Below are 144,179 nucleotides of genomic sequence, written 5' to 3'. Positions count from 1 at the left end.
CAAGAATTAGTTCATTTATAAGATCGAATTTAAATTTCAGAGTTTGGTTAACAAGATATCCGTCAAAAAATTAAAATGTGCCATCCGTCGTTCGGAGGACGTGTTTTTCAACAGACTGTCGGCATCCCAATGGGAACAAACTGTGCCCCTCTACTTGCTGACTTGTTTCTTTATTATTATGAGGCTGACTTCATGCAGGAACTTCTTAGGAAGAAAGATAAGAAGTTAGCAATATCCTTTAACTCTACTTTCCGCTATATAGATGACGTTCTTTCACTAAACAATTCAAAATTTGGTGACTATGTGGAACGCATCTATCCCATCGAATTGGAGATAAAGGATACTACAGATACAGTTAAGTCAGCTTCATATCTTGACTTACATCTAGAAATTGACAATGAGGGTCGGTTGAAGACAAAACTTTACGACAAAAGAGATGATTTCAGCTTTCCAATTGTGAACTTTCCTTTTCTAAGTAGCAACATTCCAGCAGAACCTGCATACGGGGTATATATCTCTCAATTGATACGATATTCCCGTGCTTGCATTTCCTATCATGATTTTCTTGATAGAGGGTTACTGCTCACAAGGAAGCTATTAAATCAAGAGTTCCAAATGGTGAAGTTGAAATCATCCCTTCGTAAATTTTACGGACGCCATCACGAGTTGGTTGACCTTTATGGAATAACCATTTCACAAATGATATCGGATATGTTCCTCACGTCGTAACTACAATCCCCTTCCCTTTCATGAATTTGACCTACCGAATTAGACTATTTACCGGATTTGTAATCACATAAGCAACACGACGGGTGCCGCATGTGGAGCAGGATCTGCTTACCCTTCCGGAGCACCTGAGATCACCCCTATTTTTTGGTGGGGTTCGTGTTGTTTATTCTTTAGTTTTCTATGTTGTGTCATGTGTACTATTGTTTTTCTGTTTGTCTTTTTTCATTTTTAGCCATGGCGTTGTCAGTTTGTTTTAGATTTATGAGTTTGACTGTCCCTTTGGTATCTTTCGTCCCTCTTTTAAAATAAGTTTTGTACAGGTAGAACCAAATTTCAAAACCAAATCTCTATATCTATGTGTACTAGTTTACTGAACTACACGTTCTATTTGTTTTGTTTGTTATACAATAACCCAAAAACTCGTTTATTAGATGACAGAGTGCATGCATGAATAAAGCTTTTGAACCGTTATAAGTGAAGTACTGGTACAAGCACAGTTTGGTTAATTCCAGATAACAAATCGTGTAAAAGTTTATAGAAAATTAATAATGAAAACAAATAGTACAAAGCGCAATTTTATAAGAATTTTACTAACTTTAATTACAGAGTGAATGTGATGTTTCCTGTCAGAAAAACTAAGTCCATTTATAAGTAAAATACGGAAAAAAATGAATTTTGTGTACCACAATTTACTTCTTGATACTGTCTTATGATCATAAACAAGCTTGTGTTCGATTATTGTAGAAATCGAAAGTTATTACAACTTCATATTTGAATACAACAGAAATAAGTTTCGTAACAAAACAGTTAAACTCTCATGGCATATCAGTTTTGTTGAGACAGAATATAATACGCCTCGCATGTCATTAAAATGAAACACAAAGCACATAATATAAAGCCAGTATAAAACACGAAGTTTTACACATCAAATCGCCGTACAGTTCGATACATGGATTTTACCATATTCAGTTTAACAGACGTTTTACTTGTCAGATTTGTCTGTATGCTTGTGAAAATTATGTTCCAAAACATGATAGGAAGTAGTTGTAAAATCAAAGAGAAATAGTTAAAAGTTTCCGAGTTACTGACTTTTAATTTGATTTTGTAAATTAATGAATAAACCCATGTCTTTTTTTAGATTAAAAAAAATCTATCAATAAAATAGATTTTTGGCGTTTTAATATTTAAATTCGAAATATCATATCTATATCAAAACAGTAAATACATTCGGCTCAAACTTTTAGTGCAAAACTAAGAATAATAGTCGTATTTTTCTAGCAGTCAATTTGTTTTGCTTTTTTTTCTTCTAAAAAAATGTACTTTGCATAATGAACTATATCACATATCATTGCAAAACCCTAGATAACAAGGTTGAGGTTGGAGTTCATGCTACTTTATGTGTTATATACAGATTAGAAGATGGTGTATAATTAACAACTCTCAGCTCTTTACATGTGACCAAAATTCACAGAAATTAAAAAGTATAAGTCAACATCCGTCATTCTTCAATGCCGAGCAAAACCCAAACCGCATAGTTATACTATTAAAAGCCCCGAATTGACAAATGAAAAACCACAATCATGTTATTTCAAAATACTGAGCAACACGATTTTAGGTTGGATTTAATGCTCTTTTGAGGAGTTAAACTTATATATTCAAATTCTAAAAAGTTATACCTTTCTTATTGCTCGATATCAGAACATTCATTTGAAGACAATCGTGGGTAACAATAAATCTCGCTGATTATGTCCAATACACTAGTTTCTGATTGAAAACTAGATTGCACATATGGCTTTTTATAAATAATTTGAATATTTTAAGTATATTAGGATCAGTTTATGTTGGCTTGGGGAATCAAGCATTATTCCTATTTACATAGACGTCAAATGACCACTCGATCAAAAAAAAAAACATCCTGAAAGGAGTCCTTTGTGCCTTTAACACATATGTTTTATCATAAAAAGCTTTCTCAGTATTAAAACATAATGAGTACTGTAGAACAGATAAATATCATTGAAACTAACATAATCATAATTCATCACGTTGACCGTTGTCTGGAGTCGTTGATTCCAAATCAGTAGCTGGTAGTTGGTTTTACCATGGGTCCAATATTTCAGGTTTGTAGTTACTTTTTAGTGCCATCTCATCGTCTAAATTCAGATAATGTTTGTCTTCAATATTGTATGGTTTCCATGGTACCGACCTATCACCACCGTATGGCACTCTACAATAACATAAAATAATGTGTCACTAGTATTAAAGAATGTGGATGGAAAACATAGTTGTTAATATAATCTTTAGCCAGACATTATAGGTTGCAGTCTTGTAATTGACTGCTCCATAGGATTACATGCTAAACAGCTGATCTTTGAAAATAAAGAAAAAAATAAAAATGCTACATAGAAAAAAAAAATCATGTTCATATCATGTATGTACATTTTTACTAATGTGAAATTGTGATTTAATCGAAAAAAAAGAGGGTGTTGCAAAACTGAGAAAAAAGCCTCATTGTTTTTAAGAATAAGACTGCATAACATAAAAAATGTCATATCTAAAATTCATATAAATCATAAGGGACCTTACATCAATAGATATAAACAATTCAGCAAAGTTTTATAAAATTGGAAAGTGTTTTTGAATTATTGTCCAAATACTGGAAAATCCCCCCTTTTCAAGTATAAAATTCATAACTGAAAAATCATAAAATCTTAAATTCATGAAAATTTGAAAGGTAACTTAAATCAACAGATATAAACAATTCACCTAAGTTTCATAAAAATTTGTGAAAGGGTTTATGAGTGATTGTCCGACAACTGGATCCCCTTTTTAAGCATAAAAATTCATAACACGGAAACGTAAAATCTGAAACTTATAAAAATCGAAAAGGAGCATACGTCAATAGATATAAACAATTCACCAAAGTTTCATTAAAGTTGATGGAAACATTTTCGAGTTATTGTCCAAAAACTTAAAAATCCCCCCATTTTAGGGATAAAACTTCATAACACGGAAACGAAAAATCTGAAATTGATCAAAATCGAAAGAGGAGCTTACGTCAATAGATATAAATAATTCAACAAAGTGTCATCAAAGTTTGTGGAAGCTTTTTTTTAGTAATTGACCGAAGTGTGGACGGACGGACGGACAACAGTTCACAATAATACGTCCCACCTTAGACGGGCGTATGAAAAATTAATAAAAAGGACCATAAGAGTTACGGTTCCGCAGCTACTGTGAAACAGATATTCCAACAGTTATCAAATTGCACGGTGCATGCCGTCTGTAAATTTTGTAAGCGGAATTACTTTAATTCCATCATATTATGAAACCTTAGGTTTGCAACCTTTCTTTCAAATAACAAGTCCATGATAGGAAATGCAAGCTTCGATTTATCGTATCAACTGGGAGATTTATATTCCATGTACAGGTGCTGATTCATTGTCTGGGAGATTTATATTCCATGTACAGGTGCTGAATCATTGTTCTATATTTACAACATAAGTAACCTAAAAGCTGATGCATGCGAAAAACAATACTTCAGGAGTACCTGAGGAGATATGATTGTTAGTGGACTTCAAGTCTTGCTGAACTTTTTTGCCAAAAAAACTTAATCGTCATTTTCGACTTACCCAGTCTTAGCAAAATATGTCCAATAGCTTATAATTTTCTTTTCAAAATCATTATCTTCATCATTCAGTACCACGTCTTCGTCCAGTGACAGAAACTGTATAATGTTGAAAAAATAAAGTAATTCATCACCATGCCCGACACCTTTGAACCATGACGGAGGAGGCCCGCCGAAAGGTTTTGGACTTAATTTTGATACCACATATTGATATGTGTTACCTCCAGAGTGATATTCTAACATTTTATTGAAAGTTAAATAAAATGTCAGCCCATGCAATATTCCAATAAAAGTAACCTTCACTCACAAACCACTGATCTCAATATTATCAATTAAAATACGACAAGCCTTTTAGAAAAGCTATTACTTGTTGTTTTATGATATTTCTATATTTTGTTATAGATAGTTCTAAGTCATCGTGTATCATCATTACAGCGGATATAGGTACAAAGATTTTCGTTACTGTGTAAGAAAATAAATCGCTCACGCCCGCTTGGTGAGTATTATCCGCTGTACGATGATACACGGTATAAGTCATATAAGGAAGATTGCTTCTTATAAGAACCATTAAAACATCCAACTAAAACCATTTGTATTTTTCTGAGAAATAACGCATCACAACGACCTTTTCTTATCGACAAACTATCGCCAGATTGTTTCTTTTAGGAACCATTAAAACTCCAGCTAAAAATATTTATAATGTTTAAGAAATAACGCACCACTATGACCATTTAAATCGACAAAACCATAGCCAGATTGTTTCATTCAAGAACCATCATTAATACAACTAATACCAATTATAATGTTTTAGAAATAACGCATCACAACGACCTTTTTAAAGCGACAAAACCATAACCAGATTATTTCTTTCAAGAAACATTATAAATTCAACTAATATTTATTATAATGTTTTAGAAATAACGCACCACGACGACCTTTTTAAATCGACAAAACCATAGCCAGATTGTTTCTTTCAAGAACCATTATATTTTCAACTAATACCTATTATAATGTTTTAGAAATAACGCATAACAACGACCTTTTTAAATCGACAAAACCATGGCCAGATTGTTTCTTATAAGAACCATTTTGAATTCCAACTAATACCACAACAACCTTTTTTTTTTTAAATCAAATGGACTGCACAGCAGAATCATAAACGCTAATGATATTAAGGAACAAAACACAGGGTGAATATAATAATGACGCATCATACAATATTAAGTGAATTTCTCCTTGGTATATTAAAGCAAGCATGGTACAGTAAAGAAGTATATATATGGTGCATACAGCTGCCATCGAAATGACATGCAGTTGCCTCTACAATAACTTTTTTTTTATCAACTTGTTCATTAGGACAAGTACATGTACATACCAAAACTTACTTGTCCGAATGAAATTGTTACTTGTCAATGTTTGTTTTTTTTTATTAAAAATAACATTTGTACATCTTAAGTTGATTAAAGGAACAAAACAAATTAAAACAATAGAATCGAATTTGATAAATTTCTTTTGAAAAACTTTTGAAAATATGAGTCAAGTACACCTAATCTCATATCACCGCACTACGGTTCAAGTTTTCATCAATGCCAGTCTCATCAGACTGCACATGAGGCACCATCTGATAGGCCTGTACATTCGTTGAATTTGTATGGTATCCGGTTTATTTTTAAGTTGAAAAAAAAAATGTTTTGTAATTCATATATCTGCATTCACGGATGAAACGATGGAAATTGGGGAACCCAGTTAATTCCCTTATTTCAACAGACATATGAAAGTAAAACTCGGGCTGTTTTAGCCCCTCCCCAATCCACCTTGATACCTTCTTTTAGTTGTTTTTTCTACTCCTTGTTACTTTGTCTAGTCCTATGCAGCCTATTTTTACAATGTAATCAGTTGTTCTACTGTTACAGCATTGTCCCATATTTTGGCGGTTGAGCATAACCCGCCATATTATCTCATGTCCTAAATCAGAAACCTGTAATCCAGTAGTTATTTTTGATTACTTGCTCTTATATTTGTTTATTTGTTCATTGTTTTATATACATACATCAGGCCGTTGGGTTTCTTGTCTCAACTGTTTAACATTTAGTTATGTCGGAACATTCCAAAACTTATACAGTATAAGGTTTATCTCAATGTCGATGGCGGTATTTTTTCTTTTATTTCATTACATATTGAGAAGAACGATTGAATGGAAAGTAAGCAGGCGAGAAAAGCAAGAAAGTGCGTGTTTGAAAAATGGAAAATGTCTGTACCAAGCTAGAAATATGGCAGTTGTAATCCATTCGTTTAATGTGTTTGAGCCTTTGATACTGGCATTTGCTTATTGACATTCCGATTATAATTTTCCTCCAAGAATAAGTTCATTTATAAGATCGAATTTAAATTTCCGAGTTTGGTTAACAAAATATCCGTAAAAATTTAAATGTGCCATCCGTCGTTTGCAATAAGTTTTATACAGGTACAACCAAATTTCAAAACCAAATCTCTATATCTATGTGTACTAGTTTACTGAACTACATGTTCTATTTGTTTTGTTTGTTAAACAGAAAGCTCAAAAACTCGTTTATTAGATGACAGAGTGCATGCATGAATAAAGCTTTTGAACCGTTATAAGTGAAATACTGATACAAGCACAGTTTGGTTAATTCCAGATAATAAATCGTGTTAAAGTTTATAGAAAATTAATAATGGAAACAAATAGTACAAAGCACAATGTTATAAGAAACAAATCATATTTGTAACTCACTAATAATTACACAACATTAAGAATAGCCTACCTACGGTTCAATATACCTGTACATTATAGATATAAAAAAAGGTAAGGATCCACGGGACTCAGTGTCTCGACTTCCTTTGCTGTAAATCGAGGGCTCAACAAAAATGAGAGAAAAATGAACAGTAATATTTCTCTCGATACTATCTTTTGATTGTAGCAAGCTTCTGTCCTAGTTTGGTTAAAATCCAGGATAGTTTATGAATCTAATAAATGTTTTTAAAACTTTTAACTGCAAAATGTATGTTATGTTAACTTGAAGAAAAACTAAGACCATTTATAAGTCAAGTTAAGTACGGAAAAAATGTATTTTCTTTTTACAATTTTTTTTTTGATACTATCTTATGATCATAACAAGCTTCTGTCCAAGTTTGGTTGACACATCCAGGATAGTTTAATAAAGTCATTAAAATTTTACAAACTTTGATTACAATGTGAATGTGATGTTTCCTGACAGAAAAAACTAAGTCCATTTATAAGTTAAATACGGAAAAAATAGATTTTGTGTACCAAAATTTACTTCTTTATACTGTCTTATGATCATAAACAAGCTTGTGTTCGATTATTGTAGAAATCGAAAGTTATTAAAACTTCAAAAGATTTTACCACATAGTGAATATTTGTGAAAGACGACGACAATAGGAATATAGAATCGCTACAAAAGTCGCAGGCTCGTCAAAAACATGTACAATATAACATGAAAGTACATCACACAAAAACATAATTAATACACCACAGTACAACAAACATTGAATAGTGTTGACTATTACCGTACAGTTAATTACAACTTCATATTTGAATACAACAGAAATAAGTTTCGCAACAAAACAGTTAAACTCTCAGGGCATATCAGTTTTGTTGAGACAGAATATAATACGCCTCGCATGTCATTAAAATGAAACACAAAGCACATAATATAAAGCCAGTATAAAACACGAAGTTTTGCACATCAAATCGCCGTACAGTTCGATACATGGATTTTACCATATTCAGTTTAACAGACGTTTTACTTGTCAGATTTGTCTGTATGCTTGTGAAAATTCTGTTCCAAAACATGATAGGAAGTAGTTGTAAAATCAAAGAGAAATAGTTAAAAGTTTCAGAGTTACTGACTTTTAATTTGATTTTGTAAATTAATAAATAAACCCATGTCTTTTTTTAGATTAAAAAAAATCTATCAATAAAATAGATATAACATTTTTGGCGTTTTAATATTTAAATTCGAAATATCATATCTATATCAAAACAGTAAATACATTCGGCACACACTTTTAGTGCAAAACTAAGAATAATAGTCGTATTTTTCTAGCAGTCAATTTGTTTTGCTTTTTTTTCTTCTAAAAAAATGTACTTTGCATAGTGAACTATATCACATATCATTGCAAAACCCTAGATAACAAGGTTTAGGTTGGAGTTCATGCTACTTTATGTGTTTATATACAGATTAGAAGATGGTGTATAATTAACAACTCTCAGCTCTTTACATGTGACCAAAATTCACAGAAATTAAAAATTATAAGTCAACATCCGTCATTTTTCAATGCCGAGCAAAACCCAAACCGCATAGTTATACTATTAAAAGCCCCGAATTGACAAATGAAAAACCACAATCATGTTATTTCAAAATACTGAACAATACGATTTTAGGTTGGATTTAATGCTCTTTTGAGGAGTTAAACTTATATATTCAAATTCTTCAAAGTTATACCTTTCTTATTTCTCGATATCAGAACATTCGTTTGACAATCGTGGGTAACAATAAATCTCGCTGATTATGTCCAATACACTAGTTTCTGATTGAAAACTAGATTGCACATATGGCTTTTTATAAAGAATTTGAATACTTTAAGTATATTAGGATCAGTTTGTGTTGGCTTGGGGAATCAAGCATTATTCCTATTTACATAGACGTCAAATAACCACTCGATCAAAAAAAAACATCCTGATAGCAGTCCTTTGTGCCTTTAACACATATGTTTTATCATAAAAAGCTTTCTCAGTATTAAAACATAATGAGTACTGTAGAACAGATAAATATCATTGAAACTAAAATAATCATAATTCATCACGTTGACCGTTGTCTGGAGTCGCTGATTCCAAATCAGTAGATGGTAGTTGGTTTTACCAAGGGTCCAATATTTCAGGTTTGTAGTTACTTTTTAGTGCCATGTCATCGTCTAAATTCAGATAATATTTTTCTTCAATATTGTATGGTTTCCATGGTACCGACCTATCACCACCGTATGGCACTCTACAATAACATAAAATAATGTGTCACTAGTATTAAAGAATGTGGATGGAAAACATAGTTGTTTATATAATCTTTAGCCAGACATTATAGGTTGCAGTCTTGTAATTGACTGCTCCATAGGATAACATGATAAACAGCTGATCTTTGAAAATAAAAAAAAATAAAAAATGCTACATCGAAAAAAAAATCATGTTCATATCCTGTATGTACTAATGTGAAATTGTGATTTAATCGAAAAAAAAAGAGTGTGTTGAAAAACTGAGAAAAAAAGCCTCATTGTTTTTAAGAATAAACTGAATAACATCAAAAATGTCATATCTAAAATTCATATAAATCATAAGGGACCTTACATCAATAGATATAAACAATTCAGCAATGTTTTATAAAATTGGAAAGTGTTTTTGAGTTATTGTCCAAATACTGGAAAATCCCCCCTTTTCAAGTATAAAATTCGTTGACAATGTAATGGAATTTGATACGACTGTCATACAAGTGAGAGGTTTAGCTAGCTATAAAACCAGGTTCAATCCACCATTTTCTACATTAAAAAATGCCTGTACCAAGTCAGGAATATGACAGTTGTTATCCATTCGTTTGATGTGTGTGGACTTTTGATTTTGCCTTTTGATTTTTGATTTTCCTTTTTGAATTTTCCTCGGAGTTCGGTATTTTTGTGTTTTTACTTATTCATAACTGAAAAAACATAAAATCTTAAATTTATGAAAATTTGAAAGGTAGCTTAAGTCAACAGATATAAACAATTCACCTAAGTTTCATAAAAATTTGTGAAAGGGTTTATGAGTGATTGTCCGACAACTGGATCCCCCTTTTAAGCATAAAAATTCATAACACGGAAACGTAAAATCTGAAACTTATAAAAATCGAAAAGGAGCATACGTCAATAGATATACACAATTCACCAAAGTTTCATTAAAGTTGATGGAAACATTTTCGAGTTATTGTCCAAAAACTTAAAAATCCCCCCATTTTAGGGATAAACTTCATAACACGGAAACGAAAAATCTGAAATTGATCAAAATCGAAAGAGGAGCTTACGTCAATAGATATAAATAATTCAACAAAGTGTCATCAAAGTTTGTGGAAGCTTTTTTTTAGTAATTGACCGAAGTGTGGACGGACGGACGGACAACAGTTCACAATAATACGTCCCACCTTAGACGGTCGTATGAAAAATTAATAAAAAGGACCATAAGAGTTACGGTTCCGCAGCTACTGTGAAACAGATATTCCAACAGTTATCAAATTGCACGGTGCATGCCGTCTGTAAATTTTGTAAGAAACCTTAGGTTTGAAACCTTTCTTTCAAATAACAAGTCCATAATAGGAAATGCAAGCTTCGATTTATCGTATCAACTGGGAGATTTATATTCCATGTACAGGTGCTGATTCATTGTCCGGGAGATTTATATTCCATGTACAGGTGCTGAATCATTGTTATTTATTTACAACATAAGTAACCTAAAAGCTGATGCATGCGAAAAAACAATACTTCAGGAGTACCTGAGGAGATATGATTGTAAGTGGACTTCAAGTCTTGCTGAACTTTTTTGCAAAAAAAACTTAATCGTCATTTTCGACTTACCCAGTCTTAGCAAAAGATGTCCAATTGCTTATCATTTTCTTTTCAAAATCCTTATCTTCATCATTCAGTACCACGTCTTCGTCCAGTGACAGAAACTGTGTAATGTTGAAAAAATAAAGTAATTCATCACCATGCCCGACACCTTTGAACCATGACGGAGGAGGCCCGCCGAAAGGTTTTGGACTTAATTTTGATACCACATATTGATATGTGTTACCTCCAGAGTGATATTCTAACATTTTATTGATAGCAAAGTTAAATAAAATGTCAGCCCATGCAATATTCCAATAAAAGTAACCTTCACTCACAAACCACTGATCTCAATATTATCAATTAAAATACGACAAGCCTTTTAGAAAAGCTATTACTTGTTGTTTTATGATATTTCTATATTTTGTTATAGATAGTTCTAAGTCATCGTGTATCATCATTACAGCGGATATAGGTACAAAGATTTTCGTTACTGTGTAAGAAAAAAAATCGCTCACGCCCGCTTGGTGAGTATTATCCGCTGTACGATGATACACGGTATAAGTCATATAAGGAAGATTGCTTCTTATAAGAACCATTAAAACATCCAACTAAAACCATCTGTTTTTTTCTGTGAAATAACGCATCACAACGACCTTTTCTTATCGACAAACTATCGCCAGATTGTTTCTTTTAGGAACCATTAAAACTCCAGCTAAAAAATTTTATAATGTTTAAGAAATAACGCACCACTATGACCATTTAAATCGACAAAACCATAGCCAGATTGTTTCTTTCAAGAACCATTATTAATACAACTAATACCAATTATAATGTTTTAGAAATAACGCACCACAACGACCTTTTTAAATCGACAAAACCATAGCCAGATTGTTTCTTTCAAGAACCGTTATATTTTCAACTAATACCTATTATAATGTTTTAGAAATAGCGCACCACAACGACCTTTTTAAATCGACAAAACTATGGCCAGATTGTTTCTCATAAGAACCATTTTGAATTCCAACTAATACCACAAAAACCTTTTTTTTTTTAAATCAAATGGACTGCACAACAGAATCATAAACGCTAATGATGTTAAGGAACAAAACACAGGGTGAATATAATAATGACGAATCATACAATATTAAGTGAATTTCTCCTTGGTATATTAAAGCAAGCATGGTACAGTAAAGAAGTATATATATGGTGGAATACAGCTGCCATCGAAATGACCAGTTGCCTCTACAATTATTTTGTTTATCAACTTGTCCATAAGGACAAGTACATACCAAAACTTACTTGTCCGAATGAAATTGTTACTTGTCAATGTTTTTTTTTATTAAAAATAACATTTGTACATCTTAAGTTGATTAAAGGAACAAAACAAATTAAAACAATAGAACCGAATTTGATAATTTTCTTTTGAAATACTTTTGAAAATATGAGTCAAGTACACTTAATCTCATATCACCGCACTACGGTTCAAGTTTTCATCAATGCCAGTCTCATCAGACTGCACACGATGCACCATCTGATAGGCCTGTACATTCGTTGAATTTGTATGGTATCCGGTTTATTTTTAAGTTGAAAAAAATGTTTTGTAATTCATATATCTGCATTCACGGATGAAACGATGGAAATTGGGGAACCCAGTTAATTCCCTTATTTCAACAGACATATGAAAGTAAAACTCGGGCTGTTTTAGCCCCTCCTCAATCCACCTTGATACCTTCTTTTAGTTGTTTTTCTACTCCTTGTTACTTTGTCTAGTCCTATGCAGCCTATTTTTACAATGTAATCAGTTGTTCTACTGTTACACCATTGTCCCAAATTTTGGCGGTTGAGCATAACCCGCCATATTATCTCATGTCCTAAATCAGAAATCTGTAATCCAGTAGTTATTTTTGATTACTTGCTCTTATATTTGTTTATTTGTTCATTGTTTTATATACATAAATCAGGCCGTTGTGTTTCTTGTCTCAACTGTTTAACATTTAGTTATGTCGGAACATTCCAAAACTTATACAGTATAAGGTTTATCTCAATGTCGATGGCGGTATTTTTTCTTTTATTTCATTACATTTTGAGAAGAACGATTGAAAGGAAAGTAATCAGGCGAGAACAGCAAGAAAGTGCGTGTTTGAAAAATGGAAAATGCCTGTACCAAGCTAGAAATATGGCAGTTGTAATCAATTCGTTTAATGTGTTTGAGCCTTTGATACTGGCATTTGCTTATTGACTTTCCGATTATAATTTTCCTCCAAGAATAAGTTCATTTATAAGATCGAGTTTAAATTTCCGAGTTTGGTTAACAAAATATCCGTAAAAATTAAAATGTGCCATCCGTCGTTTGAAATAAGTTTTATACAGGTACAACCAAATTTCAAAACCAAATCTCTATATCTATGTGTACTAGTTTACTGAACTACATGTTCTATTTGTTTTGTTTGTTATACAAAAAGCTCAAAAACTCGTTTATTAGATGACAGAGTTCATGCATGAATAAAGCTTTTAAACCGTTATAAGTGAAATACTGGTACAAGCACAGTTTGGTTAATTCCAGATAATAAATCGTGTTAAAGTTCATAGAAAACTAATAATGAAAACAAATAGTACAAAGCGCAATGTTATAAGAAACAAATCATATTTGTAACTCACTAATAATTACACAACATTAAGAATAGCCTACCTACGGTTCAATATACCTTTACATTATAGATATAAAAAAATGTAAGGATCCACGGGACTCAGTGTCTCGACTTCTTTTGCTGTAAATCGAGGGCTCAACAAAAATGAGAGAAAAATGAACAGTAATATTTCTCTCGATACTATCTTTTGATTGTAGCAAGCTTCTGTCCTAGTTTGGTTAAAATCCAGGATAGTTTATGAATCTAATAAATGTTTTTAAAACTTTTAATTGCAAAATGTATGTTATGTTAACTTGAAGAAAAACTAAGACCATTTATAAGTCAAGTTAAGAACGGAAAAAATGTGTATTTTCTTTTTACAATTTTTTTGTTGATACTATCTTATGATCATAACAAGCTTCTGTCCAAGTTTGTTAGACATCCTGGATAGTTTAATAAAGTCATTAAAATTTTACAAACTTTGATTACAATGTGATTGTGATGTTTCCTACCAGAAAAAAAACTAAGTCCATTTATAAGTAAAATACGGAAAAAAAGATTTTGTGTACCAAAATTTACTTCTTTATACTGTCTTATGATCATAAACAAGCTTGTGTTCGATTATTGTAGAAATCGAAAGTTATTAAAACTTCAAAAGATTTAACCACATAGTGAATATTTCTGAAAGACGACGACAACAGGAATGTAGAATCGCTACAAAAGTCGAAGGCTCGTCAAAAACAAGTACAATATAACATGAAAGTACATCACACAAAAACATAATTAATACACGCCAGTACAACAAACATTGAATAGTGTTGACTATTACCATACAGTTAATTACAAATTCATATTTGAATACAACAGAAATAAGTTTCGCAACAAAACAGTTAAACTCTCAGGGCATATCAGTTTTGTTGAGACAGAATATAATACGCCTCGCATGTCATTAAAATGAAACACAAAGCACCTAATATAAAGCCAGTATAAAACACGAAGTTTTGCACATCAAATCGCCGTACAGTTCGATAAATGGATTTTACCATATTCAGTTTAACAGACGTTTTACTTGTCAGATTTGTGTGTACGCTTGTGAAAATTCTGTTCCAAAACATGATAGGAAGTAGTTGTGAATTCAAAGAGAAATAGTTAAAAGTTTCAGAGTTACTGACTTTTGATTTGATTTTGTAAATTAATGAATAAATCCATGTCTTTTTTAGATTAAAAAAAAATCTATCAATAAAATAGATATAACATTTTTGGCGTTTTAATATTTAAAATCGAAATATCATATCTATATCAAAACAGTAAATACATTCGGCTCTAACTTTTAGTGCAAAACTAAGAATAATAGTCGTATTTTTCTAGCAGTCAATTTGTTTTGCTTTTTTTTCTTCTAAAAAAATGTACTTTGCATAATGAACTATATCACATATCATTGCAAAACCCTAGATAACAAGGTTTAGGTTGGAGTTCATGCTACTTTATGTGTTTATATACAGATTAGAAGATGTTGTATAATTAACAACTCTCAGCTCTTTACATGTGAAAAAAATTCACAGAAATTAAAAATTAAAAGTCAACATCCGTCATTCTTCAATGCCGAGCAAAACCCAAACCGCATAGTTATACTATTAAAAGCCCCGAATTGACAAATGAAAAACCACAATCATGTTATTTCAAAATACTGAACAACACGATTTTCTTGTCCATTCGTTTTTGATGCGTTTTGTTTTTTGATTTTGCCATGTGATTATGGACTTTCCAAATTGATTTTCCTCTGAGTTCAGTATTTTTGTGATTTTACTTTTTAGGTTGGATTTAATGCTCTTTTGAGGAGTTAAACTTACATATTCAAATTCTTCAAAGTTATACCTTTCTTATTTCTCGATATCAGAACATTCGTTTGACAATCGTGGGTAACAATAAATCTCGCTGATTATGTCCAATACACTAGTTTCTGATTGAAAACTAGATTGCACATATGGCTTTTTATAAAGAATTTGAATACTTTAAGTATATTAGGATCAGTTTATGTTGGCTTGGGGAATCAAGCATTATTCCTATTTACATCGACGTCAAATGACCACTCGATCAAAAAAAAACATCCTGATAACAGTCCTTTGTGCCTTTAACACATATGTTTTATCATAAAAAGCTTTCTCAGTATTAAAACATAATGAGTACTGTAGAACAGATGAATATCATTGAAACTAAAATAATCATAATTCATCACGTTGACCGTTGTCTGGAGTCGCTGATTCCAAATCAGTACAATGTAGCTGGTAGTTGGTTTTACCAAGGGTCAAATATTTCAGGTTTGTATTTACTTTTTAGTGCCATCTCATCGTCTAAATTCAGATAATGTTTGTCTTCAATATTGTATGGTTTCCATGGTACCGACCTATCACCACCGTATGACACTCTACAATAACATAAAATAATGTGTCACTAGTATTAAAGAATGTGGATGGAAAACATACATTGTAGTTGTTAATATAATCTTTAGCCAGACATTAAGGGTTGTAATTGACTGCTTCATAGGCTTACATGCTAAACAGCTGATCTTTGAAAATAAAAAAAAATAAAAAAAGCTACATAGAAAAAAAAAATTATGTTCATAGCATGTATGTACTAATGTGAAATTGTGATTTAATCGAAAATAAAAGAGGGTGTTGCAACGAAGAATAAAAAGTTACGCAATCCTGAAGTCAAAACATTTTTTTTTCTACTTTCTGTTTGCTATTTTTACTAGGTCGCACCACTTCCAGTAAACATGATATCCTTCCACTTTCCTGGATTGATATCCCCAAAAGATGCAAGATTATTTTTAAAGTCTATATATATATGTTTCAATTCAGCATAAACCTATAATCAAACAGAAAAAATTGAGTTTAGAAAAAAATTCAGAATAAAAATGCACTATTTTGTTTCCCTCCATGTTTTGACACGCACCGGAAATTCGAGATGTAATACAAGACTGGTACCTATAGCGGCTATTTTTTAAAAGAAAACTATCGTATTTCATTTTCATTTATAACATTTCATTTAGCTCCTCGTGTTATTTATTTTACATAAATTTGATTAAAAATTTCACAATTCAATATTTCTGGTTTAAATGTTTGCAGAGCCATTTCTTTTAAAATACTATAGCATAGCTGATATCATTTTATAATTTATGTATTGCATTAATTCTTAGTAAAGTTCTAATGATCATCCACTGTCTCCAAAGACTTTTATATATTACTCCACAACAAAGGATACGAACATTTATTTAGAAATTTTAAACCTCCATCGTGAAAGTGTTTTTTTGAGTTATTGTCCGAAAACTGGAAAAAATTCCCCCTTTTGAAATTAATAAAAACCCAAAACTCGGAAACGTCAAATCTGAAATTTATAAAAATTAAAAGGGAACTCACAACAATAGATATAAACAATCGACCACAAAAGTTTCATTTAAATTGGTTAAAACGTTTTGAGTTAAAGTACAAACATGTTGATGACGGACGGACAGACGGACAACGGTATACCATAACACGTCCTGTAAACAGGCGTATAAATACTGAGCATTAAGAACGTCATCAAAACTGGTTGGTTATCAAAGGAGCTCTAGAGGTATAAATATATCTCTTTTCACATCAGGCATCAGTAATCCTACAAGTTTGATGTATGTCAAATTCGGTGATGCAAAATTCTAGTAAGAGAGGACGTTAACTTTTTTGATGACCATATGGTCCGCAAAAAAAATAAAGAGCTGCGCTAAAAGCGCATGATACGTCTGTTTCCGTTTACACAACACAACAGAATCACAACACTAAAATGTAGCACACCAAGAAACGAACTACTACAATATAACAATGGCGAACACAATTAATAAGAGTTCCAAATAGTGAAGTTAAAATCATTCCGTCGTAAAGTTCACGGACGCCAGAACGACTTGGTTGACTGTTATTGAATATCCGTTTCACAGAGGATAATGTATATGTTCCTTCAATCCAATTAGACCATTTACCGGGTGTGTTAAGACATGAGTATCATGATGGGTTCCAAAAGTGAAGCAGGGCTTGCTAACCCTCCAGAAGAACTTTAAATCACATCCAGGTTTCGGCTGGGTTCATGATGCTTAGTCTTTAGTTTTCTGTGTTGTGTCTTGCGTACTATTATTTGTCTGTTATTTTAGCCATGACGTTGTCAGTTGCTTTTCATAATATGAGTTTGGTTTTAAACCTTAAAGTGACCTTTGCATTTATGTTACAAATAACTGTACAAAAATCGAATACTGAAAGTACATCGTGTGGTCGTAAGGTTCCAAAGCATTACCAACACCGTTTAAAGCTTTGTCGGATTATTTAATAGATATTTCAGACTCTATTGTGTATGTCCCAATTCATATATATTAGGACTGCATACAAGTAGGACGTTTGGAGTGGCCACGTCAACCTTTTGGTCTTTATTTTATAATGGTTTTCTCAATATCAGTTGACAGTGTGTATCCGTATTTGAAATAGTTTATTTTTTTGAATGGTTTCATACATGTACCTTACATTCAAGAGTTAAGAGTAACAAATAAAATCTGTTTTTTGGTTCTATTTTATGAAAACTACACCGTAGAAAATGACTTCGATCGTCCAATTATGTAAGAAAAAGGTGTAGGATTTACAAAAAAATATTTTTAACCTGCAATTATGGATTTCCATATCTAAAAAAAATGTGATTTTGCTTGGACGTAGATAACTATTGGCAGCACAACTGAACGATTGGTGTTGACACTAAAACAATAAGCTGTCAAAATATAATGTAAACTAAACGTTTATATCATCATGCTTTATCATTTTTTTGTTCGTAAAGAGAGAAGTAGAAGATATAAAATGGTCAACGTTTTCTTAAACTATTGAGGATTATCTTTTATATATGTTAGGGTAAGAACAAACTCCCTATATTCTTGTTGTACAAATGTGAAGTTCATTAAATACAAAATGTATATATAACTTGCATATAACTTATTATCAAGCATTTACTAGAGGAATATATTACAAGGTTATTAATAAGGAATTTGTTTGTAAGAGCAATTCCTTATAGTTTTTTTTAGTGCAAGTCCAAACACTTCAATTTGACAACAACATGAGAAAGGTAATACATGTACCCGTACTTTTTGTTTTTTTATTCACCAAACATACAACAACTAGCCATGCATGTAGTATCTCGTGTAACATGATTTATTTCACAACAACAAAAGACCTTTGAAAATCGTTTTCGAATGACGTTTTAAAACATATCTTCCCGGTAGATCGTATTGCTTTAAATGTAACAGAGCGATAATTACAAGGATAATTGTTGTTAGATTGTTTGTATAAAGTCTTTCGTGTTAACTGTGCACATAGGATTAGGCACAACAACAGGTGTTGGCTGTAATGATATCTTCTGACTGGACTTGTAGAAGGAGTGTTTCGATGAGATAGACCAACATAATTTGCTAATGATACTTAATACAAGATAAACAGGTGAGAGCTTTAAATTAATTTCTGTAGATGAAGTAGTTCCTTTGTCACCAAATTGTTTGATGATTTATTCAACTGAGGTACTGTTTAGAACAATGTTTAACCCCGCCGAAATTTTGCGCCTGTCGCAAATCAGGAGCCTCTGGCCTTTGTTAGTCTTGTATGATTTTTAATTTAAGTTTCTTGTGTATAAATCGGATTTTAGTATGACGTCCATTATTACTGCACTAGTATATATATATATTTGTTTAGGGGCCAGCTGTAGGATGACTCCGGGTGCTGGAGTTTCATACTACATTGCGGACCCATTGGTCGCCATTGGCTATAACTGTCTGCCTCATGGTCAAATTTTTGTTGCTTTGTATAAATCTTTCCAATATCGATTTTTTCGACTGACCGTTGTTATTCACTTCTCCGCCTCTTATTCAGTACTAACATAAAACGTGTAAATAAGAATGATACCAATTGTACGTATACATACATGTTAAAATCAGAAAGACTACACGTATGATGACATATGATTACATATGATGACATATAGTTACATTTTTTGTAACTAGCAATGTATACTTGAAAACAAATACTGGTCTTTAATTGTTTTAAGGGCATACGATACAGTTACAGGAGAGGTAATGACGTTGCTAACGTAAAATATTATTTTCGCGACGTCAAACTGTGACATATCGGGATACTATGCATTTTTCGACTGATTTTTATCATTTAAACTGAATTTATTTGAAAACGAGTTCATGGACCCCTATTTTTCAAAACAGCAATTTGTTTCATTTTGCAGGGAGATAATGTGACTCAAATTTTATAAAACTGCATATAGAGGATTTTTTTAAAATTTTGATAAACATGCAGCAAAAATGATGCACTTTCCTCAATCCATGATCATTATAGTTATTTCTGAATAAAAAAATGCTTATTTTTTAGGATACTTATAAAATACAGAAATTACAAATTATTTAACAAAAAACAATGTGTGTTTATCTTTTATAACAAAAAAAGTTATGTCTTTTTTGCGAAAAAGAAATTACGGCCACATATCTGAATTTTGAGCAAATATACAAAATTTCACCCCCATTTTACTCAAAAAGTAGCACATGAAGGTATATTTTTTATTACATATATGATTTAATCAGCTTAAAAATAGCCGAAATGCAAATTTTCACAAACTTGTAAATACAGGATCAAAACTGTATCATATGCCCTTAATGTTGATATGAAACTTACTTCTTGCAGAATATACTGATCAGCAAAAACTAGCTTCATATTGCCATATTATTTATGTATGTTCTTCTTCTCTTATATTTAATGCGTTTCTCTCGGTTTTAGTTTGTTACCCCGATTTTTTTTTGTCCATAGATGTATGAGTCTTGAACAGCGGTATGCTACTGTTGCCTTTATTTACTTCATGCAGAATATGCTGATTAGCAAAAACTAGCTTCATATTCTTCAATAAGGGACTCTCTGTTTTAAATTTTCCTCTGGATTCATTATTTTTGTGATTTTTCTTTTTTTCATATATTGGTATTGTTCTCAGATTTCTAACAGATTGATGACTTTAGAACAAGACCAATGATACTCATGATTTAATGATTTTTTTTTGTATTTATCAGGTCATTGCATCTCTTGAGACACCAACCCTGTACCCATTACATATCCCGAATTATACATAACGCTGGTATGTGTCCATGAACTAGCGAAGGAATTTAACTTTATACAAATAATAAAAACCAAATAATTGCTATCTTTCGATAGGAAAATGATTCTAAAATCTGGAACATCTTTCTTCTTTACGAATTCCTTCACGAAACCCACACACAGGACGGAAACAAAGTATTTTCCCATGTTCCAGATTTTTTTTAAAAGCAGAGAAAGATCGTCAGATATGTATTGTTAAAACTATTGTTCAATTAAACAAAGACAGAGTTGTCTCCATTATAAAAATGTGACTGAATACGTGAATAAAGAACAGTATCGTTTAGGTCCTTTTAAACTGATTAAATCTCAGCTTTACAGTATTGTTACATTGTCATGCCGGAGGTATTTAATATCAATGTGTATAAGTTTGTGATTAAAAAAACGAGTTTCTACGGATATCTTTTGTAAATATTTGAATATGCTTTGTATGACAACTTATTCATATTTAAAAGATATGTAGTTACAATGTAAAATCCCAAAAACTACTGTTTCTGGCTTATAATTAGCAAGTCAGGAATATGACAGCTGATTTCCATTTGTTTGATATGTTTTATCTTCTGATCCTGCCATTTGATTAGGGACTATCCATTTTTAATTTTCTTCGGAGTTCAGTATTTTTGTATTTTTTTTTAAACATTAGTAGTGTTCTGAGTTTTAAAACAGATTGAGGACTTAAGAACAAGACCAATGATATTAATGATGATATGAGTTATCGATTTATTAGTTTATTGCATTTCGTGAGACACTAACATCTTAAATAATACATAACGCTGGTATGTGTCCATCAAGGAAAATAAGCAAAGGATATTTTACTTAACACGAATAATAAAATAAAATAAAATCGTTGCTATCTTTCGACAAGAAAATGATACTAGAATCTGTAACATCTTCCTTCTTTAAAATTATTCTTTCTCAAATCCTATGCAAGGACGAAACAAAGTATTTCCCCAAGTTGAAGATTTTTTTAAAAACAAGGAAACATTGTCAAAGATGTATTGTTGACACTTCTGTTCAATTAAACAAAGAAAGAGTTGTCTCCATTACAAAAATGTAAAAGAATACGTGAATAAAGAACAATACCATTTAGGTCCTTTTAAACTGATCAAAACGTAGCTTTCCAATTTCATTGTTATGTCCAAGGTATTTTGTATAAAAGTGTATAGTTTTGTTTTTAAAAACACAGTTTTTATGGATATTTTTGTATTTTTTTAATATACTTTATGTGACAAGTTATTCAAATCAAAAATGGAATAAACGTTAATCTGGCAACTCCCCATCAGAACCCAAAATGATGTAGAAGATACAAACTATAGATACAGAAACCGTGCTGTTTCGTAATAAATCACAACTCAACCCGCATTGCAAGCTATAATGTAAATGAATGGGGCTAAAATTACCATTGCGGAAAAGAAGAATGCACAAGGAAGGTATCGACTTACAGTGGTTATGTAAACAATAAACAATTATACCTTAAGCTAAAAAGATAACTTGATACATCTTTGTTCTATTGCCGAATTAGTTTATAACAAATCAAGTTGGAATAAAAAGGTTAAAACATAATTAAACATAAATTACAAAACGTAAGGAAAAAGCAAGAATTTATTTTGTTTTTACAATGCGTTGTTCAATTTCCTTCTTACATATCAAAAATAATGATACATTCCATGATAATTCGCATTAGTAATACAAAGTCATCTACATATTACTTTTTAACTTGGCAGACAATCCGTCAAGATAAGAAATGTCTATAGTATTGATGTCATTCGTCTTTTGGAAACTATTGACCGTATTGATGCATTGTTAAGATTACCCTTTGAAAGGCTATTTATAAATGGAGTTTCGCAAATAGATTTGTTTCATTGAGTAAACAACAAAAGAATCACCCAATGTAATGTTTTAAAACTGATTAAATCTAAACTTAACAATAGTCTTGTCATTTTTAAATTTACTGCTTTTGTGTTACAACGTCAGGGCAATATAACCGGTTTGTTTCAATGCATTTGAATATACATTGCATTTGTACTATGTACTTTTTGTTTTATTTTAAAAAAGGTTAAGTTATTGAAAATCAATGCGCTGCAAATGGCTGTGAATGAGTCATCGTGGTTTATGCCCAGCATTCTTTCGAACTTAATAAGACTATGGCAATAATGGTAGTGCGGATCAACTGTTACAATATTTTCATATCTTAAACAGCAGCATATAATCTATGACCGACTGCATGAGTTAAACCTCCCTATCATAATTTCGCAGCCATCATCTCACATACGCTCACCTACTTTTCTGTCCTCTCATTTGGTACTTACGAAATAGGAAAACGATGACACTTGTCATCAGCGGTGATAACTTATTGATATCTCATTGGTTTACACTCAATACTTTCCTTAATTCGTATGAAGATAAATACAATGACAGAGTACTATATATAGTGAGAGACCAAGCCAACACATTAACAATTTTTTATATCACCTTACCTGCAGGATTGATTATGATTTTTTCTGTAGTGTTTGTTTAAACTTTAGTTTATGCCTGTTCAAATAATTAAAAAAAACACATTCATTTTTAAAACGTAAATTCATTGCGAAAAATGAGCATCATAACGTAACCATGTTAACTTTATGTTACTATTTCATCCAACCCATTCGGACAATATTGATGAAGTATTAATTTAAAAATGTTGTTACCACTCAGTGGAAATAAAATATAGTGCATGTTTGTAAAACTTGATGGAAACGAAGACTTGAGGCTAAGTATTCGATTCAGTACAAACTATACGGCAGGTTGTTTCCGGTCTGTTTCTTCATTGTTACTTTTGTTTTGTATCTGACTTTTTCGACGTTGCAAGAAAGAAGTAGTACATTTTGCATTAAAAAGAAGTATATACACTTAACATTTTATAAACTTTAATGGTCTTATACCAGTTAATGTCATTTAAAAATATTTTAACTTTCATTCAGCAGAGAAAATTTTGAAAAAAATCAAGATTCTAATAATTTTATGCAAAAGAACAATTTCAAGTGGAGAATGAATGTTGTTCACAGTTGATATTTTTTGAAATGCAACTCCGCAGGTAAATAATGTATGAAAACGGAGTGAATGAAATGTTATGAAAAAAATCATTGTTTTGTTGTGTTGTTAGACATGTTAGATATATAGAGGCATATATGTTTTAGTTAAAAAAATCCATGATGATAAGACTTTATATGTCTTTGATAGCGTTAATCAGGATTCATACGTGTTACTCTATCGATCAAATCGCAGCTTACTGCCACACTTGATGACATAAGTTGGGTGATTTGATGCATATTTGAACACGTACTGCACGGACACGTTTTAGTTGTAACATCAATCGTACAATAGAGATTTTTTATCTCTTGATAAGATTTCATTTTATATAAATATATTGTCTTTTTTATTGAAATATAACAGTTTTCCTGACATATTCTGACATATTTTATCACAGGTCAGCAGTGATTTCCACAGTACATTTATCTTTTTAGTGTAATTTAAGCATTTCAAATAGTAAAATAATTTGTGCAATATAAAGAAATTCATCTTTTGTTTTTCATTTACCAAAGAAAAATCATAAACCAGCAATTTATCATATATATCAACAGTTGTCACATAATCCATTTTACAACATAAGAAGACCTCCCAAAAGCGTTGTAAAAGGAAGTATTTCAAAATGTCTTCCCAGGAGATCGTATTGCTTTAAATGCAACAGAGCGATACAATTAGTATTGTTTAAGTGTATTCGTGAACAGTCTTTTATATTACTTGTGTATGTAGGATTAAGCACAACTATTTTTCAAAATAGATCAGCTGTAATGCTTACTTCTGAAATACAATTCGAATATGTAGAATGATTGTTTAGATGCAATTTACCAATTAGTGTTGTTAATTGTACTCTTAACAAGGTAATCAGGTGAGAGATTTAAATTTGGCGATATTTCTTAAGATGCCTTAGTTGGCTTATTCATCAAATTATTAAAAGTCTAGAACACTATGTGTCGATGAACTCAGAGTAAACGTTGATCTAAAAACGAAATATGGCATTCCATATTAAACTTTTACTGTGTAAAGTAATATTTTTGTCAATGGAATTAGAGTTCTGAAATATACAAGTTAGTTTTTTGTGGCAGACCATCTTGTTTTGAAATAACGGTGCTATTCTTAAAACAAAATGACGAGATATAGTACGATCGTAGATTAAAGATGAAGTAAGAATATTTATTTTGGTAAATTATCCCGGTCTTCTTTAAGTATTGAACAATACTGGTATATATCAAACACATTTTTGTTATAAGATGAATGTCATGTGATGCCAGCTGCATTAAAAAAAAAGTGTTCACTCTTTTTGAGGGGACCTGAGTCTAATCCCGAAAATTATTTTTTAACTATTTTATTATTGAAATTCATTAATTGACCGTTTCCATTCAATATTATCATATTATACATCGTAACAATCCTCTCATTCGGTTCTAACATTAAAGATGTAAATGAGAACAATAACAGTAGTCTTTTTACTGGAAAGAATATTCGTTAAGACATTCATTATAAAAAACGAGTTATAGCCGTACAATCAAAATGTGTGAATAAATGTTTTTTCCCAAACTTAATTCGAATGTAAAATATTGAATTCAGAATGACTATAATGACATATATATAACTTATAATTTGAAGTATATTTTAAGTTCATTCTTGAGAAAAACATGACCTTTAATCGTCTTAATGTCTCAATTCATGCTGAATATTCTGAATAGCAAAAACTAGTTTCATATTCTTTCATCAGGGACTCCCCGTTTGAACTTTTCCTCTGAGTAGTATTTTTGTGATTTCCTTTTATCATATATTGGTGTTGTTCATAGTTTTGACAAAATTGAGAATTTACAAATAAAACCAATGATATTCATGATTATACGAGTCTCTAATTTATCAGCTTATTGCATCTCTTGATATACCAACCCTGTACCCATTAAATATCTCAAAGTATACGTAACACTGGTGTTTGTCCATCAAGGATAGTTAGCAAAGGAATTTTACTAAACATAAATAGTAAAAACCAAAATACTTGTAATCTGTCGACCAGACAATGATACTGAAATCTGTAACAACTTCTTTCTTTAAGAATTCCCTCACAAAACCAACACAAAGAACGAAAACAAAGTATTTTCTCAAGTTGAAGATTTTGTTTACAAACAAAGAAACATTGTTTGAGATGTATTTTTAAAACTAATTTTTTTTCAATGAAATAAAGAAAGAAATGTCTCCATTACAAAAACATTACTGAATACGTGAACAAAGAACAGTGCCGTTTAGGTAATGTTGACCTAATTACATTGTCATGTCCAAGGTGTTTGGTATCAATGTATACATTTATAGTTTTGTTTTTAAAGACACGGTTAATTACGAGTATACCTGCAATTAATTTAATATACTTTATCTGACAAGTAATTTAAATTAAAAAGATAAGTTACTAAAAAGAAAAAATCACTTTCTTGTCATCACTATAATAAACATATTTCATACCAAGCGTCATTACCGATTTGTTATAACCCGTGGTTGGCAATATGTCGACTTAAAAAAAAATCCCAAAATTAATAAACTGGAAAGTAACCGTTATAGTTTATTTAAGTTGTCCTGTGCATATGGTGCATTGCAGTCATGTTACGATTTTTGAGATCCGGAGCTTCTTAAAAACACCGTAGACTATATCGGAATGGTCCAATACCTCGATTTCACCGTACAATGCTATATAAAAGATAGTTTTTCACTCTCAAACAAAAGGTGTAAATAAAAAGGGTCATGCACAACCATGACTTGCAAATGCAAAAACAGCTATGATACCGTGTGGAAGTAAATGTTACCCCAAGCCTACATGCAAGAATGTAATTAACGATGAAAACTAACTTTGGCATGAATATTTAATTTTTACGTTGTATTTGAATTTTAAAATACATTTTCAGGTAACCATCATTGTTTTTTATCGGTTGGTTTTTTTTTAAGATAAAGTTTTTGTATTATTGATACTTTCATAATGTAATTTAAAAAAAAATACATATATGGTCAACTACTCATATGGTCCGGTTCGTTAATAACCAAACGAGTAGTATACTTATATGGTTCGACCATACGCGTATGGTCGGACCATAGGAGTATACACATATGGTCATGACCATACGCGTATGGTCCAAATACTCATATGGTCCGGAACATAAACAATGCACAATTATTTTCTAAGAAGATAACTTGATAAATGTTCGGTTTTTTTTGGCAATTTTTTTTTAAGGGGCCCTGTGTTTACAATGATCCAACTTCCCGGAATAAACGTGGACTCTATTATAAAAAAAATCTTTTTTATATTTTTTTCCATACATAAGTTATACATTCATATTAATTACACAGATTGAGTTTGCGTATAAAATGTTCACAATATTCTACAGTAAATAAAATACATCAAAAGTCCCCCAAAACACGCTACAATCTACACAATAATTTACCTTTACTTATATAATTGGCATTTAATTTTTTGTACTTTTAACACCTGGATTACATTGTTATGTGTCGGTCAGTGATTTTAAAGGTCACATGCTCGACCTTGTGAATGCGTGAATTGTATATTGCTATCGTTGAATGTATTATGTTCTAAAAAGGAAAAGAAAGTAAGTACAAAATATTTCGTCACTTACTAATGTATAAGATTTATTATAAGTTTTATTTCAGCTGCAAAGTTTTCTTTTTTGGACGATAATGATTTGTCCATAGATTCAATTAAACTTCCCAGTTCCCGTTTTGCATATGCTATCAATTGACTGGAAGTAAAACTTTTAGACTGATATTTGATTATATTCCTACATTTCCAAATAATCCATTTAACTGTATTCATAATCGTATTAGTTATGACATTATACTTTTTGTTGATATCGTACATTCCTAGTATGATAAGTTCTTAGCTCAATGGATAATATATACTGTGTTATTTAGTACATAATATGTTTTAAGCGCATCAAAAATGTGTTCCCAAACAACCATTATAATGTTACAGCTGTGAAAAAGGTGTGTGATATTTTCGTTTTCTGTTTTACAAAAATGGCATTTGCCATTATTTGATTTGCCCATTCTAAATCGTTTTTGCTCCGTATAGATAATGTTATGAACAATATTCCAGCTAATTTGATTTGCTTTCCTAGAGGACATAATTTTATTTAAATTTATCCAGATCTTTTTCCACGGTAATTCCGAATTATACTGAATATTCCATTTTATTTGACAGTTTAGAACTATATCTAAATTTAACGAGTATTGGATTAATTTCAAAGATATCTCACGTGGGATTACTACTTTATTCTGTTTATCGTAATATTCAAATGTATTTTTAATATAATAACCATTTTTGGGGGGGGGGGGGTTCTGGATCAACGTGGACGTTGTTTAGTCTGTCCTTGAACAATTTAGGAATAGGTAATTTCAGCCTTGCCCATTCCGAGATCAAGTTTCTCTTATCTTTAAGAGTATTGTATATAAAGTTGTCGCTTTTGATGTTTTTCGTTTCTTCATCCCAAATATCTTTTATTGTATGAATTCCACTTTTTTCCGAAATTAGCGAAAAAAATAGGTTTTTTATTGTATTGAATTTTTATGTTTTCAAAAAGTTGTTGGTTTCGGATATCGTTTTTATTTATTGAACTTTGTATACTTAAAAATGTTGACCACGTTTTAATTAACTCAAGATAGTATTTTGGAAAATTTTCCATTTGCAATCCTCGTAAGTCCGAACACTTCGCTAAAACATTATTACAATTATATTTGATATCAAACTTCTGTAGCCACCATTTGGCTATTGTGTTCCAGTTATCGGTTTTAGATCTTAAAATCTTTTGCATACTTTTGATTTGTTTGGATTTAATGACCGAGTCTTTATTGATCATACCAATCCCCCTTCCTCTAACGGTAAGCAACACACGTCCCTTTTAATTAAATTTACTTTCCCCTCCCATATAAAATTCCACTTGACATTATTTATTTCTTTTTTATATTTTTCAGGTATGCCTCGCATTTCGATTTCGAACCCTATTTTAGAAATGATCAATGATTTTAATATTAAGACCCTGCCCTTCAGTGTTAGGTCTCGAGATTTCCAAACCTCAAGACACGCCTTAATCTTCTTTATTGTTTCTAACCATATAGCTTCTATATCAACACTACATCCATGCTTGACTCCCAATGCTTTAATTGGTTCGCTTGACCACCTATTTTTTTTATATTTTGGTGTTTTATTTTTCAAACAACCCAAATATACCCCTACAGTCTGATCATAATTTATCTTAGCACCCGATGCTTTCTCATATATTTCAAAAACCTTGAATGTTTCCTCGATTGATTCCTCTGTTCTATTAAAAAAATTGTGTATCGTCTGCAAACATGTTAATCTTAACCTCTTTCATTTCATTTTTTATGTCACGGTGGGGTAAATTCATTCCTTGAATTTTCGGATTAGCCCTAATTGTGGCTGCCATCGGCTCTGCTTGTAAAATGTATAGCATCGGCGATATTGGACAGCCCTGACGGATTGATCTAGAAATTCGGACGTATCTTGATTGAAAACCGTTAGTCATTAAACAAGTTTTAGCATTTTTTAGTAACATTTTAACCCATTCCCGAAAATTTTCCCCAAATTGATTTTTTTCTAAACATGCATCTAACCATTCCCATTCTGCATAGTCAAAAGCTTTTGTTTGATCAAGAAAAAGGATTGATCCTTCCTCGTCTTCCATATATAGGCAATTTTTTTATTTATTTAAGAATACATGTATATCAAATCAAAAAAAGAGAATTTGTATAATATCTAATAAAGTCTAGCGAGTAAATAATAAATGATATCTGTTGAAAAACGAATATTGTTTACGTATTTTAATTAAAATTCAAGTCTAATATGAAAACTTTTATAACGATATACTGTCATAAGCAGACCTGTCTTCAGGTCTGGTCAGGAGCAGACCTGTCCAAAGGTCTGGTCTGAGGCAGACCTGTCCTCAGGATTGGTCAAAAGCAGACTTGTCCACAGGTCTGGTCTGGAGCAGACCTGTCGATAGGTCTGCAGCAGTCCTAAAAAAGCAGACCATAGGTATGGTCCACCAACGACGAAATTAACTTGCTTGACTGCTTACAAATTCTCAAGTTAACTTAGAAAGCAGTCAACAAATTAACTCTAAGTTAACTTTTGTCAAGGGTAGGACCGCACCCATCTGTATCTATAAGATCAAAAATATCTTGCAGCATTCTATTAGAATCAAACATATTGCTGCCCTTAACAAACCCTTTTTGATCTGTTTCTATAATTGATGGTATAACTATTTTCAAACGTTCATCGAGAATTTTTGAGCAAATTTTATAGTCTACATTTAATAATGTTATAGGTCGCCAGTATTTAATATCCTACCTCTCCCCACTTTTATATAATAGGCCTATCATGCCAAGTCTCTGCGATTCGGAAATTGTTTTATCAAAAAAGGTTTCTTTTAATATTTGCGTAAGCTCATCCTGTATCAAAAACCAATATTCCTGATAAATTCTGCAGTTATGTCATCTTCCCCTGGTGATTTATCCCTTTTCATTAATTTAATTGCTTTGAAAATTTCATCTTTTGTAATTCAACTACTAGTATCACATAACCGTTTTTCTGCTTCAGATAGAGTTTTATTTACATTATATAGTATTTTTTCCACAGCCTCTCTATTACAACCCCCCGAGGTAAAAAGTTTCTCATAATATTTTAATTGCTCGCCTAAGATTTCATTAATATTATTTTTGTATGTGCCATTTTCGGCTTTTATTTTTGACCATAGTCTTTTCCTCGTTTTTGTTCTAATCTGAAAAAAATAATTTGTGGATTTTTCACCTTTTTAATCAATTTATTTTTGATCTTATGCGTGCTGCTTCTGCTTTTTGTTCGTAATATTTATATAAATCTTCTATTGTTTTTTGTTTGGATATCTGAGACGCCAAATGTCCGTAAGTTAATTTTTTTCAATGATTTTTTTTATAATGGAATGTTATGCAACTGTCATACAAGTGAGAAATTAAGCTAGCTATAAAACCAGGTTTAACCCGCCAGTTTCTACTGTCTGTACGAAGTCAGGGATATGCAAGCTGTTGTTCATTCGTTTAGGGTGTTTGAAAATTTGATTGTACCATTTGATTACGGACTTTCCGCCTGAATTTTCCTCAGAGTGCAGCATTTTTGTGATTTCACTTTTCACCTTTCTACATACTACGTCGCATTCCTTTTGGATTTCATGCAAATTCTTCAGTTTAAATGGAATTTTCATTTGCCTGAGCTTTATTTTTGTATTTGTAAGTACATATTTTCCATATTATGATTTCCGTATGTTTCATTTTAAACAAGATAGACCGTTCTTAAAAGGAAATTGTCAAAAAAGGGGGAGTGTTATATTTGTAGATTATATTCATGCAATTGCTGGGAGTTTGTGGGAAACAACAACACAGTTTGTTTTTGCCAACAAAGAGATTTAGAATGACCTAAATTAGTAAACATTATAGATGTGTTTTTGCTAAATACAACAGGATAGATAACTTATAAACATATTTGGTGTTATAACAATAGAAGAACTTTAAAACTCGTTTATAACATATCTAAACAAGATTGTATTACTTTAAATGCAACAGAGCGATAATTACAATACATGACTTTGGTTTGTTTAATGTTAAGGCTTTTATATTACGTGTCCACATAAGATATAGCGCAAATAAACTTTTCGGCTGTACTTTATACAGGCGAGTGCTGTTAATTGAGGTCATATTTTATATATTAAGTACTTATATTAACCTTTTCCCTTCATAGCTGACGTGTAAATTGAAATTTGACTTAAACAGTATTTTTATTTCAACAGTAAGAGAGTGAATGTGTATTTTAAAACACACAATATGTTCCAAACATTTTTGAGACGATTAAGATGAATTGAACTTATAAATAATTAAAGAAGAGGCGAAAGATACCAAAGGGACAGTCAAACTCATAAATCGAAAATAAACTGACAACGCCATGGCTAACCCTCTTTCAAGAAAATCATGATATGAAATGCAAGCACAGGAATATCGTATCAAGTGGGAGATATATACCCCGTATGCAGGTGCTTCTGGAATGGTGCTACTTAGAAATAGAAAGTTCGCAATTGGAAAGCTGAAATCATCTCTTTTGTCGTAAAGTTTTGTGTCGAATCGACCCTCATTGTTATTTTAAACATGTTAAAGATGTAAATCAAGATATGAAGCCGACTTAGCTGTTTTGTATTGCTATGAGTTACAATTTATGACAAAAATCAGCAAAGACCCATCGAAACAACATCTCATAAACAAAGTTAATAATACTTTTAGATATTTGGATGATATTGTGGCTCTCAATTATGACGACTTCAGTATGTATACTAAAGAAATTTATCCTTTTGAATTTACTTTGAATAAAGCTAATACAAACAATGACCACTGCCCTTTCCTCGATCTTGATATCTATATCACTAACGGAAAGCTTGATACTAAAATTAATGATAAAAGAGATGATTTTTCATTTCCTATCGTTAATTATCAATTTTTAGATGGTAACGTTACCTTGTCACCATCTTACAGTGTTTATATATCTCAACTTGTACGATTCGCTCGTGTATGTTACAATAATTTAGATTTTGACGAGAGAAATTTATGTATTACTGAAAAAAAATTACACCAGGGTTTTCGATATCACAAACTAGTCAAAACATTTACTAAATTATATCATCGGTATAAGGACATCTTTCGTTAATATAGCTCAACATGCAGACTTCTTATCCGTTCAGGTATTACACATCCAATTTTTTATGGAAATATTCTTAACACAGCACAACAATGTCAGTATTCACCTCAGAAACTAACAAAATCTTTAAATAGACTTATCAAGAAGGGATTTAGTTACGATACTGTTGTCAGGTAATTAAAGATTGCTTATTTTGGCGTTAATATTGATTCACTTATAGGATCTTTGCATCGGAACTAAACACATTAATTCAAAAACCAGTTGTCGGCATGACACGGGCTATGTTCTGATATATGTTATGATGGTATGATACTAAACCCCTAACCATGCTAACGGGAAGGATTGTGCCTGATATTCATATGATGAAATCATAATCTTTCAATCCGTTTAATTAAAGTCTTGAGCTGGCATGTCAGTTAACTGCTAGTAGCCTGTGCTAGTACGGGTGCAAGAATTTCTCGCTACATTGAAGACCTGCTGGTGACCATCTGCTATTGTTTTTTCTATGGTCGGGTTGTTGTCTCTTTGGCACATTCCCCTTTTCCATTCTCAATTTTATGTCAATCAAGAAATCAAGCATCTTGATAATATCAGTTTCAGAAAATATTTTGTTTGAATCAGAGTGATCCTTTACAAAGTATGATATTCCCCTCTCTAAGAAAAGATACTTGTTTCTACGTTGGCAATTTTTTTTAAGAAGCAAAGCAATACCAACTCCTTGTCTTTTAGTTTGGAATGTAAAATACTTGTGTAAAGAGTAGAAAAGTCAAATGTATTAATACTATTGCAAGATGAAAAAGAGTAAAATTGTATGTACTCTTAAAGATCTTTGGAATTTTTAAGTATCCACATCTGATTCACGGCACCTCTAGAATAGGCAGATTAACAATAGCTTTGAAGCCCGTTTATGATTGCTGATAAAATAGATGTAAATAATTTAGAAAGAGGTTTCGTGGGACACTTGGAAAACAAAGCCATATACCGTTGTTTGTAAGATAACTATGGCCACCATGTTTGAGTTGAAGTTACTATGATATTGTTCTATTCAAAATGGCGACAGATTGCATGATCGATCTTTAATTTAATATATGTTTTATCCGTTTCAAGGGTTCAAAACATCTATCAGAAATTTAGTATGTGAAAATGTACATGTATATAACAAAAATACAAAGCCCCAAAGCTAATAAAAAAGGGGAAGCCCATAAAAGCTTTATCAATCAATGGAACAAATGAAAAACAACTGCCATATTCCTGACATGGTACAGATATTTTTCGAAAAAAATGGTCGTTTAATCTTGGTTTTATAGCAAGCAAAACCTCTCACATATATGACAGTTGTAACTGTTATAACGTCATGAAATAGTTAAAAAGATGTAAGTATTACTCAATTTATTTCACTTGACTGGGCGGAGTTTAACCGGTTCGCTCATAATAAACCAGTCCATCTATAGATAGGTATTTTAGAATTAACTCATCAATGAAGTGTCCAGTCATTCTTTTGTAAATTCCTTTCATAACACTGATAGGTGATTAGAAATCAGTTATAATTATAACGGCAATCATCCTTATCACACACATCTTCAAATAGACTGTCCTTATGCAAATTAAAACATAAGCTCCGCCCGATCAGTTGAAAGAACATTGGTAATACCTAACAAAACAAATAAATATAAAATACGCTATTCTAAAGATATCAATGTCAGTCAATGACATATACATTTAAAAAAAGGAAATCGCACCCAATGTTCGTGGAAATCGGAAAATCTTAACCAATAAACATTACTTGTATATATATTATTGAACCGAAAAAATAGGTATCCAATATATAACTTGCCATTATTCATTTAACATGTTGAAGAGGTTAACATTTCAAATTCTTTTATCCGTCTATCATTTGGTAGTTACAACTTACAAATCTACAGAAAATTCTTATAAAAACGATATATAACACGAGGGTCAAAATGCTTGACTGCATGTCGTTCTTACTTTCTGCCCACAATTCTTTCTATAGTTAGATATGGCGTACATAAATACTGAGATGAGGTATATTCTACCAACGATGCAAACAAAAATATTTTGAAAAATATTTTAAAATTCCAATATATTCTGTTTGGAAATCTTTTAAATGTATATCCCTAGCTGAACTAAAAGATCGACTACCTTGTTTTATCGGACAGATAATTTATTCAGTCTTTATACAAAAATAAGAATCGTTGATACTAATAACCGACCATGCAAGGGCTCTATGGCCAGTCGAGGTCGTTAAAAACTACCACCCTCATCCTCATCATCATCCTCACCAAATTACTTCTTTTAAGGTCATGAAAAATCCAAGCTTGCGAAGAAACACCGCTGATTCTAACAACAAATAAACCGTAGATGATATTAATAAAATTCTGTCTCTTTAATCAACAATATTTGTTGAGTTTGGTGGATTGATTTAATAATATGTAGTTGGTATTCCGATGAGTATTTTTTTGTGAACATCCTCTCTCTTTATCTTGCCCTCAATATGAGCACATATAAGCAACGTCAAAGCATAACCAATGACATACATGCTCATTCAAATTTTCCAGTTATCAGCCTAACATTTCTTAGCAGGTAAATATCCTGTGCCACGTCGTATGGCGTTAAAATATCTCAATTCATTGATAATGCTGGTGCAGTTTCACGCTTTACGGACCTTAATGTCTTTATTATTTTGACAATTTATGTACTTCAAGTGATGTTTACCTAATAAACACGACCATTATTATATAAACGTTTTATCAACAAGGTATCAGAGCTTTGCATGAGGAAAAAAAATCGATAATTTGAAACTATCTACTAAAGTGTTTAAATTATCAGAAATAAAAATCAAACAATTTTCGTATTCTTATGAAAGTACTACCATCGGTGAATAATAATTCACCAGCAGAAGTATCGTCGAACTGGTATTATTATCATAAATCACATTGACGTACCTATTTAGCTTCATTTTGATGGGCTTTTTGACAAGTAATTTATCCTCAACAATTTGCTAGATAAACATATTTCAAAATCCAAGTTATATTAAAAATGTTGAAGAGCTGATCAAATCAATGAAAAATTGACGAAAAAAATAATCACTACCAAAAACTTTTATAACTCAAACATGTAGAAATTTATAATACTGTCAGTAGTTAACACTATACAATGACAACATACACCTCTGGAAAGTATTCGAGGATCGTTCATTCAAGTGAAAATGTTGATATTTTATACATCAAACTATTAATAAATTTGAGCATGGAAATAAAGAATGCTGTTTTTGTAAATGGGGAATGCTGTTTTTGTAAATGGTTATAGGCTTATGTAATCTACATGTGTATATAAGATTGAGCACAAATAAACCTCCGTTTAAAGTGTGAATTTCATGGAAGTACTTCGACAGTTTTATAGAATGATAGGTTAGGTGGGATGAATAAATACATTTAGTTAATGCGACTTTATACATTTAATTAAATAGAAAATGCTGGATTAAACCAGATTTTATATAAAGCTTTACCTAGCACTTATATGACAGTCGCTGACATTTACATTTTTAGAATGAATTTCGGACATTACTTTAACGCTCAAAGGAATTTATAAAAAGAAGCATGCTACTCCTAATTGAAGACAAGATATTAGAAAATCACTTATCTGTACTTCCATTGGTATTAGTAAGTGGAAACATAATCTTCACTAAAATTCTAATAAAGACTACACGTCTTTCTTACTTTCTGTTCACAATGCTTTCTACAGTAAACTATTGCGTACAGATATACGGAACTACCAGTGATTTGATTTATAGCTAGTTTACAATTACATGATCCGTATCAAAATCTTTAATTGAAATCATTTAGATTACAGTAAGACATTTTTATGTGTGTATACTATAGTCGCTTTTCGTTTTTTGATGAGCACTTGAGATTCAAATCTCGAGGAGAATTCTTTGAAGTGACAATGCTGATACATTTCTCATTGAGCTACTTAAACTACTTATACACTCTGATGAGCTTTGCTGCGGAAGGTTTTCAAGTTAAGACATTACAACTGTATTACATAGGAATTGATGACAGGAGACCTTTACTATTCACATTGTTCAGATTTTTTAAGGACACATTTTCGATATTATTATGTCCGTGTGTTATACATGCTTATAGCTATGGACTTGCTGGAAGTTATAGGGGAACAACAAAACAATTTGTTTTTGTAAAGCATGGATATTTTGAAAATACCGAATGATGTTAAATAATATAGTAAATGGCTTTATTTTACAATTATTATAGACATAAAGCTCATAAACATATGGATGTTATGACAATAGACAACCTTTCTTATGTATATCTTCCAGAGAGATTGTATTACGTTAAATGCACGGAGGCGATTATTACAATACATGTTTTTTTGCTTATTCAATGTTTCATGTGCTCATACGATTGGGCACATATAAACTTTTCGGCTGTAGTATTAAATTCATGAATGTCCTTCTATAGACTCAAGGCGTAGCATGATTGCTTAAGTGAGATGAATAAATACATTTGGTTAATGATACTTTATACAAGAACAGGTGAGTTCTGTAAAAAGTAAAATCACAAAATACTGAATTCCGATGAAAATTGAAAACCTAAAGTCCCTAGTCAAATGACAAAATCAAATGATAAAACACGTTAAACAAACGGACATCAACTGTCATATTGCTGACTTTTTGTAAATTATGTTGATATTTCTGTAGATGAATTATCATTTTATTTTTTATAACATTGCCTTAAAAAGTATTGGTATTTCAACACTAACAAAGTAAATGTGTGTTTGAAACAAAATATGTGGCATTCAATATTTCACTATTGCTGTGTAAGATATTTTTGTTAGATTCCTGGAACATATGAATAAGTGAACTATTGCAGACCATTCTTGTTTTGAACAGAATGTGCAATTCCTATTAGACAAAATGACGACATATTGCATGCTTGATCTTTATTTTTTTCTTCAATCTAATGTTCAAAAATTCTAAATGAAAGCTATTATTTTTTAATAATAGTAAATATGTATAAAACAAATGTAGAATTTATTAAGTTGAAAAAAGGTAATGCAAGTAACTTACAATACAGGTAAATATAAGACACTATGAAATGACTTAATTATCATTCATTACCGTTTACATTTTTTTTTAATCGTATCTTTTTTTCTTGAAAATCGGAAAATCTTTGTCAATAAAGATTACCGGTATATAAACCCTTGTACCGAAATATTATCAATCATGAAATTGCATTACATCATTCGTTAAAGAGCAAATTTTAGAAAATAATTATCTGTCTCTCTGGTATATGGATAAACAAGTCTTCGGCTCAAGCTTGTTCTAGGGTCGTCTTCAACTTTGTTTGTTTTGCTTCGTGTTGAAGGCCTGTTTGTGATCGTGAGATGAAGAACAGCAATAAAATCACCGTTATTTGCCGTTTGTGTGTGTTTTTTGCTGTGCATGTATTGATTTTGTGTCATGGATGGATACTCCCTATCCTTTGTTTTTCTGTTTAATACTGATCTTTACGGAAGTTCTTTTACAAATATATACATAGCGGAGTCGTCAAAATGTTTATGTAAGCATTTTGTTTAAGTTTTGTACTCAGTTATTTTTCCAGTAAACTATTGTCTACAGAAATATTGGGCTAAAGTATAACTAAGCAGCGATGTTCATTAGATGTCGAGTCTTCTATTGATTTAAAATAAAATCTTCAGTGATGTGTTTTTCAATTTTAAAGTTATGTCAGACCTTTTTTATGTATACATTATTCATTTACTGTTTCCCTAACCTTGCAAACTGAACTGAACTATTGATTTACTCGTCTTATAAGACGTTTCCCAACACCGTCGTTTCTTAACGCTACTTGCCGTAACGAGAAAAGAGGGACCAATCATTTATTTAATAATTTTGGACTCTCGGCAGTGCGTTTCCGTTAAAAAATGTCTTTACATGAAATATACATTCAGGAATCTTTTAAACCATTTTTAAGTTGTAGGCATATTATATTGACTGCGAGACCTATCATATCAGATTTGTTGGAATGGGAGTGGCAATGTATCTTTTTGTTGGTGCTTCAGCACTTATGCTTTCAATTTAAATACACAAAACTCTATAACTTTACGACATATCGAGTGCACCTTTTATGTCTGGAACTGATTCCGAAAAAAAACTTTTTAAAAGAAATACATAAATAGGGGTGATACCAACATATAATGTTGCTGGATGCTTTATTTAAGGAGACAGCAGTTACCCATACACTACTCCTCTAATCGTGCCATATAAGGCCGCCGAGATATTTCGGACAATGCAAGAGAAAAAAAATAGTATTTATCTTCTGGATAGCAATCATGAACATGCAATTCAAATGAAGTTAACTGCAATTCTAATATTTTCTTGTATAAAAACACAATACTTGAATATTATTCGTTTGCATATGTTAGTTACTGCGTTTTTCAGGTAATGGCTTCAAACGAACCACAGAACTTGTTAGAATGGCAGCTGCATTGTGTTCTAAAAAGAGCAAGTCTTCTTCAATATTACGAGAGCTTCATCAAAAATGGTGAGTTAATTGAATACACAAAATTTTGTTGTTAAGAACATAATACTAATTCTGAAAAGCTTTGATATGCACTCAGGTTGCAATCATGGTCATCGAGATGCGAGGGCCTCTTGTGTACACTAGCAGTCAATAACTTTATTTACCTTATTTTGAATGTTAAACCCCTGTATGGCATTCAATTGTACACACTGCTGAATATCGTGACCTGAATTGAAAAAAAGTCCCTTAAACATGGTTATGTAAAGCTTCATTTCAAGGGGTGAATATTGAAAAACCTAATGTTCTAGTCAATGTAATATTTTTACAAAACAAAATGGAAATAATTCTGTGTTTGGACTACCAAACGAGACATAACAAAAGGTAATCAAAAATAAATCAACATAAACACACAACATAAGATGGAGGAAAAAACGTGACCTAAACGTGTGGGGAATTGCTGGTCCATTTGAAGCCAGGACATTATACCATTAATGACATCCGATGAGATATTATTGTGGCATTCATTTGTAATGTAAGCGGATTAGTAAACGTAACTTACATTACCTACATATTATCAAACTCATAAACATTCGTATTTCTATGTTTAGTTAACGTTTCGGTAAAAGCAGTCCATGTTTACTACCAATAAACAACAATCATACATTCGTATTTGTATATCACATAAGAAACACAACACATATTCACAAATAAAAAGAAACATAACCTTCACTGAATACTATTACTAATACGTGTTTTTATTCTTCCCTTATTTTACTAATTGCGACAAAAGGAGTTATGAACACGCACACACTTTTTTTGTTTTACAATTGGTTGTGGTATTGTGCATTCCGTTTATCAGTTATCTCGCCAAATCCGATGAGTATGCTATCTTAATACTGTTTATGCAATTTAGGGATTTGAAGTCGAATTTAAGGGAGTTCATCCCTAATTTATGATACCATTGCTTTCTATGTTAAGTTTCTCAATTTCAAGCAAATACACCACTTTTGTTTAAGTTCAAATAGTAGGTAAGTAAGTAAGTAAGTAAGTAATTATTTATTATAGTGACATGTGTATCACAACATACATTTATACAATTATATACATAGCAATTTGATATTTACGACCGACCCATTTGACTTATATGTCACTTTAGCAATATAATGTCATATCCAAAAACGCAAAAGTTTACAAAATAAAAATACAGAATTAGACGTAAAGTTTTTTTTTCTATGAATGAAAGCTGAATTTACAAATTTTGCAGTTTGAATTTGATAGTATTGCAATACATGCTTAAGTTTTGCATATAAAGTGACAATCATTTCATGTCAAAGCGACACTTCATGGTGTCTTGTACTGCAAAAAATCAACATACCTTTAAAGGCATATAATAAAGAAATGGTTCCCGGAACTTTGGATGTACCAAAACAGGTACTTCAGATCTGACAAACGGAGCAATACCTAAATAGTCTGCATAATTTTAAAATTACACTCATGCGTAGAAACTATTTTGTGTTAAATATGTATTACTTTCTGGTATGTGACCGCAATTAGTGGTGTTACACTTTAATTTGAAGAAAGTATTCAAAACACTATATGTATATCCTGAATTTGACCCATTACCGGGATTAGTAATAACATGCGCGAAACGACGGTGCTACTTCTGGAGCAGGATTTGCTTACTCCCTACAGCACATGTGATTACCACTATTGTTATGTGGGATTCCTGTTGCTCAGTCGATAAATTAGCATGTTATGTTTTGTGTACTGTCATTTGTCTTTTGGTGTTTTTTTTTCTAGCCGTGTCGTTGTAAGTTTATTTTCTACATATTATTCTGAATGGCCCTCTAGTATCTTTTGCCTCTCTCTCTCAATGAGATATATATGTTCTTCTTGGAAGTCACTACAGTAAGAAGAAATTAATAATTGCTTTTGTTCTGTGTATTTTTTTTAAAGCAACACAATGTTTAAAAAAGAGGAAAGCAAAAAGGTAAACAACGCTCTGTGAACATTTGATAGGAAGATAAATGCAATTAAAATAATCAAAAGCATTTACTGTTATTTTATTTCTTTTTTAGTTTCATCATCTTTTGAAAGTTTGCATTTCGTTTTAGTTTTTCAAAAAGTGTGTTCAATGTCGGAATGATAAATATAACGTTAAGCATCTGGTACAGTACAAGTTTTATCGTTAATTTTGTTAGAAAAAAATGTCATCATTCAAAAACTGAAAAGAAATACATGTATTTATCTGGCAAAATTAGAGCATGCTAAATCTACAAACGTTTATCAAACTTTTTTTGTAGGTGAGTGCGATGTACTACAGTTATCGAAAGTAGACGATGAGAAATTCAAAGACGTCATGGAGAAGGTCGGAATGGCAAGAACATCGATACACGTTCGACAGTTCAGAAGCACGCTTCTTCAATGGGCGAACGATACAGGTAAACCATCAGTTAAGGTAGCTGCATTTCTATGCATAAGTTATTTTTCTTAAATAAAAACTGAGATGCTTAATTGGTGAACGAAAATTGTAGAGCTGAAAAAAATAATATATTCTGTTTGTTTTCCCTTTTTATACCGATGTGTTAATACATTTTCGTAATTATTCTTCTGTGTATTTCCAATGTTTTATATAAGTTATGATTAAGAACACATACTTGGACTGGAATTGAGAGCAATCACAGTTCTAACATTTGTGAAAAACAAACGTACACAAATAAAACAATCTCTCTACTGCCAATACATTGGTTTGTCAAATATATATTAGTATGTCCTACGAATGGCTTCAGAAAGAGATGCTGTCGATTAGCAGCACACTTACACTCTCAGTTTACATCTCAGTGTTCGAATTACAAACAACAGTTTCAACCTTGGACAGAATGTTTCTAAAAGTATATTCCTAAAACCTAAAACTGATTGTAATTTAAAACTTTGAAAAGTAACGTAAAGATGACACTCTGAATAATAAAATTGATTCGTTTCATACCCCTGTAAATTGTTTTCGATTGTGTTTGTTTATAATTGTTCCGAACTTTCATTGATTTAACCTTGTCTGAATTTGGCTATAGAATATATTTATCCGGGATAACGAACAGTACAAAGCAAATACGCTTTTGTGTATGCAGATCAAATTTATTCGTTCTTTGTGTAATCATACGTTTTTAATTGAGTTAAGTCTGCTAATTGATATTTTATCGTATGTTTTTATATGTTGTGATGTTATGCTATTGTTTCAGAAAAAGGGAGAAGGTTTGGGCCCATTAAAACGTTTAATCCCGCTGCAAATGTTTGCACCTGTCCTAAGTCAGGAATCTGATGTACAGTAGTTGTCGTTTGTTTATGTAATATATACGTGTTTCTCGTTTCTCGTTTTGTTTATATAGATTAGACCGTTGGTTTTCCCGTTTGAATGGTTTTACACTAGTAATTTTGGGGCCCTTTATAGCTTGTTGTTTGGTGTGAGCCAAGGCTCCGTGTTGAAGGCCGTACTTTAACCTATAGTGGTTTAATTTTTAAATTGTTATTTGGATGGAGAGTTGTCTCATTGGCACTCACACCACATCTTCCTATATCTATAAAATCAATTTTGAAGGTTATCTTTAAAGTTCAATAAATATCATAATATCAGACTGTATTATTAATTAACTAATTTGATTCGTTCAGGGATAGTCACATGTTAAACTATATTTTCGAATGTAGAGAGAGAAGCACAGCAAGAAGCATATTGCACGGTTATTCTTAGAATATCTTAAAACCGATATACTTTGTGTGACGTCATTTAATGAATTTCATGATACTGTTAAAAGTTTTATGAACAAATATATATTATCGATTATTTGATGTAAACAAATCTTCAAATACTAAAGATGTAAAAATAAAAACAAAAATGTAAGTGAAATAACAACAAATATGTTGTTATTCATTTTGTGATTGTATAGGAATCAATATGACATCTAGGAAATTCCAACAAAATCAAATGACGAGTTTGATACAAATATGGTCGAAAATTAATAATATAACATTCACAGCTTTTTATGAGGTCAATACAGGATATATCGACAAAAGAAGTATATCGACCTCGGACTTTGTCCTCAGTCAATATACTTCTTTCAGGTTGAAAATATCCTTGTATCGACTTCAGACAAAGGCTTCAATTGTATAATATCAATATTGTCAACACTTAAACTTAAGATTAGTTTGCTAATCAAAGGGAGAAAAATAATTATAATTATAATTATGTATTTTGGGAAGTTAAAGAACATAATTCCATGTATATTAAATGACGATATCATTATATCTTTTGATAATTACTGCTGCTTCTGTTCAGCTTATAATTTCGCATAGAATTAACTCAAAATAAATACCAAGATTTAAGTTTTGTACGCCAGACATTCGTCTACAAAAGTCTTGTTATTAAATATTTATTTTTCATGCCCCCGCCGTACCGAAAGGGGGCATTAAGTTTTTCCCTTGTACGTCTTTACGTTCATACGTACATACGTCCGTACGTCCTAAATTTGTTTCCGTTCTCTAACTTGAATTTGCCTCAACCAAATGTATTGAAACTTATACACAATTTTATTACCTCAAAACACAGATCAGGTTTGCATTTTGCTGACGTCACTTTAACCTAGAGTTACATGTATGCCCCTTTATAAATAGAAGAAATGCAATGTTTAAAGTTTTCATTTCTTTATTTTATTTTGCCTCAACCAAATGTTATGAAACTTATACACAATGCTTATTAACACAAAATACAGATCAAGTACAAATTTACACGTTTACTCAATTTAGACGTAAGGTTTGGGATTTTGAAAAAGGGGACTACGATCGCTACTGTATGGGGTTAAGACAAGTTGACAAGGATAGATTACTTAAAACAAATTTAGATAATGCAGTCTCCATTGTTACACAAAGATGTTGCTAACAGGCCCAAGACCACAATTAATGATCCCGCTTTTCGTTTTCCACGAATATAGTTCCTTTTATTTATAGTGTATTTTTTTTTGTCTTTCCCTTCCTCCCTCAATTCTTATATTTTTTTGGGTGGAAATGAAGGAAGAGGGTTCAAATGATGTTTTTGATTTTGATTTTGTATTTGTATTTAAACTGATTTTTCATATTGAATGAGTAATTAGGCTAAGTGCAAATAGGAAATATTAACGGTTTTCGGATCATTTCTTGACTTGTCAATAGGGTATGGATGTGTATTGGCTAAATTTGTAAAAGCGATTGCTTCAACCTTTCTGAATTTTTTAATGATACAAAACGTTATAAAGAACTGATAGAGGAATTAATTGTGGTCTGTGCCCAACAAGCATATACTAAGCAAATAAGTTGTTGTTTTTACGAAAGATGCTCCTTGGATGACGTCACCCATAAGGAGACAAATTCGTGAACGGAAACGTTCGCACAAAGAAGCAAACAAATACAATACTCCTGAGTCTTGTGCAAACTTTAAGAAAATTAAGAATGAATGCGTAAACATGATTAACCCTCTCCCTTTTACACCGGTACAGCTTACCGGTGAAACCAATTTCAAGATTTTGTTGGGACATTTAGACTTGTTTAATCGCCATTTGCTGACGTGCAGATGTGGTTAAGGGTTCAAATTAATCCTCAGATAACCAACAATGCGATTAAATGTGCATCAAACCTCTATAATTATTAGTTAATAAACAAGTCGCTCCTTACTGATGTGTAATTTTTCTGTAAAAAACATTTTTTTCTTCGAATTTTGAGGAATATTCTCAAAAAGAAGTGCAAAGAAAATGCTCTTTTAAGAGGATTTATGACTTTTTTCAATAACTATGCAGTGAGTTGTTGAAGAATAGTATTAAACTAATAGTTCTAACTTGTATACTAGTTGCAAATGTTATTTTTAGTGTAGCAGCGCAATCACAAACTTAAAATACGCTAAAAATCTGAAGTAATTTCTTAAAGATATTTACGAGAAAAGAGACAAAAAACTTTCTTTTTTTTTTGCAAACTTTAAGTTGACATAGATGTAACAAAACATGGTTTCGTAAGTGTTGCGGTATACTAAAGTTGAAAACACTTTTGTTTGAATAAAGAAACATGTATATTTCAATGATAAAATGACAGTTTAAAGAGTGGATTCCTCCTAGATTTGCGTAAAAATCATGCATTTGGCAACAAAACATTATCATCTTAACACATAATTCCAAAAAGAAAACAAACTGGGTGAGAATCTTTATATTATTTTTTTTTAATTTCTTCCGTAGTAGTAGACTTCAGTACTTAAATTTAAAAAAGATCACTACAATTCAAGTGGCACAGGGGTACGCTGATCTATCCCAAGGCGCTAAGATTGAGAGTTCGAATCCCACTGCCGGAGTTAAAAAAAAATAATGTAACTTAACTTAACTTCACTTTCAATTTCAAAAAGGAAACCTACGAAATTTTTTTGGAAGAATGTGTGTGCAAAATTGCCCCCCCCCCCCCACCACCTTTTTTACCCCTTTGCGCCATCGGGCTCGGTCAAGGGGGTCCCAGATCAAGCTAGTATTGGTAATTCAATGAATTTTTCCTTGTAAAAACAAAGTTTAGGTTGCTGATTGATTGGAAACGAATTAGATAAATAACTAAGGTCCAAGTTTGAAATCGGACAAAAGGGCGTCTAAAATCAATTATTTTGAATGTTACGGACATCGATATTGGCCTATACCACTATGATAACTTATATGGCTTCAACATACTCGAGGCATTGTGTTTCCACCATAACCTGACCCTATTAGCCCACCAATATGTCTATGCACGCCTTTTGCCCAAGAATATCGTATTTTTCTCCAACAGTCACGTGACTTTTAGAAATATACCACGTGACCAAAAAATGACGAATTCTCTTCAAACTTTTTTTTCTAAATATTTTACCAATTATCTGTCATTTGAGCCCAACATGACATGTGTATGACCATTGATGCGAATGATACAGTGATGTATCTATTTAAACTTCGATAATGTATTTTCGATAAGTAAAGGTCTAAAATGCATGAAAGGGAAAGGGTTAAACTAGCAAAAACCCATTATTTTATAATAACAAGAAATCAATGACATCTAATGTCTGTGTCATGTTCCTTGCAAAGTCCTTACCACAGAAATTTCAATACTAACAACTATAAACAGAAGTAATACAAATTTTAAAATTATTAAGGGGGCTTTGGTGGCTGTGCAGTCTAAATAGTTCAACTACTTTACCACTAGCCTGTCAACACTGAGGACGTGAGTTTTAACCGTGCATATACCAGCTGCCAATCTTAATAGCGTATGATTGCCAGTTTTATTGCAGAATGTCAGTAGTTCTTTCCAGGGCACTCCGGATTCCTCCACTAAGAAACTGGTACTAAACACCAAAAAGTCTATCAAAACTAAATATCAAATCTTAATCAAAAATGAAACAAATAATGTTCAAACCATATTTTTCATTCTTAGCATATAAATGCATTTGGTTGCTTTGTTGTCTTGTGTTTCCTTTTTATCCAAATCAGTTTGTTGGTGATTATTATGTATAATGTACAATGTTTACCTTTATGTAATGTGCTTTAATATTTATATTTTACAGAAGAACAAAAACATGATGAAGTTGAAACAGCCTCTTTAGGTCAAAATACACCACAACCAGAAAAAAGAAGTAAATTTTCTAGCTTTGGAAAAATATTTAAACCATGGAAATGGAAGCGAAAGAAGAGAAGTGAAAAAACTGCTGTTGGTAAGATATAATATGTACAGATGTTACGGAAACATTATCAATTCATTCAACTGCTATTGTAAGATATACAACCCAGTATGAGCATCCTCACACATGATGTTAATACAGACAGCAATGCCCTCTAGAATGGTGCATCTATAGGTCATAACATATTCTGGCTCACAATGATTATCACCACAAGCACAGGTCAACTTAGACAAGTTTGAATTTTGGTAGCGTCACTTTTACAGATCAAGATTAAAGTATTCCAACGTTAAAGGTGAAATACTAAGTTTTTTAAAGTGGTGATTAATGTAATATTCTGAATTTAATCAAATTCATAGTAAAAGACATATAAAAAAAACAACCAATTGGGACACCTGAAATGTTAAGCCGGGAAGAACTATATATATCTTACCTTTTTCGTCTGGTGTCCTTTACACTGTTTATTTTTCATCTATAATTTAGTTAGGGATATCCGTGAAGAAAAAGGTGGATTAAACCTAGTATTAAGCTAGATAAACCTCTCACTTGTACATGTTGTATGACAATCGCATAAAATTCTATAACGTCAGCACCTGCAAGACCATCAAAGTATTATTTGTTAAGTTCAAATTGAAAATTTAAATACATTTTTTGTACTTTCCGATAACGTTATTGAGAAACAAAATGAGAAGTAAATTGACAAAGCCCTAGCTCATTATTTTTTTTTTTTTGCTCAGATACAGGTGACGTTTTACAAATATGAGTAGCAGCTACAACTTTTGAATATCTAATGAGTAGATTTTTTTTTCTTAAAACGCGGGAGAAAATTTGAAATTGCTGCTTAGTAGAGGAAAGTCTTTAATTTCAAAATTAAAATCGTCTCGATTTTCATAAATTCTGGTGCTGAGATGATCGTTGCAGTAAAACTCGAAATATCTATGTATTTTTGAGACATACGTAGCTGTATCTGGGTTTTTTTCATCTCTATTTTTATTTGGATATATTTATAGGGCCCAATACGTGAATTGATTTTATGCTGTAAAGTTTGATGGGTTATTTTCATATAGTATAAGGCGCTGTTAAAAAAAAATGTGTGGTAATCAGAAAATTTAGATTTGTTAATGGAACGAAAATCATGAATATAACTGTATCGTGTGTATGTAAATTCAATGATCGAGCTTCTCTGAAAAAGTGTCTGTAGCAACTCTGACTCATATGAAAATAAGGATAGGTGCACAGTTGTTCCCAGAGGAATGCTGACAATCGTTTGGCAATTCTACCTTCAAATATGTTGTAAATGAGAACTCCTCCATACTGATTACTTGTTCTTCGGTGTAATATGTTTCACTCTTGGGTTGAATTTTTACAAAATATGCCGAAGTGTATGCCAAAACAATGCATCTATAGCGTATGGTACTTTTCTGTATGGACTGCTTTGAGAAAAGCATTGTACATTATTACTTTGAGACATATATTTATATTTTTCATGTGGCATCCGTTGTAAAGGATATAGGCAGTTTTGATAAATAATGACATATATTTAAAGTTCTTTTGAATTAGTATGGTTGATGCAACTACGCGAGTAAATAATATCACAGTATCTCTTTTAATCCTCTTAAACTGTAGATCAAGCTGATATAACATTCCGTCAATATACCGTCGAATACATAGACTTTTGGTGAAGTTAAGGGTTTTAATACAAACAAGGTCAGTCATCAGAATAGTTGCTCAACAGAATTTTAATTAGACGATGAAGGACTAATAATTTGTCAAGATCACATCCTTATAAAATATTGTTTTTGAATTATCCGAGCGTTCATTTGTTTTAATTGGAACAATATCGTTTGAAGTTATTTCGTTTTGGATTGAGTTATACAATGTGAAAAAAAAATGTGAATGGAAGGTATTTAAATTGAAGTCATAAAGTTATTGCACTTGGACCTAAAGAATTAAAGATCGACAATTGTGTTTGTCATGTACTCAATAATATAGAAAAAAAACCAAAGGCAGCCTGCAATCAATTTGGTTTCTGAAGGTGCAACGATACAGAAATAAAAAAAAGATTACATTTTTTTTAGTGAAACCATTGATGGTTGTTTGCAGCATCATAAAAAATCCATGAATGACGATTTTTTGGTTCAGAATGCAATTCATTGAGCTTATTGCTTTGTCAATGCTTTTGTATAATTGCCATTATTGAAAACAAATGCAATATGACATGTTATAACACGTCTAGTGGTTGAATAACGCTTGCCGTAATTGCACGGTGGACAGTTTCAGACATTTGCAACATATTTGCAAGATACAATAAATATATCCCTAATATTTCAGATGTTTTATATTGAACAGTTCACAACATATACTAGCTAGGCTTTAGAAAAGGAATAACGGTACTGTATTTACAGATTTGTAGCTGTACAACGTTTATTCTATTGTTGCAATACTTCAAATACAGTACTGATATTCCGTAACTAAATATAAATTAAAAAAACATATAATACTTGCCTATGTCGGTGTTTTCCTTTGTTAGGGTCATAACTTCTTACGCCCCTCTTCCTTCCTTGTGGAAAATTGTCAAAGCAAGGTTACTATTACACTGAATGAATCAATATTTTTAGTTACATCCTCCTAAATGACATTTGCGTCCATAAATGGTAAAGCATGTCTTATTGTAAACTAATTTTGATATGAGGCAATTGTTTATATCGCTTTAAAAGGACAATAGCTGTAAAATTCATTACCACCGATTTTAGTCAAATTCTCATATTTGAATTACAATATGATATAACGTATATCGAAATTATTATATGTCTAAAAATGAAGAAGTTACGATGCATAGACTCGATGATATGTATCAGTTTTCGTGTGTATTCTTGTCAAGATGACCCCTGCAAACTGTTGACGGTCATATAACCCGATTTTGGCATAACATAGATATAAATAGATAACAAACACGTGCAATTGGATTTTTCAAAGTCTGTTTGGTTTCATATTATAAGTTAAAAAAAGATGTTAATCACTGTTGTTACTTGTATTAGAATATTTGTTTTTGCGAATTGAATCAGTCAACCAAATGGCTTACCCTTGTTTCACTTTCAATGTTGACTTTAATAGCTGAATTCTCCTAGTTTATGCAATATCCCTCTCTAGCTCAGTGGGGAAGATTGAAGAACACATGAATATGGATTCAATAAGGTCGAATTATTCACATGCAAGTGAATAATTCATCATTGATGTTTCTTAGCTTATTTTGACAGACAAAATTGAACCAAACTGGCTTCTAAAAGTGAAGTATTATTTCACTATTTCATTTTCATTAATGATTGAACCAAAAAAAATATAATTTTGTTTATTTTATATCTCGTAGCTAATGACCCTTAAAGGCAGATAGAATTGAATAAACTCCCTGCACAAATATAAGGTTGCTAAGTAAACCATGAATTATTATCTAACAGCTATTTCATATCAAGAAAAAAACTGATTTTGCGGTCAAATCTATATTTATTTTAATACCCAATTCTTATCCTATTGACAAGTATAGTATTTTAGCTTTTTAAGTGCTTGCAAAAAGGCATATTTATAGTTTTAACATAGCGTCGCTTATGTTTCAATTGGACATTTTAATTTGTGTTGTCAGGAAAGGATAAACATGTGCCTAGCTACATCAAGACATCTGATGATTCTACAACGTCTCCACCGCAAAGAAGCTTAAAGCCTGATACAGTGTCCTTTTCAATGACTGGGAAGTATTCCGAGGTACCACAGTTGAAAAAATCCATACAAGAGCTGGAGATCAAGACAAAAGAAAAAGAAGAACTTACAAGTTATGTAAGGCTTATTTTTTTTTTAATTGATAAAATAACAAATGCTTTTCGGCAATACAAGCGTTTTTTATAAATCTTTTATTTGTTTTCAGGAGTCAGGATTTACAGTACCCTGAAACTCAACACCTTACTATAGTTTTTGGGGTAAACATTGAATAATATGTACAAGACTGTCCATTTTGTTTTTCTAATTCGTATTTATCATATAAGAATAAAGTTACTGAAAAAGGCTACTCGCTCTCACAATTGTACTTACTTTAAACACACAGTCACTTAAATCTTACCTATAGTATGCATGCATGTATATGCATAAGGTCAAATATATCAACTGTTTACCGCAGTATAATTTAGAATATAAATGATAAAAAGTCACGAAAATATTTCATGTAGTGGGGTCCAGAATCGTCCATAAGTATTTGCTCTTTTATTTTTGTAAGCAATTTGTTTGTATATATTAAGTCTTATTTATTCTGAATTTTTAGTCCTAGGATTTTTTAGGTGAAATACCATCAAATCATAGTACATCACATCCGGTTGCATCCGAAAAAGGGTCGAACAAAAATATTCCCTTGCATTTGACAGTTGCAGGATATTTATCCTACATTTCATTGCAGTAAAAAAAAATATGTGTCAAAGACATATATCTTGGGTGTTTCAAAGCACCATTATTTTTGTATTTGGTGTTTCTATAGAATATTTTGGAAACTTTTCTTTGGCTTTTGAACTGTTTTGATCTGGGCGTCACTGATTAGTCTTGTGTAGACGAAACGCGCGTCTGGTGTATTAAATTATAAATGTGGTACCTTTTGATAGCTAGTATTTGTGTGTTTCTCTGTTCTATATGTTCTACCATTTATTTGTATTGTAGTCCTGTCATGCAATGTTGTCATTTTAATGTTATATTTAACATTTCCATAAAAGCGGGAGGTTTCGCTAGCCACAAAACCAGGTTGACCCTACCATTTAATTATTAAAATGTCCTGTACCAAATCAGGAAAATGGCCATTGATATATTATAGTTTGTCTCTGTGTGTGTTACATTTTAGTGTTGTGTTTCTGTTGTGTGGTAGATCTCCTCTTATATTTGATGTGTTTCCCTCAGTTTTAGTTTGTAACACAGATTTGTTTTTTTCTCAATCGATTTTTGAATTTTGAACAGCGGTATACTACTGTTGCCTTTATTTACATGGTTACAAAAGCTGGAACACAGGAAGAAAAAGGGTAAAAAAATTTATTTGAAACACAGATAAATTCTGCACATTTTTTTTTTAAAGTGCAAATTTAACAAAGACTACTAGAGGAAATCAATGGTGGTATTACACCTAATATGGGAAACTGCACATTCACCTTTGACCTTTGACCTTGTGTTTTACCTCGTTTGTTAAAATTTCATGCTATTTTAGTGAAATATTACAAAAAAGAAATATTCTGAATGGATTGAATCTCAAAAACACATGTAATGAGAAAATTGCCTTGAAATAGTCTGTACCATGAATATTAATATACAGAGCAAGCCACACTCAGGATTTTGGGGAGCCTTTTCTGACTTTTTCTCCTTATTTCTTATAATATTTTGCTATAATAAATAATATAATGAAGACAAACAGGTCCATAAGTGGTAATTATCATCCTAGAGTAATTTTTTGTATCATATTCAACTTTTTTTTAGGTAGATACGATAAATATTTGATATTTTATTGGTCCACTCTATATTCTACCATGATGCGGCTGAATTTGAATTTTTCGAAGATATTCTGTTCGAATCGCTGTAGATGTCTTACATTATTCTTGATTTTTCTCAAACTGTTGAACTGATTATGACAACACTTGACAGTAATGCTAGAAATAACCAGTATTACAAGGAAAAAAAACAAGTTCAGTTTGTTCAACAAAATAAGTCTTTTTTAGGTTTAATACCAGCAAATCATAGTACGTCACATCCGGTTGCATACGAAAAAGAGTCGAACACAAATATTCCCTTGAATTTAACAGTGGTAGGAAATGTATCCTGCATTTCATTGCAGTAAACAAAATCTGTGCCATAGACATATATCTTGGGTGTTTCAAAGCATCATTTGTTTTTATTTGGTGTTTCTATAGAATATTTTGGAACCTTGAATTTACATGGTTACTAAAACTTAAACACAGGAAGAAAATGGATTAAAATTTGATTGGTTAACTTCCAGTGAGGGCTATTTTCTTATATGCAATGAAACATTATGTGAAATTTTTCTATAGAACTGGACGGGATAAAACTTTACTCATGCAATGTAATTCTTTTTTTGGAACAAAGATAAATACTGCACAATTTGTTTAAAAGTGCAAATTTAACAGAGACTAATAATAGGGGGAAATCAATGGTGGTATTACACCTTTACATACCTTTTTAATATTTTCAATAAAACTCTGGAGGAGTAGTATTGCTTAGAAAAGTCAAGTTGGTTGTTTATTTTAAGATGCATAAAACACGGTATGTAGTTTTGTCATTAATTGATACTAAGAATTCGAATCATGTTGATTGAACATATAATGTCGATGTGCAAAAACTAATTATATCCTGAGATCAGAGGATATATAGATATGAGGCAGTATAGATTAAACATATAATTTGTGTTACAAAAACTAATTCTATCCTGATGTCAGATGATATATAGATATAGATATCAGGCGGTATATAGATTAAAGATATAATGTCGATTACAAAAACTAATTATATCCTGCGGTCAGATGATATATAGATATGAGGCGGTATAAATTAAACATATAATGTCGATTACAAAAACTAATTATATCCTGAGGTCAGATGATATATAGATATGAGACGGTATAGATTGAACATATAATGTCGATGTGCAAAAACTAATTATATCCTGAGGTCAGATGATATATAGATATGAGGCGGTATAGGTTGAACATATTATGTCGATTACAAAAACCAATTATATCCTGAGGTCAGATGATATATAGATATGAGGTGGTATAGATTAAACATATAATGTCGATTACAAAAAACTAGTTATATCCTCAGGTGAGATGATATATATATATAAATATGAGGCGGTATAGATTGAACATATAATGTTGATTACAAAAACTAATTATATCCTGATGACCTCAGGATATAATTAGTTTTTGTAATGATATTTTGATATATATGATATATTTTGATATATATGATATATAGATATGAGGCGGTATAGATTGAACATGAAATGTTGATTACAAAAACTAATTATATCGTTAGGTCAGATGATAAATAGATATAATGCAGTATAGATTGAACATATAATGTGTGTTACAAAAACTAATTATATCCTGAGGTCAGATGATATATAGATATGAGGAGGTATAGACTAAAGATATGTTTAGGATAGCTTGAGCTCACATTAGTTGAAACTGTGTACACATATTCGAACTATATTACGTCAGATGATGTATAGATATGAGGTGGTATAGATTGAAGGTCTGTTTAGAAAATCTTGTGCTAACAATAATTTGAAACTGTGTACACATGGTCAGTGGTAAACTCTTTTATATGTATGCCCTATTACGATATTGACCAATATTTCACAGTAAACTTAACATGGAACTAATATAGTATGCGCAGGGTATGGTTATTGTGGGCGCATATTCTTGTTATGTTTACATTCGGTTAGTTCCTTTCAAATGACACTGTTTATTCATCCGATGCGGCAAGATAAAATAATAGTAATAAGTAAAAATAAGTGATTCAACTACTTTTTGTTTTAGCAATCCGAGAAGAAAAAAACCCATCTGAAAGATGACACCACAAAAAAATACACAAAAAGTGTAATGAAAGGTAATATTCATTTCATATGTTTATCCATGCATTACACGTGGGAATGTGCTTGGATTTCGATTTACAGTGCATTGTGGTTCAATGTAACGGTAATTTGTTTCTTCAAAACTCTGGTTGTCTTGGATATAGATATATGGTAACCCTTGGACGTATATTTTTCGGAGATAAAATCCTTTATCAAGTAGGGCGATCCCACACAAAAAAAAACGTGATCTAGGCTTGTTCAAAAGGCAAATTATACTTACTTTCAGACTAGTTTAATTTATGATACAAAACATCCCTGAATGGCATACAAATGGGATGTGACATTCTTATTGCTTATGCAATTGTAGAGAAACTGTGGGATCCATATTTATTTCATCATTCATTTCTTTTTTTTCCAAAATAGTAAAACTTTTCGAAGATATCAGGCTTATAGTTAGGTATGACAATGGCGCTCGAATCAAAACAGGTCAAGGGCCAACTAAAAAATTTAAGTTGGAGAGAATTAAGACCGAACATTCCCAACCGTTTTGAATAATTCAACATCTTATAAACACTTAATTTATGTAGAAAAAAAAGTAATGTGCATATCAATCATATTTCCTTTCAATACATACGTGATCGGAATGAAACGGTCACTAGCAGTTTTTTCGACACATTGGTTATAAAACAAATCAAAGATATCTGGTTTATAATGTGAAACTTCAGGCCTACTACGGTCATAAAACTTTACTCAGTGCTTGGAGCGCAAAAACTCCAAATCAAGTATTTTGATTGGTTAAAATCTGAGTTTCTGAGTTCTTATGTTGATGACCGCGAGCTTCGTCTACATAAAACTCATCAGTGGCCCTTGAATCAAAACAGTTGGAAGACAAAATCAAATTTGAGGAGCTTTTTAAACCCGAAAATTACAAAATGATGTGTGCCAAATTCGGCTTAGGCATTTAATTACTTGGTAAAAAAAAGTTTATTGCTTTAGATAGTTCTCCATTTTGTAAACAGTACATTTACAAAGAAGGTATGTATCAATTATATTGCATGTCATCACAAAAGTGCTGACTACTGCTGATAAAAATGTTATCAATATAGATAGAAAAACGAAACGTTTTTAACCAAAATGCAAACAAAACATATATGAAATAAAATCTAATTAACGTACAAATACTGTTATGTACAAATAACAAGCAGTTTATGTAAGAACTGGTGAATTAACAATCTTTCATTTTTTTTCTCACTCTCATGTTAGGTCAGGTAGGCAGTTAAAACTGATTTAGTTTGTAATAAATAGCACACATAACTGTTAATTACATTCCCTTAAATAAGTTAGTTTCGGTTGTGAAATGGAGTATTGCAAATTAAAGACAGACATAGTAATCCAAACAACTTGGAGGATATGTCATTCTGTAATAATTGATAAAATCAAGCTTAAAAATTTCAGATCAGGAACATCATGAACATCACGACCTTACTGGTTACTATGATAAGTTATTAGATAACACAATACTTGACAAGATGGTTCTCGACAACCTGATTTCCAGATGTATTTTAATGATAGAGGACAGAGAAGAAATTATCAAACCAACCACACAACGTGAACGTAACAAGGTTTTACTGGATATTTTAACTGAACGACCATACCCTACATTCCATTTGTTCAAGGATATCTTGCTGGAATCTGAACCATCCAATAGTTGTGTTCAAGAGCTTGTCAAGAGAATGATAAGTACTGAAAGTAGGGACGAACACATTAGTTGGCAAGGACATGAGATTGGTAAGTAGTTTCAGCTAAAGATTTGCTGAAAAAAGATGTAGAGTGTGCCATCAACACTAACTAGCACACACAATGCAGCAGTATCTTTTAATGTAAACTTTTCAATGACACAAACTAAACAGGGATCATATGATGAACAGTAATAAGTGTTGCTCACTTCAAAAATTTAAAAGGTTGTCACCGAGATCAAAGTTTACATCGAATCGTCATGGAAAATACTGTTATATTTTCTATTTAAAAATAGATAAAAAAAGGAAGTTAACCCAATTTATATAAGGAATGACTGTAATATTTTTTTCTGTCTATAAAGAAATAAACGGCATAAAAATGTGGTACACACTGAATAACCAGCGTAGTAACGTTAACATGGTATTCGTTTTTGTTCCAAGTGTAGCAATTGGAAACTGTTTATACTAAATTCCATAATTTCATACTTCCCAATGACACATCGTCGATAGATCTGATTTCTGGCAAATAAATCATACAGATTGTCATTCATCTATCGACTACTGGAAGTATCTTGTAGTTGCTTTCTTATTTCGAGTGATAACACATTTCACATGCTCTTCAACTTTGTACTTGTTTGGCTTTATAAATACTTTGATATGAGCGTCACTGATGAGTCTTATGTAGACGAAACGCGCGTCTGGCGTACTAAATTATAATCCTGGTACCTTTGATAACTATTTACACCACTGGGTCGATGCCACTGCTGGTGGACGTTTCGTCCCCGAGGGTATCACCAGCACAGTAGTTAACATTTCGGTGTTGACATGAATATCAATAATGTGGTCATTTTCATAAATTTCCTGTTTACAAAACTTAAAATTTTTCGAAAAACTAAGGATTTTCTTATCCCAGGCAAAGATTACCTTAGACGTTTACGGCACAACTTTTTGGATTTTGGATCCTCAATGCTCTACAACTTTGTACTTGTTTGGCTTTATAAATATTTTGATATGATCGTCACTGATGAGTCTTACGTAGACGAAACGCGCGTCTGGCGTACTAAATTATAATCCTGGTACCTTTGATAACTATTCACACCACCGGGTCGATGCCACTGCTGGTGGAAGTTTCGTCCCCGAGCGTATCACCAGCCCAGTAGTCAACATTTCGGTTTTGACATGAATATCGATAGTGTGGTCATTTTTATAAATTTCCTGTTTACAAAACTTTAATTTTTTGGAAAAACTAAGGATTTTCTTATCCCAGGCATAGATAACTTAGCCGTGTTTGGCACAACTTTTTGGAATTTTGGATCACCAATGCTCTTCAACTTTTTACTTGTTTGGCTTTATAAATATTTTGATATGAGCGTCACTGATGAATCTTATGTAGACGAAACGCGCGTCTGGCGTACTAAATTATAATCCTGGTACCTTTGATAACTATTCAGCCACATTTAAGAGGATACCATACTTAGCAAATACTCAATTGAGTAGGTTATGTTAGCACAGAGGATCGAAAAGGACAACTGGATAGGAGATAAAAGTAAAATCACAAAAATACCGAACTCCGAGGAAAGTTCAATACGGAAAGTTCCTAATCAAATGGCAAAATCAAAAGCTCAAACACATCAAACGATTGGATAACAACTGTTGTATTTCTGATTTGAACAGGCTTTTTCTAATGTAGAAAATGGTGAATTAAACCTGGTTTTATAGCTAGCTATAAATGTGTTTTTACATGGTCTTAAGGCTGGTTACTGCATTCAATGAATCTTCTCATTCAGATCAGATGTGATTGTGTACAAAGCAGCCAAACAGACGCCTTCCCCAATACCAAACTGTTAGAGAAGTTTAGGAGACTATGATTCTGTACGCGTATGCGTTGGTTGTCCCTTTGCAATAAAATTCACATCGTACACTTTTCTTATTTTCAACATTCTAAATATATATATAAAAATAAGGAGATGTGATATGATTGCAATTGAGACAACTATTCCCAAAAGTTCAAATTTAAGTGGATGTAAGCAATTATTGTTGTCTTTGTTCTTTGATTAACAGTTCAAATTTAAAAAGCAAGACCTCATCTATTTTCATATGCCTAATCATTCCATGATCAAACTAATGCATGCATTATAATCCTTACGTATTTTATGCAACGTTTAAGACAGCAATAGTTTAAGTTAAGTAGATAAATTGTTCTAACGGAAAATATAACTCGCAGAAGCCTATTTTGGTTCGCTAAGCTTAATCAGCAATGGATCCGCGAACTTTAAAATTAACAACATCAACGGTACCAATTGTATTGCACCATGTGTTACAAAGGATGAGTGGTAACATGTGAATAAGGAGAGGAGGAAGGAGCCAAACCTTATATTATAGTTTAATGCTCAAGACATTCTTGATCTTGACGTATATAGCATAGACACCTCTCTATTTTTGAAGGCCGTGTGTCTATTGGGTGACTCGTGCGTTTGTACATATGAGTATACAAAGATATACTCTTTGTATACTCATAGAGTATATTCATATTAAGGATTTATTTGACTTTAAGATCACAGAGGTAGTGCCAATATCACCTGAATTGATAAGGATAATTTCAAAACGTATGTCAATCTTTACGTAATTTGTAACAGTTGTCAACGTTATAAAAGCCTGACGATAATCAAAAACCGATAGTTTAACAGAATTTGGCATCTTATGAGTATGTATCTAAAGATATATAGGAAAAACATCAATAAGAAAGACCAAACTCATGATTGAGCTAAAGTTGTATATGTTATCTGTCTTGTACATAATAGTTTATTTTGATTTGTGATGTCGTTCGATGATTTTTCAAACACATGTACAATTGATAGTGTATCAAAATGACTTCAACATTTAGCGCCAAATTATATTTTGATTGTATTAAAACATGTTGAAATTTTTGGCCAAAGTATACGATAATCAAAAAGGCTCTTCATTTATCTAAAATTGCACCTCAGTGGTAAAACGAATCGGTATATTGAAACCATCGCTGATGTCATGCATCAATAAATATGTATTATTTCGAGAAACAAACCAGTTCAATCATTTATTTGACAAAAAATGATTAAGGAAAGGGACACAACTTCATTTCTGTTCACAGCGTTTACTTGAAATTATTTTATTCATATATAACATTTCCTTCTGAAATTATATAATGTGCAAGTTGTGTATTGAACTCCATGCACTGCATATATCATACGAAAATAGATAGCATTCAATAGAGTGCAATTATGACAAGATAGGAAATTGTCTCCATGGTCAACATTATAAGTGGTAACCATGACAATATCTGTCGTGATAAAATATCACTCTTGAAAAGTAGATAAGATATTAAAAACATATAGGCTTATGATGTTAAAAAAAACATGGACGATCGTGTCATGAAATATTGTAGAAACAACTATCGTTTATAGTTTTCACAAAACAAGTGCATTCAATTTTATGTACTATCACATATTTGTAACGCAAACATTATGTTTTGCATATGGAATACACTTAGATTTGTTCTAGTCATAATTTTGTCCGGAGAAAATCACCGATTTGTTCTGCCCAGGCAAACAACCGATAAGTGTGCTCTGTTACGAATGACGTCAGTGGCGTTTCTATCAATGACGGACGAGGGAGCTGGAGTCGGTTTCACAAAAAAAAACATACGGTTAAGATTGATCGTAAGTCATGAACAATTCAGTATACTTACGATAAATCTTAGTCGTAAGTTCTTTTGTGAAACCGACTACTGATCTTAGTCGTAAGTTTTTATTTTGAGACCGACTCCTGCAGATTTTGTAAACGTCGATTAAAATGTCTGCGGAGGAAAAAATGTGTGTCCCTGACCAAATAGTATGTTTTTCTTCACTTTTTTAAGCATTTGTATAATAGGTGATCAATAGATTAGACCATTCCCTTTTCCTTATGGCCCATAACGTCATCCCTTGACCCATCTGAGCCATCGGTTAGCAACCAGGGCTGATATGGGATTCTCTGAATTATACCCGGGTCGGTATGGAAAAGGACATTGTTATAATCTGTTAAACGTATCAGTTAAACGTTTCCAGTTATGTGATTATTACAACCCCTGGCAATGAGTGATACCTGATCGATCGATGATGTGACATAACTGCAATTCTTCTTTACCATTTAAAACCTTTGAACGCATGGAATGCGTCATTAAATCTGGATTTTTTTTTAACGATTTTACCACTTATTTGATATGTTTTTAGACAAGTGGCATCAACACATCTAAATTACTTACTGGTCTTGTTCTCTGGAAACCAAAAGCAACCCTGTTGCAATAGTTTCATAAAGAATCTAAGGAGTATGTGTAGGAATTCATGACCCACACCTAACAAACTTTACAAAGAAAAAAAATATACTTTGGTGTAAAAAATCGTCAGTAGGTTCAAACACTATAAGGATTAATTTAACAACTTTCAAATTGTGTGTGTCCTGGCAGATTTTCTGTATCTTCTATGATTTTCATAGGGATACATGGGATCCGGGTTTGTTTATCAGGGGCAAAAAGCCATAGAAAACGGTATATAAATGAATAGGAATGACAGACGTTACCTGTTTTCACATGTGGAGCAGGATCTGCTTACCCTTCTGGAGCACCTGAGATCGCCCTCACTTTGTAGCGGGGTTGTGTGTTGCTCAGTCTTTACTTTTCGTTTTGTGTTTTGAAGACTGATGATTTTGTTTTTTTGCCATGACTTTGACTATACATTTTTTATCCTCTTAAAAGTGGCTAGTATAATTCAGTCCAGTTCAGTATAACATCGCTTTTTTTAATTATATCAGTTCTTTTTGAAAATCGTTTTAGATTAAAAAGATTCATACATGTACAGTTTTATTCAGTTTGATATTAAGGAAGTTCGATATTCCTGTTTTTGATAGTGTCAGATACTCGGAGTCCTCTGGTTTTATCCATGTAGTGCTTTGCTGTGTGCTTTGTCTATAACGGTTAGCCATGTGCTTTGTCTATAACGGTTAGCCATGTGCGTTATATATAACGGTTAGCCATGTGCTTTGTCTATAACGGTTAGCCTTGTGCTTTGTCTAAAACGGTTAGCCATGTGCTTTGTCTATAACGATTAGCCATGTGCTTTGTCTATAACGGTTAGCCATGTGCTTTTCTATAACGGTTAGCCATGTGCTTTGTCTATAACGGTTAGCCATGTGCTTTGTCTATAACGATTAGCCATGTGCTTTGTCTAAAACGATTAGCCATGTGCTTTGTCTAAAACGGTTAGCCATGTGCTTTGTCTATAACGGTTAGCCATGTGCTTTGTCTATAACGGTTAGCCATGTGCTTGTCTATAACGGTTATCCATGTGCTTTGTCTATAGCGGTTAGCCATGTGCTTTGTCTATAACGGTTAGCCATGTGCTTTGTCTATATTGGTTAGCCATGTGCTTTGTCTATAACGGTTAGCCATGTGCTTGTCTATAACGGTAAGCCATGTGCTTTGTCTATAACGATTAGCCATGTGCTTTGTCTATAACGGTTGGCCATGTGCTTTGTCTATAACGGTTAGCCATGTGCTTTGTCTATAACGGTTAGCCATGTGCTTGTCTATAACGGTTAGCCATGTGCTTTGTCTATAACGGTTAGCCATGTGCTTTGTCTATAACGGTTAGCCATGTGCTTTGTCTATAGCGTGTTGACATGCCATTTTGGTTGTTTTTTTAGTTGACATAGTTGTTTGTTTTTATAGTGATTAAGATAATAACACAATATTTACTGCTATACCGAATTTTGGACATTTTTACCTATTATTGTCGGTTTGTCTTGGTAACACATTATTGTCAATACAAGGAATTTTACGGAACTGTCATACACGTGAGATGTCTTTTCAGCTGTAATACGATGTTCAATCCACCAGTTTCTACCTAAGAAAATGTCTGTATCAAGTCAGGAATACAACAGTTGTTTTCCATTCGTTTGATTTTTAATTTTGCCATTTGTTAAGGGACTTTCCGTATTGAGTTTTCTTGGAGTTCGATATTTTGTTATTCTACTTTCTACGTACCTTATATCTTTTCATTTCTAAATATGCAAGTTTAAAACATGTCTATAACGGTTAGCCATGTGTTTTGTCTATAACGGTTAGCCATGTGCTTTGTCTATAACGGTTAGCCTTGTGCTTTGTCTATAACGGTTGGCCATGTGCTTTGTCTATAACGGTTAATCATGTGCTTTGTCTATAACGGTTAGCCATGTGCTTTGTCTATAACGGTTAGCCATGTGCTTTGTCTATAGTGTGTTGACATGCCATTTTGGTTGTTTTTTTAGTTGACATAGTTGTTTGTTTTTATAGTGATTAAGATAATAACACAATATTTACTGCTATACCGAATTTTAGACATTTTTACCTATTATTGTCTGTTTGTCTTGGTAACACATTATTGTCAATACAAGGAATTTTACGGAACTGTCATACACGTGAGATGTCTTTTCAGCTGTAATACGATGTTCAATCCACCAGTTTCTACCTAAGAAAATGTCTGTATCAAGTCAGGAATACAACAGTTGTTTTCCATTCGTTTGATTTTTAATTTTGCCATTTGTTAAGGGACTTTCCGTATTGAGTTTTCTTGGAGTTCGATATTTTGTTATTCTACTTTCTACGTACCTTATATCTTTTCTTTTCTAAATATGCAAGTTTAAAACATGTCAAGATTTTCTATATTATCATGAGATTACCATAGACTTAAACAAAGTATATCAAATGGTCTTAAATACATAAAAGAATAAGTAATACGTCCATCTCTAGGATTGAAAACAAGTAATCAGGAGGGTTTTGTGTTCGTACCGGCCGACAAAGCAGCCAACAATGTGACGATACAATGCATGACGTAAATCCCCCACGGAAATTAAGAATTAAATTATACATTCAAGGTCGTACGCTCCACAGTGAGTCATATAGTAAATAATCGTGTCACAACCATAGCTCAGCTTAAGGCCTCTTCTGAACATTTGAAGGTCCCCACTATATATTGGCTACCTAAACTACACAAAAAAAAGTATAATATCGTTTTATCTCGGCCTCTAGTAAGTGTTCTACTACTAGAATGTCAGTGCCTTTAACGAATTCCCTATAAACTACTATCAAAGAACTGATAATTATTTGTGTAATAAAACATATTAAAAACGTGGAATTAACCATTTTGGAGTGTAAAAAAGTATTTGGATGGTTTAGATAAACAATGTACTTTTTGAAAAATGTAAATGTCCTAGCTATACTTACTGGAGGTGTGATAAGATGATTCAGCCACGAATTTTCTCCGGGAAAACATTTATGTACGTTTCGGTAGTAAGGTTTATCGACAGAGTGTTGGTATTCCTATTTGCACCAAATGGGCCCCTTTGACTTGTTCTTGTACTTTTATAGATAACAGTTTATGGCCAAACTTAGTTAAGATCCATCTAAATTCCATTTAATTGATAAATCCAACAACACTTACTGTTATCTTAATTGATACTTTTCGTTATACAATCAAGAATTCTCTAATAAAACCAACGGTACCAATTTTGTTGCACCATATGCGCATTTCGACAATATATGTCTCTTCAGTGATGCTCGTGGCCAAAATATTTGAAATACAAAGCTTATATAAAATATGAAGAGCTATAATCCAAAATGTCCAAAAAGTATAGCCAAATTCGTGAAAGGAATCAGAGCTTTGCATGAGGGAGATACATTCCTTAATTTATAATAATTTCTAATATTTTGTAACAGCAAATTTTAATAACACAAAAAATCCGTATTTTCATGCCAGTACCGAAGTACTGGCTACTGGGCTGGTGATACCCTCGGGGACTAATAGTCCACCGGCAGAGTCATCGACCCAGTGGTAGTAATAAAATCAACGGTACCAATTTTGTTGCACCAGATGCGCATTTCGACAATATATGTCTCTTCAGTGATGCTCGTGGCCAAAATATTTGAAATCCAAAGCTTATATAAAAGATGAAGAGCTATAATCCAAAAGGTCCAAAAAGTATAGCCAAATTCGTGAAAGGAATCAGAGCTTTGCATGAGGGAGATACATTCCTTAATTTATAATAATTTATTATATTTTGTAACAGTAAATTTTAATAACACAAAAAATCCGTATTTTCATGCCAGTACCGAAGTACTGGCTACTGGGCTGGTGATACCCTCGGGGACTAATAGTCCACCAGCAGAGGCATCGACCCAGTGGTAGTAATAAAATCAACGGTACCAATTTTGTTGCACCAGATGCGCATTACGACAATATATGTCTCTTCAGTGATGCTCGTGGCCAAAATATTTGAAATCCAAAGCTTATATAAAAGATGAAGAGCTATAATCCAAAAGGTCCAAAAAGTATAGCCAAATTCGTGAAAGGAATCAGAGCTTTGCATGAGGGAGATACATTCCTTAATTTATAATAATTTCTAATATTTTGTAACAGCAAATTTTAATAACACAAAAAATCCGTATTTTCATGCCAGTACCGAAGTACTGGCTACTGGGCTGGTGATACCCTCGGGGACTAATAGTCCACCAGCAGAGGCATCGACCCAGTGGTAATAATAAAATCAACGGTACCAATTTTGTTGCACCATTATACTGCCGAAATTCACCCACAGCAATTTACTTTAATTAAATCAAATTTTAACAGCAATAAGTGTCCTTTCCTAGATTCAGATATTTCTATTTTACACAAGAAAATTTACACAAAAATTCCAACAAAAGGAATGATTTTTCTTTCCTTATTGTTATTTTTTTCTTTTTGGGACGGTGATGGTCCTCTGTCATTGCACAAGGTCATGTTTTTTTTCTGACTGTTAATGACGTCTTTTATTCTAAATCCATTGGATGTTCGATGTGAACTGATTGATATTTTAATCTCAGAAACATAATTTGTTTGATAGTTGTTATAGCATTTAACTACATATAGCTGTCAGTTACCGTGAGTACTTTCAGATCTATACTTAGTGTGCTATTTGTTCTTACGGATGAGGGATGCCGAAATATCCTACCACGTCCGGTCTGTGTTTATGTCTGAGGGTTTTCTTCTTTGTATTGATCTGATGGGTTGAGCCTTTTTCAACTGATTTTTATAGTTTGTTCTTATGTTGTGCTGTTACACCACTGTCCTGTGTTAGGGGAGGGTTGAGTACTCACAAGCATGCAAAACCCCGCCAACATGCAACATCAGGAGCCTATTCTTCAGTAATTATCGTTGGGTCATGTATGTCATCAAATTGAGAATGGAAATGGGGAATGTGTCAAAGAGACAACAACCCGACCAAATAAAAAAAAACAACAGCAGAAGGTCACCAACAGGTCTTCAATGTAGCGAGAAATTCCCGCACCCGGAGGCGTCCTTCAGCTGGCCCCTAAACAAATATATACTAGTTCAGTGATAATGAACGCCATACTTATTTCCAAATTGTACACAAGAAACTCATAAAAATTAAAATAATACAAGACTAACAAAGGCCAGAGGCTTCTGACTTGGGACAGGCGCAAAAATGCGGCGGGGTTAAACATGTTTGTGAGATCTCAACCCTCCCCCTATACCTCTAACCAATGTAGAAAAGTAAACGCATAACAATACGCACATTAACATTCAGTTCAAGAGAAGTCCGAGTCTGATGTCAGAAGATGTAACCAAAGAAAATAAACAAAATGACAATAGTACATAAATAACAACAGACTACTAGCAGTTAACTGACATGCCAGCTCCAAACTTCAATTAAACTGACTGAAAAATCATGATTTCATCATATGAACATCAGGCACAATCCTTCCAGTTAGGGGTTTAGTATCATACCATCATAACATATATGAGAAGAACATAACCCGTGTCATGCCAACAACTGTTTTTAGAATATATGTGTTTAGTTCCGACGCAAAGACCTTATCAGTGACTCGATATTAACGCCAAAATATGCAAACTTTAATGACTTGACAGCAGTATCGTAATTATATCCCTTCTAAGTAAGTCAATTCAAAGGTTTTGTAAGTTTCTGAGGTGAATACTGACACCTTTGTACTTTATAAAGAATATTTCCATAAAAAAAATGGATGTGAAATACCTGAACGTATAAGAAGTCTGCATGTTGAGCTATATTTACGAATGATGTCTTTATACCGATGATAAAATTTAGTAAATGTTTTGACTAGTTTGTGATATCGAAAACCCTAGTGTAATAATTTTTTCAGTAATACATAAATTTCTCTCGTTAAAATCTAAAACATTGTTACATACACGAGCGAATCGTAACACCGTAAGATGGTGACAAGGGAACGTCACCATCTAAAAACGGATAATTAACGATAGGAAATGAAAAATCATCCCTTTTATCATTAATTTTAGTATTCAGCTTTCCGTTCGTGATATAGATATCAAGATCGAGGAAAGGGCAGTGGTCATTGTTAATATTAGCTTTATTTAAAGTAAGTTCAGCAGGATAAATTTCATTAATATACATACTGAAGTCGTCATTATTGAGAGCCAAAATATCATCCAAATATCTAAAAGTATTATTAAATTTGTTTATCAGATATTGTTTTGATGGGTCTTTGCTTATTTTTGTCATAAATTGTAACTCATAACAATACAAAAAGAGGTCCACAATAAGTGGTGCACAGTTAGTCTCCATTGGAATTCCGATAATCTGAAGATAGACGGAATCCCCAAAGCGAACAAAAATGTTATCTAGTAAAAATTCAAGGGCATATATAGTATCAAAGCATGTCAAATTAACATATTTTTTTTTGTTTATTGCTACTAAAAAATGACCTAAAAGAGTTTGAACATATATATTCACATTCTGTTTTTTTAAATGCCCACTTAATTAGGTGTGTGAATTTTTTCTTAATGAGAATGTGAGGCAATGTGGTATACAGGGTAGAAAAATCAAAACTTTGAACAGATTCAAAATCACCAATATAAGCATGCAATTTATCAAGTACATCCAACGAGTTCTTGACACTCCATAAGTAATTTATTCCACTATTTTCGAAGGCCTTATTCGAACAATTTATTATAAGGTTTTTAATTGTACCAAGTGTGCTGGTAAGAAGAATAGACAATTTAGTAGTTGAACAATGGCTTGAAGACGAAATAAATATATATTTGTAAGGGGTTTTGTGTAGCTTCGGAAGCCAATACATAGTTTCATTGTATTTGACTCTGTTTGTAAAGCGGTGGCTAAAAGTTTAGGTTTGTTACAGATTTCGTTTTCTGAAAATGGAGTCAGTCGGAATGTTGGTGAATTGGTGGTTTCCTTTTTCAGAACCTCAATGTAAAATTTACGTCAAACAATAACAAATTCCTTGGCTAGTTCTTTTAGTTTATGTTTGATACGAGAAATAGGTTTATTGTGGTTATTGTTAATAGTAAAATGTACTTTAAAATGTTGAATACGTATATCAACTATCTTCATTACTGAATTAAAAAAAGAGTCCAAAGATTTGTTGTCAGCTTTTTCCACTTTTATCCATTTCATACAGTAAGTATGGATTGAGTCGTGGATGATATTACGACACTACTTCCAATTAATAATTGACGGGGGACGATATTTAGGTCCTTTACTGAGTCTCGGTCTTGAACGATGTTAAGATCTCCTGTTATAACATGGGAAATGGGTCCATAATTATATTCGGAATTACTGCAATTACATGAAGTATGTGTATTTTCACTGATAGTAACATCTTTACACAATTGACTATAATTAAACACAAATTTCCGGGTAGATTTCTTGTAAATATAACAAATAAGAGGTAGCTCAGTATTGTCAAAATATCCAGGAATTTATTCTTTAACAGAATGGTCGTAAAATATACCGGCAATATTTACAAAATCAAAGCCTTTATTGACATACTTAATTTTAATAAAATGTTTTTTATTATCTTCAGGGCGATCAATTTGGGAAATAATTTAGAATAACAATATGCCATAATAATTTGAACAATTTCATACTTAGGACTGCTATATAAAAATTGTGTTGCAATCCTCCAAAATTTTATTTAACTTATTAACCGGTAACGAACAGAGTTTTGTTAACAGATAATGTCTGCCGTTGTTTTTTTAAAAAGAAATTAGGTCGGAAATATTGGTATGATTGGCCCGAAATTTTCTTTGATTGCGATTTGTTCTACGACCGTGAGAACGGTTTTTACGAACAGTTTTAGAAACTATATCCAAAATGTTAACGGAATTGGTTCTAGATATATTACCAATTCCCATGATATTATCATTTAGACCGAGAGGGTAATTTTTTAATCCAATTTAATTCAATTATTTTCCGTGATCGTACAAACTTTGAATGCGATTCACCAGGCTGCTTATTTACTACTTCTAAAGGTTGAACTGCTAAATATTTAAAAGGATGGTTGTGCTTCTTAAGGTGTTGGTAAATGATACTTTTGAATGTATTTGGTCTTTTAAAACGATACAGATGTTCTTGAGTGCGTTTAGATAAATATCGTCCAGTTTCTCCTACGTACTGAATACCACACCCCGGTTTGTTTCATGTGAGTAAATAAATAATACTGTTTGTTTTTCAAGTTATATCAGTTTCAAAATTTAAAGAAAATGTGCGACCATTAAAAGTGGACCTTTTTTGTTTTTCGTAGATTGTTTTGTCATAAATTAGGCCGTTAGTTTCTTCAAATTGAATTGTTTCATATTTTCATGTCGGGGACATTTATAGCCGATTATACGATATGGAATTTATCACTGTTGAAGGCCACACGGTTGCACATAATTGGTTACATCCAGTTAATGTGAACTTTGGTGAATAGTTGGTCTCATTGGCAATCATACCTCATCTTTTTTTTTTTTATACAAGACTAAACAATAATTGAAAAACGAGATTAAATGTCTCTCAATCTGTGAGAGGGGAACAGTGTTTTTTTTCTTTAAACATATTCATATAGATCAAGAGGTGTCTGTTGTAAATTTTTTAAACTACCCCGATGTCATGGAGGATATGTCCTCACGTTAAATGTGGGAGGTAGTGGTTTCGATCCCTGACAGGAGCAAACCAAACTTAGTAATCGCCTTCGAGGATATGTGCTCGCGTTAAGTGAGGGAGGTAGTGGGTTCGATCCCTGACACGAGCAAACCAGGCTTGGTAATCGCCTTGGAGAATATGTGCTCGCGTTAAGTAAGGGAGGTAGTGGGTTCGATCCCCGACAGGAGCAAACCATACTTGGTCATCACATAACATTTGCTGCTTATTAGCAACGCACGTTGTACGTATTTACTAGGCAAGGGCTGAAAATTGTGCACGCATTAGGTGACATGTCTTTGATGCCCCTCATGGGGGTGTTCAATTTATCACACAATCACAAATTATTTGCCAATATAATCACATAATCAGTATTCATTTGTTTTAAACAAGATAATCAAATAATCAAAAATGCAGTCCTAGATTATCAAATAATCATGGGTCTACAATATGTCGATTCCTGTAACTTGACATTGCACAAGGTCATGTTTTTCTCTGGCTGTTTATGACGTCTTTACACTAAATCCATTGGATGTTGGATGTGTACGGATTGATAGTTTAGTCTAAGATACATGATGTTTTTTATTAGTTGTTAGTGGCTTTTAACTAGCTGTCAGATAACTGCGAGTACTCTCAGATCTGTTCATTGTGTCTTTTTGTGTCGGGATTTATAAGTACCCGGCCACGTCAACTTGTATTTTTGTCCATCTGATGAGGTAAGCCTTTTCAACTGATTTTATAGTTAGTTCTTATGTTGTATTGTTATACCATAGTCCCAGGTTAGGGGGAGGGTTGGGATCCCGCTAACATGTTTAACCCCGCCACATTATTTATGTATGTGCCTGTCCATAGTCAGGAACCTGTAATTCAGTGGTTGTCGTTTGATTATGTGTTACATATTTGTTTTTCGTTCATTTTTTTAAATAAATAAGGCCGTAAGTATTCTCGTTTAAATTGTTTTACATTGTCTTATTGGGGCCTTTTTGAAGGCCGTACGATGACCTATAATTGTTAATGTCTGTGTCATTTTGGTCTCTTGTGGACAGTTGTCTCAATGGCAATCATACCACATCTACTTTTTCATATATATTTGGTCTGGTAATCAAATAATCATTTTAAAAACGGCCAAGTAATCACATAATCAAAAACCCCACGAGGAGGCTCGTCTTTATGAAGGCTCTTACCATGCTTACTATAGTTGACCACGGTTGCCTTATGAATTTTCACGTTTCAAATCCTGCCCAGGGTGTCGATCATGCAAAATCAATATTCATATTGATATCAAATTAACTCACGTTCTCTTCTTGATTTACATGAAATATTTGCCACTGGACATAAAACAGTTATACATCTATCCATGTTATTTTCACGCTTATATACTGATATTCTTTTATTAACTGTTATTCGTTTTGATAATTTGAATATAATTCAACTGAACAATTTTGGCACACTGGTACTTTGAATCGAGTTACATCGGAATATGAAATCAAAAACGGGGGTCACGATTTGGGTTTTTGTTTGTAATTTTTAGAAGAAAACGTCAATTTTAGCGATATATTTACATAGATATATAGGGAAAATGCGTTTGTGTTAACCTCGATTTTTAGATTTTTCAATGGATCGCAGTGTTCTTATATACGAAGAAAGACTAAAAACTAACATAAATATACAGGATTGTATACTGAATCCATGCATGTATAGAAACACATATGTCACCATCCTTGTTTTTAGATACATTGCTTCAAAGTTGACCGATACGCTTAGAATTTGACAAAAAAACGTGTGACGTTACAGAATACAGATTAACGTTATTTTTCTTCAGAGGTATTGAAAAAAAAATATGTAACGGGATCTGAACGGTGTTTGCTATTTTATTTTTATTCCCCGTCGTAAATTTCCTAATAATTCAATTAAACATTCGACCGAGTTAATTTTATTTCGTCCTATCTGGGTGCACTTTTAGCTTTTCCAAACTGAATCTTCAACATTTCCCTACCAAACTACATAATGGCGATGTCACCGATGTATCCATGCATGAATACAAAAAGTGATTCAAAAATTTATTTCGAAAACAGTGATAATGAAGTAAAATTTGAATTGATTGATTGGCGGTTGCTTAACGTCCATTGGCAAATATTTCATGCATTTACAGGACGATGCAATACAATTTGAAATAGTTGTGCCTAAACGAAGCATTTGATGCAGCTATCAAAAAAGGTTAAACATTCTGTTAGTTGTTAAAATTATAAAGAAAATCAACATCTTGATAAAATACACATTATAAATAAAATATACTATGTATGATGTAAACGCGTAGGTTGTGTGCGTAGTTAGTTTGATAAACCTTACAAACTGTATGCCAAATTTCACTGAAACAGACAAAGTTCAACATTCTGTAATTCGTGGAAAATTATTGAAAAAATGCACCCTCAATATAGGTAAACAAAAATTTGGCGCAACATATTATCAAAATGCCAAATTCAGCAACCTGTCATAAAAAATCTGAAAAGATGCTCATCTTTAATATATGTATATACTAGCACCAGGTACATAATTTAAAAGTCTAAATTTAAAAACTGTAGTCATAAGAATCTGACATATAAACCCTATACATACAAAGTGTGGAACGGACTGGCGAACGGACACGGGTAAAACAATATACTCCCAGCATTTTGTCAAGAGAGTAAACTATATATTAACATGTATGAAGATTTTCTATTTCATAAATCATTTGATGACAAAATATCTTTTTTGAATACGTTGTTGATAGTGGAATGGTTATTGGGAGATCTCAAATGTAGCAGCGTAAGCCAGCTAATATCTACGTTATTTGGTCTTTGATGGAAACTAGGATGGAAAGTTGTCTCATTGGCAACCATACCACATATCCTTATTTCATAATGGATTTCGTTTTCTTCTCAAATACAAGAACTTTAGAGACTAACAAATACGTGCAAGGAGACTAAAGTATGTTGCTGTTTGGTTTTTTTTATAATCTGACATTTGTTGTGAACATGTGATGTTATAATTTGATTGATTTAAAAGAGGGACGAAAGACACCAAAGGGACAGTCAAACTCTTAAATCTAAAACAAACTGACAACGCCATGGCTAAAAATGAAAAAGACAAACAGAAAAACAATAGTACACATGACACAACATTGAACAAAAAGAATAAACAACACGAACCCCACCAAAAACTAGGGGTGATCTCAGGTGCTCCGGAAGGGTAAGCAGATCCTGCTCCACATGCGGCACCCGTCGTGTTGCTTGTGTGCCATACTATATATACTTATTAAATTTTCAATTTAAAGGACCAATGAATCTTTACTAAAACTACAAATTAGCAGTAAAACAATACTCGTCTATCCTACATAAGTCACGTGTTATCTAGATGTTTTTGGTTTTGTGTGTCGTTAATTCGCCAGTTGTTGCTTTATTGTATATCCAACATTTCAATTTATGCACACACAGAAATAACAACCCTTTTAATTTACATCAACACTTAAAATTGAGAAAGGAAATGGGGAATGTGTCAAAGCGACAACAACCCGACCAAAGAGCAGACAACAGCCGAGGGCCACCAATGGATCTTCAATGTAGCGAGAAACTCCCGCACCCGGAGGCGTCCTTTAGCTGGCCCCTAAACAAATATGTATACTAGTTCAGTGATAATAGACGTCATACTAAACTCCGAATTCTACGCAAGAAACTAAAATCAAAAATCATTCAAGACTAAAAAGGCCAGAGGCTCCTGACTTGGATCAGGCGCAAAATTGCGGCGGGGTTAAACATGTTTTTGAGATCTCAACCCTCCCCTATACCTCTAGCCAATGTAGAAAAAACCCGCACTTATACGCACAGTAAAACTCAGTTTAAGAGAGTCCGAGTTTGATGTCAGAATATGAAACAAAAGAAAATAAACAAAACGACAATATTACACAAATAACAACAGACTACTGGCAGTTACTGACATGCCAGCTCCAGACCTCAATTAAACTGATTGAAAGATTATGTCTTCATCATACGAATATCATGCAAAATCCCTCCTGTTAGGGGTTTAGTATTATACCATCATGAAATATATGAGAAGAACATAACCCGTGTCATGCCAACAACTGGTTTTAGAATACATGTGTTTAATTCCGATGGAAAGACCCTATACATGAATCCGATGATAAAATTTAGTAAATGTTTTGACTAGTTTTTGATATCGAAAACCCTGGTGTAATAATCTTTCAGTAATACATAAATTTCTCTCGCTAAAATCTAATACGTTGTTACATACACGAGCGAATCGTACAAGTTGAAATACCATAAGATGGTGACAAGGGAATTTGTCCTTATAACACTGCGAATACTCTCTGGATTTTCCCGAAGCCTTTGTGAGCAAAATGCCACTCCCCCTAAATGCACTTTTGCTAATGGTCTGTGAGTCGTTTTGTCTCCCTACGTTGTGCAAAGGAGCGATTTTTTATCAGCTGTACCTGTACATCACGTCGAACTCAAAACACCAAAAACACCCACATCCCAGAAAACCAAAGTGCAAATTATTATGAATCAAAATGAGGGGGTGGACAGCTTTTGAGGGAGGTGGGAGGGGGAGGTGTGAGAAGGCGGGGCGGGAGATGGGAGACAAAAAATAGGTGGGAGAGAAAAAAAGATTCTAAAAGTGGGAGACGGGAGATAGGGGCGGGAGGTGGGAGAAAGGTATACCCCCTGTCCAACCCTCTAAAATCAACATGATTTAAAGATATCGTTGGATTTTTGCCCCCCGCGCGATGCGTTGTGGGGGACATAGAAATACCGGGCGTCCGTCCGTTTGTCCGTCCGCGGTCTTATTAGCTCTCTCACGTGTACAGTTCTTGCCATACTTTTATAAAACTTATATATTAGGTTTATATCAGCATTGTCGCTGTTTTTAAAGAGTTATGTCCCTTGGAAATATTAATTATACGGAAAATTGCATTTGTAAGCGCTCTCGTGTGTACAATTTTTGCCAGATCTTTAAATAATGTATATCATTTATATTAAAGGTTTATATCAGCATTGTCCTGGATAATTTCGATAGTCGGTGCGCGTTCAAATGTTTTTAAAAGATTTATGCCCCTATGTAATTATATCGGAAATTGCATTGCATTTGCTCTCAAGCCTACATTGCTCTATTGACGATGTTTTTAAAAAAATAATCAAAGAACAAGCAAATATGTTTCAGTTATAATGGCCATTGATAGATAAAATATGTACAACGCGGGAAAAAAGGGGGCGATTCGAACTCTATTCCTTAAATCTTTTTGCCGTTTGAATAAATAGGTTAATGAAAATATCTTTTTTGTAACTTATTTGCGTTCCAAGCGCTTTTCTGGATTTACCTCCATCGAAGCACCGGTCATTCGTTTATTGTGGGGCCACAGGTTTTTAAATGAATCGTTTGATTGTAAATTTCGAGAAAATCATTTTTTTTCAGAATGGAAATGAAAGAAAAAAATGTAACCTGGTAACGGGATCTGAATGATTAAATTTTATTTCGTACCAACCGAGTACACATTTAGTGTTGATATCCCATATGTTTAAGCCTTTGCTAACTTTCTCCTTATTCCGATGTTGCTGTCCTGTATAGACTGTGCTTATACGATTACAATGCTAGTAGTTTATTTTAAACAATTAAGCTTCCGGAAAGTTGTTCGGCCAAATAGCCAAGTCAACTACCCTTCCTTTTTCATTCCATGCAAACAAACCATTTTCGTCTGAGTTTATACGTCTGCCTGTGCGGTGGTTCCCCTCCCTCCCACTCCCGCAAAATTCTGTCGGTATTCTTTTACAAATAAATTTCCTTTTTCTTTTTTGCTAGCGACGTTTTTCGGTAACGAATGGGCTTCTTAGCGGAATTGCATTAATTGTGGTCATTCCCCGTATTTTCACTCATTGCATTTCTATAATTTCGATTTCTACTTTCCAAACAAAATTTCACCGGGGAACGGCCTGCATCATTAATAAGAATGTATTGCAAAAAACAAAACAAAAACAAGAATACCCCCCTCCTTTTTTTGGCCGATCAATGCATTTGAATGGGGACATATAGTTGGACCCCCCCCTTTTTGTCCTGGGTTGGGACCCCCCTTTTTTTAATGGCTGGATCCGCCCCTAGTGAGCATCCTTAACTAATAACGAATATCTGGCAAACATTCAAAAACAAGAGGTGCGAGCAACCTTAACCCTTACTTTTCTTTCCAGAATTTTATTACCTATAGTTTTAAATGTTATCTTTGAAAATCTTATAAAATCCTTGTTACTTTTTCATCGTTTTTGAAAGACAAAAAGGTGATAATGTTAAATGTCTGCAAAATCTAAAGATAATTATTTCCCGCTAAATTTTCAATGGCAAGTATCTCGAATAAAATCACACGGACCCTTCATTTTTTCTGCTTTTTTAGTTATTCTATTTACATACTATCAATTAAGAATAGTCTTTAAAAAAGTTGGTTATTTTGAAACATAGTAGCGAACATCCTTAACAATGCTTTTCTGCAAAACATTTATTATGGTTTTTACCTGGAGAAAATTTTTAAGCATAGGCTACGTTTCACTCCCCTGCGTCTATTGATCCCTTGGTAGAAAAGGCGGGATACATCACACATGGAGTGGAACTTCCTTTGTACTGGGTTTGTTATACATATAAAACATATTGCTAAAATGGTAAAATTTTCATTTCATAGTATGGGATGTATATTAGGTATGAATTATTTGATTACCAAGCTAAATGATATCACATCATGCTCTGATGAGTTTATATTGGAACCTTGTACACCCTGTCCACCAGTACACAGGAGGTTGAATGGTTACTTCACACCACAGGAGTTTTAATTTTTTGAAAACGATTGAATTCCCAATGTGAAATAAAATATAAATAACTCTTTAAATTTGTATCGTATAAATGATAAGGGTTTATTAAAAAGGGGGTGGGGGTGGAGGGTTGCTGTTTCAGAATGGTTTGAGGTGATGAACTCAAAGCAGTTCCATTCTATATTTAATTGGCCACATCATACATGTAACAAGAGAATGCCCATGCTACGTCAGCAATCTATTTATTAGTACATTTTGGTTGTGAACAAAATAATTTTGAAAGTTGCTCTTTCAAAATTTCAATTTAAGGCGAAGTGTACGTAATTAAACTACACAATGGATTTTTTTTTAATTTCACATACGAATTCTGCTTGTAAAATTACATCAGAAAATGAAATAAAAAAGGGGGTAACCGTTTTCGTTTTTGAGATACGAGCCGTTGAAATTAACTACATGATACACCAAAATTACAAAGGATATATATATATAGGGAAAATCATCAAAATTAGCAGATATTTTTACATTATCAAGATTTTCTATTTTGTTGGACAATGGATTTTTTTCTAAAATTGATATACGATTTAAAAATGAAAGACGAATCCATTGGTGCAAAGAAAGTCCTTAGCAACTGTATTAGTTTTTACGCTACTGTCTGTTGAAGTTTAGTTTTTTGGCCGGAACATTAAAATTATCTGGCGACGTCATTGTCTGCAGTAACGTCGCCACAACTTCTACGTCGAAACTCTATTATACCGTACAATCTCGTAGCAATGGCGTGCGTGTGTATTACCCATCTTCCTATTATTACAAATGATCTAAGGCTATAAATTGATAAGGAAATAAACTAACTAATTTTAAAGAATATTTCTGTCGGAAAAGAAAATGCAAGTTTGTAAATTAATTTACCGCAAATGAAAGAAATTTACCGTAGACTCTAATTTCATCTTTTCTATATAAGAGTGATTTCCGAACATTTTTCAATGCTGGCATGGATTGTTTAATTCTTTAATGAATCAAATATCGAGTTTGAATTTTTCCCGGTTAACACAGAGTTGTCAGAATGAATTGATCGGCTTTAATACTAAGATCGGGTATGCACCTCGTTTTCAATCTTACTTCTGCATGTTTGTATTTAAAAAAGTAGACCTATTTTCTGCATATTTTCATGTTTGGCATTTCTGCATGTTGTTAATCTGAGGATATGCACACAATATAGTCGACATTATAAACCTATTTCATTAGTCATGTTTACACACATGCTCAAGACGCATCTCTGCCAAAACATATTTTATTTTACAAAATTTCCAATCTCGATCACTTTCCCTTTTCTTTAACTAAATGACAAAGAATGATGTAATGTTTGCTGAATGAAGTTTCAGTAACATAAGAAAATATTTGTTTGCTCCATGCATTATTTGTTAAAAATCCACATTTAAGGATTTAAATTGATTGATTGATTGTTGATTGCTTAACGTCCAGTGGCAAATATGTCATACATGGTCAGGACGAGAACAAGTTAATAATAAATACAATAGAAAGTTTTTTTCATAACAGAGACCACCCCCATCCAGGATGATGGTCTGGGAAATTTGGAGTGCCACTAGAAAATGAGGGTATATTGGATAGGGACAGAAATTTTGCCGCGTGCAACAGTCCACATACTCAACCCTTAAATTACAGTTGTTGCAATGGTTTTTAACGGGCATAGAGTGTGGCACTCTCTTTTTACACGAGGCATCGGGTTTAACGTTCCCATTCTGACCGGACGTGACTGCGAGCTTAATAATTCCTTCACAGCCAAACGGGCGCTCCTCTTCGGCAAATGTTTTACTGACGGTCGGAAGAAGACCAAGCGACCATAAGTCGTTTTCCCAGTCACCCTTGGGTAACACGGATTTAAACAATAAGCATAATGCATACTATGGCTTTTCAACTATTTTAGTTCTTATACATCCGTCGCTTTAAAATATTCTGCCTTTAGTGTCCCTTATCTAGGTTAATCCAAAAAAAGCGCTTCATTTCATTTAATCTTCAGAATTGTTTAGACAGCAATGAGGGTAAAAAGAAGGTCTCGCTTATGTATACATTTTTAAAAAAATAGAAAAGATCGGAGTATTTGGTATAACTACCTGTCGCAGATATTTAATACATCTATATTCAAAATGAAAACATTAGACCTTATATGATCCTTTTGAGATCGACGTACCTAGTCAGTGCAATAACGACCGTAACATACCCATACAGTGTTATGCAATAAAATTTGTGTAGGGGAATGCTTTAAATAGCGACGAAAATAGAGTAATGCTTTAAATTAACTGGTGTAAAATTAATTATGTAAGAATGCGACCTCATGAGAATTATCATTTTCGATGCTTAAAAAATTTACCTAATAAAATGTGACAAGAATGTACTCAGTGTAATGCACGGAGATTATTAAGGTCTTTCCTTTTACAAAAGGGAAAGACCTTACTGTATTTCTTCTGTTTATTAAGGTCTTTCCTTTTTCAAAAGGGAAAGACCTTACTGTATTTCTTCTGTTTATTATTAAGGTCTTTCCTTTTACTAAAGGGAAAGACCTTACTGTATTTCTTCTGATTATTATTATTCTTCTTGTTCCGCCAAACTTTGACAAAATTTCCCTCCGTAACCGTAAGACGTGTCGCTTTCATGTTCACACTTTGTATCGGTGTCATGAATACTTATCCAAAACTCACCCTGTGAGTCGAAATATTTTGTCGGTTCGGAGTAATCCCTCCGAAACCCAAAAACCTTGTTATCGTTCCAACACCGTAACCGTAATAGGTAGAAAAAAAACAAAGGGTGAAATTTGTTCAGGACCTGACCCCGGTTCTTCGTTACATTTGGATCGAAAAGATTCAACGACTCATTGGTAAGGTTATGCCCCTATGAAAATTAACCGGTGTCGGTTGGCCACCAAAACTCAGAAACCGTAAGTCGTAGACACCTAGAATCTTCACCAATCATCATCAATTTATGTATCTTTGAAAAATACCTCAAGGTCAAATTTGTATGTTGACCTTGACCTTTGACCTAACACCTTGTTATGGGATAATCTCCGGAACCATTATACTTACAGAAGTTTTATATAGTGGAAAATGTTTGGATCATTATGGCTCAACTTTGTTACATTTTGACCAAAGAGATTTGACCTTTCTATCAGGGGCATAACCCCTGTTTTAGGTTTCTGAAAACACAAAATCAGCTTTTACTATATAACCAAAGGTCCTAGACCCTTGGGGTCTTCAGCAATGGCATTGGGGAGTAATGACCTTGACAAAGGTCAAAAGGTCAAAGGTCAAGGTCATGTCCCAGATAGCGAATTTAGTGTTTTTAACCTTAAAAATGATTTTTAGTGTGTTTTCGAGCTTTTTAAGGTTGACCTTGACCTTTTCAATACATTCTACGTCTGTTGGAACATGTATTTTACATTACAAAAGGAAAGACCTCTCAATTGTTCAAGAACAATTGACAGTTTAATTATTATTATTATTATTAAGGTCTTTCCTTTTACAAAAGGGAAAGACCTTACTGTATTTCTTCTGTTTATTATTATTATTATTATTAGGTCTTTCCACTTTTCGTGGAAAGACCTTTTGTTTTTCTTCTGATTATTTTTTTTTTTTTTTTTCTTCTGCCGTCTGAGATGCTTTTTTGTTTTACAACATATCGAATTGATGTTTGGCCAACGATGTTGTTCAGTAATGGAGGTTTCAAAACTCACCCTGTGTGACCGACCACTTATTCTTATAGGAGTTATCTCCCCACGTCCCCTTTTTCTTGTTATCGCTATATCTCTAAAACCGTAAAAGATTTTTACAAACTGTTTTCACCAAATTGTTCGTCTACTCTTAAGAATGATTTGTTTTGATTTGACTGAGGTGATCAGAAGACATCTTATGGGAGTTGTTTCCCTTTGAAAATTTAAAATAAACGATATGTTGGGTTAATTTATACAGTATAAGTTGTAGAGGCCTACAGTCTTTTGATATGAAATCCTTGGTCCATATAAAGGAAATTGAGGTCAAGGTCAAAGGTCAAGGTCATGTTATAAATTTTGAATTTTGCTTGTTATCGTTATTCAAAAGAAACTGTAACATTTAATGATATGATATGTTTGCAAAATAACTGTTTACAATAAGGCGCAACTTCATATTATTCAGTCGAAGTGTTTTGGTTAACCCTTATAGGAGTTTTCTCCCCTTATGTATTTGAAATCATTATTTCTCCGTAACCATACAAGTGATTGACCTCGGACCTTCTAATTTGAGTTCACTGACCCATGACCTTGAAATTGAGGTCAAGGTCAAAGGTCAAGGTCATGATATAAATTTTGAATTTTGCTTGTTATCGTTATTCAAAAGAAACTGTAACATTTAATGATATGATATGTTTGCAAAATCACTGTTTACAATAAGGCGCAACTTCATATTATTCAGTCGAAGTGTTTTGGTTAACCCTTATAGGAGTTTTCTCCCCTTATGTATTTGAAATCATTATTTCTCCGTAACCATACAAGTGATTGACCTCGGACCTTCTAATTTGAGTTCACTGACCCATGACCTTGAAATTGAGGTCAAGGTCAAAGGTCAAGGTCATGTTTTAAATTTTGAATTTTGCTTGTTATCGTTATTCAAAAGAAACTGTTACAGTTCATGATACGATTTGTTGCCAAATTACTGTTTATAACAAGGGGCAACTTCAACCCATTTGTGTCGAAGTGTTTTTGTCAACCCTTTAAGAAGTTTTCTCCCTTTTGGTATTTGAAATCGATATTTCTCTACAACCATACAAGTAATTGACCTGGGGTCTTTTGATTTGAGATCACTGGCCTATGACCTTAAAATTGAGGTCAAAGGTCAACTTGACGTTCTAGATTTTTACCTTTGCTTTAAATTTGTTTTTGTTCATTATAAAACAATTAAGTCTTCTGCATATACCTATTAATCTTATTTTTCTATATCAGTTGAGGTACCAAATTACATCAACAAGGAGTGACCCTTTCTAACATTTTTTTCTAAATTTCATTCTAATTATCGAGGTGGAAAGACCTTCAATTGTTCTCTGAAGAATTGGTTTTTAATTAAGGTCTTTCCTTTTACAAAAGGGAAAGACCTTACTGTATTTCTTCTGTTTATTATTATTATTATTAAGGTCTTTCCTTTTACAAAAGGGAAAGACCTTACTGTATTTCTTCTGTTTATTATTATTATTATTCTTCCGCCAAACTTTGACGAAGTTAGCAGCCTAAACCGTAAGACGTGTCGCTTTCATGTTCACACTTTGTATCGGTGTCATGAATACCTATCTGGAACTCACCCTGTTAGTCGAAATATTTTGTCGGTTCGGAGTAATCCCTCCGTAACCAAAAAACCTTGTTATCGTTCCAACACCGTAACCATAATAGGTAGAAAAATAACTAAGGGTGAAATTTGTTCAGGACCAGACCCCGGTTCTTCGTTACATTTGGATCGAAAAGATTCAACGACTCATTGGTAGGGTTATGCCCCTATGAAAATTAACCGGTGTCGGTTGACCACCAAAACTCAGAAACCGTAAGTCGTAGACACCTAGGATCTTCACCAATCATCATCAATTTATGTATCTTTGAAAAATACCTCAAGGTCAAATTTGTATGTTGACCTTGACCTTTGACCTAACACCTTGTTATGGGATAATCTCAGAAACCATTATACTTACAGAAGTTTTAAATAGTGGAAAATGTTTGGGTCATTACGGCACAACTTTGTTACATTTTGACCGAAGAGATTTGACCTTTTTTTAAGGGGCATAACACCTGTTTTAGGTTTCTGGAAAGACAAAATCATCTTTTACTATATAACCAAAGGTCCTAGACCCATGGGGTCTTCGGCAATGACATTGGGGACTAATGACCTTGACAAAGGTCAAAAGGTCAAAGGTCAAGGTCATGTCCCATATAGCGAATTTGGTGTTTTTAACCTTATTTAAAGGTTTTTCAGTGTGTTTTAAAGCTTTTCAATACATTCTACGTCTATTTGAACATGTATTTTACATTACAAAAGGAAAGACCTCTCAATTGTTCAAGAACAATTGACAGTTTAATTAAGGTCTTTCCTTTTACAAAAGGGAAAGACCTTACTGTATTTCTTCTGTTTATTATTATTATTATTCTTTTTCCGCCAAACTTTGACGAAGTTAGCCTCCGTAACCGTAAGACGTGTCGCTTTCATGTTCACACTTTGTATTCGTGTCATGAATACCTATCCGGAACTCACCCTGTTAGTCGAAAAATTTTGTCGGTTCGGAGTTGTCCCTCCGAAACCAAAAAACCTTGTTATCGTTCCAACACCGTAACCGTAAAAATTAGAGAAAAAACAAAGGGTGAAATTTGTTCAGGACCAGACCCCGGTTCTTCGTTACATTTGGATCGAAAAGATTCAACGACTCATTGGTAGGGTTATGCCCCTATGAAAATTAACCGGTGTCGGTTGACCACCAAAACTCAGAAACCGTAAGTCATAGACACCTAGGATCTTCACCATTCATCATCAATTCATGTATCTTTGAAAAATACCTCAAGGTCAAATTTGTATGTTGACCTTGACCTTTGACCTATCACCTTGTTATGGGATAATCTCAGAAACCATAATACTTACAGAAGTTTTGAATAGTGGAAAATGTTTGGGTCATTACGGCGCAACTTTGTTACATTTTGACCGAAGAGATTTGACCTTTTTTTAAGGGGCATTATACCTGTTTTAGGTTTTTGGAAAGACAAAATCAGCTTTTACTATATAACCAAAGGTCCTAGACCCATGGGCTCTTCGGCAATGACCTTGGGGATTAATGACCTTGACAAAGGTCAAAAGGTCAAAGGTCAAGGTCATATCCCATATAGCGAATTTAGTGTTTTTAACCTTATTTAAAGGATTTTCAGTGTATTTTAAAGCTTTTCAATACATTCTATGTCTATTTTAACATTTATTTTACATTACAAAAGGAAAGACCTCTCAATTGTTCAAGAACAATTGACAGTTTAATTATTATTATTATTCTTTTTCCGCCAAACTTTGACAAATTTAGCCGCGTTAACCGTAAGACGTGTCGCTTTCATGTTCACACTTTGTATCGGTGTCATGAATACCTATCTGGAACTCACCCTGTTAGTCGAAATATTTTGTCGGTTCGGAGTAATCCCTCCGAAACCCAAAAACCTTGTTATCGTTCCAACACCGTAACCGTAATAGGTAGAAAAAAAACAAAGGATGAAATTTGTTCAGGACCAGACCCCGGTTCTTCGTTACATTTGAATCGAAAAGATTCAACGACTCTTTGGTAGGGTTATGCCCCTTTGAAAATTAACCGGTGTCGGTTGGCCACCAAAACTCAGAAACCGTAAGTCGTAAACACCTAGGATCTTCACCAATCATCATCAATTAATGTATCATTGAAAAATACCTCAAGGTCAAATTTGTATGTTGACCTTGACCTTTGACCTAACACCTTGTTATGGGATAATCTCAAAAACCATTTTACTTAGAGAAGTTTTAAATAGTGGAAAATGTTTGGGTCATTACAGCGCAACTTTGTTACATTTTGACCAAAGAGATTTGACCTTTCTATAAGGGGCATAACCCCTGTTTAAGGTTTCTGAAAAGACAAAATCAGCTTTTACTATATAACCAAAGGTCATAGACTCTTGGGGTCTTCAGTAATGGCATTGGGGACTAATGACCTTGACAAAGGTCAAAAGGTCAAAGGTCAAGGTCATGTCCCAAATAGCGAATTTATTGTTTTTAACCTTATATAAAGGATTTTAAGTGTGTTTTCGAGCTTTTTAAGGTTGACCTTGACCTTTTCATTACATTCTACGTCTGTTGGAACATATATTTTACATTACAAAAGGAAAGACCTCTCAATTGTTCAAGAACAATTGACAGTTTAATTAAGGTCTTTCCTTTTACTAAAGGGAAAGACCTTACTGTATTTCTTCTGATTATTATTATTATTATTATTATTATTCTTCTTGTTCCGCCAAACTTTGACAAAATTTCCCTCCGTAACCGTAAGACGTGTCGCTTTCATGTTCACACTTTGTATCGGTGTCATGAATACCTATCCGGAACTCACCCTGTGAGTCGAAATATTTCGTCGGTTCGGAGTAATCCCTCCGAAACCAAAAAACCTTGTTATCGTTCCAACACCGTAACCGTAATAGGTAGAAAAAAAATGAAGGGTGAAATTTGTTCAGGACCAGACCCCGGTTCTTCGTTACATTTGGATCGAAAAGATTCAACGACTCATTGGTAGGGTTATGCCCCTTTGAAAATTAACCGGTGTCGGTTGGCCACCAAAACTCAGAAACCGTAAGTCGTAGACACATAGGATCTTCACCAATCATCATCATTTCATGTCTCTTTAAAAAATACCTCAAGGTCAAATTTGTATGTTGACCTTGACCTTTGACCTAACACCTTGTTATGAGATAATCTCAGAAACCATTATACTTACAGAAGTTTTAAATAGTGGAAAATGTTTGGGTCATTATGGCGCAACTTTGTTACATTTTGACCAAAGAGATTTGACCTTTCTATAAGGGGCATAACCCCTGTTTTAGGTTTTTGAAAAGACAAAATCAGCTTTTACTATATAACCAAAGGTCCTAGACCCTTAAGGTCTTCAGTAATGGCATTGGGGACCAATGACCTTGACAAAGGTCAAAAGGTCAAAGGTCAAGGTCAAGTCCCAGATAGCGAATTTAGTGTTTTTAACCTTATTTAAAGGATTTTTAGTGTGTTTTCGAGCTTTTTAAGGTTGACCTTGACCTTTTCAATACATTCTACGTCTGTTGGAACATGTACTTTACATTAAAAAAGGAAAGACCTCTCAATTGTTCAAGAACAATTGACAGTTTAATTATTATTATTATTCTTCCGCCAAACTTTGACGAAGTTAGCCTCCGTAACCGTAAGACGTGTCGCTCTCATGTTCACACTTTGTATCGGTGTCATGAATACCTATCTGGAACTCACCCTGTTAGTCGAAATATTTTGTCGGTTCGGAGTTATCCCTCCGAAACCCAAAAACCTTGTTATCGTTCCAACACCGTAACCGTAATAGGAAGAAAAAAAACAAAGGGTGAAATTTGTTCAGGACCAGACCCCGGTTCTTCGTTACATTTGGATCGAAAAGATTCAACGACTCATTAGTAGGGTTATGCCCCTATGAAAATTAACCGGTGTCGGTTGACCACCAAAACTCAGAAACCGTAAGTCGTAGACACCTAGGATCTTCACCATTCATCATCATTTCATGTATCTTTGAAAAATACCTAAAGGTCAAATTTGTATGTTGACCTTGACCTTTGACCTATCACCTTGTTATGGGATAATCTCAGAAACCATAATACTTACAGAAGTTTTGAATAGTGGAAAATGTTTGGGTCATTACGGCGCAACTTTGTTACATTTTGACCGAAGATATTTGACCTTTTTTTAAGGGGCATTATACCTGTTTTATGTTTTTGGAAAGACAAAATCAGCTTTTACTATATAACCAAAGGTCCTAGACCCATGGGCTCTTCGGCAATGACATTGGGGATTAATGACCTTGACAAAGGTCAAAAGGTCAAAGGTCAAGGTCATATCCCATATAGCGAATTTAGTGTTTTTAACCTTATTTAAAGGATTTTCAGTGTGTTTTAAAGCTTTTCAATACATTCTATGTCTATTTCAACATTTATTTTACATTACAAAAGGAAAGACCTCTCAATTGTTCAAGAACAATTGACAGTTTAATTATTATTATTATTCTTCCGCCAAACTTTGACGAAGTTAGCAGCCTAAACCGTAAGACGCATCGCTTTCATGTTCACACTTTGTATCGGTGTCATGAATACCTATCTGGAACTCACCCTGTTAGTCGAAATATTTTGTCGGTTCGGAGTAATCCCTCCGAAACCCAAAAACCTTGTTATCGTTCCAACACCGTAACCATAATAGGTAGAAAAAAAACAAAGGGTGAAATTTGTTCAGGACCAGACCCCGGTTCTTCGTTACATTTGGATCGAAAAGATTCAACGACTCATTGGTAGGGTTATGCCCCTATGAAAATTAACCGGTGTCGGTGGAACACCAAAACTCAGAAACCGTAAGTCGTAGAGACCTAGGACCTTCACCAATCATCATCAATTCATGCATCTTTGAAAAAAACCTCAAGGTCAAATTTGTATGTTGACCTTGACCTTTGACCTAACACCTTGTTATGGGATAATCTCAGAAACCATTATACTTACAGAAGTTTTAAATAGTGGAAAATGTTTGGGTCATTATGGGGCAACTTTGTTACATTTTGACCAAAGAGCTTTGACCTTTCTATAAGGGGCATAACCCCTGTTTTAGGTTTCTGAAAAGACAAAATCAGCTTTTACTATATAACCAAAGGTCCTAGACCCTTGGGGTCTTCAGTAATGGCATTGGGGACTAATGACCTTGACAAAGGTCAAAAGGTCAAAGGTCAAGGTCATGTCCCAGATAGCGAATTTAGTGTTTTAACCTTATATAAAGGATTTTTAGTGTGTTTTGGAGCTTTGTAAGGTTGACCTTGACCTTTTCAATACATTCTACGTCTGTTGGAACATGTATTTTACATTACAAAAGGAAAGACCTCTCAATTGTTCAAGAACAATTGACAGTTTAATTATTATTATTATTCTTCCGCCAAACTTTGACGAAGTTAGCAGCCTAAACCGTAAGACGTGTCGCTTTCATGTTCACACTTTGTATCGGTGTCATGAATACCTATCTGGAACTCACCCTGTTAGTCGAAATATTTTGTCGGTTCGGAGTAATCCCTCCGTAACCAAAAAACCTTGTTATCGTTCCAACACCGTAACCATAATAGGTAGAAAAATAACTAAGGGTGAAATTTGTTCAGGACCAGACCCCGGTTCTTCGTTACATTTGGATCGAAAAGATTCAACGACTCATTGGTAGGGTTATGCCCCTATGAAAATTAACCGGTGTCGGTTGACCACCAAAACTCAGAAACCGTAAGTCGTAGACACCTAGGATCTTCACCAATCATCATCAATTTATGTATCTTTGAAAAATACCTCAAGGTCAAATTTGTATGTTGACCTTGACCTTTGACCTAACACCTTGTTATGGGATAATCTCAGAAACCATTATACTTACAGAAGTTTTAAATAGTGGAAAATGTTTGGGTCATTACGGCACAACTTTGTTACATTTTGACCGAAGAGATTTGACCTTTTTTTAAGGGGCATAACACCTGTTTTAGGTTTCTGGAAAGACAAAATCATCTTTTACTATATAACCAAAGGTCCTAGACCCATGGGGTCTTCGGCAATGACATTGGGGACTAATGACCTTGACAAAGGTCAAAAGGTCAAAGGTCAAGGTCATGTCCCATATAGCGAATTTGGTGTTTTTAACCTTATTTAAAGGTTTTTCAGTGTGTTTTAAAGCTTTTCAATACATTCTACGTCTATTTGAACATGTATTTTACATTACAAAAGGAAAGACCTCTCAATTGTTCAAGAACAATTGACAGTTTAATTATTATTATTATTCTTCCGCCAAACTTTGACGAAGTTAGCCTCCGTAACCGTAAGACGTGTCGCTTTCATATTCACACTTTGTATTTGTGTCATGAATACCTATCCGCAACTCACCCTGTTAGTCGAAAAATTTTGTCGGTTCGGAGTAATCCCTCCGAAACCAAAAAACCTTGTTATCGTTCCAACACCGTAACTGTAAAAGGTAGAGAAAAAACAAAGGGTGAAATTTGTTCAGGACCAGACCCCGGTTCTTCGTTACATTTGGATCGAAAAGATTTGACGACTCATTGGTAGGGTTATGCCCCTATGAAAATTAACCGGTGTCGGTTGACCACCAAAACTCAGAAACCGTAAGTCGTAGACACTTAGGATCTTCACCATTCATCATCAATTCATGTATCTTTGAAAAATACCTCAAGGTCAAATTTGTATTTTGACCTTGACCTTTGACCTAACACCTTGTTATGGGATAATCTCAGAAACTATTATAATTACAGAAGTTTTGAATAAAGGAAAATGTTTGGGTCATTACGGCGCAACTTTGTTACATTTTGACCGAAGAGATTTGACATATTTTTAAGGGGCATAACACCTGTTTTAGGTTTCTGGAAAGACAAAATCAGCTTTTACTTTATAACAAAAGGTCCTAGACCCATGGGGTCTTCAATAATGACATTGGGGACTAATGACCTTGAACAAGGTCAAAAGGTCAAAGGTCAAGGTCATGTCCCATATAGCGAATTGAATGTTTTTAACCTTATTTAATGGATTTTCAGTGTGTTTTAAAGCTTTTCAATACATTCTACGTCTATTGGAACATGTTTTTTACAATACAAAAGGAAAGACCTCTCAATTGTTCAAGAACAATTGACAGTTTAATTCATACTGTATTGCTACACGGGTTTACCTAGCGAAGTGCCGTACGAATATAGCCTCTGCATAATTCAAATGCATAGCTTTCCTATTTATATCATATAACATGTATAAAACAATAAGGAGATGTGGTATGACATCCAATGAGTCAACTACCCGCCACTGGTTAAATGAAGTCGATGTCAGCAATAACTATTAACAACCAAACTCTTTTCAACAATTAAAGGGACAAAAACATAATATGTAGGCCACAAAAACCCCGATATGAAAAATGCAAAACATTTCCAACGAGAAAAACAACAGCCTTATTAATGAAAAACCTAGTTACGAAAAACAAATACATGTTGTGAAGCGACAGACTTGAACCAAAGCGAATAACAACCAGTAAACTATTTGTCCAATAATACAAAACTTTGGAGTTTTTAATCGGATACATTATTTTGGGGGGGGGGGGGGGGGGGGGGGGCTAAGTGAAAGCATAGAGCTGACCAAGTGCGAGATCTTCCTGGATAATCATTGAGGTCGTTTAAGCATCCCTTGCAGTAGACTTCCGTAAAATTAAAACAAAATCTTTAAAATGCTATCGAAATGTATTAAAAATCTGAACTCATTTCACCTCTCATTCAACTAAACATTAAGTTACAGTTACAAGTGCCACAAAACTTTCCTGACCTCTTTTCTTTAACCGTAATGATATATTCTACTCATTCATAATCTTGAATTGAGACTTGGGAATAAAACGTTACTTCAAAATTACATTGTTATTCTCTAATTTGAAATGATGCACACAGGCACAATAAAAGAAAACAAATTTGCTATCTCTTCGAAATTGGAATTTGAAAAAAGAAGAAATGACGTGTTATATTTTTATCATACATGAATCATGTGTATTTGTTCTTTCAATTTCAATTTGACATAGTTTTTACATATTCTAAGATAAATGTTTAGAGTTATCACTTTTTAGTTTACTATGAGTATTTTTTGGGGGCCTAATTTGATATTTTTCGTCTTAGTTCTTCCGACTTGTAAGTGTTGCCCTAGACTAGTGGTCAAATTATATTCTCTTGGTATCGTCTTATTTTCTAAATGGATATAAAACATGTCCTAAAATTTTCATTTGCACAAAATACGAACATGTCAACATTTTTTTAATCAAATAATTAATTTCACATGTCATTCATTCAGTAACCTAAAACTTTATGATGACGGTACTGTGTGTTTTCGTTCAAAACTACGGCTTTTAAAATGATATTGTTGGGTCAATTCAGGTTTCATTTTAATTAATTTGATATCAATATAAGTAAAATCGTCACATGTTTATTTATTTATAATTCTGTTGTGAGGCGTTTTTACAATCTGTTGATATCATAAGTTTTACACGAAATGCTTTTCATGTCCCATGCGTCTAAAAAAATCAACTGGTATTAAAGTCAGGCTGCATGAAACAATAAAATGCTTTGATTTCTAACTGCAGTAATTGAGATAATTTCTCATGATTAGGTTTTTTAAGACAGCACGGGCGTGCTTGTTGGATATATGATAGACCGCACAAAGTATTTTCTCTTTCGTCTGTCCATTCTTGGCGTAAGGGAGATAACTTGCGTAACTAACGTCGAACGTTATTTATCCCGTATTCCGCTAGGGGCGTGCAATTACGTACACTTCGCCTTAAGAACTTTCATTTGGGAAAATCCCCCGCAAATAATGACAGTAAGCAGGTATGCAAATTGTAGGACAGAAAGTAACAGGACATAAATCATGTAAATACGTGTTATTTTATATTTTTTAATTTGATTTTTTTTTTATACAAAAATAAGGCATGGGGTATGTGACGTCTCAGTTCAATGATAACTTGATATTATTACATTGGTTGCAATAAATTACATTGGTTTCCCAGTTAGATAAAAACCGATAATTTCACATGTGAAATAAACGTGGTTATTTCACTCTCTGACGTCATACAACAATAGGCGTTGTCAAGACGTCGATAACGTCGGGTCAAAACAAATTGTGAATGCGTAGGAAAAACATATAGTTCCTTAAATTTTCTACATTAATTTCATAAAAAAAAGCCATTAGTCAATCTAATAAAAAGTATAACTAATCGCCGTATTTGAATATAAAAAATAAGACAACTTGTGATCAAACGCTGCTATGGATTAAACTCGTGCTGCGCACTCGTTTAATCCATGCGTCATTCGGTCACGCGTTGTCTTATTTGTGAAATTCAAATACGGCGATTAGTTATACTATAAATATCATACATATGAAAATAGAAACAAACGAAAAGGAAAAAAATATAATCATAATTGTCGTTTTCTCTAATAAAAAAAAGTTAAGCGTCTGTCTTATTTTGGAATCAATTAGGTATTTTTTACAAATTTCATTTAACAGTTATGGGCTTATGTATTTTTAGTTGAGAAACTTAACAAAACATGAACAAAGCCTTTTTTATCATGTTTATAGTTGGTTTGGAATACTGCTTCAAGTTGGTATGCAAAATTGAAAATTGGATAATTATTTCTTTGATTACGTTTATTAGAATACTTTGATTGGTAATCATAAGCATATATAATAATGAATTTCTACTAAGAAAATAATTTGTGATCAAAACTATTTATAATACTTATTTTCTACTAAGGAAACAATTTGTTTTGAAATCTATTTGACAACATGTTTGATGAAGTTATTCATTTTTAGCTCACCTGGCCGGAAGAGCAAATTGAGCTTTTCTCATCACTTTACGTCCGTTGTCTGTCGTCGTCGTGGTCCGTCGTCGTTAACTTTTACAAAAATCTTCTCCTCTGAAACTACTGGGCCAAATTAAACCAACATGACCAAGCTTGGCTACAATCATCATTTGGGTATCTAGTTTGAAAAATGTGTCCAGTGACTGGGCCAACCAACCAAGATGGCCACCATGGCTAAAAATAGAACATAGGGGTAAAATGTAGATTTTGGCTGATATCTCTGAAACCAAAGAATATAGAGCAAATCTAACATGGGATAAAACTGTTTATCAGGTCAAGATCTATCTGCTCTGCAATTTTCAGATGAATCTGAGAACCTGTTGTTGGGTTGCTGCCCCTAAATTGGTAATTTTAAGGAAATTTTGCCATTTTTGGTTATTACCTTGAATATTATTATAGATAGAGATAAACTGTAAACAGCAATAATGGAGTGGAACGTCATTTGTACTGGGTTTATACATATAAAACATAATGCTAAAATGGTAATGCTTCAGTTGTACAATCCCAAAGAAAGGGTGTCATGTGAGAAATTTTAATTTCACAGTATGGGCATTATGGCATGTATATTAGGTATGGATTATTTGATTACCAACAGAGACATATTGTATTATATATCTCTGTTACCAAGTAAATCACACACAGGCACTTGTTTCTGTCAATGGGGGCTTTACTATCCACACTCTTTTTGTTGTTGCTTTTGCAATATATATGATGGAAAATTATAATAGATAAAAATACACTTTAAGGGGGCTCGCGGATCTAAATCATTTTTTTTATTTAATATAATAATTCGCTATATTTTTCTATAAATATATTTTATCTTATACTTAATAGAAAAATGAAATAAAACAATGGAAAAAATGAATGGGGTCACTGTTCATTTACGCTCACAATCTGCCTTCGAAAGAAGCATACATTTTTGTTAATGTCCTTTTTAGCTCACCTGGCCCCGAAGGGCCAAGTGAGCTTTTCTCATCACTTGGCGTCCGTCGTCCGTCGTCGTCGTCCGTCGTCGTTAACTTTTAAAAAATCTTCTCCTCTGAAACTACTCGGCCAAATCAAACCAAACTTGGCCACAATCATCATTGGGGTATCTAGTTTAAAAAATGTGTGGTGTGACCCGGTCAACCAACCAAGATGGCCGCCACGGCTAAAAATAGAACATAGGGGTAAAATGCAGTTTTTGGCTTATAACTCAAAAACCAAAGCATTTAGAGCAAATCTGACAAGGGTAAAAATGTTTATCAGGTCAAGATCTATCTGCCCTGAAATTTTCAGATGAATCGGTCAATCGGTTGTTGGGTTGCTGCCCCTGAATTGGTATTTTTGAAGAAATTTTGCTGTTTTTGGTTATTATCTTGAATATTATTATAGTTAGAGATAAACTGTAAACAGCAATAATGTTCAGCAAAGTAAGATCTACAAATAAGTCAACATGACAAAAATGGTCAGTTGACCCGTTTAGGAGTTATTGCCCTTTATAGTCAATTTTTAACCATTTTTCGTTAATTAAAGTAATCTTTTACAAAAATCTTCTCCTCTGAAACTACTTGGCCAAATTAATCCAAACTTGGTCACAATCATCTTTGGGGTATCTAGTTTGAAATTTGTGTGGCGTGACCTGGTCAACCAACCAAGATGGCCGCCACGGCTAAAAATAGAACAAAGGGGTAAAATGCAGTTTTTGGCTTATAACTCAAAAACCAAAGCATTTTGAGGAAGTCTGACATGGGATAAAAATGTTTATCAGGTCAAGATCTATCTGCTCTAAAATTTTCAGATGAATCGGTCAATCGGTTGTTGGGTTGCTGCCCCTGAATTGATAATTTTGAGGAAATCTTGCTGTTTTTGGTTATTATCTTGAATATTATTATAGATAGAGATAAACTGTAAACAGCAATAATGTTCAGCAAAGTCAGATCTACAAATAAGTCAACATGACCAAAATGGTCAGTTGACCCGTTTAGGAGTTATTGCCCTTTATAGTCAATTTTTAACCATTTTTCGTAAATTAAAGTAATCTTTTACAAAAATCTTCTCCTCTGAAACTACTTGGCCAAATTAATCCAAACTTGGCCACAATCATCTTTGGGGTATCTAGTTTAAAAAATGTGTGGCGTGACCTGGTCAACCAACCAAGATGGCCGCCACCGCTAAAAATAGAACATAGGGGTAAAATGCAGTTTTTGGCTTATAACTCAAAAACCAAAGCATTTTTAGGGAAATCTGACATGGGATAAAAATGTTTATCAGGTCAAGAACTATCTGCCCTGAAATTTTCAGATGAATCGGTCAATCGGTTGTTGGGTTGCTGCCCCTGAATTGGTAATTTTGAGGAAATTTTGCTGTTTTTGGTTATTATCTTGAATATTATTATAGATAGAGATAAACTGTAAACAGCAATAATGTTCAGCAAAGTCAGATCTACAAATAAGTCAACATGACCAAAATGGTCAGTTGACCCCTTTAGGAGTTATTGCCCTTTATAGTCAATCTTTAACCATTTTTCATAAATCTAAGTAATCTTTTACAAAATCTCCACTGAAACTACTAGGCCACAATCATCTTTGGGGTATCTAGTTTGAAAAATGTGTCCGATGACATGGCCATTCAACCAAGATGGTCGCCACGGCTAAAAATAGAACATAGGGGTAAAATGCAGTTTTTTGCTTATAACTATGAAACCAAAGCATATAGAGCAAATCTGACAAGAAGTTAAATTGTTAATCAAGTCAATATCTATCTGCCCTGAATTTTTCAGATGAATTGGACAACTGGTTGTTGGGTTGCTGCCCTCCAATTGGTAATTTTTAAAGAAATTTTGCCGTTTTTGGTTATCTTGAATACTATTATAGATAGCGATAAACTGTAAACAGCAATAATGTTCAGCAAAGTAAGATCTACAAATAAGTCAACATGACCTAAATGGTCAATTGACCCCTTAAGGAGTTATTGCCCTTTATAGTCAATTTTTAACAATTTTCATTAATTTGGTAAATTTATGTAAATTTTTACCAAATATAGTTCTCTGTTACTAATGGGCAAAGTTCATGATAGATATAATTGTAAGAAGCAAAATCGTTCAGTAAAGTAAGAACTTCAAACACATCACCATCACCAAAATACAATTTTGTCATGAATCCATTTGTGTCCTTTGTTTAATATGCACATAGACCAAGGTGAGCGACACAGGCTCTTTAGAGCCTCTAGTTTATTAATCTTATTATCAAATTTCTGCCTACAATTTGGAAAATTATCATGAATATAATAGATAGGTAGAAATTGTAAACAGCAAAAATAATTACATATAATAAGATCTACAAAAAAAAAACCCAATGAAATTCAAACCATCAGGTGACTTCTTACAGGAGTTATTGCCCTTTAAATTTCATTTTTGACTTATTTGTAAATTTTTGACTTTTATCTTGAAAACCATTTGAAAACTATAATCTATAGATAAGTAAAATTTGTAAACAACAAAAATTATCAACAATACAAGGCCTATACAAAAGAATTATATGTCTGAAAACATTGGTTGACTCCTTTTTAGAATTATTGCCCTTAAATGAAGAAATTGACTTATTCACTAGTTTTTATGCCCCACCTTCAATAGTAGAGGGCATTATGTTTTCTGGTCTGTGCCTCTGTTCGTCAGTCTGCGTCCGTTTGTCCGTCTGTGCGTCCGTTCGCTTCAGGTTAAAGTTTTTGGTCAAGGTAGTTTTTGAAGAAGTTGAAGTCTAATCAACTTGAAACTTAGTACACATGTTCCCTATGATATGATCTTTCTAATTTTAATTCCAAATTAAAGTTTTGACCCCAGTTTCACGGTCCACTGAACATAGAAATGATAGTGCGAGTGGGGCATCTGTGTACTTGTTGTCCATTATCTTGAAAACACAGAAAAGTAGATACTGTGAACAACAAAAATGATCAGATATTTAAGGTCAACAAAAATTCATACATGACCGTAGCTATTAGATAATTACTTATAGGAGTGTTTGCCCTTAAAAGGCAAATTTGTTTAGAATTTCAGAGTATTTGCCTCTTATCTTGAAAACTATAAAAGATAAATAGAAACTGTTATCCTAAAAAATGATAGGTATATAAACATGATATAAGAATGCCAATATGACAGAAACCATTGGCTGACCCCTTATAAAAGACAATTTTTTTACTAACTTTTAAGTTTTTGACATTAATTTCAATTTTGGAATCGATAGTATATAGGGAAACTAAAAAGAAGAAAAAAATATCAGCAATACAAGGTCAACAAGAAAGAGATTTTAGTCGTGTATTATATTGCAGTCTACAATGTTGGAGAAAGGTCATTTTTGGAATTTTGCATAGCTCCAGTTGAGTGACACAGATTCTTAACAGCCTCCAGTTCGCCATGGCATTGTCAGACTCTCAGACTGATGAGTATTGAATATCCCCTTGCTATCTTCCGCCTTTTACTTAAATCTTAAAATACTGTGTTGTTCATTCATTGTCTAACATGTCTAATTTGATATATACATAATGTAATTCTATTTATGACGTATTATGCCCTTTTGGTACCTTTTGGTACGTATACAGTTGTTCAAGTTGTTCTGTGTTTTGGAATAATGCCAATATTTCAACAACGAAGAATTACTCCTACAATTGACGGTCAGGGTTACTACTTGTACAAGTTATTTTTATTCACTTGAAGAAGTAAAAAAAAATATACACATATAAGCAAGGATTTGTATAGTTAACTATACAAATCCTTAATATAAGTAAATAAATAATGTTTGAATAATTTCCCCTTAATTTTCTCAAAAATTTACTTGCATAAGTAAATTTTTCTTACAATCCCACAAAAGTTATCAAGTTTTGAGATGTAAATTCATACCTTAAACATGTTAAATGATTTTTCCCAGGTTTGTTCATTTTTTTTTATTAGAGTTCATTATGTTTCATCTCATTTTAAATTCAACAAAGAAACTGATTGTGCAAAGATCTTAAGTATTTGCACAAGGCCTTCAAAAATGCTCCTTGGGGGCTTGTAAATGAGCAGTGAACATTCTGATGATAACAGACAAATGGCATTTTCATTGTCCATGAAATTACACTTAAATGATTGATAAAAACATCTGCAAAGGGCAGATAATTTAAAAGTCTATTAGAGCAAAGAAATCATAAGAATTCAATAAAAGAAGATAGGATGACTTTTTTACTTCTACAAGTAAAAAAATCTGAACGTCTTAAGGACATAACTTAAATAACTTCACTTGTATAAGTATCCTACAAATTGACTTATATAAGTATATTAATATGACTTCTTCAAGTAATTAAAAATAACTTGTACAAGTAGTACCCCTTACTGATTGACTTTAACAAAACAGCCAATCACAGCTGGAAAACAAATTATGTGTGTGAAAGAGGAAGAGAATATTTCATTCATGCCTTTCTTATATTTCAGTTTTAAATAAACACAAAGTTAAACTACAAAAGAATTACAAGATGTTTGTCCATGGTGTTGACTCCAAAACAGACATAGCTGACCACCTGTATCAGTCTGATGTTTTAAGTACTGAAGAAAAAGAGGAAATTTGTAATTCTTCTCTCACTCAACAGGAAAGTAATAGACTTTTATACAACAAATTGATTCGCAAAGGTGGAGATGCATACACACACCTTCTTGAAGCTGTACGACACGGAAAATACCCGGATGTTGCTTCAGAAATGGAGAAGACAGAATTGTCAGATCAAGAAATACAATTGTGTCAAATAGGTAATTATAGCAGATTCTGAAATTAATATTGTCATGATTGTACCTGATGTACTTAGATGATTCCAATATATCATAAATTTCACATAGTTTTTAAATTATTATAAAAATCTGCCCATTTTCTTATACATCAGAGCATATTGCATGTATTGATTGTATCTATTCAGAGGCGGAATTTAAGGGGGGAGGGGACCAGCCCCTACTCTCCCTTTTTGTGAGAAAAATTTGGTTGATTATTTAGGTAATCACTGAAGCATGACTGGAGTGGGCCCCCCTCTCAGGCAGTCAGTGCCCCCTCCCATTATATTAATCGGACACTTAATATATGCGAAAAAAAAAGTATACAATTCAACGAAAAAAGACACGTTTTCATCAATATATGTTTAACTGTAAGAGGAATGATCTAGTGTTGGAAACAAACATCTTGCTAAATCAGAAAAGAGAGAGAGGAACTATTAAAAAACTGGTTGTTAATTATTGTTGAGCCTGCGACTTCTGTTGCAGAAAGCTTGACATAGGGATAGTGATCTGGCGGCAGCGGCGTAAGGTAACTTCTTAAAAGCTTAATATTTCAGAAAGTAGAAGACCTGGATCCTTCCTACTTTGTATATAGATGCCTTATAATGTTATGAATGTCACTTCTCCCTATAATTCTGAAGTAGTGTGAGCCCTGGCCTTATGTTACGAAGTTTCCGTCCGTCATATGTCCTTAGCTCCATTGTCCATTGTCCTTGACCTCATTTTCATTGTTCAGTGACTACTGGAAAAAAAGTTAAGAATTTTAGTATTCTTTATTTCTCTCTTAATATGAGTAATAGTATAACTCTATGCACGTGAGTTCCTTGCAAGGTCCTCATGACCGTCAGACAGTTTTCACTTGACCTCGACCATTGAATGGATCAGTGAACAAGGTTAAGTTTTCGTGGTCAAGTCCATTTCTCATATACTATAAGCAATATAGGTCTACTATATTTGACGTCTGGAATGATTGTAAGGTGTACATGTCCAACTGGCAGGTGTCATGAGACATTGACCTTATTTTCATGGTTCAGTGGTTATACATGTAGTTAGGTTTTTGTGTTTTGGTCTGTTTTTCTTAAACTGTATGCAATAGGTCTACTATATTTGGTGTATGGAATGATTGTAAGGTGTACATGTCCAACTGGCAGGTGTCATCTGACCTTGACCTAATTTTCATGGTTCAGTGGTTAAAGTTAAGTTTTTGTGTCTTTTCTGTTTTTCTAACACTGTATACAATAGGTCAACTGTATCATGTATATTTGGTGTTGGAACATATTTTAAGATGTTCATGTCAGTGTCTTAGATACTATGTGCGATAGGTCAACTATATTTAAAGCATACTTGGTGTATGTAATGATTGCAAGGTGTACATGTATTTCCAGTTTGGTTTATCTGACCTTGACCTTATGTTTTTGGATCTTATTAAGTGTATGTGATAGTTGTAGTTGAGCTTTATATTTAGCACTATCAACATAAAATCAATGGTTAGTAAAGAAGGTGAGTCATTTCAGCGTGCTCTTGTATTTAAAATTTTCTGGAAAATCCATTTAAAATCAAGGACAAATAATTATATTGAATTTGAAAGTTATGTTTTATACCCCCACTTTAACATAAAGTGGGGGTATACTGTTTTACCTCTGCCTGTCTGACCGTCCTTCCTTCCATCCGTCCATCTGTCCATCTGTCAGTCCGTCCCATCAATATTTGTCTTCGCATCTTTCTAAGGAACTACATTACAAGGATTTCTGAAATTTGGTTTCAAGGTTTATATGAGTCAGCTATACCATATGATGTGTTTTCAGATTCATCACTCAATAACTTCCTGTTTACCTTATACTTTTAGCGAGCCGGGGTATCATTAGTGAGCAGTAGCTCACAGATTCACTTGTTTGTTTTTCCCAAGAAAATAAGGCCTGCAATATGTGACCCCTTATTTTATTTGATATTTCAAAGGTATTTTGAAAAGCAATCACCTCATTGACTTTAAAATTAAAAAGAATTATTACACTTATAGAATAACTGTGATTTCGTAAATTTCAATGTATTTTAACAAAAAAAATATGGTCCCAAACTTCCAGTTTTTATACTAAATTTTGAAAGTTCATTGACAAAAAAGTCTTACAGAAGACTAAGAAAAATCTATCGGCCAATATTTAGACACCCCATCTACCTTAACCATGTTAACTGCTAATAGTAATTTATTAATTCTTTTAACATTTTCGTCAGTTGTGTTCAATTTGTTAAATCTACAAGTTTGTAAAATTATTGATAAAAAAATGACTGGCGATATAAATATTGTTTTTTCTTTACCTTTATGACAAAATTATGCTGTACAATGTTGGGTTTCAGTTATAGAAATATTTAGACTATAAAACATCTAGACAGTTTGTCTTTTTTCAGGAATGAAGAAACTTAAAGACAGACACGAGAAAAAAGGTAACCATAAAATATAGTTCACCGAACTTCACGCAAGACTGAACGATGTATATTTTTTCATATTGATGTTAATTGTCTTTTAGCAGTTTTACCCTTAGTGTGATAATCTACAGCTTCATTTAGTCCACTACTGACGAAGTCGAAGGGGACTTAAGTTTGCACTCCATCCATCCGTCTGTATGTCTGTCTGTTTGTCTGTCTGTCTGTCTGTCTGTCTGTCTGTCTGTCTGTCTGTGTCTGTCTGTCTTTCTCTGTCTGTCTGTCTGTCTGTCCGTCAGTCAAATCAGTTTACCACCCTTTTTTCATAGTGCTTGAAGATATTGATTTGATAATTGGTATATAGTTTTATCATGACAAGTTACAGATCCAAGTTCGAATTTTGTTCAGAGTAATTATGGTCCTTGGAAAAAATTCACTCAAATAATCAGTTTTTGTCTCGCCTTGATGGAGTCAAAAAGAGAGACAAAGGTATGCTGTTTTCGGCGACGGGATGGCGTTGTCAACAATGTATTAGTTTTTGATTAGGTCTAGTTTATAGTGAACCACTAGTGTTAGGTCAATGCTATTTGGTACTATACAGTTGTATTATCATTAGCACATCTTGTTGCCATAGAAATTGTCATGGTCTATCGAAACTTTTGCTATTTTTACATGTATTAGTTTGTGATTAGGTCAGTGTATGGGAAACCACTAGTGGAAGGTCAATGGTATTTGGTATGCAGTTGTATGAGCATTGGCATATCTCATTGCAAATTGAGATTATTTGGCCCTGACCCTCAGTCATGGTTTATTGACTTTGAAACTTTTACTTATAAAAAGAAGATGTGGTGTGATTGCCTATGAGGCAACTCTTCACAAGAGACCAAATGACACAGAAATTAACAACTATAGGTCACCGCACAGCCTTCAACAATGAGCAAAGCCCATACTGCATAGTCAGCTACAGAAGGCCTTGAAATGACAAATGTAAAACAGTTCTAACAAGACAACCAACAGCCTGATTTATGTATAGAATATGATACACATCACTGTGATAAAAAAATGACAATCACTGAATAACAGGCTCCTGACTTGGGGCATGAACATACATAATGTGGCAAGTTTAAACATGTGTACCGGTGTCAAACCCTCCCTTAACTTGGGACAGTGATGTAACATAAGCAAAAGAACAAACAATAAAAATCAGTTAAAAGGGCTTATCTTCGTATTTCTATTAACTCAACAGATAAATACAAAACACAACAGACAACAAGTTCAAATCTGAGAGTACCATGTTCATAATTTGTTGTTTTTATATTTTTAGATATTCTGATGGATCACGATGAAATTATTCCTAAACATATACTTGGTAAGTTTATTGATGTAGAACATTGGAACATTACTTAATCCTACAATAAGGCATCTTTAGTACATATAACTGGAAAATACATATGTTTTGATTGATAAGGGCTCGTATCAAGGATACAATAACTTTATACTTTTCACTTTGTCTGTCCATCTATAAAAATGTGCAAGCGGTGTAAGTTTTCTAGTTTGTATTTATCGACTCCTTTTATACTATTTTGACTAAAAGGTAGAATCTAAATTATTTGCATGTTACAGTTCATTTATCATGTTTATGGTCATTTAAGAAATCTGCGACACCGACTTTAAAACACGCAAAAAATAAGTGCTTTGGAATAATAAACTAGGCACTTATTAATTTTATGAAGAAAACTATAAACAAACACAGTATATGCAGTGTGAACATATAGAATTTCTGATGAAAATTACTACTAAACATGAAAAATGTCACAACAATGATAATACATGATAACATACTTGTCAGGATAGAGTATTTTTCTCAAGGGGTAATACCACCATTGATATTCTCCTATTAGTCTTTGTTTAACTGGCATTTAACAGTATGTGCCTTTTATTTAAGTAAAGCAATTTTACCATTTAACCTTAAATTAGCTCATCAGTGAAAATTTCAAACCCCATTTCCTAGCCTAAAAGAAAAACAACCATCATCTTAAGTTTTAAAAATTATTTATTAGAACACTGAATAAAAAAAAATATGGTGCTTCAAAACACCCGAGATACATGAACATGATGAAACTTGATGTCACATACTTCATTTTTGTGGTATTACATCTTGAAATTTGAACTTAAAATAGATAGTTAATTTATTGAATTTCATTTTTTACAGAGCAGTTCGAAAAACGCTTGGAACAGTGGAAAAAGGATGATCAACAGTTTGTTAGCACTGAAGCAGAGAAACATGTAATGCAAAAAGTTTTGACACAAAGTTCAGTTACCCTGGTTGGAAATTCTGGCACTGGAAAAAGTTTTCTTTCTAAACACATTGCCCTCATAATGAAGACACATGGCTATACTGTAATTCCATGTAGTAAACCTAAAGATATTGGAAAATGGTTTAAACATGGGAGGAAAACTTTGTTTGTATTTGATGACGTTTGTGGCAGATATACTCTTAATCAACAAATTTACACTGACTGGAAACAAAGACTTGATCACATAATATCTCTTCTGGGAGACACATGTTGTAAAATCATCTCTACATGTAGATTGGAGGTTTACAAAGATGAACTATTTAGCAATCTCTCTATTTTCAAAATGTGTAACATCGATTTAAGTTTAATAGAATTCAAACTTAGTGCTGCTGAAAAATTTGCTTTAGCTGAAGTTTACTTGAAGGAAAATACTGATGAAGTAAAGGAATTGTCAGAAAAATATGACTTTTTCCCACTGTTATGTAGCTTATATCATAAACAGAACCTTCAGAAGAATGTTAGCGTTACCTCTTTTTTTAGCAATCCTTTTGAAGTTTTCAAAGATCAACTTGTACAAATGTATGGAGAAAGTGATGCTGGTAAGATGCAGTATTGTAGCTTAGTCCTTTGTGTAATGTTTAACAACACATTAACAGAAGAAAACTTGTCACCAAAAGATAAGAAGATAGGAGCAATGATAGAAGATTTACTAGAAGAATGTGAACTGAATAAAGGAACATCTATCAAACGTTTAAGGAAATCCCTGGAAACACTTGAAGGTACTTATGTGGTCAAGGAGGGTACTAAATACAAAATAATCCATGATAAGTTGTTTGATTTCCTTGCCAAATACTTTGGGGAGAAGATGATTCAGATTTTTATTGATCATGCTAATACTGATTTCATTGAGGAGAGATTTCTTTGGAAAATAACAGATAGCATGGGCACAGAAATCGAGTTTGTAATAAGAATACCTGATACCTATATCAATAGATATATAGAAAGGATACTCACAGACTGGGAGAACAGTTATGTATACAGTGTGTGTCATAACAGAAACATGAATTCTACTATATTTACTGAAAACTTGGTAACTCATTTAAACCAACTTGATCTATCAAAACAGGAAGAACTTGTTTTTACTAAAGATATTCACAGTAAAGGTATAGCACTAGGTGGAAGTTGTTATATGGGTACTATTGACCTTGTCAAATGGTTGATAAGTAGGAACAGTGACATTAATTATTGTGGAGAGGATGGTTGGTTTTCTTTATTATGGGCAAGTCAGGAAGGACATGTTGATGTTGTTAAAGAACTATTACAACATTCAGCTGATGTCAATAAGTGTACCAATGAGGATGCATCACCTCTGTATATAGCAAGTCAAGAAGGACATATTGATGTTGTTAAAGAACTGTTACAACATTCAGCTGATGTCAATAAGTGTTCCAATGATGGTATATCACCTCTGTCTATAGCAAGTCATAATGGACATGTTGATGTTGTTAAAGAACTGTTACAACATTCAGCTGATGTTAATAAATGTAACAATGATGATGTATCACCTCTGTCTATAGCAAGTCAGAATGGACATGTTGATGTTGTTAAAGAACTGTTACAACATTCAGCTGATGTTAATAAGTGTACCAATAATGATGCATCACCTCTGTATATAGAAAGTCAGACTGGACATGTTGATGTTATTAAAGAACTGTTACAACATTCAGCTGATGTCAATAAGTGTGACAATAATGATGGATCACCTCTGTCTATAGCAAGTCAGGTAGGACATGTTAATGTTGTTAAAGAACTATTGCAGCATTCAGCTGATGTCAATAAGTGTTACAAAGATATATCACCTCTGTATATAGCAAGTCAGGAAGGACATGTTGATGTTGTTAAAGAACTGTTACAACATTCAGCAGATGTCAATAAGTGTAGAAATGATGACACCTCACCATTACAGATTGCTTGTTACAAAAACATGATAGAGGTTGTACGTGAACTTCTTCAGTGTAATGATGTTGATATTGATCTCTGTAATGATGATGGATGTTCCTCACTTTATTGGGCAAGTCAGGAAGGACATGTTGATGTTGTTAAAGAACTGTTACAGCATTCAGCTGATGTCAATAAATGTATGAATAATGGAGTATCTCCTCTGTGGCGAGCAAGTCGGAATGGACATGTTAATGTTGTTAAAGAACTGTTACAACATTCAGCTGATGTCAATAAGTGTACCAATGAGGATGCATCACCTCTGTATATAGCAAGTGAGAAAGGACATGTTGATGTTGTTAAAGAACTGTTACAACATTCAGCTGATGTCAATAAATGTATGAATGATGGCACCCCACCATTACAGATTGCTTGTTATAACAACATGATAGAGGTTGTACGAGTACTTCTTCAGTGTGATGATGTTAAAATTAATCTCTGTGATGATGATGGATGTTCCTCACTTTATATAGCAAGTCAGAAAGGACATGTTGATGTTGTTAAAGAACTGTTACAGCATTCAGCTGATGTCAATAAATGTGACTTTAAAGGTAAAAATCCTCTTAATGTAGCACAGGAGCAAGGACATATAGAAATAGAATCATTGTTAAAAGGAAAAGGAATAAATCAACATTGATGTCAAACTGCTAGTAGAGGATATTTTCTTATTGTTTGTATTTGGACAAAATCATACATTATAATTCATTTATTTAAAACCTCATATAGCTGACATTAGTTTATAGTTTGAAGTATCGGCACTAGTCAATACTTCTATTAACATTTAGCTGTGTTTTTGTAAATCTTTATTGTTAGGTTGATGTCTGTATTAACAAATCTCTTTTTAAGCATGTATGCATATCTTGTTTTTCTGAACAATTGGTCAGATTTTACTGAAAATACTGTTAAATCAGATAAGGTAACTTACTCTTGGCTTGTTTTTCAATTAACATGATTAAAAAAATACAGCAAATTATTGGGAAGTGAAAGCATTTAAAGATATACATGATATACCAGCAGTATGCAAGATAGTTGTACACCCTCTACAAACAGTGATGGATGGATATGCCAAAAACAATTATATAGATACATCACAAAGGTTATATTGGAAAAAAATGAAGACGAAAAAACATTGTATATATATATATGTGAATGTCCTCATTATAATCTGTTGAAAAAATAGTTCTATCATTGTCTATAATATCATTTGTAAAATTGTCAAAATGTTAAACTCAAATGCCAATTTCAATTTGTCTTTTTATTCAAGAAAACCTAAAGGTATTAAAAATTATTGGAATGTACATGATAAAATTGAGAAAAGAAATGGGGAATGTGTCAAAGCGACAACAACCCGACCGATGATGTATATATAAATGAATGTCTTGAAATCAGAAAACTCTCTTTTTAGTACAGATATGTTTTATATGTAACCCATTAAGAATATTTGCCTGTTAATATTATATATTCATGATATTATGGCTCTGGATTGGCTTTGACTTAAGATCTTAACATTAAGTTGATTATATTCATATTTGTATTTGATTGTCAACAATAAGTTTGTCAATTATGAAAAAATATCTATTAAACAACATTAACCTTTATTAGCTATTTAAATGGAATATAAAGATATCTTATCTTATCTTAATATCTTATACATAAAAAGTAGATGGTTTGCAATGTCTTTTTTACATCTGAGTTAAACTTTATATCTCCATGATTATAAGTACTGGGATCAATAGTGCTGAAAGTGGCGTTAAACACCAATCAATCAAATCATATCTCCATGACTGATGTGGTGCCGCTAGTGTGTGTAGGAAGAACCAGTCCACATTCTACTGCATGCTACCCTCTGCAGCTGAGTGACGTCACAGGGAGACTTCCCTTCTACTTCCGCTTATTAGATTGAACACATGTATTATTATATTATTGCTGTCTGCTGACTTATATATTCATCAGATTACAGCGATCTACAGATATTAAAGGTATTCTGTTTATTACACATACACTTTACTTATTTGTACCATATCGGCACAACATTGGCGTCGTACGACAAAGAACGAATTATTTTCTGCAAGTGAGGCGGACTCCACGAGGGCGCCTTTACAGATTTGAAAACTTTTGATGCTTCATTTTTTGTAAATTTATTACGTAAGCATTACCATAAATTTACTACAGATTGATAGTAGATTAAATTGCATCAAATTTCTACAGTTTATCACGTATGAAATCTTCATATTTGATATTTTTCATCAGATAAGGTTAGGAACTTCCGGTTATCGCCATTAGGTCCTTCTTCACGGAAGTCATTTGTCTGCAATACTCCATTGCGCAGACGCAAACCGGAAACAGTCTCGATTTCAGTAACTTAGTTTCGTACATTATTTTTATACTGAATTTAGACTGATATTTTATATTAAAGAGGGTATATACTCATAAATATTTTATGAGTAACATATTATACACCGTATAATAAAGTACAGTGTGTCAACTGAGTCTCTGTTCCAGTTCTATCCTATTTTGTTGCCTGCATTTTTGAAATTGTAAAAGTAGTAGCTTTTATAAAAAAGCTGCATTGTTTATGTCTTGAGTCGCACATAAAAGTTGTGATTTTGAGATTTATTTGCCTTGAGTAATTACTCAGTGCAAATTATAATATTATTTTGAGTTGCATAATATTGTAATTTGAAATAAAGACAACATGGCAGGAATTGGGGATGAGAATGAACTGAAGGAAAACATTGAAACAGAGGAGTTGATACAAGATGACATATTCACAAAAGAAAATATAGCTGATACTACTTTGACAGAACCAGCTGAAAATACCAAAATGTCATTGGAACAGCTATACCAAGAGTTTCAGGCGGATAGAAAAGCAAATGCAATAAGAGCTGTTGAGACTGAAAGCAGGGTGAAACAAAGTGAGGATCGCATTGAACAGATTTTCCATGGTTTGTTAAATATTCAAGCTGAACAAAAAGAAGCAACAAAAATCAGTACAGAAAACATAGTGGCAATATCCCAACAAGTGCAACGGTCAGAACAGAGAATTGACAAGAAGATTGATGCTAACGGAAAACGTTTAGAAGAGTTAACATCGGATAAGTTTAATGCCTTGGGAAGGCGGCTAGACAAAATGGCTGCTGCTAATGATGAGGCAAGTACCGTGCAATTCAAGAGTGCATTTGAACACCCAGGTTCATTTCAGCAGATGGCATCAAGTGTTAGCGATTTGATTAACAAGAGAAATAAGGAAGTCAAGCTCCCTTCTATGGATACTCCTGTTAAACAGAAATCTGAAGCTAGTCCATATATTGCCAGTACTCCATTACTGCAAAATAAGCCTCCAGCATTTAGTCTCTCGCCAATTATGTCAATTGACGAGACTACACAGCCTGAATCTAAGGCAGGTACAACTCCAGTATCGAGTGACAAAGGTAATGTGTTAGGGCCCCCGGCTCTGCACAATACATTGTTGTTTCAACAGATTCAGGGCAAAGGCATGCCAGAAAGTGTTGGTAGTGACCAGGAGATCTATCATATGCAAGGTTCGTTGCCACTACTGAGTGACAAGGGAAGCGTGCCAGGGCCCTCGGCTCTGCACGGGACAAACTCAGGTATGGTAACACAGCATCCATTCAAAGGCATAGAGGGAGTATCCACTGAATACAAACCCCAACATAACACAACTCCAGCAACGGCTACTTTTGCACCGTCCTATGTTGGTACACCATATGTATCACAGGGTATCAATGTTAGTACACCTTTACACGTTGCACCAGCTACAAGTAGCGAATCATATGCAGCGTCCTTAGTACAGAGTAGACCAGCTCTGTACCCTCATATAGGATCAATGATACAACAGCCTCCGCCTGCGTTTATGACCCCTGTGATGACAACAGTAGCATCCACAGGCCCGTCACCAATGCAAATTGACACTAGCAGGTCTTCAAGATCACGCACTAAAAAGAAAAAGGAAAGAAGCCACAGCTCTTCGTCAGACTCCTCTCTTGATAGGGAGTGCTCTAGGTGGCAGGAAAACTCTGGGGCGAGAGACAGGAGTAGAAGTCCCCAGCTTCCTAAAATGCAAGTTTTCACAGGAAGAGGTTTTCTTACGTGGGAAGCCTTTATCTATCAGTTTGAAAGAACAGCAGGAAGGAGACAATGGGAAAATAGGAAGAAAGTTTGCCGACTATTGGACTGTCTAGCTGATGTGGCTTTAGAATATGCAAGAAAGGTCAACATCGATGATGACTATAAGACTTTAAGGAAAGCACTGAAACAGCGTTTCAGCAAAAAGGACGAACCTGTATCAGCAAGACGCCAGTTGCAGTATGTGAGGCAGCAAGACAGTGAAACACTGGAGGAGTTTGCTGAACGGGTCCATTTTGTTGCAATGGATGGGTATGATAAATGTGACAATTCTGTCATTGATCAAATTGGCACAGAGGCATTCCTCAGAGGTTGCAAGGACAAAGAGGCTGCCCGTCACGTGATTGAAAGGAACCCAGAGTCCATCAATAAGGCGTTGAAAATCATGAAAACGTCCATAGCGAATCAGAAGGCTATTTATGGATCTAGAAGTCAAAATTTTGCCCACAGACAGGTCTCATTTGCTGATAGCGCTGGTAAATCACAGGACACAGAAAGTGCTAGTACTGTTAATAGTCCATTGGAAAAGGAAGTAAGGAACTTGACTCAACTTGTGACCAAATTGACAGAGGTGATGCTTTCTTCTGATCAACATACACGTGGTAGGTCTCCCGAAAGATATACACCACCTAAGTACAATGCGTATCGATCACCTACACCACCTCCTAATCAAAGTTCATATAGTCCTCAACAAAGGTCATATAGTCCCCAACAGAGGTCATTTAGTCCTCAACGTCAACGTTCGCCATCACCACGACCAAATTCTAGAAATCAAGGCTACTTTAAACAACGGTCCCCTTCACCTGGCGACAGAGCTTATCCAAACTCTACTCCAACAACTGAGTCTTTAAATGCCAACGGGTCGAGCCGGTAGGCCAACACTCGACTCTAAAATCACATGGCCAAGGGAAAATACCACCCGACAAATCAGAACCGAGGCCCACGGCTTCGTCTGATATTGTTATAAGACGTACAATTGGAAAAAGTTTGGCAGTACGGGGAACAGTATTTCAACAAAATGCAAGTATGATTGTTGATACAGCAGCTATGATTACACTCGTCAACGAGAAATTAATACCGGAGAATATAGAATGTTCCGAAACAGTGACGCTACGTGGTTTGGGCGAGCAACTGGTCATTGGCAAGATTATTAGGAACACACTCCTGAATATAGATGGATTAGAAATAAGGTGGGACGTGTGTAGGGCACCACTTACAGATGATGTCATTCTAGGTCTAGATATTCTGGATACGCTTGGTGCAGTCATCAACCTCAGCACTCCATCACTTACAGTTAACAACAGAGTTATACCTGCCTCATTCGTTACTGGATCTGATGATAGTGCTTCTCAACAAGTCTGCATTAAACGTACAATTACAGTCCCGCCAAATTCAACGATGATCTTCAGCATAGATACACACAGAGGATCCGAACAAGAGTTTATTTTGGAACCATGCTCTCTTGCCAGTGGAGTTTTAGTTTCGCATGTTGTCGGAAAAGGCAAATCTTGCCCTGTAACTATTTTGAATGATGGGAATCGTTACATACGTATTAAAAAGGGAACACCGATAGGTCATTTAGAAGAGATTGACAGTATAATGGAGGAGATTTCGGAAGAAAGTGAAAATCGAACTCCAGATGTCCGTCGTGGCATCGTAGAAACACAAACCCAGGTGCCCACGGCACCAGGTTTAAGCCAAGAAGAATTGTTTACGTTGCCATCCCATTTAACAGACCTGTATGAACGTTCTATAAAGCATGTAATTAGTCAAGATGATAAGTTAAAACTCAAGAAGTTATTAATCGAATACCAGGATGTATTTGCACAGCACGACCTAGATCTCGGATGCCTTACAGCTGTCCGGCATAAAATAGATACCAAAGACCACGCTCCAGTTAAACACCGGATGCGAAGAACACCTCTTGGATTCCAAGATCTCGAACAGCAGCACCTTGACAAGATGTTACAAGCAGGTGTCATTGAGCCATCATCTTCTGAATGGGCCTCAGCTCCAGTGCTGGTAAGAAAGAAAGATGGAACCGTGCGCTGGTGCATTGACTACAGAGCTTTAAATGACAGAACAATAAAAGATTGCTTCCCTATTCCTATTATTGAGGATTGCTTGGACTCACTCCAAGGCACCACCACGTTCTGTACATTGGACCTTGCCAGTGGCTATTATCAGATTGAGCTTGAGCCAGAAGACCGAAAGAAAACGGCGTTCATTACAAGATATGGGTTGTTCGAGCACACCAGAATGGGAATGGGCCTTTGTAACGCCCCAGCAACATTTCAGCGGGCCATGCAACTCGTTTTGAGAGGACTTACTTGGACACAGGTGTTAGTTTATCTTGATGATGTCGTGGTTCTCGGTCGCAACTTCGAGGATGGTCTCGTTAATTTGAGGGCTGCATTTGAAAGATTTAGACAGTATACCCTGAAGCTGAAACCAAAGAAGTGTCAACTGTTTCAGCCTGAAGTTGAGTTTTTAGGAAAACTGGTGAGTGCTAATGGCATCTCCGTTTCTCCATCTAAGATAGAAGCAGTGAAAAAGTGGCCAACTCCCAAGTCAAAGAAAGAACTCATGTCATACCTAGGGTTTGTCAATTACCACCGGGATCACCTGCACAACTATGCAGAAATGACTGCATGTCTATACGACCTTGCTCACCAGACAGGAGAAGCTGAATGGCAACAGTGTCACGAAAAGGCGTTCCAACAGTCAAAAACGGCGTTAATAAGTGCACCTTGCTTGACGTATCCTAATCCCAATGACCAGTTCATATTAGACACCGATGCGTCCGATACAACTATAGGCGCGGTGTTATCGCAAATACAAGATGGTAAAGAACGGGTTATATGTTATGCCAGCCATGTTCTGATGAAGCCTCAGCGTCGTTACTGCACCACCAGGAAAGAGTTATTAGCTGTGGTAAAATTTTGTCGGCATTTCCGCCATTATTTGCTTGGTAGGCGCTTCATTCTCCGCACGGATCACAATAGTTTAGTATGGTTGATGCGGTTCAAGCACATTGAAGGGCAGCTTGCACGATGGCTAGAAGAGCTGTCATCTTTTGATATGGAGATAATACATCGACCAGGAAAGAAACATCTAAACGCTGATGGCCTAAGCCGCATCCGAGACGATGTTACTGAATGTGATTGCTATCAGGCAGGACTTGATCCTACAACACTGCCATGCCACGGCTGCCGATATTGCATGCGAGCTCATGACCAATGGAGCAGGTTTGGTAACGATGTAGATGATGTGATTCCACTGGCAACAAAGTCTCTTATGGCAGCAGTACGTACTGTTTCTGTTGTCCCTGAAAATGAAAAGGACAAATCCCCTGACCAAGAGCCCCCGGCTCTGGCAGTGGATTGCGAAGCACACCCATCATCAAGTCTAGACGACACTTTACCGTATGCTGATGGAAATCCGTGTAGTAATTGGGCACCTGAGTACCCCCCGGAACAGTTAAAGATATTTCAGCAAGAAGATCCCGATTTAGCTCCAATATTGACTTGGATGCAACAAGATGCTGATCCTACACAAGCTGAACTCCGTTTGCGAGGAAAGGCTACCAGATCTCTATGGTTATGTAGACTTTGTTTCCTTATGTTTAACGATGTACTCTACTACCAATTTATAGGTTGTCCAGAGCGCCAAGGACTTTGTTTAGTTGTACCAACAGCATTGAAAGAAGAGGTGCTGCGAAACTGTCATGACACTAAAGTTTCGGGACACTTGGGTCAGAAAAAAACACTTGAAAAATTAAAACAGTCATTCTTGTGGTACAATATGCGAAAGGATTGTGAGGACTATGTTAGTACTTGTGCCATGTGTACCCAGAATAAAAAGGCTCATGTTAACCCAAGAGCTCCGCTGGGACAGTTCCATGCTGGATATCCGATGGAGAGAGTCCATATTGACATACTTGGACCATTTAACACCAGTAAGAGCGGTAACAACTATGTTCTAATGATGGTGGACCAGTTTACTAAATGGGTCGAAATGGCGTCTTTACCTGAGCAAACAGCCAAGACGGTCGCTGAGAAGTTTATTGTACATTTTATTGTCACGTTTGGGTGTCCATTAGAGGTCCACACAGACCAAGGACGGAATTTCGACAGTGATCTGTTTAAGACGTTATGCGAGGCATTGGAAATTGCAAAAACGAGGACAACCCCGTATCACCCTTCATCGAATGGGCAAGTGGAAAGGTACAACACAATTGTTTTAGCAATGATAAGGTGTTTTATCGAGAAAAAATGTCGACACTGGGATAGAGATTTGCCCTTTCTGGCGATGGCAATGCACTCGATGGTCAATAGACAAACTGGATTTACCCCGAATCAGATGATGTTAGGGAGAGAGACCATTCAACCAATTCAACTTCTCCTCGGAATACCTCAATATGGCCAGAACAAGATGACTCCTAGCACCTATGTACAAAAGTTAGTAAGTCGGATGCAGAAAACACATGAATTTGCAAGACATAATCTCCGTGCTTCGCAGCTGCGGCAAAAGAGGGATTATGACCTCAGAGTAGTCGAACATAAATACAACCCCGGTGATTTAGTCTATAAGGCAGACTCCACCACTAAAGTCGGACAGAGTCGAAAGCTGAAATCGCCATGGTGTGGACCTTTTCTGGTCATATCAAGCAGACCTCCATTGTATACTATCAGGGGACGTAAACGAGATTCTACGGTACATCATGACAAACTGAAGCGTTGCAATGATAGGGATATTCCCACCTGGATCAAGAGACTAAGACATGCAATGTTCAGGGAAGAAGGCGATTTCGATGAGAGCTGGGATAATCTTGACGATACCATTCCCTATGGTGTGGACTTTAATGTCCAAAGCATGTTTGAATCGGATACCCAATTGATTGACAATGATACAGCACTTCAGTCTTTAGGTGACCCTTCCTTTGCCCATATCCCAATCACATCAGAACTGGAACAGGGGCCCGATGTAGACCTTGGGGAAAATTCAAGTCTGGGTAACGATGCCAATGAGGACAATGTTGATACTGGAGTCAGTGGCACAGATGGCGAGACGAGGCCCTCGGCCTCTCTGTCCTCAGTGCAAACATCCAGACACGGTAGACCAATCAGATGCCCAACACGGTACCAAACAAAATAGGTATTGTGTGGGAGCTTCACGACTGTATATATGTATATATCTCTTGTATATTTCAATTAGTGCTGATAACATTATTTCTAAAATATATGTATGTTTTTAATAATCATGATATGTTTTCATTTCTTCTTGTTCCAGAATGGAAGAAGGGTCTCGTTCAGACCAAGATGTTTTATCGCTTAGTCCGCACAGTGAGTGGCATGATACCCGGTCCGACTGTACAGATCTTGATGTGGCGGACTTGATGGTAATTGATGAAGTGGGTCCTGATGACAGTGATGCAGGTGCTGGTACTTCTCCTGGGGCCCTAGGCCCTGTTGAAGCACACAGTAGCATGACAGGTATGTCACAGATGAGTTTTTCTAGTCAGCCTTGTCAGGAGGGAGAATCAGGTGAGACAAATGAAAGCCAATCAGAAGGAAGAGTAGTAGTGCCTTCCAAAAATAGACTACGGAAGTGCCCTGTCTGTGGAATAATGTCCAGGGAAAAGACACGTCGTCACATGATGAAGACACACCTGCCATGGTTTTGGTCTGGGTCCACTGCCTGTTGGGAGTGTAGTCGACAAGAGGTACAGGCGTCCTCCTTAGCGCTACGGCACACAGAAGAGCACAGACTTGGATGTTTCTTTGATGAGGAACATCTTCACCTATGGTGTCAACTGGTGACCGGCTGCCTCCATCGTATAAAATCTTGGTTCGGTTGTGCCAATCTCGAAGATCTACTGCAGTACGTCATTGACAGACAGTTGTATGAAGGTGTTAATAGCGGTTTCAATGATCAGGAACAGCAACTCTTGGTGTACTATGCACAGAACTATAGTCCTGACTGTCTGGTACATATCACCGCCAACCCTCCAAATCACGTCATTAGCCTTACAAATTGGGAGATCATGGCAAGCTTACTACGACGAGTGGGCTCAGCGCAACAGCAGTCTCTGATGTCACCTGTGGAGATTCTCACATACGAGGGCAGCCCCATATTGGACATTGTGCCATCACTGCCAGAGCCGTTCGTTTTTGTGGATAGCCATTTTCACTTGGATTTGGTTCTGAAACGACTTCATTTTAGGACTTTCCTGCATATGAAGTCAGCAATATCTCCAAAGGAACACAACAACTCATTTTACTATGGGATTGCCAATTATGTGTTCCCTGACCATTGGAATGATTGGGCTCTACAGGTAGGACCTGCCCAAGCTGTATATGTTTCATTTGGGATTCATCCACATGTTGCAGCAAAGGGGGTCACCCAAAAGCAGCTGGAAGAACTAGAGTTCCTGCTTGGTAATCACAAATGTGTTGCTGTTGGTGAGATTGGCCTAGATTTCACAACACGCTGTGACTGCAAGAGGTGCAGAACTCCACAACAGTGCAGGCAGCGGATGAGGGAATGCCAGGAGCAGGCATTCATGCAGATGCTGGAGATGGCACAACGGATGAAACTGCCTGTCATATTACACTGCCGTGATGAGGGCACTGGAGAAGCAGCAGCCCGTGTGCTGAAATTGATAACTGAAAATTTCCCTGACCTATGTTACCATCGCCATTGTTTTGCTGGGAATGTGGAGGAGTTGAGGCAGTGGCAAAGCCTGCCTCGCGTAGTATTTGGCATCACTGGCAAGTTTATTAAAGATGCAAGCAATGCTTGCAACACAGATGCCATATCCAGAATCTTGCCACACCAGCTGGTCCTTGAGACAGACTCCCCATTTCTGACGCCATGGTCGTGCTGTGCTGTCAACCATCCATGGAACTTACGGGAAGTGGCGGTAGCTGTTAGTGAGAGACGCAACGTCCCACTTAATATCCTAAACTGGACGACAAATGACAATGCCCTAAAATTCTATGGCATCCCAAAGCTGCCACAAGATTCAGCTAGCTGGGGCCCTAGGCCCCGTTAGCTCGTGAAACTTAACATTGTTTATTGAATTAGTAATGTAAATATTTGTTATCACCAAGGATGTGTTGATAACTGCATAAGTGTATATATATGTATAGTTTTATTAATGTTTTGTATTACCCTTATTTTATCTTGCATTTGAGTTTCTTTTATAGTTTGAGAATGTGCCTGGTTCTACAAGAATGGGGCGGATGTGGTGCCGCTAGTGTGTGTAGGAAGAACCAGTCCACATTCTACTGCATGCTACCCTCTGCAGCTGAGTGACGTCACAGGGAGACTTCCCTTCTACTTCCGCTTATTAGATTGAACACATGTATTATTATATTATTGCTGTCTGCTGACTTATATATTCATCAGATTACAGCGATCTACAGATATTAAAGGTATTCTGTTTATTACACATACACTTTACTTATTTGTACCATATCGGCACAACACTATAAGTACTAAGATCAATAGTGCTGAAAGTGGCGTTAAACACCAATCAATCAAATCAAATCATATCTCCATGATTATAAGTAGTAGGATCAATAGTTCTGAAAGTGGCGTTAAACACCAATCAATCAAATCAAATCATATCTCCATGACTATAAGTACTAGGATCAATAGTGCTGAAAATGGCGTTAAACACCAATCAATCAAATCAAATCTCCATGACTATAAGTACTGGGATCAATAGTGCTGAAAGTGGCGTTAATCACCAATCAATCAAATCATATCTCCATGACTATAAGTACTAGGATCAATAATGCTGAAAGTGGCGTTTAACACCAATCAAGTCAGATCATATCTCCATGACTATAATTACTAGGATCAATAGTGCTGAAAGTGTTGTTAAACACCAATCAAATCAAATCATATCTCCATGATTATAAGTACTAGGATCAATAGTGCTGAAAGTGGCGTTAAACACCAATCAAATCAAATCATATCTCCATGATTATAAGTACTAGGATCAATAGTGCTGAAAGCGGCGTTAAACACCAATCAAGCCAGATCATATCTCCATGACTATAATTACTAGGATCAATAGTGCTGAAAGTGGCGTTAAACACCAATCAAATTAAATCATATCTCCATGATTATAAGTACTAGGATCAATAGTGCTGAAAGCGGCGTTAAACACCAATCAATCAAATCAAATCATATCTCCATGATTATAAGTACTAGGATCAATAGTGCTGAAAGTGGCGTTAAACATCAATCAATCAAATCAAATCATATCTCCATGACTATAAGTACTGCAACAGGAGAGAACGACCATTAGACATGCAACAGGAGAAAACGGCCATTACACATAAAACAAGAAAAAATGGTCATTACACATAAAACAAAAGGAAACGGCATTTACATGTACAATAGGTAAAACAGCCATTACACATAGAAACAAGAGGAAACAGTCATTACATATAACACAAGAGAACACGGCAATTACACAGGCAGCATGTGAACATGGCCATTAAACATAAAAAAGAGGAAACGACTATTACACGTACAAAAGATAATACGGTCATTATACATAAAACAGGGGGAAATGGTAATTACACATGCAATAGGAGAGAGCGGACATTCGAAAAAAAAAAAGAGAAAACGGCCATTACACACGCAACAGGAGAAAACTGCCATTACTCATAAAATAGAGAAAACAGCCATTACATAAAACAAATATGGCCATTATACATATAATGAGAAAACGGTCATTACACAGGCAACATGTGAAAATGGCCATTACACATTAACAAAAGGAAACGACTATTACAAGTAAAAAAGAGAATAAAATAGGAGAGAACGGCCATTAGACATACAGCAGGAGAAAACGGATACTACACACAAAAAAAAGAGAATATGACCGTTACACATGCAAGAGGAGAAAACGGTCATTACTCATAAAACAGGAGGAAACGGCCATTACACATGAAAAAGAGAATATGAACATTATACATACAACAGGAGAAAGCTGTCATTACACATGCAACAGTTATCAACGATTGCACATAAAACGAGAGGAAACGGCAATTACACATACAATAAGAGGAAAAGACAATAATACATGAAAATATACGGCAATTACATATGCAAAAGGTGAAAACGGTCATCACACATAAAACATGAGAAAACGGCCATCCACCCCCTCCCCGCAGAAATAAAAGTACGGAAATTAAACATAAAACAAGAGAAATTAAAAGAATAAGGCTATTACACAACACAAGAGGAAACGGGCTTCACACGTAAAAAAGATAATAAGGCCATAACACATATAACACGGAGAAACGGTCATTACACAGGCAAAAGGAGATAACGGCCATTAGACATACAACAGGATAAAACGACCATTACACATGCAACAGGAAAAAAACGGACACTACTCATAGAACATGTAAACACGGCCAGTACACATGCATCAGGAGAAAATGGCCATTACACATGAAACAAAAGAAAACGGCCATTAGACTTAAAGCAGGTGACAACGGCCTTTGCACATAGAACAAGAGAATACGGCCATTACACATTTAAAAACAAAATACTGCCCTTACAATGCAACAGATGAAAACGACCATTACACATAAAACAAGAAAATACGGACATTACACATATTACAGGAGAGAACGGCCAGTACGCATAAAAACAAGAAGACACAGCAATTACACAACACATAAGAAGAAACAACCATTACATATAAAACAAGAGAATACGGCCATAACACATGCAACAGGTGAAAATGACCATTACACGTAAACCAAGAAAAACAGTCATTCTAAATAAAACAAGCAACGGCAATTATACATGAAACAATACTATACGGCAATAACACGATCAACATGTGAAAATGGCCATTACACGTAAACCAAGAAAATACATTCAATCCACATAAAACAAGAGGAAACGGCCATTACAAATAAAAAAGAGAATACGGCCATTACACATGCAATAGGAGAAAATGGCCATTACACATAAATTAGGAGAACAGCCATTTCATAAAAAAGAGAATATGGACATTATACATATAACAAGAGAAAACAGTCATTACACATGAAAGAGTAATAAACGGCCATTAGGTATAAAACAAGAGAAAACGGCCTTTACGCAAAAACAGGTGACAACGGCCATTACACATATATATAACAAGAGGAAATGGCCATTACACATATAACAGGAGAATACGGCCATTACACATACAACGGGTGAAAACAGCCATTACACATAAAACAAAACGAAACAAACATTACATGTATGACAGGAAAAACAGCCATTACACATAAAACACGAGACAACTTCTATTACATAAAGCACAAGAGAACACGGCCATTACACAGGCAACAGGGGAAACGGTCATAACACATCCAATAGGAAAAAACGGCCATTAGACATACAAAAGGAGAAAACGTCCATAATACATAAAAAAGGGAAAACGGCCATAACGCATGCAACAGGACAAAACGTTCACTACTCATAAAACAGGAGGAAACAGCCATTGCATATGAAAAAGAGAATATGGACATTATACATATAACAGGAGAAAATGATCATTATACATGTAACAGGAGAAAACAGCCATTACACATAAAAAAGAGTAAATGGCCATTAGTAATAAAAAAGACAATATGGCCATTACACTTGCAAGAGGAGAAAATGGTCACTACTCATAAAACAAGAGAAAACGGCCATAACACACAAAACAAAAGAATACAACCATTACACATAAAACAAGATAATTTAATCATTACACATGCAACAGATGAAAACGGCCATTACACAAAAACAAAAGGAAACGGCCATCAACCGTAAAAAAGAAAATCAGGCCATTACACATAAAACAGGCGAAACGGTCATTACACATGCAATAGGAGAGAACGGCTATTAGACATACAGCAGGAGAAAACGGCCAGTTCATCGAAAAAAGAGTAAACGGCAATTACACCTGCAACAGGAGAGAACGGCCATTACACATAAAACAAGTGAACACGGCCATTAAACATGCAGCCAGAGAAAATGGCAATTACACATCAAACAAGAGAATCAGCCATTAGATATAAAACAGGTGAATACGGCCATTACACATAGAACAAAAACATACGGCCATTACAAATGCAACGGGAGAGAACGACCATTAGACAGCAGTAGAAAACGGCCATTAGACATAAAGGAAGGGAAAAACGGCCATTACACAGAAAGCAAAAGGAAACGAACATTACACATCAAACAAAAAAAAACGGCCGTTATACATAAAGCAAGATAATACGGCCGTTATACATAAAGCAAGATAATACGCCCGTTATACATAAAGCAAGATAATACGCCCGTTATACATAAAGCAAGATAATACGCCCGTTATACATCAAGCAAGATAATACGCCCGTTATACATAAAGCAAGATAATACGCCCGTTATACATAAAGCAAGATAATACGCCCGTTATACATAAAGCAAGATAATACGTCCGTTATACATAAAGCAAGATAATACGCCCGTTATACATAAAGCAAGATAATACGCCCGTTATACATAAAGCAAGATAATACGTCCGTTATACATAAAGCAAGATAATACGCCCGTTATACATAAAGCAAGATAATACGCCCGTTATACATAAAGCAAGATAATACGCCCGTTATACATAAAGCAAGATAATACGTCCGTTATACATAAAGCAAGATAATACGTCCGTTATACATAAAGCAAGATAATACGCCCGTTATACATAAAGCAAGATAATACGCCCGTTATACATAAAGCAAGAAAATACGCCCGTTATACATAAAGCAAGATAATACGTCCGTTATACATAAAGCAAGATAATACGTCCGTTATACATAAAGCAAGATAATACGCCCGTTATACATAAAGCAAGATAATACGGCCATTACACATAACACAACAGAATACGACCCCTACACATGGAACAGATGAAACGGTCAATACAAATAAAACAAGATAATACAGACATTGCAAGTGAAAAAGAGAATACGACCATTACACATATAACAGAAAAAAACGGCAGTTCGCATACAAACAAGAAGAAACGGCTATTACATATAACACAAGAGGAAAAGACCATTACATATAAAACAAGAGAATACGGCCATAACACATGCAACATGTGCAAATGGCCATCACACATAAAACAAGAAAATGAGGCCACAACACATACAAAATAGAATACAGCCATTCCGCGTAAAACAGGAGGAAACCACTATTATACATAAAACAAGAGTAAAACGGCCATTATACATAAAACAGGAGAATACGGCCATTACACATGCAAAAGGTGTAAACGGCCATTACAGAAAAACAATAGAAAACGACCATTACATATACAAAGAGAATACGGCCAATGAAAGTATAACAGGAGAAAACGACCATTGCACATACAGCAAGAGAATACGGACATAACAAATAAAACAAGAGATACGGCCATTACACATTAAACAAGAGAATATGATCATTACACATGTGATACGGTGCTTTGGGTCCGACGTTATGTCTTTTTCGAAACTCAATGACATCTTTGAAATTTAATACAAACAGAACAGAAAAATAGCAAATTGAAGCCATATTATTAGTCTCTGTTGTATTGTTTTTATAACTTCACATTGCTTAGTGATTGCTTTGACTGTTTTTCTTACATAATATACACGTACATGTATCAAATGTACAAGTTTGTTACTTTTCACGTATATTTTTGTGTGTGACTAATTTCCGTTTACCTTATTTTTGTTTTGTTTTTGTTTACACACATTTTATTTCCAAAAGTAGCAAATGGGATTGAGCACATCTCCTTATACAACTACAAACATAAAATACATAAGACAATGACGAAAAACAAAATAGAAATGCATGTAATACAAACTATAAACAAAAACGAAAATGAAATATAATTTTGTTGTAATATGAACTGGCGTGAAGTGTGAGTAAGTAGGAATTCATAATTTTAATTGTATGTGAGGTTCTTAATTTTTGGGTAATTCTGATATGGATTGAACAGATTCAAAAATTGCTTTACTTTACTGAAATGTATAAAGGTCACATGAAAAGCCAATATAATCTCAATTTTACTGAAATGTATAAAGGTCACATGAAAAGCCAATATTATCTCAATTTTACTGAAATGTATAAAGGTCACCGTGAAAAGCCAATATAATCTCAACTTTACTGAAATGTATAAAGGTCACCGTGAAAAGCCAATATAATCTCAACTTTACTGAAATGCATAAAGGTCACCATGAAAAGCCAATATAATCTCAATTGGTAGAGCATATCTTTTTAAAACTAAAATAAAACAATATTCATCTTGCTTCATTTTGAATAGGGCACTCGAAAAAAATGTGAATACAATCCTCAACAACCTGGCTACAGCTGCATGTGGGATTTAGCTTAATATTAACACGGTACATATCTGCATTTAAAGAGCCTCGCTTATTTCTGAACCATTAATGATATTAAGTTTTCTAACACCACCACTTTGAAAGTAGAATGGTGGCTGTGTTTATATTACGGGAAGTCCATATGCCTGGGTTTAGACTTACATTCATTTTTGTCGATCCTGTAACTTTTGTCACAGAAAGCTCGACATGGGGATAGTGATTCGGCGGACGCAGTGGCGGCGGCAACGGCGGCGGCGTAAGCTAAATTCTTAAAAGCTTTATATTTTTTAAGGTGTATATATATGCCTTATGTTACGAAATTTCTGTCTGTCACATGTCCATAGTCCTTGACCTCATTTTCATGGTTTAGTGACTATTTGATTTTTTTTGTAATGTTAATTTCTCTCTTATTATGAGTACTAGGATAGCTATATTTGGTATATGCGTACCTTGCAAAGTCCATATGCCCGTCAGACAGTTTTCACTTGATCTCGTGGACAAGTGAACAAGGTTAAGTTTTGGTGGTCAAGTCCATTTATCAGATACTATAAGCAATAGGTCTAGTATATTCGGTGTATGTAAGGACTGTAAGGTGTACATATCCAACTGGCAGGTGTTATCTAATTTAATTCTTTATTTATTTAAAGAGGATTGCCAACAGCCAGAGGCTACGCGTGGATCTCCTCAACATAGATATATACAGATTCATAATTATCAAAGTTTTGAATACAAACATGTTAAACACAAGACAAGACAATATGTACAGGACAAGACATACAAATACTACACACCCATCCAATCACTCGCTCATTCTTACTCACATGCACACGAATTGACAAACATGTATGATTCAGTAATATAAAATAGTGATTATGGAAAGACAATTTTGAGCACAATCAGGTCAAAATTTTTTTTTAAGCTATCGAGAAAATCTGTTCGAAGATTTAATAAATCGAAACACACACTCAAACAACTCAAAATTAGTATCATCAGACAAATCATCACTACCTTCTATTAATATTTTGCTCAGATAGTTGGGACATAAATCCCGCAACATTGCTATATTTATATCTGGACAAAGCAGATTCTTAATTCCAAGTAGAAGAGTAATCCGATAGTTCGCGCAATGAATTAAATAGTGCGCAGTGTTTTCAATGCAGTTACCTTGGCAGAAATCGCAAAACCTATTTAATGTAAGATTATATTTATACAAGTGGTCATTAAGAGCACTTAGCCCTAAGCGTAATCTAGTATGAATCTTTTTCTCATAACCATGTCCTCGTGAATATATTTTTTTACTACACAAATTGAGATTCTTCATTAACAACCTTTTGAAAGTCGCCAAATATGTTGCTGTAATTAGTTCAGCTGACAAACTATTCCAGTCTCTAATTGTAGCTAGAAGAAAAGAGTTATAGTATGCTACTGTTCTTGACCTGATGGGTATCAGGTTAGCATGTCGTCTTAAGTTATAGTTTTCAGTATTATGATGGAACAATGGATGAAAATTACAGAGATGATCTGGGACAAGATGATTTTTAATTTTGTACAAGTATGTAAGTCTATGAACTTGACGGCGTGTTTTGAGAAGCTCAAGACCAACCTCTTTCAATAAAGTGACATGTTTTGTGACCCTGATTTCCCCAGTAGATATAATGCAGGCACGTCTCTGTACATGTTCAATGTTTGCAGAATCGGTGCTAGTGCAGTTATCATAGATGACATCTGCATAATCTAAAAAGATTGTACATACATCTTTACCGCTATCTAATGACTTGTAAATTTCATGAGTAATAGTAATTAGTTGATTCACTGTTGACTCGTTTTTCTTAAAGCCCGAATTTTCACTGATGAGTAAGTCATTAAATTCACAGAACTCATAGATAGCCTTGTAGATGACTTTTTCAAGGATCTTGGACACAGATGATAGTAGAGCAATTGGTCGATAATTAGACATGATATTTTTATCGCCTTTATTTTTGTACACTGGGCACACATTAGATACTTTCCAGAGAGATGGATATACTCCAGAATGGAGTGAGAAATTAAAGAGTTTAGTGAGTGGTTTATACAGAGAATGAGCACAGTACTTAATGATATGGTTTGATATACCATCTGGGCCGCATGACTTATGGGGGTTAGATTGGCTTAAATATTTAAGAACATCTTCTTCGACAGCTACTATCTCCTGAAGTCGCTCTACTGTAAGAAAAGATAATGGCGGTAGAGCGGGCAAGTCATTTTCATGTTGACCCAAGTGCATCTGAGCAGAAAAATAACAATTAGGAGTTCTGCTTTCTCAAGATCATCAGATATCAGATTCATGTTATCTTTTAAAGGGGGGATAGTTCTATCTGAATTGTAACCTAACACAGATTTACTAAGGGACCAAAATTTCCTAGGATTAAGGTTTTTTCTAGAAAATGAGCGAATGATATTAATTTCATATCTTTGCTTTGCGTCTCTTTTTAAGCGATTGACCTCTCTCCTAGCAACTACGTGATATAACTTGTCTTCGTCTCTTCGAGTCCGTTGATATTTTTTGAAGCAACGATCACGCTTGCGAATCGCTCGCCTAACCTCGTTACTCATCCATGGTTTATCCCTATGACGAATAGTTACAATTTTATTCGGTATGAATTCAGAACAAGCGGAGGTGATAAGATCACTCGTATAACTAGCAATGTCGTTTACATCGTCAAAAATTTCATATGCGGAATCAAAGGGAGCGTTTAATAATGCGGTATTCAAACTATTAAAATCAGCTGACTTGTAATCCCAAACACGACGCTGAAAGGCACGTGATTTACTTACTTTTAGGGATAGTTTACAGAAAATAATGCAATGGTCGAGATTAAGTAGGGGTGGGCTAACTCCGAAGTCCGATACACAACGTTCATTGTCAGTGAATATAAGGTCTAACAATGTCGCACTGCTATCCGTATACCTGGTCGGTTCATCAATTAATTGTGATAGACCATACCTATGGGCCAGATTAAAAAGAGTTAGACCGAGCTCGCTGTGACTATGACTATCAAACCATGAAACCCGGTCGTTGAAGTCCCCTAGAATCAGGCACACATCTGGGCTGTGTGATTTCATATTTTCAATGACTGCAGTAAAGCTATCAGTGAATTTTTTACGTTCATTTGCCGTTACATTCGGCGGTCGGTAACAATCACTAACAAGGATAGACTTATCCTAGGTTTTGACTTCAATGCATAAGAATTCGAGACCCTGTATTTCTAACTCCTGACTGCGCATAGAATATAGTCGGTCGGAAACATATATGGCTACACCACCGTAACCAAACCCGTCAGCCCTATCTCGCCTGTAAGTATTATAATTATCAATCTTAATATCTTCAAATGATATATCTGGTTTTAACCAAGTTTCACTTATACAGATCACATCATATTGGAGTTCGTTTCACAGGACGAACTCAATTTCATCTAGCTTAGTTCGGTTGGACTTTAATACGGTATCAAAAGAATATAAACTACGTGCATTTAAGTGACATACAGATAGATCCCCGGACGGACCCGGATTAGGATGAATAGTTCCCGATGTGACTAGTAATAAAAATATCATCATTGCTAGCTTGTGTAGTGAAACAGAAAATGAAAGAACAGTAATAACTGAACAAAAGACGTACACGTAACGAGAGTGTGACAAGGTGCTATTCAAAAAGTGAGAACTGTTTATTCGTAATTGCTTTGATACAATAGTATTATGAAATCGTCCGATACACGCTCTATACTGATCAACCCCGATCATAGGTAAGCAATTGGAATGTTGCGGGATTATGGATCACTGAGCAAAACGTATACATAAACAAACAATATAATACAAGTTGACAAAAAAATACAAACAGGGAACACATAGCGAAAAAAAAAAGAAAAGAGAAATGAATACAGGCAAACGGATATCCAATGCACACAATAAACAATTAAGCATTATAAATTTGGCAACATACTTTATATGCCTTAATTAATTTGAGATTTGGTTATTATCAAGACTAAAAAAAAGAGGATCATTAAAACTTAAAACTCAAAAGGATCAGAAAGAAAAAAAGAAAAAATTAATAACACTGATAATTACAGATTAAGAGGTTTATTGCTGTAAACTTAACTATTGAAGAATGCAAAAGTGATATATTTAAAAAAAAAAAAAAAAAAGAAACTGAAGCAAACCATGGGAATCTGTTGCTCATGAGATTAGTAAAATAATTTTACAATTAAAGATATATATTTATACAAATATAAAAATAATCGGTTACATGAATCAACATAAATAAGGTTATATGTATATATATTATAAAGAAAATGCATCAACTCACGAGAAACAACAATTTTTTTCAGCAGTATTACATGTGATTTCAGTAAATAGATCAGCTTACGAAGACTCTACTAACATCAGCAATGTCAATTATTCTTTTGATATCATTGTTTTTGTGTTTAGCAAAGATTTTACCATTGTAAGACCAAGCTTGATCTATAAGCTCATGTTCCTGTAGACTTTTTAAAAGTTCAAAGTTTAGTTTAGTAAGTTCATCACTACACAGCCAAATTTTGCTCACGTGAATTTCACGTGAATTTCACATGAATTTCACATGAATTTCACGTGAAGTGATTTCACGTGAAATTCACGTTAACTTTTCACGTGAATTTCATGTGAAGAGATTTCACGTGAAATTCACATTAAATTTTCACGTGAATTTCATGTGAAATTATTTCACATGAATTTCACGTAAAATTTTCATGTGAATTTCACGTGAAAAAATATAAATGGTTTCTAAGTTATAAAAAATTAAATCAAAATCAAAAATTTTGTATACATCTCATACCTTGTATTTATGTATCATATATTCACTTGGAATCTCAATTTAATTTAAAAATTTATATTTTCACGTGAATATTTCACGTTAATTTCACGTTAAAAAAATCATGTTAAATTCACGTGAAAAATTTCACATTAAATTCAGGTGAACAATTTCATCTGAAATAAACATGAATCAAAACATCTATGAAATTTATGTTTCATTTTATCTGAATTAAACCATGAGTTCATAAGAGAAATTTGAATTTATTGAGTTAATTTTTTGCAATATATATATGAAAACAAATTCACATGAAATTTATGTTAATTTCACGTTAATTTCACGTGAACAAAATTTGCCTGTGTAATAGAAACTTTTTTGCATTTAAGTTTACGACGGGATGCTATGACTTTGATTTTATCAGTTCTACGGAGCATTTTGCAGATGATTGGTCTTCTGGTGTTAACATTTTCATCAGAATCTTTGACCGGACCTATTCTGTGTGCAATTTTGATGTCAATGTTATCAAGAGAGAGCTTTTCTTTCAATAGTTTTTGAACGACATCATGAGTATTTTCTTTCTCCTCTGTTTGTACAATTCCAAATATTCTCACGGTGTTTTTTCTTGTATATTGAGCAGTTTCATTTATTTGGAAACGATGTTGTTTTAAGTCTTTATGTACCATGTTCAGCTCTGAATGAAGTGTGGATATCTTCAATGTTTTAGCTTTATTGTCGTTTAGAAGTTCGACGAGATCTTTCGAAAGTTTACTATTCCATTCAAGTTGTTTATCGTAGTTCTTTTCTAAGTCAAATATCCTGCTTTCTAAGATGTCAATTCTGTGACTAAAAATGGATTCGAGACCAGTTTGGATAGTTTTTTTGGCAGCTTGGATAGCTGCTTCTGTAGCCACATTAACGGATTCTTCGATTATCCTCTGAATTTTGACTTTTATTTGTTCTGAATCAACATCAAGGACGAAAGAATCTGCAGAATAATCTGAAGACAATGCTTCACGCTTTCGTTTCTGCTCATGGTGTGGTTTAATAGATGAAGTTGCAATAGGTGTAGATGTAATAGGCTCTGGTTTACTGGAAGTATTTTTGATTTTATCTTTTGAACCCGACATTGTTGTCGGTGTGGACTGAGTGGTAGATGACATAGTTTTAAATCTCTTTTTTTGCTTGCTTTTCTTTCTATGCATATGTATGAAGATTGTTTACATATTTATAAGTATTTTCCTATCTGGTATATATAATGTATATATAATGTAAACAGACTTACAGTTCATGAGTTTTATTCACATTTGTAGAGATCCAAGACGAAATTCACTGAAATAACAATGTTTTTTCCACATGTTCTTGCAAAACAGTCGTGCTTGTAACCATCAAAGTTAATATTTCACAGTAATCATCAAAATCTTCATTTTGTGCATTGAAATATCCGAATTATTTAAGTTTTCATGATGAGCTCAAAATCGTCCAAGGTGTTATCTGACCTTGACCTAATTTTCATAGTTCAGTGGTTGTAGTTAGGTTTTTGTGTTTTGGTCTGTTAATCTTAAACATGTACTGTATGCAATAATTGTAAGGTGTACAAGTCTAGCTGGCAAGTTTCATATGATCTTGACCTCATTTTGACGGTTAATTGGTCAAAGTTAAGTTTGTGAGTTTTAATTTTTTTTTCTAATACTATATGCAATAGGTAAACTATATTTGGCGTATGGAAATATTTTATAATGTATATGTCAGTCTCGCAGGTTTTTGTTTTACCTTGACCTCATTGTCACGGTTCATTGCTCAGTATTAAGTTTTTGTGTTTTGGTCTGTTTTTCTTAAACTATAAGCAATAGGTCCACTATATTTGTTGTATGGAAGGATTGTAAGTTGTACATATCTGCATGGCATGGTTTATCTGACCTTGACCTCATTTTCATGGTTCATTGGTCAATGTTTAGTTTTCCTCAGTTAAGTCTGTTTCTTAGAAACTATAAGCAATAGGTCAACTATATTTAGTGTATTGAATGATTGTAAGCTGTACATGTATTTCTTGTTTGGTTTATTTGACCTTGACCTCATTTTCTTTGATCAAGTTAATTTAAGTTAATGTGATAGTTCTAGTAAAGCTTCATATTAAGGACTATCAATGTAATATCAATGATTAGTAAAGAAGAGGCGAGACATTTCAGCGTGTGCTCTCTTGTTATAAGATGAGAATAAAAGATGTTCTGGTCATATCTAATCTATGACGCGGGGTAATACATAGTTGTTACTATTTCGTAAATCATTAATTGAATTTGACCAATAAGTTGGAGCATTAACTCATGCAGTCTCTTTATGTAAAGAATATAACACATTGAGTTTTCTTGATTTTCTTCTGTCTACTAGCGATTCCCGGCCTGTTTCGAAATATGTAGCTTTACGACTGGCAAACACGGGCAACCGAATTACTATTCCTCCTACTTTCAACTTAACATGTTCTTAAATTATTAGAATCTTGTTGAGTACAACTATCCCGGAACACATATGCATATTATCATCTATGACGCGGGGTACTACATAGATTTTACGGACGCCATCACGAGGTGGTTGACCGTTGTGGAATAACCGTTTCACAAATAATATCGGATATGTTCCTTACGTCGTAATTACAATCCCCTTCAAATTCATGAATGTGACCTACCGAATTAGACAATTTACCGGATTTGTTATCACATAAGCAACACGACGGGTATCACATGTGGAGCAGGATCTGCTTACCCTTCCGGAGCACCTGCGATCACCACTAGTTATTGGTGGGGTTCGTGTTGTTTATTCTTTAGTTTTCTATGTTGTGTCATGTGTACTATTGTTTGTCTGTTTGTCTTTTTTTCTTTTTTAGCCATGGTGTTGTCAGTTTATTTTAGATTTATGAGTTTGACTGTCCCTTTGGTATCTTTCGTCCCTCTTTTTTTCCATAATTAATATAATGGATGTAAAGTTAATACGACCAATATTATTTCTATTTAATGCATATTTCAAATTTTTCAAGAACATTTAATCTTGTACTGTGTTTGCACAATTCATTATGTTTTCTATATGTGTATGTATTTTCCTTGTTAATATATTCTGTACATATTCCGTCTCGGAGTTTCATGTGTTAAACAATACCGTGTTATGATTTTTCCTTATTTTACAGTGATTAATATTAAGTTGTGTATTCATATTCATTTCATTCACCAAAATTATCAACGGCGGAAAATAAGTTATCGTAGAGCTCTGATTTTAGCGCATAGATAGGACATTTAGCAAAAAACAGTCGGACGTTTAGCGCCAAAAAAACAGTTCATTTACCAAAAAGAGAAATAATAAATTCCATTTGAGAGAATATAAAATTCATTCGTTGTATAATGATGAATTTTTATATAGTATCATGATAGCAAAATAAAACAAAAAAATACAGAATAAAAAGTTAAAGGGAAACTCCGCAGAAAAAATGTAAAATTGTTATCATAAAATTGAGAATGGAAATGGGAAATATGTCAAAAAGACAACAACCAGATCAAAGAGCAGACAACAGCCGAAGTTCACCAATGGGTCTTCAACGCATCGAGAAAATCCCGCACCCGGAGATGGTCCTCAGCTGGCCTCTAAATACAATTGTGTACTAGTTTAGTGAAAATGAACGTAACACTAAACTCCAAAACATATAGATGAAATAAAATTAAAAACATACAAGACTAACAAAGGCCAGGGGCTCCGGACTTGGGACAGGCACAAAAATGCGGTGGGGTTAAACTTTAAATAAATATTCCTAAAGTAATATATAAACATAAAGACATAAACCTGAATCACGAGGAGGCACTCTACTGTCTCCACACGGCATCTTCATTTTGTATAAAACAGCAAAAATTCATAGATATTAACGTTTTATTCTCCTGGATGAAATATCACCATCATTTCAAATTCAAAATATCAATTCTCTATATTCTCTATTTTTTAATATAACTATGCTCTTTCATTTTATGACTTTATGCAGGATCAATTAGAAACTGTTGCCAGCTTTATGAAACAAGTAAATATAGGGAAATTAATTTAGAGCAATTTATTTTATGTTTGCAATAATCTAATTTGTTCATAACATTTTTTACCTGGCACTATTATCATGATTATACAATATAAAATCTGTTTATGTCCCAGTCTTCATTTAATACCTTTATTTAATTGCATAACTTGACCATCAGCCAACATTTTTTCATACAATTGCATACCTAAATTTCAAAATGTTGGCATAGGTTGAATGAACCAAAAAAAAGTCACATGTGTTCCAGTAATTATCACAAATTAAAAAATGAAATAGTTCTTTTACCTGTATGCAATAGCAAAAATAATTCATTTTAGTCTTTGATCTTGATGCAAAGACGATAATGTTCCTTACAGTTAAAACAGTCTACTCCAAATTTCATAGTGTATGGATTGCAGTGATTGGCAGATACCCGATTACTGTGTCTGTAGAGTTACAGTGATTGGCAGATACCCGATTACTGTGTCTGTAGAGTTGCAGTGATTGTCAGATACCCGATTACTGTGTCTGTAGAGTTGTAGTGATTGGCAGATACCCGATTACTGTGTCTGTAGAGTTGCAGTGATTGTCAGATACCCGATTACTGTGTCTGTAGAGTTGCAGTGATTGACTGATACACGATTACTGTGTCTGTAGAGTTGCAGTGATTGGCAGATACCCGATTACTGTGTCTGTAGAGTTGTAGTGATTGTCAGATACCCGATTACTGTGTCTGTAGTGTTGCAGTGATTGTCAGATACCCGATTACTGTGTCTGTAGAGTTGCAGTGATTGTCAGATACCCGATTACTGTGTCTGTAGAGTTGCAGTGATTGGCAGATACCCGATTACTGTGTCTGTAGAGTTGTAGTGATTGGCAGATACCCGATTACTGTGTCTGTAGAGTTGTAGTGATTGGCAGATACCCGATTACTGTGTCTGTAGAGTTACAGTGATTGTCAGATACCCGATTACTGTGTCTGTAGAGTTGCAGTGATTGTCAGATACCCGATTACTGTGTCTGTAGAGTTGCAGTGATTGGCAGATACCCGATTACTGTGTCTGTAGAGTTGCAGTGATTGACAGATACCCGATTACTGGGTCTGTAGAGTTGTAGTGATTGGCAGATACCCGATTACTGTGTATGTAGAGTTGCAGTGATTGGCAGATACCCGATTACTGTGTCTGTAGAGTTGCAGTGATTGGCAGATACCCGATTACTGTGTCTGTAGAGTTGCAGTGATTGGCAGATACCCGATTACTGTGTCTGTAGAGTTGCAGTGATTGACAGATACCCGATTACTGTGTCTGTATAGTTGCAGTGATTGACAGATACCCGATTACTGTGTCTGTAGAGTTGCAGTGATTGTCAGATACCCGATTACTGTGTCTGTAGAGTTGCAGTGATTGGCAGATACCCGATTACTGTGTCTGTAGAGTTGCAGTGATTGGCAGATACCCGATTACTGTGTCTGTAAAGTTACAGTGATTGACAGATACCCGATTACTGTGTCTGTAGAGTTGTGAATGATGAATTTCTAGAGCAGACTTCTTAATGGAAAAGCAAAGTAACAATTGTGTTGTATTATATAAACTTGTGTTTTATACTATAATGATAACGGAAAAGAAACTAAGTGGATATCATTTGTAATTTTTTTTGTTGATAATTGCGGTATGATTATGTCCAATATATGGAATGCAGTTTGCTGATAGATGGGTGTCAAATGTATTGAGCAAAAACCCAAAGACTAGTTTCAACAAGAATGGTTTGCTTTTGTTGCAGAATCGCATAAAACTTTATGTTATCGTATTTTTAATTAGAAATTTAAAAAAAAACCCTACTTTTCATTTTTACCTTACAAATTCAAATATATATAATTCAAATATAAATGTGGTAGTCACCACTTGCCGATTGAGTCTGGAAAGTGGCATGTTTTACAGAAAGAAAACAGAATATGCCGTCTTTGTGACTAAAACGAGATTGGTGACGAGTATCATTACATTATGAAATGTGGAACATTTAAACAAGAAAGAAAGTAGTGTTTACCGAACTACCGTTGGTCAAACCCTATTATCTATAAATGTTATCAACTGTTTAATTCATCAAATACTGTTACAGTAATATTAGATAAATATGAAAATCAGTCAGTCATTCCTCCAAATTATTTTAATTGTATGGTTCACATATGCATGTACTAATTGAACATTATAGTTATTTTTATGTTTGTACTCTATAACTAGTAATTGAAGTTTAATGAGAAATAAAGTATTCGTATTCCTCTAAACTATAAATTACATGAAGACAGCCTACGGGTAAAATACAAGTGCATACATGTATGATACTATAAAGTATTAAATCCTCATCCGTCCTTGTAAATGCAAAACTCTGGATTCGTTTTGATATTTACCTTAGAGATAATAAAAAACAAATCGAACAAGACGTTCAATGGTGTTTGCGATAAACGAAATGAAATAACATATTTTTTTGTAGACTAGACAAATAACACCCTGAAGTAAGAAAGACCGAGTGAATGAAATAAATTTAAAAAAACAATCAGTGCACATCTTTTTATAGTGGCTAAAAACACGCATACATATATCCTATTACGTAGATGAAAAAGAATAAGTATATTAATATGAATGTCAATTTCATAAATTCAATGATATAACTAGAAAACAATCTTAAACGCAAATCGTGATTTCCAATGTACAAATGATGTATATAGATTAGAAGAGATTTATACATTTAATTATTTAATTATTTTCTGCAATATATAGGCATTGCTCTGGTCCTTGGCAGTTCAGCGAACAATATTACATGAAATGCACGATGCTATTGATCGAAGCAAAGGTGAAAGATTGAAATTGTAAAATCAGCCGCTGGACGTCAATAATAATAACAGATTTTCGAATGTAAAAGTATTATAGAAAAACCTTTAATTTATTGTAATTACATATGCTTTTTTATCAAATGATTTTTTTGTTAATCTGCTCCAGACATGGTTATTAGTGATCGTTGCTAGTAATCTTTTCGTAGAGACCTTTCGTTTCCATTGTCCTTTTACATTTCAAACAATAGAGTGTCATTTATCTAAATAAGTGGATGTTGCAGATATCTCATACAATGAAACGATTGTGAAAAGAAAGAATCACTTCCTTCAGCGTTCTATTCGAGGACTGATTATTGGTAAGTCAGACTGTGGTAAAACGACAATACTCAACAATTTTCTCCTTAAAGACTGGTTAGATAACGATTGCTAGCATGTGTTTGGAAAATCACTTCATCAACCCATCTATCAACTGTTGCAACATGCATTGGAAAAGGGATACACCAACAAGGACATATGCGCTTTGTTATCCGTTAAAGGAAAATGCCCTCACTCTTTAATCGATGTTGTAAAAGACTTACCCCCACCTCAACATCCTAGTGGTATCGTGGCCTTCTTTTATGAACAAGGAGACGAAGAACCAGACCCTCGACAACTGGACTCCCATCGTAAAAACTTAATGTTGTTTGATGATTTAATGTTAAGTAAACTTTAAATTTCCACGTCAAATGATTCATGATAATAGTAACTTCATCTGCTTATTTTCACAAGACGCTAAATATTTTGAACACATTCATCGCCATCATTGCTTATATATCACATTTGAGGAGTTTAAGACATTGAGCAATCACTGTTGGAAAAGGCCTTACATATTTGTGACCATCGATCTGACTAGCCATAAGAAAAATGGGAAATACAGATTTAAATTAAAAGACTTCTATGTCACTTAATAATAAAGAAGATTTAAATTAAAAGACTTCTATGTCACTTAATAATAAAGAAGATTTAAATTAAAAGACTTTTATGTCACTTAATAATAAAGAAGATTTAAATTAAAAGACTTCTATGTCACTTAATAATAAAGAAGATTTAAATTAAAAGACTTCTATGTCACTTATTAATAAAGAAGATTTAAATTAAAAGACTTCTATGTCACTTAATAATAAAGAAGATTTAAATTAAAATACTTCTATGTCACTTAATAATAAAGAAGATTTAAATTAAGAGACTTCTATGTCACTTAATAATAAAGAAGATTTAAATTAAAAGACTGCTATGTCACTTAATAATAAAGAAGATTTAAATTAAAAGACTTCTATGTCACTTAATAATAAAGAAGATTTAAATTAAAAGACTTCTATGTCACTTAATAATAAAGAAGATTTACATTAAAAGACTTCTATGTCACTTAATAATAAAGAATGGATAATATACCTAAACATTTTAAACCTTACGTCGAACTGTTTAGTAGTAGTAGTAATAGTAGTAGTAGTAGTAGTTGTAGTAGTAGTAGTAGTAGTAGTAGTAGTAGTAGTAGTAGTAGTAGTAGTAGTAGTAGTAGTAGTAGTAGTAGTAGTAGTAGTAGTAGTAGTAGTAGTAGTAGTAGTAGTAGTAGTAGTAGTAGTAGTAGTAGTAGTAGTAATAATAGTGGTAACAATGATGATGTGTGTGATCATACCTTTGTACCGTTTGGCGACAGGGTAAAATAATGTGTAATATGTAGTGTTGAACAAATCTACAATCGATTTAGTAATATTGGTGATGACTATAAGTGTTGGAATTTAGGTAGAATCTTACACAAGTCAAAACACCCACCTCAACAACAATGCACTTCAATGACGAACAGAGGACATCTATGCACTCATCCGTGTCAAACCAATACCTATGCCTCAGACATATAAAACTTAAAGGTGTGTCCACAAAGCCTCAGCAACCAAAATGCAGTGTTCAGCAGTGTAAAAATGAATGTCATCCTAACCAAAACGTTTGCTTTGATCACATAGATCCTAAACCTAGGAATTGGATCTGGTAAATGACACCTTGTTATTTCTATTTCCATCAACTCAACGCTCAACCCTTAACAATGTTTAACGCTAAACAACGTTCAATGTTAAACGCTAAACAACGTTCAACGTTCAACGATCAACGCTGAACAACGTTAAACGCTCTAAATAAATGACGTTTATTAGCATTACCGATCCTAAACAACGTGAAGCTCATGCTAAGGAGTTGCTAGATGTTAAACGTAGCATTCAAGCTAACAACTTACAACAACGATTGGATAAACAAGGATTGAGTCGTGACCTAAACATGTTTTTTAAACCAGTCGTACAAGCACATGAGAAAACGGCTTCTAAAATCACCTAAACGATTGAAGATCTCCAAGCGATCATACCTGCATTGCCTCCTCAGGTTGTAAACCCATTACCACCTTCTGAAGTTGTAAATCCACTCAATGAAGATGATTTCTTTGTGGATGGAGAAAGGTATAAAGGAACTCCTGGTTTATGGGAACTTATGGTCATGAAAGAACCAGTTAATTATGAGCCTGATGATTTGAATGACTATGCTGACATTTTAAAAAAGTACTCTTGCCATGTATAGAGATAACTCAACCCTTTCAAAAACTCATAAATCGAATAAAGGGTATAAATGGAAAAATCTTGTCTCACGCATCTAAAAGCTAGATAAATATGGTAATGGATTGAAAACCGTATTTCTACCTTCAAACTTTAATCAACTCCTCGATCGATTGGAGTTGTGTGCTGCTTCCTATTAAGCTGGAACAGTGGTTTACGTCACGAAATTGTAGCCATCCTCGATGCCAGGAAAAAGGGTGGCTTCATCAACAGCAAAGATTACAATCAAGCTCATCATAACCTTCTATAAAATAAAGTTAACCATTAAGAAAAAAGTAAAATCACAAAATTGATGAACTCTGAGGAAAATTCAAAAAGGAAAGTCCTTAATTAAATGGCAAAATCTAAAGTTTAAACACATCCAACGAATGGATAACAACTGTCATATTCCTGGCTTGGTACAGGCATTTTCGTATGAGAACATGGTAGATTAAACCTGGTTTTATAGCTAGCTAAACCTCTCACATGTATGATAGTCGCATCGAATTACATTATATTGACAACGATGAGTGAACAAAATAAACAGACACAATAATTAAAAATGTCTAAAATAGGGGTAGAGCAGTCAACATTGTCTTATCATCTTAATCACTATAAAAACAAACAAATGTAACAAAGAAGCACAACAAGTCATACATCAAATTTTAACAACTGATACACGCGAAAATATGTGTTGGTGGTCAAGGTCTGTTTGACACAATCGCAAATTAAGCTGGACGCATGTTAATCTTTTCTACCGCAAAGACATTGGGGAGTAATGCCATGACTGCTGCCACCAATGCAGCTCTTAAAGGTGTTATAAAATGAGCTATCAAAGCTGTGGATCATGTGATTCATAAAGTAGGTAAAAAACCCAAAACAAAGACTCCCCATCAGCAAGCCCATTTTGACAACATCAGTTCATCCTCTAAAAGCAAAAAGTTAAACAATATCATCTCAGACAATGGCATTGCAACCAATCACGACTTCGTCAATCGCTATAAATAAACGAAGGACATACTTAGTATTACAGAACCTTTGTCTTTTGATGAAAGTATTCAGGAATATCAAGTCAACCAATACGAACTCCTAATCGGAGCATCCTTAATGTCAAGGAACAGTAAATGGGCTATGTCGCAGATTTTGCTAAAAATTTGCATACATCTTTGGCTCGTTGAACTACAACTGAAAATTGAAAAAATAATACATTTATCTCTTTTATTATCTGATAAATTGCAGATTGATTTCTTTAAATATGGGTGAATATTTGTATAGAAAGCACATAAAATCGGCGAAAAACCTTCTAAAATTTGTCTGAAAATCGCCCAATCTCTAATTCAACTCCATAGATTTTTCTTAAAAAACTATATATTGTTGACACATCCATTTCTGTTTTAATGATATAAAATAATCATAGGGTCACCGACTTCGTTTTTTGTCTGATAATCAATTTGATACCCTGTTGGTGGTGAAAAACGTCAAAAACCAACGTTTTACGGCCTGCAACGCGATAACGTTACGATTATTTCGACGTTTTGTTGGATTTTTTCACAAAGAACGCAACTTTGAATGATGTATACCGCAAAAACGAAGTCGGTGACCCTATCTTTATTTTGCATTCCGATTCAATCCACCCTTCACTTAAAAAAATGGAAAGAGTTATGAAATGGCTCTGGTCAACCTAGAGACCTACTACTCTTTCCCAAATATTCCTGCAGGGAACAATTCTTTTCGTTATTCTAATGATAATGGTGCCATCTGCTTTACCATTGTGTTAAACACTGGCTCTTACTCTAAATAAAACATCAACGATTAGTTACAAAGAAACCTCCAACTCAACAGATACCTTTCCAAAATCCACTTCGCTGGTATTAAAAGTACACTAAGGGCAACACATACTTTAGGTAAAAACTATCAAGTCGATTTTAATGTTGACAATAGCAGCAATACAGTGCTAGGCTTCGAACGAAAAATTTACAAACACGATCGAGCTACAAACGGATACACAGAAGGTGAGAGCATTGTCAACATCAACAGCATTCTCGTTAATAGTGATATCATCAGTGGTAGCTATGTCAATGGATCGCAACAACTCACCATTTACAGTTTCTTCCCAAATATATATCCCCTGGTATGAAAATCATTCAAACTCCTAAAAACTTGGTCTATTTACCTGTTACACTGAAAACCGTCAATCACATGAGTACTACTTCGACAGATTAAGATGGAAATCCCATCGATCTGAGAGGTGAACATTTAAGCATACGCATTCATCTTCGTGAAATATAACATTAAAGCCAAAAAAACTTATTATTTAATAGGGAATACAACAAGAGATGTTATTGGTGTGTGCAAATTTAACTCTAATGTTGACTCGGTGTTTTTTTCGTAGACAAACATTACCAATCCACGTTTTATAAGTATTGGAGTAACATTGCAGTACTGAATTATACTTTACAAAATCAAAAGTATGTGGTACTTCCTCAACCTTTTAGTTCGCTTGAATGTTGTTTAGCCTACATTTGAGACAATACGCATGATTCCACGTTTGTTAGGAGTAAAACGTTAGTGTGAGACATGTTATAACAAGTAAATAATGAACCCCTACCTTGTCGTGCTAGTCAGGGGTCGGTGTTAAGTGTGTTTGGTGGACTAAGAGGGTATGATGAATTTAAAAAAAAACTGTTTGTAACTAAAACGTACATGTATTACACGCAACGTGCTTTACTGTTAAAACGCGTTCAACACGAGTATGCTGTAGGGAAATTCTTCGTATAAAAAAGGTTTGTTTTTAGGGAACTAAACTAGTTCCCTCAAAAAGAAATTTTCGTTAAATATAAATAAATGAACGATCAAACACATGGTTTAAATTTAACACAAGGTCAAGCCCATAAGTTACAAAAAGCAGTTCAGAATGGTTGTCATGTTAGTATTCGTTTATTGTATGCTAATCTAAAGGGGAACGATAAGATGTTGCTGACTTAGCGACAAAAGCTGTTAACGTGGTAAAGGTCTTGGAATTGAGTATAAAACAACTCAAACAAAACATGCAAAAGGAAGGGTTTTTTTAAATGTTAGCTTGATTAGCCATGTGACCTCTTCCAATGTTAGCTAAAACAGTACTCCCCACTTTAGGTGTAGGTGCCTTGAGTGGTTTAGGTAGTGCTGCCATGAGTAAAGCCGTTTGATCTTTACCTTAAACACGGAGATAATGTCTGTATTTGTAAAAAACACGGTAATGATTTATACCTTACCCCAGGACAACTCCCTAACACCTATGGTGATCGGTTGTATTTAAACATGGGGGTAAATTTTACAATGCAAATGATAAACAGGGTAGTGGTTTGCTTTTAGGTCCCAATAGTTCTTTCAGTCAAGTTCCTCTTTTATGTTAGTTGTTATAAATACATGGATTACGTAGACTTCAACAAACAAACGTATAAAGAAGACAAAATTCGATGCGTTGAACAAACGTAAGAGGTAGAAATGCTTAAATACACCACATTTTAAAAACACACAATAAACCAAACAAGGCGCTTTCCATCGCATGAGGGACCTGTTCTGTTCTAAACGTAATTTGTACTACTAATGCACTCAACACTGCTGTAACAGGAATCGAAGCCATTGCTTGCATTCCTTTAAGTTCACTAGCGGTCATTTATTCGCTAGGACTGATTGGCTTAACGGTATTATTCAAACGTATTCATAACAAATGTAAAAAAAAACCATGAAGATACCGTACAAAACATTAGAACCTCTAAATCTAATTAGTTATGAAAGGTACCATGATTATAATCTAATACGCCAGACGGGCGTTTCGTCTACATAATACTCATCAGTGACGCTCAGATCTAAATAGTTATAAAGCCAAACAAGTACAAAGTTGAAGAGCATTAAGGACCCCAAATTCCAAACAGTTGTGCCAAATATGGCTAAGGTAATCCATTCCTGGGATAAGAAAATCCTTAGTTTTTCGAAACATTTAATGTTTTGTCAACAGATAATTTATTAAAATGACCATATAACTGATATGCATGTCAACCCCGAATGCCGACTACTGGGGTAGTGAAACCCTGGGGACGAAACGTTCACCAGCAGTGACATCGACCCAGTGGTGTAAATAGTTATCAAAGGTACCAGGGTTATAATTTACGCGCGTTTCGTCTACATAAGACTCATCAGTGACGCTCATATCAAAATAGTTATAAAGCTAGACTAATACAGAGTTGAAGAGCATTGAAGATTGAAAATGCAGTGATTAAAGCTTTGAATGATGATAACATTAGTGACCTTAAGTTTACAGGTATTGTTACATGCTTAGAGTCTTACTGCACTGAAAAAACAACACTTATGACTCCCTAAGAAAAACTCGTAACACACACCAATATTTTGTTCATCTAGTGTTTGATAGATTAAAAAATTAATTATCTATACATTTCTTTCTTCTAATCTTTATCTTCTTCATCATCACTTTCACTGTAAAAGCCAATATCAAACTCTCTATCACTGTCCAAACCTTCAAACTCACTTCCATCATCACTGTCCTCATTTTGGTTATGAGTGTCAATTACTGTCTTAACCATGTTGTATACAACTTTATAGTAATCATTAATAAGCCAATCACCAATTTCCTCATTTTCTTCTTCTAAGTTATTCACCACCATATTAACTACATAAGTAACCTTGTTTTTAAAATCGTCTTGTAAATCAATCATTATTAATACTTATTTTATTTTCAATTTTCAATTTTAAAACTCTTCATCACTGGAAGTATCACATTGATCAACTCCTTCCATAACCTTGTCAATACTTTTAATCATGGGAGATTTTTCATTCAACCCTAACTTATATTTAACAGTAAAATGATATAGTCTAACAAGCTGTTTAACACAATGTTTATGAGGTGTAGAATACACTTCATTTAAAATACTCAAATTGACAAATGCAATGCTATTAAATCAACTGTTAACACTTTAAGTGTAGAAGGTGTAAAATAAAAAGTATAAAATTAAAAATGAGGATAAAACTTTGCAAAATCATATTTACGATCTTCGTAAAAATCTTTAAAAGCTTTAGAATCAGAGTGATGAAAAAATGTGGAATCATATTTAAATGTATCACAAAAATCATCAGTTTCTAACAACCATTCAAACGAGTTTAACAGCTGCAATAATTATCATACATAACATGTTTTTATTGTCATTTATTTAATAATTCATGTTTCATGTTATATTTTTTTTGAATAATGGTATGATTCACATGAATTCTTTAGCTTGTTTTTGTTTAAGTACATTTTCTAAATTGTTTAGCAACTAAAAGTGTTATGTTAGTTTTAAATGGAAAACCTGCATCTAATGTTAGTAAATCACGAAATGATGTTTTTAGTTGCCACCCTGTAAAGTAATGAGGTTAAGGTTCTGTATACCAATCTTCACGCGTTTCTTCATCATAATTAAAATCACCATACGATGGTAAATACCATGTGGTGTTAAAAACAAAAAGAATTTTGTAGAATCATCATGGTGAAGAGATGCATTTTATGTAATAGTAGATACAAATGGAAAGTTATGAGATGTATAATAGAGTAAAAATTCAGAAAAAAGTAGAGTTATATAATACTGCATCAGTATCATCTTTTAATAACCATTGGAATGTTTTTAACACTATTGCCATAGTTAATTTATTATACTTTTAAATTTTATAACATACACCAGTTGGAAGGTTCTTCCATTTCAATGTTTCTTCATTTTGTTCTTATACTTTCCTTCCAAAGCACTAATACTCATAAAATCATTATCACAAGAAGCCATCATATAATACAATACTATTCATGCCTTTTTTGTTATTTTTTTCAATTTTAACTCTTCCTCCTATTCGGACTTTTTTTTTAATAATGTGACGTCATCATCAAAATGCTATACACTTCCTGTTTTTAACCATTTCCGGTTAAACTACTTCCGGTATAAAACGCATGCGTAAATAAAACTACTTCCCGTTTAAACCCACTCTTGTTTTTTTTCTCGTGAGAATTACCATCGTTGACTCATGTCAAATCTATTCTATACTAAACATGCTATTTACAAAAAATGTACTTTCAGCTGCATTAAGCAAAAGGTCAATACAAATATACTTCTGCGTTGTTAAGATCACTTTGTGACATAATATCTGTAAGATATATAATTTCAATTTCCGTATTTTATATTGTCTGTTTTGATATGAAAACGCGATGAAATTATATTAGATCGAATGATTGTGTTATCAAGATTGGCTTAAATGTATTAATACTTACAAATATAGTAAAGCCTGCAAATAACTTGTATATATCAAATGAATAACTTGAATGGAGAGTTGACTCATTGGCACGCATTCCACATCTTTCTATATCTAACATCTAAGTTTTTAAATTCAAGACTTGCAGCCAATGCAAATTATTTTCTGTCATGCGACATTTTATTTGTGGAAGGAAATTGTTGACAATTCAATAAAATTTAGATATACATGATTCATAAACGCCACCAACGTAATCTATTCTCATGAAATCCAGGGTAAAATTGACAGCCAGGAAATGATTTAAAAGATTGTCATGTATGAAAATTTAAATATATCTAATACATGTATATGTTATGTGATAAGTCCTTAAACGATTCATATCTAAAAGTATGTAGATTTATTTATAATACAGATATATATTAAACTATAATAAATATTTGTGTGTTAGTTCGTTGTTTTACTTTATTATTACTGACATTTTTCCAAAATATAGTTTATTTTCATACAGCTACATGCAACATGCAACACAGCTACATGCAAGTTATAAAGAGAACAATAACAACTTGATTTGTAATTACTAGCAACGACGGATGGCACCCTCGTTCCCCATTGCTAGGTGTACATCAGCCATTTTGAAATTTCTAAAGTCAAAGAGCGCATGAACAGATATCTATCAACATTGTTGTAAAGTTTCATCACATTTGAGCATTTTGAAACTTTTGAAATTTGTGTTTTTTTCATGGAAACAGCGGCCATTTTTGAAATTCAAAAGTCGAATACCAACTCTTTATGTGCAACTAAACATGTTTGTAAATTTTCTGAAAGTTTTGAGCATTTTGAATTTTTTTGACATTTCTGCTGTTATCATGGTAACAGTGACAATTTCTTTAACTCCATAGACACCAAACACATTGGCACTTGCTAAGGAATATACCATTAAAGTTCAATAGTTTGATATACCATGCTAAGAGTTTGAATACTACCTTAAGATTTTTCCCATAAGGTTTAATGCTAAGCATATTTAGTTTCCATGGCAATATGGTAGTTCCAAAGATTCCAAAAATCATCTTTAACCTGTGTATGTTGGACACCGACACTATATACAAATCTGATGATTTTCAGTTCAGGATTTTCAAATTATTCATAAAAAAAAAAAAAAAAAATATAGTTTACATTTGTTCTGTTTCTTTGGTAAAGGCGGTAGTCTTGCACATTCCAAAGTCAGGTGCATAACTTCACATGGTGGTCCACATTATTATATAATTTCGTCAACATTGGTCCATTGAATTCCAAGACAAAATGTGTTGAAGAATAAAACTAACTAGAATTGCCATTGCAAGCAATATATGATGTCACCCTTCCCCCATTGCCACTAAGCGGCAGCCATTTCAAACCAACTTAACAGTGAATATAAATCTATGAATTGCAATATATATTTACATTTCTGCTGTCCTTGGCAACGGCAGCCATTCTAGAAATTGTATCATTAAGTATGGAGCATTTTAAAAATATTTTACTTTGGCTTAATTGTGTTTTAAGCTATATATATCGAACATTCGCGTTCATAACTACTCGCATCAAAGTTAACCGTTTATACCGTATATCCCGCAATAATATTTATTGAATTTATGACTATCCGTTCGAAAAATAAGTTGATGTTTTCTTATTTAGATGACGCTGTTCGTTGAAATATTGAACTAAAAGAAGAATTCATATCAACAACTGTGGAATAATGTATTGATTACAAATGTACTTTGTCGGAAAACTTGACATTTATTTGTACGAGCTTTAGAAACAAGACGAAAAGCGAGATTAGCCGAATTTGCTCCTGTTTCGCAGCGAGAATTTATACATTTGATATTTCTGACAATGTACATACATTGTTTACAATTTACACCTAGTATTTGAGCATAAGTTGTTTAAATCTTAACCATTGTCTCTGATTTTTACAATTATTGAAACGCAGACTCAAAGAAAACACCAAAATCAAATATAACCAAGAATAAATATCCATACCATCGATTGATCAACATGGAAGCAGATAGCAGGAACATTCATTTGTTTATGTACAGACAAAACAAAACAAAAAGTTGTTTACCTGTTATTTGTATACAATAACTAGCTAATTGCAGGATGAAAGCGAATTACTTTACTTTAACCATTTAACTGGGGGAAAAAATTAAATGGAGTCAACACATAAATAGATTAGCTGACTATATGGTATGGGTTTTATGGTAAAGGTCATAAGGGGATCTATTGTTATTTTTATCTTTGTCATTTGGTCTCTCGTGGAG

General features: G+C 33.7%; 3 protein-coding genes across 4 annotated transcripts; 2 read left to right on the top strand and 1 right to left on the bottom strand.

Moving 5' to 3' along the window:
* Nucleotides 1-2,778: 2,778 nt before the first annotated feature.
* LOC134681160 (bile salt-activated lipase-like) lies at nt 2,779-11,332 on the bottom strand. 2 transcript variants are annotated; one of them, XM_063540625.1, is made up of 2 exons: nt 10,988-11,332; nt 2,779-2,953 (listed from the first exon to the last, which is right to left on the bottom strand). In XM_063540625.1, exons 1-2 carry the CDS (start codon nt 11,224-11,226, stop codon nt 2,824-2,826), a joined length of 369 nt encoding a protein of 122 aa, XP_063396695.1. In that variant the 5' UTR covers nt 11,227-11,332; the 3' UTR covers nt 2,779-2,823. The 2 variants fall into 2 exon arrangements, with proteins under 2 accessions (XP_063396695.1, XP_063396694.1); XM_063540624.1 differs by lacking the exon at nt 2,779-2,953 and adding an exon at nt 9,162-9,384 and having other exon boundaries at nt 10,988-11,285.
* Nucleotides 11,333-39,079: 27,747 nt separating this feature from the next.
* Nucleotides 39,080-104,382, top strand: LOC134727769 (uncharacterized). The gene is made up of 11 exons (XM_063592156.1): nt 39,080-39,179; nt 41,462-41,599; nt 46,741-46,887; nt 50,489-50,679; nt 54,426-54,495; nt 55,916-56,248; nt 96,706-97,017; nt 99,436-99,471; nt 100,775-100,819; nt 101,663-103,818; nt 104,263-104,382. The coding sequence occupies exons 1-11, from the start codon at nt 39,080-39,082 to the stop codon at nt 104,380-104,382; spliced, it is 3,648 nt and encodes a 1,215-aa protein (XP_063448226.1).
* A 1,190-nt stretch (nt 104,383-105,572) lies between these two features.
* LOC134681159 (uncharacterized) lies at nt 105,573-115,373 on the top strand. The gene is made up of 2 exons (XM_063540623.1): nt 105,573-105,724; nt 113,184-115,373. Exon 2 carries the CDS (start codon nt 113,185-113,187, stop codon nt 114,946-114,948), a length of 1,764 nt encoding a protein of 587 aa, XP_063396693.1. The 5' UTR covers nt 105,573-105,724; nt 113,184; the 3' UTR covers nt 114,949-115,373.
* Nucleotides 115,374-144,179: the final 28,806 nt, after the last annotated feature.

The sequence above is a fragment of the Mytilus trossulus genome, chromosome 8, assembly GCF_036588685.1.
Source record: "Mytilus trossulus isolate FHL-02 chromosome 8, PNRI_Mtr1.1.1.hap1, whole genome shotgun sequence".
Taxonomy (NCBI): Eukaryota; Metazoa; Mollusca; class Bivalvia; order Mytilida; family Mytilidae; genus Mytilus; species Mytilus trossulus.
This window is presented reverse-complemented; position numbering and strand designations above follow the sequence as displayed.

What these genes read in the sequence shown, in the direction of transcription:
- LOC134727769 (XM_063592156.1), top strand. Translation starts at nt 39,080, where the DNA reads ATGGCTTCAAACGAACCACAGAACTTGTTAGAATGGCAGCTGCATTGT. An exon ending in CGAGAGCTTCATCAAAAATG is followed by an intron (nt 39,180 to 41,461) that starts GTGAGTTAATTG and finishes CTTTTTTTGTAG; the next exon opens with GTGAGTGCGATGTACTACAG. An exon ending in GATGTTCCTCACTTTATTGG is followed by an intron (nt 103,819 to 104,262) that starts GCAAGTCAGGAA and finishes GAACTGTTACAG; the next exon opens with CATTCAGCTGATGTCAATAA.
- LOC134681159 (XM_063540623.1), top strand. Translation starts at nt 113,185, where the DNA reads ATGGAAGAAGGGTCTCGTTCAGACCAAGATGTTTTATCGCTTAGTCCG.
- LOC134681160 (XM_063540625.1), bottom strand. Translation starts at nt 11,226, where the DNA reads ATGTTAGAATATCACTCTGGAGGTAACACATATCAATATGTGGTATCA. An exon ending in ACATCTTTTGCTAAGACTGG is followed by an intron (nt 2,954 to 10,987) that starts GTAAGTCGAAAA and finishes ATGTTATTGTAG; the next exon opens with AGTGCCATACGGTGGTGATA.